General features: G+C 37.1%; 4 protein-coding genes, 1 long non-coding RNA gene and 1 other non-coding gene across 13 annotated transcripts; 3 read left to right on the top strand and 3 right to left on the bottom strand.

The window, feature by feature from the left end:
- The first annotated feature begins 11,931 nt into the window (after positions 1–11,931).
- LOC104088147 (cationic amino acid transporter 9, chloroplastic) lies at positions 11,932–24,808 on the top strand. Of its 2 annotated transcripts, XM_009592783.4 has the most exons (9): positions 11,932–12,244; positions 14,267–14,676; positions 17,425–17,601; positions 17,744–17,968; positions 18,055–18,231; positions 19,202–19,438; positions 23,252–23,341; positions 23,452–23,647; positions 24,524–24,808. In XM_009592783.4, exons 1-8 carry the CDS (start codon positions 11,992–11,994, stop codon positions 23,596–23,598), a joined length of 1,716 nt encoding a protein of 571 aa, XP_009591078.1. In that variant the 5' UTR covers positions 11,932–11,991; the 3' UTR covers positions 23,599–23,647; positions 24,524–24,808. The 2 variants fall into 2 exon arrangements, with proteins under 2 accessions (XP_009591078.1, XP_009591077.1); XM_009592782.4 differs by lacking the exon at positions 24,524–24,808 and having other exon boundaries at positions 23,452–23,950.
- Positions 24,809–24,894: 86 nt separating this feature from the next.
- LOC104088146 (peptidyl-prolyl cis-trans isomerase FKBP20-2, chloroplastic) lies at positions 24,895–31,868 on the bottom strand. Of its 2 annotated transcripts, XM_070182229.1 has the most exons (8): positions 31,710–31,868; positions 30,120–30,201; positions 29,840–30,060; positions 29,574–29,683; positions 28,315–28,423; positions 28,147–28,223; positions 27,662–27,759; positions 25,114–25,312 (listed from the first exon to the last, which is right to left on the bottom strand). In XM_070182229.1, the coding sequence occupies exons 1-8, from the start codon at positions 31,753–31,755 to the stop codon at positions 25,252–25,254; spliced, it is 804 nt and encodes a 267-aa protein (XP_070038330.1). In that variant the 5' UTR covers positions 31,756–31,868; the 3' UTR covers positions 25,114–25,251. The 2 variants fall into 2 exon arrangements, with proteins under 2 accessions (XP_009591076.1, XP_070038330.1); XM_009592781.4 differs by lacking the exon at positions 27,662–27,759 and having other exon boundaries at positions 24,895–25,312.
- Positions 31,869–38,796: 6,928 nt separating this feature from the next.
- On the bottom strand, positions 38,797–43,633 carry LOC104088145 (phosphatidylglycerophosphate phosphatase PTPMT2-like). 2 transcript variants are annotated; one of them, XM_009592780.4, is made up of 7 exons: positions 43,246–43,633; positions 42,802–43,153; positions 41,014–41,136; positions 40,569–40,662; positions 40,310–40,392; positions 40,142–40,231; positions 38,797–39,492 (listed from the first exon to the last, which is right to left on the bottom strand). In XM_009592780.4, the coding sequence occupies exons 2-7, from the start codon at positions 43,015–43,017 to the stop codon at positions 39,142–39,144; spliced, it is 957 nt and encodes a 318-aa protein (XP_009591075.1). In that variant the 5' UTR covers positions 43,018–43,153; positions 43,246–43,633; the 3' UTR covers positions 38,797–39,141. The 2 variants fall into 2 exon arrangements, with proteins under 2 accessions (XP_009591075.1, XP_070038331.1); XM_070182230.1 differs by lacking the exon at positions 41,014–41,136 and having other exon boundaries at positions 43,246–43,497.
- Positions 43,634–50,690: 7,057 nt separating this feature from the next.
- On the bottom strand, positions 50,691–50,797 carry LOC117274633 (small nucleolar RNA R71). Its single transcript, XR_004504774.1, has one exon. It is a non-coding gene; the product is annotated as a small nucleolar RNA R71 (small nucleolar RNA).
- An 18,797-nt stretch (positions 50,798–69,594) lies between these two features.
- LOC104088144 (uncharacterized) lies at positions 69,595–70,203 on the top strand. Its single transcript, XR_684487.4, has 2 exons — positions 69,595–69,734; positions 69,838–70,203. It is a non-coding gene; the product is annotated as an uncharacterized lncRNA (long non-coding RNA).
- A 58,374-nt stretch (positions 70,204–128,577) lies between these two features.
- Positions 128,578–131,738, top strand: LOC104088143 (uncharacterized). Of its 5 annotated transcripts, XR_684486.4 has the most exons (5): positions 128,578–129,826; positions 129,909–129,980; positions 130,182–130,284; positions 130,927–131,130; positions 131,256–131,738. XR_684486.4 is itself a non-coding variant. In XM_009592779.4 (3 exons), exons 1-3 carry the CDS (start codon positions 128,990–128,992, stop codon positions 130,185–130,187), a joined length of 915 nt encoding a protein of 304 aa, XP_009591074.1. In that variant the 5' UTR covers positions 128,578–128,989; the 3' UTR covers positions 130,188–130,472. The 5 variants fall into 5 exon arrangements, 1 of the variants encoding a protein (XP_009591074.1); XR_684483.4 differs by having other exon boundaries at positions 130,927–131,738; XR_684484.4 differs by having other exon boundaries at positions 130,932–131,738.
- Positions 131,739–144,179: the final 12,441 nt, after the last annotated feature.

Raw genomic sequence — 144,179 nt, forward strand, 5'->3', positions numbered from 1 at the left:
TCACAAATAAGACAGGAGCACCCCAAGGTGATATACTGGGCCGAATGAAAACCTTATCAAGCAACTCCTGTAACTGTTCTTTTAATTCTTTCAACTCTACTAGGGCCATACAATATGGTGGAATAGAAATGGGCTGAGTTCCCGGTAATAAATCAATTCCAAAGTCAATATCCCTGTCGGGTGGCATACCTGGAAGATCTGCTGGAAATACATCAGGAAAATCCATCACTACAGGAACTAACTCCATAGTAGGAGTATCAATACTAACATCTCTCACATATGACAGATACGCATCACACCCCTTCTCAACCATTCGTTGAGCTTTAAGAAATGAAACAACCCTGCTATGAACATGATCCGAGGTACCTCTCCACTCTAGCCACGGTAGACCTGGCATAGCCAACATCACCGTCTTGGCGTAACAATCCAGAATAGCATGATAGGGCGACAACCAGTCCATGCCCAAAATAATATCGAAATCCACCATACTTAGCAATAATAAATCAGCCCTAGTTTCAAAACCACTGATAACAATTAAACACGACCGATACGCACGGTCCACAATCATAGATTCACCCACGGGTGTAGATACATAAACAGAAGAACTCAAGGAATCACGTGATACGCCCAAATACGGGGCAAAATAAGATGACACATAAGAATAAGTAGAGCCTGGATCAAATAAGACTGACGCATCTCTATGACAGACCGGAATAATACATGTGATAACATAATCGGATGCAACAACATCTGTCCTAGCATGAAGGGCATAATATCTGGCCTTGCCTCCCCTCTAGGGCGACCTCTACTTGCCCGACCTCCACCTCTAGCTGGATGTGCAGGTGGAGTGACAACTGGTGCAGTAATCATGGCCTGAGAAGCCTGAGGACCCTGTGGAATAGGTGGGGCCTGAGAAATCCGTAGAGGTGCACCCCTCCTAAGTATGGGGCAATCCCTCATGATATGACGAGTGTCACCATACTTAAAACAAGCCCTCGAAGGACGTGGCTGTTGGGACTGGCTCGGGCCTGATCGACTAGACTGTTTGAAAGCACCCCGTACAGGAGGTACAGAAGACACTGGTGGTGCATAATATGGAACCTGAGGTCTGGGAGTAGTCAGAATACTACTAGAAGCTAAAAGTGCTGAAAGAATAGGACGGCTCACATAACCTCTACCATGACGGGCTGCAACTGGGGCACGAGAATTATTATATGTTCCAGAATCTCGGGGTCTCTTAGCTTCCCTCTCTTCCCTTTCCCGAGTCCGCATACCTTCCAATCTTCTAGCAATTGACACACCCTGTTGGTATGTGATGTCCATCTCTAGCTCTCGGGCCATACTATATCTGATACTAGGGTGAAGAACCTCAATAAATCTACGAACCTGCTCTTGAACAGTAGCAACTAAGGTTGGTGCATGCCTAGCCAAATCACTGAATCGGACCGCATACTCTGACACGGTCATAGAACCCTGGCGTAACTGCTCAAACTCTGCACGCCATGCATCCTTAAGACTCTGAGGAACATACTCCCTTAAGAACATATCCGAAAATTGAGTCCAAGTGAGTGAAGATGCCTCAGTGGGGCTATCCAACTCATATGCCCGCCACCACGGGTAGGCTGCTCCTCTAAACTAGAAGTAGTGAAAGAAACCCCACTGGAATCCATAATACCCATAGTACGAAGGATACGGTGACATTCCTCCAGAAAACCCTGAGCATCCTCTGAAGCTAAACCGCTGAAAGTGGGAGGGTGGTACTTCTTATACCTCTTGAGCCTGAGCTGCTCCCCCTCTGAAACTGCTGTCCTAATATCAGGCCGAACTGGGACAACTGGTTGCACTGGTATAACCTCTGGGGCATGGTCAACTTGGGCACGTGGCTTTGGAATACGGGTGGCGGGAGTCTGCGCTCCTCCCCCAGCCTAAGATGTGGTAGGAGCAAGTGGAATTAATCCTGCCTGAGCTAAAGTGCCAAACATGCTCAAAAACTGGGCAAGAGTCTCCTGAAGTGCAGGGGTAGTAACAGGCATCTCAGGTGCCTGATCTCCAACTCGAGCTACTGGTGGCTCTGGTGCAGCAGTTCGTGCAGGTGCTCTGGCTGCACCACGTGGTCTTCCTCGGCCTCTGCCCCGACCCCGGCCTCTTGCGGCTCCAACAGGGGGCGCGGGTGTCTAATCATCAGATCCAGTTGTGCGTGTCCTCACCATCTGTGAGAGAATAGAAAGAAAATTATTTAGAACTTTGAAATCAACAAAGGCGCACGACAAGGAATCAAAGAAGTGAACATTTCCTAACAGTTCCATAGCCTCTCGAAGATAAGTACAGACGTCTCCGTACCGATCCGCAAGACTCTACTAAACCTGCTTGTGACTCATAACACCTATGAACCTAGTGCTCTGATACCAACTTGTCACGACCCCAAATTCCCTCCGTAGGATGTCGTGATGGCACATAGTCTCTAAAACTAGGTAAGCCTAACAATGCGGAATAATAATAAATATCTGAAATAAAGAAACTACAATTCAAACAATTTCAACTCCCAAAACCCGGAAGAAATAAATCACAAGCTTCTAAGAATTTATTCTCAATGTCTCTATATATCAAGGTCTAAATAAAATATAAGGAAGTAACATAAAATGATAGAAGGGGACTCTGGAGTCTGCGGACGCTGGCAGATATACCTCGAAGTCTCCGTTCGCAGGTAACTCACTAACGTCTAGGCTGGTAAGATGTACCTAGATCTGGACAAAAAGATGTGCAAAAGCGTAGTATGAGTACACCATAGCGGTACCTAGTAAGTGCCAAGCCTAACCTCGGTAGAGTAGTGACGAGTTCAGGTGAGGCCCTACTGAAATATTATAATGGCATGGTAAAATATTTAACAATATAGTAAAATAAAATGACATTGAAAATGAATCAAACAGTATGTCAAATTTAATGGCACCAAATAATTGCAAATAATATCTCGTGGAATCAAAATAGAATTTCCTTCAATTTTATGAAAATCACAACAATTAATCGAAGGCAACTATGGCCATAAATAAATATCAACAAGGGCACTACCGAGGTACCGCCTCGTAGTCCCAAATTATAAATAATTTCACAATATCTCATTTCCTTATACCACCGCGGGAGCCTTCACAATTTATTTAAAGAACATATTTTTTCCGAAATAGCATCCTGCGTTTTAGCCACCCTTATCACACCGCATGACTTCTAGTAGTCACCCCTACTAGCCACGCGTATCAAGCCACCCTTATCTCACCGCGTGCGTTTAATACCCAGACCTTATACCACTGCATGCGTATTAATATCACAATATATCACAATTTACACTTCAAGTGCCCAATATTTCAATTTTCCACAATAAATCAATAACAATATTTTTCAATAATAAAGAGCTCACGGCTCATGCCAGAATAATCCAACAATAATATTTTTTCTACAATAAAGAGCTCACGGCTCCATCACAATTAGTACCAAAAAATCTTACAAAAATATTCAAGAATAAATAATTCAGGAAAATAATATTTCAATTTTTTTAATACGTTGCTTCAATATCAAATTTAAAAATGTCAAATACTTCATATTAATAATATTTAATTTTAAAAAAATCAACCTTCAAATAATGCACAGTATAAAAGAAATCAAGTTTCAATTAAACAGGTAAAACAATTAGCAAAAAAAGGTCAAACAAATTTAAAATATATATCTCAGATCAATGATGAAAAATATAACAAGATAAAATAATTTAATAAATGCGCAACAATGATCTACACAAGTTAAAAATATAATCTTTTACATTTAGCCCGTGTACACACTCGTCGCCTCGTGTACACGACTTTTAACACATTTCAATAATCACATTAATATCAATTCTAGAGAAAATTTCCCCCACACAAGGTTAGACAAGTCACTTACCTCGACTTGCTCTAATTTAATCAAGTATTATATTTTTTCCTCGATTTTCCGACTCCGATCGACTCGTATCTAGTCATAATTAATTCGATACAGTCAACAAAAATTATAGAAATCAATTTTATAAGAAAATATTACATTTTTCAATGAAATCCGAAATTAGCTCAAAAATTGCCCGTGGGGCCCACATCTCGGAATCCGATGAAACTTACAAAATCCGACAACCCATTCAATTACGAGTCCAACCATACCTGTTTCACTCAAATCCGACTCCGGATCGACACCGAAATCTCAAAAATTTATTTCTATGAGATTTCAAAAAATTTCCAAATTTCAATCTCAAAACACTAATTAAATGGTGAAAACAATGATATATTCGTGTATATTGACCAAATCCAAGTTAGAATCACTTACCCAAATATTTTTCCTTGAAAATATATCAAAATTGCATCTCCTCAAGCTCCAATTCGTCAAAAAGGCAAATGGGATGAAGTCCCCTGTTTTTATAACTTACAGATTTGTCAGGGAGCTCGATTTTGTCAGGGAGCTCGATTTTTGTCAGGGAGCTCGATTTTGTCAGGGAGCTCGATTTTTGTTAGGGAGCTCGATTTTGTCAAGGAGCTCGATTTTGTGAGGGAGCTCGATTTGTTAGGGAGCTCGATTTGTCAGGGAGCTCGATTTTGTCAGGGAGCTCGATTTTGTCAGGGAGCTCGATTTGTCAGGGAGCTCGATTTTTGTCAGGGAGCTCGATTTTGTCAGGGAGCTCGATTTTGACATGGAGCTCGATTTTGACAGGGAGCTCGATTTTGACATGGAGCTCGATTTTGACAGGCAGCCCGATTTTGACAGGCAGCCCGATTTTGGCAGGCAGCCCGATTTTGGCTGGCAGCCCGATTTTGGCAGCATTTCCAGCAGAAAACTTGTAGCAGCTTTTATAGCAGCTAAGTCCCACTTTTGATCCGTTAACCATCCGAAACTCTCCCGAGCCCCTCGAAACCTCAACCCAATACACCAACAAGTCCTAAAACATCATACAAACTTATTTGAAACCTCAAATCACATCAAACAATGCTAAAATCACGAATCACACATAGATTCAAGCCTAATGAACTTTGAAACTTTCAATTTCTACAAAAACCGGAACCTATCAAATCAAGTTTGATTGACCTCAAACTTTGTATACAAGTCATAAATGACATAACGGAGCTATGAAAATTTTCAGAATCGGATTTTGACCCCGATATCAAAAAGTCAACCCCTTGGTCAAACTTCCCAAAAATTCAACTTTCGACATTTCAAGCCAAATTCCACTACGGACTTTCAAATAAAATTCCGATCACGCTCCTAAGTCCAAAATCACCATACAGAGCTGTTGAAATCATCAAAAATCTATTCCGGGGTCATTTGCACATAATTCGACATCCGGTAACTATTTGAACTTAAACTTTAAATTTTTTATTAAAATTCCATATCTCGGGCTAGGGACCTCGGAATTTGATTCCAGGCATACGCCCAAGTCTCAAATCACGATACGGACCTACCAAAACTGTTAAAACATTGATCTGAGTCCGTTTGCTCAAAATATTGACCAAAGTCAACTCAGTTGAGTTTTAAACCTCTAATTCACATTTTAATCCATTTTTCACCTGAAAACTTTTCAGAAAATTTTACGGACTGCGCACGCAAGTCGAGGAATGATAAATAGTATTTTTTGAGGTCTTAGAATACATAATTAATTATTAAATTTAAAGATGATATTTTGGATCACCACAGAAAATTTGTGTCCAAAAGAATTACATGCCTCTAAATATAATAGAGCAAACCTTATGATACACGGGCTTATTAGCATTCCAGAAGTCTTATCGGTGGTATGATTAGGTCCAAGCTTACTAATTATAAGAGGAAATATACCCCAAAGGATATAATTGATGATGTGAAATCAGATTTTGGTGTAGATGTTAGTTACATGTTGGCGTGGCGGGCTAAAGAAAAGGCAATGAATTTTTTGAGAGGTGAACCGGTTGATTCATACAATAAATTACCAGGATACTTATATACAATGGATATGACATATCCTGGTTCGCATATTAGAATGGTAAAATCGCCAAAAAATGAGTTCATGTATGTGTATATATCTTTGTATGCCTTTATAAAGGGGTTCGATCATTGTAGACCCATTGTGGTTGTGGATGGAAGCCACTTAAAATCGTATTACACCGGGACATTCATCTCGTCCAGCACGTTGGATGGTGCAGGTGAGTATGGGGATTATAATAAAATTTGATAATATTACTACCTATTAAAGATTGAAATACATATTTATAATATGTATGCAATTGTCTTTATATATACTACCACCATAGAACGATGCTTCTTGGTCGTGGTTCTGTGAGCAATTCAAGGAAGAATATGGTGAGAGGGAAAACATGTGCATCGTTTTAGATAGGAATGAGAGTATCATCAAATCTGTATCAAGAGTGTATCCAGCGGTACCACATTTTACTTGTATATGGCATCTATGGAACAACGTATATAAGAAATTCAAAAAGAGTCATTCAAAGTTGAGCGAGATATATTTCTCGATGGCAAAAGCATACATACATGCTGAATTTGACAGTCTAATGGAGAAGGTGGAGAAGGTAGATATTAGGGTGAATACACGTGCACCTCATATGTCATTACAACAAACTTTGGTTTGTAATAGTCAGAGCAATAATCTTCTGGCATTAGAAACTTGCTCTTCAAGACAGCCCAAGCGTGTTGGCATGGTAATTCATCAACTTGGAACTACCCACAACTGCATTTTCTCTCTAAGAGGCACACGATGTAATGCCTTCCTTCATCGTTCACTGTATGCAAGTATTCGGTCGATGGTACCACCTACATTTAAACAAAGACCAATTAGTTTAAAACATTTTAAAAAAAAATCATTTATATATCAAAGAATAGACGTATTAATTACAATATAGATATATAATTAAAATATAATTTAAATATACAGCATTAAACTTTTATTTAGCTTTCAGAATCATCATATATATTGAATTCAAACAAATTTGTATTGAATACAAACATATATGTATATATAAAATACAAAGAAAATACAGCTATATACAATGAAATACATTGAATACAATATGATACATTCTATATGTAGGCTGGTAGAATATTAAAGATGATTACATCTTGATTGGTGAATACAGTGATATATAGTAACTATCTGCTTATGAAGTGCATATGGTTAGAAACAAAACCATTAAATTCAACTAACGATACAATTAGCATAAGTTCTGTATTTTGAATAGTAGAAATTGTATCAAAAATAAATACACCTTGTACCATGGATAAATATAGGATACAATGACTTATAAAAAAATAACTTACAGTCATGCGTGTAGACATTACCTCATTCAAGGTAAGCATATCATGGGTTTTTTTTTCAAGCGTTGTGTATGTCTGTGAAGTTTCTTTCCGATTGCTGCAATTCCAACGTCCAAACATCTTCCTAACTTCTTCGAGGAAGTCGTATATTGCCAATTCCCTTGCTGACACAAGTGCGGCATTGATTGACTCAGCAATATTTGACGTCATGGTCCATCCCCTATTAATAGGTGCATACAATCTAGCCCACTTTTCGTATCCAGCAGGAAGTTGTCTTACCACCCAAATGGAAAAGACCTCCTGGAAGGCCAAAGAAGAAGCGCGAAAAGTCGTTCAGTGAATTGCCACAGAAGAAAAATCAACATTCATGTAGCATATGTGGGCAGGAAGGTCATAATAAGCGTACTTGTAGAAATGTTCCACGTAGGACTTAGTTCACATTCCGACTTGTATTAGTGATATAACGATGTGTCATAGATTCAGGTTACATTTTGAAATAATACATTTTGAATTTTTGCATGAATATATTCTGGATATAGTTAGTTGGCGTATTAAATCTGAATACATAATTACAATACGAGTATTACATATCAATACAAAATGTCAGAATATGAGTGTATTGTAAATAGATTTCATATGTCATTCATCATAAATCATTCATGTTTTTGAATACATTTAAATACATCTAAATATAAAACATGTTTGGATGTGAGATTGTATATGGTTTCTAAATGTGAAATACATCTAAACACTGTTTCTGACTTGAAATACAACCTGTTAAATACATATGAATACAATCTGCCAATATCATATAAATACAACAGGTTGAATATATGTAAATACAATCTGTTGATTACAAATGAATACAACATGTACAATTCATATGAATGCAAACTGCTGAATACAGATAAATACAACCTGTTGATTACAGATGAATACAAACTGTTGAATACAAATGAATACAATCTGTTGAATACAGATGAATACAATCTGTTTAATTCATATGAATGCAATCTGTTGAATACAGATGAATACAACCTGATTTATTCATATGAATGCAACCTATTGTATCCATACAAACACAACCTGTTGATTACAGATAAATTCTGATGCATAAAAACATTGAAACATCGACTGAATAGTTGAAATGATTATATATAAACACTGTGGATACAGTGAATAAAATATAAACATGATTTTTTCTTAACTAAATACCATATTTACCAAAACATTATCCAAAATACAGTATTCACACAAAACTACCATCCAAAACTACATTCACATAAAACTACTTTAACATTATCTTAACCGACGTATCCGAATCTGTGATTTGTCTAACAATCTTTGAGGGTGCTTCGTTCTCGCTTATGGCATCAGCGTCTATCTTCCGCATAGCATAGTCCCAAAGGAGCGCACCATATCTTTGACGGAGTAAATTGGCATCAAATATTGATTGTGGAACCAAACCAACAGTGCTCAGAAACTCTGCATATGCCGCGACATGCAACCCACAATCCCTGAAAAAACAGATTGAAACAATAAAAAACAATTCATATTATTATATTTATAAACGATACAAGCAATAGGATTGAATACATACATGCTCCCAGATTTTTGTTGAGGCAGATTTGAAATGAAAACAACATCAAAGGGATCAGTTTGTGCCTTGTCACTGTATGCTGAGTCATGAGACCAATCTATGCCTTGCTTATCTCTGTAAAAATTATTGATCGATAGATACAAAGGTACAAGCTTAGCTAGCTTATCTACCTCAGAAGCCACATAGGCATCATGACCTGCCGATTTGTATGAGTCATATACTTTGATACATCTCTCCTTGAATGAGGCAACTGCCAATATCTAATGAAGTTTGTCTTTCAAGTTGACTGGTATAAAGATATTGTCAACAGTATGCCACGGTACATTAGCTAGCAATATGTAGCCCCTTATGTACTCACATACCACATCCTCTTCTTTGGCTAAATTTGCATTGCTATCTGTATCAGCATACCTGTCGAAGATTTCAACGATTCTTGTCTTGAATATACAATCAACAGTTGTATACTTGAAGTTGGTTGTTTGGTTGTACTTGCCATTCTTTCTCAAGTAGTAAAATATGACATCAATATGCTATATATAAAATTGAATACATAGCGTCAGTACATTAAATGAAATCAAGGAAAACAAACTGAATATAGGAACTGAATATAGAAGTATCAACTGCTGAAAATAAATTGAACTTACACAATTCTGTTAGATACATACTGATACATAATTGGCTAGCAGATAACAAACAGAAAACATGGATAATCAGAGTATCTCCCACTCTCGACCAAGTCAAAATGTAGTCTTGGGATGGTTGTGCTGTTCTTCTCGGATGAAAATATGAAAGTGTGTATGAAATACAACACAGCTATCTTGATGGCATCCCCATCGTTATCACGACCCCAATTCTTGTCATCAAAGCATGTCAACAAATCTTTCTTTTTGATATTCTTTGCGCCGCCAAAGTATGTCTCAACAATCCGGTTAGGCACCTTTGTGTTGAACCGAAAATCTTCAGGGTCACCCACATAATTGAGACCAGTGGCAAGCGCAAACTCCCTGATTGAGAAGGATAATGTTGTACCATTGACGTATATTGAAAATACATCGTCATGACTTCCTTTTAACTGACGAACCATGAAGCACCTGAACAATTGATGCTGGACCTCACAAGGCTTCATATCAAGAAAACTTCCAAAACAAGTAGAACCCAATATTTTGTACTGCTCAGGAGTAAGCTTTTCTTTGAGGTTGGATACTATGTCCGTGTTAGTATATGAACTGATATGCGGTGATGAAATAGGCTGGTGTTTCACAAAAAGTTTAACTTCCTGCATACAACAAGAATTACAAAAAGATTTCATATGTCAACAGGAATACATAACTCATTAATTGTTTTAAATACACATAAATACAACTAAATACAATATGCAAAATGCACTGGAGTACGAAATCAGAGATGAAAATAGTTGTATATATATAAATACATCCAGACACAACAATCATTCTTCATTGCAATGAGTACAAAACAGTGAAGGCACCTTTGAAATACTTATGAATACATCTACATACAGTATGCAAAGGTCACTGTAATAAGTACAAAATACAGTGAGTGAACTTTTGAATTCAACTAAACACATCTAAATACAAAAGACACTAGACTAAATAAGCACAAATCAGTGAAGCCAAAATTTGGATACATATAAATACATCTACATACAAATATGCAAAAGTCATTGTAATATGTACAAATGAGTGATAGATTTTTTGAATACTTATGAATACATTTAAATACGATATGCAAAAGTGAGGGTAATAAGTATAAATAGGCAATTTTGAATACTTATGAATACACCAACATACATATAAATCACATCAACAAATAAGAAGAGGAAGCTATGTATTCACTATTGTGCACATATAAATACAATAACATATAATAATAGAAATTCATTGAAGAAGATAATACTCAATATATGAGGACTCGAATACATATTGATACATCGATAATTACCTTTTTGTCTCATGTATCCGAGCTATTTCTTGCATCGACCTCCTTTCCCTTGACACATGAAGCATCATCCATAGGTTTTTTTCTCTTTTCCGCAACGGGAAGTGTTGATTCTTTCGAAGATTTCTCAACTTGGGCTTCTTTCAATTTGTCATTGTGTATTTTAGTTCTCCTCTCTGCAGCTATATTTGCTGTTGAACCTGCAAATTTGAATTCCGCTTGAGTGATTTGCAAAGAGAAAGAGGGCCCATCGAAATTGAGTGTTTTGGTGGGTATACCTCTGGTAATCCTCTTGTGGGATGTTGAATCAAACATTGGAGAGAAAATCTCAAGTTTTTTGTTGAATACAATAACAATGGTTATTGTTTATAAAAAATTAGTAGATATAAACAAAATACAAGCGAAATTCTAACAAGTTAAATAGTTACCACAACTATTTGTAGCAAAAAAATGAGAGTTGAGAGAGACAATGCTGATGGCGTGTATGAAATTAGCGTGGTGACTGAGACTGGGAAGACCTAGATGATGTGGGTGAGAGGGAATTTCAGTTGCAGAATCGTGTTTTCTGGGGAAGATAATGGCGTGTATCAAATTAGAGAGAGGGAGAACGTGGAGAGAGAACTTCCCATCAAATACGGTAAATTATGTGAGAAAAATCTGAAAAAGGAGAGAGAAAAATAATAATTAGCGTATATAGTGGCTTAAGGGTAGGATTTAACCATAAATAGATATTTTGCTATAACCATTAAAAGGTAGCTATAGAATATAATTTTTTAAAATAATATTTATTTAAAATAAATAAGGTGTTAAGCTTTGCTACAGGAGGTAAAATTCTAAAAAATAATTAGGAGTATTAAAGTTCAACACTTTGTATTTTACTTATATTTAATATAAAAATATATCTTTTTTTGCAATAAACTAAAAAAGAAGTGTTACGTAATCTGTATTGATACCTCGTATAAGCCTCCTTACTAGAATTTACGAATCGACGATTTGTGATAAGTAGTAATTCTTTTTTACTTTCTACCATCTGAATCACGTGGCTAAGTTACTTTTTAATCTTTTTAGCATCTAACTTCCTAAATTAAGCTTTTGTATTGTGAATAACGAGGACAGAAAAGGAAATTTCGAATATGAGTGCTGGGCAACGCTCTGAATCTTCTTCTTCTTCGTCATCACCGTCATGGTTATCTCAGTTTTGGTCATCGGCGCTCCGTTCAAAACCACTAGCTTCGCCGTCCGACACCACAATCCGTACTGCCTCCGGCGGCGAAGGTCTCGTCCGCCGTCTAAGTCTCTTTGATCTTCTTCTCCTCGGAATTGGTGCTTCTATTGGTGCCGGAATCTTCGTCGTCACCGGCACCGTCGCCCACGATGCTGGTCCAGGTCAGCTTCCAACTAACGTCCAATTGATTGCTACATAATATTAAAACCCATTATTACGTCCTTATTATGTTTGACACTTTAAATTTGACTTACTCTCTAGTCTTTGTACCAATTTATGTGATGCATTTTGATTTTTAGTCTGTGCTGATGTATTTCTGTAATACAACTAATCTAACACAAATATCCCTGACTTGTTTTATACTACAAGTTTCAAAAGCCTTTCTTTCTTTAACTCCGGCTCAATCTGCATCACATAAAATGAGACACAGGGAGTACTATGGATTTTGGAAGCTAAACTGAACAAGATAAGTTCTTATTGTAAAGTTAAATTTGATTTTGAAAGCTACATGAGACATTACTGTAAGTTGCAATCTTTCTCTATCAAAACAGTAAAGGTTTTCTTTTAAAAGATATTGGTCAAAGTTCACTTAGTTTGAACCTTGCAAAAAAGTCACTTTGAAACTAAATTATTTAGGATTTAAGTTATATGCATTGACAATATAAAAATTTGTTTGCAGTAGCAGTGAATTTTAACAATCACAAGTTAATTAACATTTTTAGCATATTACTATGTTAATCAAGAGATTACCTGTAATTACCTACTAACCTGATTGTGTAAATACGTCAGAGATAGAACTTAAAGTCCATTATTTATTGATAATGACGGTGTTTGAACCAGCTTGCTCGCACCTCGACAATGAGAATAGATGCTTCTAAAATTAGTTTTACAAAAGTTTTTCCTAGAGAGGTACACTTAAGAGCTCTCTGAAAGTCCCTCCTGGTTATTGAACTCCTTAAAGGTCCTTTCTTGGCACTGTATTAAACACTAATTTTATAAAAAGTGTTTATAGGATCCAAAAGTCCTTTCCAATAATTTCCTAAATACCCTCCGATCGCTTCCTTAAATTGATGAATGATAGTAAAGAAGAATGTAAATAACCAATGGTGGTTCTTCTTAAGGTATTTTCGTATCAATATAAAAGGGCCTCATGCCCATTGTGTACCTGTATCTCAAATAGGTTATGATAGGTCATTCCATGGTTAGATTATTACTGCTCTGTAAAAGATACTGTACCTGGGTGATATTGACCTCTAATATATTTTTTTGGATCAGTTAAAGATGAATTGTTTTTGACCTTTTTATACTTTAATTGAAGAAAAATTCCATACTTTTTTTTATAAAAAAAACATACTTGAGGCTCTTGCGGTTATGTGATAAGTTGCTATCTAAATTGCTCCGACATGGCAGTTTAGGTGCCGCACCCGTGTCGACACGACACTAGTATGGGTGTGGGTATTAGATCCATACCGGATCTGGTCAAACAATTTTGGGTACTTTGACCACGACAGATCGAAAAATTCGAGACGAGATACAATTTGATTAAAGAAATCAGAACTAAAACTAGGGTAAATTTGAAGAAAATAACATATCTTATCTAGGAAATCAATCTTTTACTTATCTACAACTTGAGAATAAAAAGGAAATCTACACTTTACAAGTTATACGTAAGTATTCCACAAAATTTCTCATAAATTAGAGAGATTTATATATTTTTTAATTATTTTTAGCCAGATCCCCGCACCCGTATCCGTACTAGGATCCGTATCCCCGAATCTTAAAATTTACATCTTGAAAGATCCGACCTCTAGATCCGCACCCGTGTCGGACACCCGCACCCGTGTCCGAGCAACTTAAGTTGCTATACCAAATGTATGGTGATAACTTTGCAAACTTTTGGCTTCATGTTTTCTTCAGTGAGAAGTTTAGCTTCATCCGTGTGTGTGTATGCATGTACCTTTATTTCCCAATTTCTTTTGTGTAATCTAAAATAGGTTTTACAGTTATCAGTTATCACATAGAAGTTGCAGGTAAAGGCTGAAGTATCTAGTTTGAGTAGCCATTGCTGTAAATTAAGCTTCTTTGATAGAAGAGAAGCAAACTACATAGCTTATATCCTTTCCATCGTAGTGTGCATATGTTATTAGTTTTCATTAATGAGGATTTGATTTCTGCTGATGCAGGAGTCACCGTAAGCTTCATAATTGCAGGAGGATCTTGTGTGCTCAATGCTCTCTGTTATGCTGAGTTAGCTTCACGCTTTCCAGCCGTTGTTGGGGGAGCATACTTATATGCTTATACAGCTTTCAACGAGATTATTGCTTTCCTTGTGTTTTCTCAGTTGATGCTTGACTATCATATTGGCGCAGCTAGTATAGCTCGCAGTTTAGCAAGCTATGTTATTACTGCACTAGAGCTCATTCCCTTCCTCAAGAGCAACATTCTAAGTTGGGTTGGACATGGCAGTGAAGAAATATATGGAGCATTTTCTTTTAATTTATTAGCTCCAATTCTCCTAGTGCTTTTGACAATTGTTCTATGTCGAGGTGTTGGAGAATCTTCTATATTAAATTCAGTGATGACAGTGACTAAGGTGATCTTCTCATCTACTCTTTTTCATTTGTTATTTGGAATAATAGGGGAGCTTGTCCTTCTTGGTGATTGAATATCATTTAGGGTAAAGGTCCTTCTAATTTCGAAGTGTAACTCCTTAACTTAGCGTAAACATTGCTAATGCAAGTTCAACAATTAGTAATGAAATTAGTTAACTTAGGACATTAAAGTCCTCCCATAATCTGAGGAAGAGGATAACTACATATACTAGTGCTTTATGTATGGATGCTTAGAAAAAGTTGTGGATCACCTCTAATTGCATAGCTAAGTGGCTATGCACCTGTGGTGGGTTCTTTAACTAGTCAGAGTGCACGGGATGATGCCGGGTTTACTGAATGACGCACATAGTTTAGCCATTAGATGAAGAAAAGGAAAATACAGGGCAAGGGATGTTGCATCTCTAGCCATCACGTGGGTCCTTTGGAAAGAAAGGAATAGGAAAGCTTTTGAGGGGATAGAAAATGATTTTGTATAATGTAACCATCTCAAAAGAAAATGAATCTGTATCAAAAGAAATAGCCTTTTATTCTTGGTTAGCTTTTGCTGCACCCTAGAAGATTGGATGTCATTTATAGAGGACCATGTTTTTGTGTAGGTCCTAACCTTTATGTAGACGGCTTATATACAAGAGTATTTTCACATTGATAAAATTATTTACCTTATCAGAAACATTTAAATTCTCCCATAGTCAGATAAATTTTTGCCATAAAGGAGGAAATGACATCAGCATAGTGGATGTTTCAGTCGTACTTCAAATTTGTCGAGTTCTAGAGTAGCAATCAATTAACTTTTTATATTTGGAAGAGAAATGTAGTAGACTCATATTGGCCACATGAAAATATGATTTTTTGAAAGGGAGGGGTTGGGGGGAATCTGATAGTAAGAAAAGTAGGCAGTCTAGTAAAATCAACAACTATAAGGAGGTACATAAACATTGATCTTGCAAATTTTTTTTTTTTTTTTGCAAAAAGATTATTCTTGACAAATTTTGTTATTTAGAATAATTGGACTAGTTGTGTATGGTATTCTCTGAAGTCAGTGACATAAATAATATTCAAATGTGAGTATTACCTCTCTGTCCTTCCAGGGGTAGGGGTAAGGCTACGTATATCTTATCCTCCCTAGACCCCACTTGTGTGAAACTATTGGGTTTGTTGTTGTTGTTGTAGTTGTCCATCCATGCGTGTTTTTTTTTCTTTTTGTGATGTAGCACCACCAGGATGAGCAAAATGATGAGGAAAAAGTTAAGAGGGAGAGGTTATAATGTGGGAAATGGAGAATTAGAGGAAGGCAGGAGGAAGAAATGAGAAAAGGGAGGAGAGTGAAAGTTCAGAGCAATGGCAGGAAATAAGAAAGGAGAAAAGAGAGAAACCGAGTCGTGTCTGATTTAAAAAGTACATGATGGTCCTACCTCTAGCATAACTTTAACAAGTTAGAACTCTTCCTACGATTAAGGGTGTGTTTGGTATGAAGGAAAGTTTTCATGGAAAATGAGTGGTTTTATCACTTATTTTTCCTTGTTTAGTTGTTGAGTGAAGAACTTTTTCCGGAAAATATTTTCTAGTGTTTGGTTAGAGAGTAAAAACTATATCCAACGTTTTTAGGACTCTCTTTTCTTCAAGAATTTAATTATTCTTCTAAAAAATCACACAAACCCAAAGGAACTAATGTGTTGCTTTACTTTTTCACGCAAAAATAACGTTGAAATTTGTGCTCCATAACTGAAAAGAAAATACTCCTTTTTTGGTTGAAAAAGAAAGTACTACAACATGAAAATAAAGTACTCATTTTGTTGAAATGAAAGAAAATATTTTTTCTACATCATTTTGTTGAAATGAAAGAAAATACTTTTACTATATCATTTTGTTGAAATGAAAGAAAATACTTTTTACATCATGAAAAGAAAGTACTTTTTTTGTTAAAATAAAAAAAAAGTACTTTTTTTACATCATGAAAAGAAAATGCTTATCTGTTGAAATGAAAAAGAAAGTACTCTATCTATAACATGAAAAGAAAGTACTATTAATAATATTTTTATTTAGGGTGGGGGTGGGGTGGGTTGGTGGGGATGGGGGCAAGGGTGGGTAGGTGGGGTGGGTTGGTGGGAGTTGGTGGGGATGGGGAACATGGTGGAGAAGGTTTTCCTTCTCTTGATAAGGAAAACATTTTCCAAAACATTTAAGCCGGAAAATGTTTTCCTTCATACCAAACGCACCCTAAGATAATGCAAGTCAAAATCAAACCAAACTAAAGTGTTAATGATAGGATATAAATTTTTTATCTAAGAGATGCCAGCATAATCTAAAATTTGAAAAGTAAAATGAAAACATTATAAACATAAAGGTAAAATTAAGCTGAAAATATGGAGAGAAAACTAAAGAATCTGCAGTAGCTCATCTTTTTCTACAGAACAATTCCCGATTTTATGAGCTACATTAGTGTCAGGTCTCCCCAAACCCCAGAACTTTCTTAGTAATAGATTTAAGTAGGTGATGTTTCCTTTTTTTCATTGAGCCGTAAAAGAAGTAGGTGATGTTTCATTTGTTATTTATCCAGCCATTCATGTGTGGCTGCAGTGTGGACTTCCTTAATAAGAAGTTCTGCAGTCACTATATTATTCTCCTTTGTTCTGAAAAGTTTGTGAAACACATAGTTGAATGATTCTTTCTCTTAAGATTGACATCAAATGACATGGCTGATCTCTGACAGAAAGACAATTTCACTGCAGGTAGTCATTGTTATTTTTGTCATTATTGTTGGAGCCTTTGAGGTTGATGTTTCAAATTGGAGTCCATTTGCTCCTAATGGTTTTAAATCTGTACTGACGGGAGCAACTGTTGTATTCTTTGCGTATGTTGGGTTTGATGCAGTTGCTAATTCTGCCGAAGAGTCTAAGAGCCCACAGGTAAGACTGATTGATATGATGCCCTTTTCACGACTGTCTTTTAACAAGTATTAAGTGATTTTATTCTCCTCCCCCCCCCCCCCCCCCCAATTTTTTTTGGGGTATACTTACTGATATATTTGATGATGAATCTGGTGATCAGAGAGACTTACCGTTAGGCATAGTCGGGAGCCTCCTTATTTGTATTGCATTATATGTTGGAGTCTGCTTGGTGCTCACTGGGATGCTTCCATTCAAGTCCCTTGGGGGAGATGCTCCTTTGGCTGAAGCTTTTACGTCTAAGGGCTTGCAATACGTGTCTGTATTAATCAGCATTGGTGCTATTGCTGGACTTACTACCACTCTCCTGGTTGGGCTTTATGTACAGGTATATTGCTTTTACATCGAGATGCTGATGTCATTAAAGTAGCTACTTAAGTGGTTCGTAAGAGATGAATTGTTTCCGATGAGCAGTCTCGACTATATCTTGGCCTTGGAAGAGACGGTTTGTTGCCATCATTGTTTGCTGAAGTACATAAAACGCGACACACTCCTGTTAATTCACAAATATGGGTTGGAATTGTAGCCAGTGTGTTGGCAGGGCTATTTAATGTGCATATTCTCTCACACATTCTCTCAGTAGGAACCCTGGTACGTTCTTTTTCTTTCACCTCTTATTTTTATAATAGCTATATTTCGTGAGGTGGATAAATCATATTTATTGTTAGTAAGTTTATACTTAGCAAGAGAATAATGTCCAAAAGATGTTTTAGCACTCTTGCACTCAGTGTTTTCAAAAAGCACTGTGTGCAAGAGGCTGCTGTGATGAATGAATAGTTCATCTTCATATTTTATTAAAAAGAGAAAGCAAAAGGGCAAAAAAGCATCAAGGGTCCTTGGGCTTTAACCATGAAGCAAGAAGGTGGGCACATCATTAGAGAATACCAAAAAGTAACATTACACATGAATAAATGGGAAATCCTCGTCAATGTAATAACAATGCTAACTCAGCACAGGTCTTAGGTTTTAAAACTCATGTGAATCAGTCACAAAAATAAAAGCACTCATACAGTTTAGAAGAAACCTTCTTTTTTGTGTGATAAGGGACAGCTTAGAAGAAGTCCTGGTTGGCAGGGTCAATTTTTGTAATGAGAGCTCATCCAAAACTTCCAAATTTTAGTGCTATGTTTTTCCTCTGTCAATGGTAAAAAACCGAAGAATGGGAAGCCGCGAAGCGCACTCCTTACTCATGCCTGTAAAAGATTGGCACCATCGTGTCACTTCGATCAGTCACTTTAACTGATGTAGCCAGCACTTTTCAAAACTCTGCTTGCATAGCGTGAGTAGGAGAGAGAACTTCTCAGGTTGACGGCAAAATAAAAGGAAACTTTCAACATTTTTAAAAAGAAAAGCAAAAAAAAAAACTTTCTATTTTTAATGAGTGATACTTTTTCTCCTTGTAGGTATGTAATGATGAGTGATTATATTTAGTTTATACTTTATTTAGAAGATAAAAGGTAGTTCTACTAACAGATAGCATGAGCTGCTTCTTGAATGTCTATAAAATATACCTGGTTAATATAGGATTTCATGTAACTTACAAGGATGGTGGTCTGTTCAGACAGGATATTCTGTTGTTTCAGCATGCGTCGTGACTCTTCGCTGGAAGGATAAGACTGTGCGTCAGGTGTTTGGCATGCCTATGTCTAGCAGGGCAGAAGGTCTCATATGCCTCATCACAGTTGTTTGTTGTGGGTTTGCTGCAGGAGTTTTCTACCGTTTCGGAGCTTCATTTATATTCTTGATCATAGCTGTAGTTATTGCGATCTGCGCAGCTGCTGCTCTTCATCTCCGTCAAGTAAGTTGGTTCAGTTTTTGCACCGAGAATCCTAAGACTATATATCAGGACGTTTACTTGCACCAGTAATTCAGGATATCCTTGAAGCAAGAGAACTGAATGTGCTTTTCCTGACTTGGACCATCAATGAATTTTAAATGGATGAAAAAAAACATATTGTGGATTCGATCTTTATGTTAAAAAATGGCCATGTAAAGCTTTTTGAAAGCTTGAACAGCTTCAAAAAAAAGAAAAAAAAAGAATTAAGCAGCAAAACCTTTTTTCACCATTGGACCAGCAATGTTCAACTGCGGACTTTTGATCATTAAATACACGTGTGTCCTCCGTAACCACAATATGTTGGTGGGAGAGGAATTTGACCTTTTGAGGAAATTAGTTTAAACTACTCTTTTCAATCTGGTACCCAAGAATGATCTTAAATTTGTGAATTTTTGAATGAGCTGAAAAGTTTGTAGTTTCATAGCCAATTTTTTCGCAGTTACCGTCTTGTCTGTCTAGCATTTGTATGTTTTTGATGCTCAACTTATTCTAGTATTTCTGAAATTTAGTTTGGTTAAGGAAATGCATCAACTCTCCCTCCGGGGTGTCAAAGCTTACTTTAGAACAAGCTATCTCACCAAATTCAAATCTTAGAAATTCCCGAAACAGAATTGGAAGGAAATGTATGCGATTGAGCTTTCTCAGAAATGGGAGTGTTAAATGTTTTGTATACATCAGAAACTTCTAAAAACAGTGAATGTAGGACCTAGGTCTCAGGATTTTATCCATTTACAACAACAACAAACCCAGTGCAATCCCACAAGTAGGGTTTGGGGAGGGTAATGTGTACGCAGGGCTTGACCCTACCTGGTAGAGAGGCTATTTTCGATAGACGCTCGGCTCAAGGGACAGTGAAAAGGAAGCAACAGACAATAACAACAACGTGGTATCTTATTACCCTTTTTTTTTTTTGAAAAAAAATAGTATTAATACTACTAGTAAGACTAGGAGAAACTCTCGACTACTTGTCAACCTTGAAACCTAATTCTCGACCTCTACACCTTCCTATCGAGGGTCATGTCCTCGGTAAACTGAAGCAATGCAATATCTTGCCTAATCGCCTCTTCCTGGTACTTCTTTGGCCTATCTCTACCTTCTTCAGATGCGTCATGGTTAACCCCTCACACCTCCTAACCAGGGCATCTATGTCTCTCCTCTTCACATGCCCGAGCCGCCCCAACATCGATTCCCGCGTCTTATCCTCGGCTGGAGCCACTCCCACCTTATCCCGAATAACTTCATTCCTAATCTTATCTTAAGACAACAACATTGTCAAGGGTTTTATCCTATCAAGGGTTTTTTCCATTTTAGGGCCCAAAGTTAAGACAACATTGCCAAACTCGTACATAGGGCTGTTCAAAATCGAAGCCGTTAATCGAACCGAATCGAACCGATGGCTTATTGGCTTATTGGTATCGGATTATCGGGATAATGGATGGTGAACGGATTGAGATTTTACAATTAACGGCTTAACGGTTTTGGGGGCGGATTACTCAATTTTCCTATCGGGTAAACCGTTGACCCGTTAAGAATTTTTATATTTACACTTTTACCTCTATGTATATAAAATATTATTGAAAGTATTTGTTGAATTGTCCGCTGGTTTTATCCGTAATAGCTGGATTGTCTGGATTTATGTCCTTTTTTGCATGCATCTAACAAACTAAAGTCTGATTTTCTGGATTTTTGGTTTTACAATCTGGATTTCTTGTGAAGAACGTATGTTACTGAAAGTTTGATTGATTCATATGTGTATGAGTAGTCTTGAATATGAACTAGATTGGAACTTGGAAGAAGACTCTTCAATTCAAAAATACTGTTAGATCTTAGATGGTATTAAAAATTTGGTATTGATTTGAAACCGTTTGGTATTGATTGAATGATTCTTCAAAAAAAATTTATTTGGTTTAGCCGATAAACCGCCCGATAATCGTTAATCCGATACTAATCTGCCCGTTGTCTTATTGGATGGCTAGCGGATTACTACATTTATAATCTGATAACCGATAAGCCGAACCGCTAAGCGTAATTATCCGCTTGATCCGCCCGATAAGCACCCCTACTCATACATACATCATTTGAGGACATATTACCCCAAAAAAAACAAGGTAATAGATAACAGGAGCGAACAACACAACAGATAGAAATAAAGATCTAAGAATAAGAAAATACAAGAATAGTACTAATGCTACTGGTAAGACTAGGAGAAATTCTCGACTATCTATCAACCTTAAATCCAAATTCTTGACCTCCACACCTTCCTATCTAGTTTCATGTCCTCGGTAAGCTGAACCAATGTCATATCCTGCCTAATCACCTCTCTCCAATACTTCTTTGGTCTACCTTTACTTTTCCTCAGACCTGCCATGGTCAACCTTTCACACCTCCTAATCGAGGCCTCTGTGTCTCTCCTCTTCACATGCGTGAACCACCTTAGCCTCGATTCCTACATTTTATCCTCTATAGGAGTCACTCCCACCTTATCCCGTATAACTTCATTTCTAATCTTATCTTAAGACAACATTGTCAAGGGTTTTATCCATTTTAAGGCCCAAAGTTAAGACAACATTGCCAAACTCATACATACATCATTCGAGGACATATTACTCCCCCCCCCCCCCCAACACACGCACAAAAAAAAAGAAGGTAATATAAGATAACAGAAGCGAACAACACAACAGACAGATATGAAGATTTAAGAATAAGAAAATATAAGAATAGTACTAATACTACTGGTAAGAGTAAGAGAAACTCTCGACTGCCTGTTAACCTTGAATCCTAATTCTCGACCTCCACACCTTCCTATTGAGGGTCATATCCTCGGTAAGCTGAAGCAATGTCATATCCTGCCTAATCACCTTTCCCCAATACTTCTTTAGCCTACCTCTACTTTTCCTCAGACCTGCCATGGTCAACTTTTCACACCTCCTGCCCGAACCATCTCAGCCTCATTTCTTGTATCTTATCCTCTATAGGAGTCACTCCCACCTTATCCCGAATAATTTCATTTCTAATCTTATCTCAGGACAAGTCAAGAGCTTATCCCATTGAGGATTTTATCCATTTCAGGGGCCAAAGTTAAGACAACATTGCAAAACTCATATATACATCATGCGAGGACATATTACCCAAAAAAAAAAAAGGTAATAAGATAACTGGAGCAAACAACACAACAGATAGAAATAAAGATATAAGAATAAGAAAATACAAGAATAGTACTAATATTACTGGTAATACTAGGAAAAACTTTCGACTATCTGTTAATTGAACCCTAATTCTCGACTTCCACGCCTTCCTATTAAGGGTCATGTCCTCGGTAAGCTGAAGCAATGCCATATCCTGCCTAATCACCTCTACGCAGTACTTCTTTGGCCTACCTTTATCTTTCCTCAGACCCGCCATGGTCAACCTCTCACACCTTCTAACCGGAGGCCTCTATGTCTCTCCTCTTCACATGCCCGAACCTCCTCAGCCTCAATTCCCGCATTTTACCCTCTATAGGAACCACTCTCACCTTATCCCGAATAACTTCATTCCTAATCTTATGTTAAGACAACAACATTGTTGAGGGTTTTATCCTATCGAGGGTTTTATCCATTTCAGGATCCAAAATTAAGACAACATTGCAAACCTCATACATACATCATTCGACGGCATATTACCAAAATAATGTTTTACCTATATAGCATTGTTTTCCCAATTTCAGGTTATATTTTGCCACAACAGTGTATAGCATTGTTTTCTAAATTTCAGGTTCTCCTTTGTTCTTCACAGGTTTATACTGAGACACCTGGATTTTCTTGCCCAGGAGTGCCCATTGTGCCTATTGTTTGCATCTTCATCAATATTTTTCTTTTTGCCCAGGTTTGCTCACAAAGCTTCATCCATTACCGTAAACATAGTTCAAATATCGTCGGATGCGATAAACTAAAAGATTGGAATCCAAGCTCATTTTTCCATTTCCTTTTCTGCAGTTGCATTATGAAGCATGGGTGAGATTTGTTGTTCTGAGCATAGTTACAGTTGGAATTTATGCGGGTTATGGACAATATCATGCCAATCCTCTAAGTTCGAAAACATCAATTATTTACCATAGGGCACCTGCAGAAGAAGCTCCGTGATTAAGCTTCTAATGGTTTTCAATCGACCTTGATTACAATTTTATCAACTGTAAGAATCTTGACGCAATGTCCTCAAGAATTAGAGGAGCTCTCGTTTCCCATTCAAGCCACATAAAATTGCATTCGTCAAATGCTGTTGTTCCATGTGTGTGTATATATGTAGATTTATCTGTAATCTATTGATTAAAAACTACACTTGAGCTTACTGCTGTAGGAAAGCTTGGTGCTGCTTTTGGATATATACACTGTAATTGTACCGCACCATCTTCCTGCTGGATTTCAATGAAACTTATATTGTTTACTGATAAAAAAGAACCACATGCGATCTTATTGCCGTGGACAATTGCAACTTTATAGTTTCTTAAATTGTTTCTGGTTTATGTGTTGCATTTCTAGATTACAACAACAGTTTTCTGGATTGATTTCAGACTAAGGACCATGTTAGAGATTAATTTACTGATATTGCCATTATTGTGTAAATCCTCACCTCTTAACCTTTGTGTATTTCTTGTTACTTGGATTATAAGTGTGGTCAGTCATGAATATTTTCTCGCCGAACTCATGGTTCAATCAAATGCTGACATTGACTCCTTTCCCGTCTGAGCAAGTTGAAAGTATAATATGGATCTTTGGAGTTGTGGACCTGTGAAGTCCTTGAGTTAGGACCTAATCTGCAGGTTTAGTTTAGTTTAGTTTAGTTTACTTTGGTAGGAACGCTGTCTAATTTCCTTCAGATCAGTGTGCTCTGTCTCTAGGTGCACTAGAGTGTTTACAGCAAGGTGATGAGAATTTATGGTTTTGGTTTCAAATCTCGTTTGGTATAGTAGTATATGCTTCTTTCCACTTGGGTAGGTAATTTGCCATCAACTGCATTGGTTTTTCTTTTAAATGTAATTGCTTATTGATCGAATTTAAACTTTGACAGGTTCTATTATACTTCACTTCCGACTTTTCCTTTTGAGAAAGAAGAGATTGTTGGACAATCGACGGAGCGTTGATGGTTTATTTGTAACAATAACTTAACCTCCAAAATACTAAAAGAGTATTTCGGGCGAAAAAAGGTAGGGAAGCAAACACTCATATTCATGTGCATGTAGTCTGAGAATTGTTTATCACTTCCTCCGTCTCATTTTATGTAACCGTTCTGACCTTTCAAATAGTAGCTAGGATAAACGTTGTGCTTGGTTTTGTTCTAAAAAGTTTCACCTCACTGTTGTTTCCTTTTAATTCTCGACGATCCAAGGAGTTCATTCAGTTACTGATGCATAATACTAGAGAAAGATCAAGCACAAGTAGTTCTATAGGCCCATTCTTGCCAAGAAAAGTTCTCGAATTGATTTATAGATACAACAAATACAAGATTTCTCAGCAAACATGAACCTCTTAATCAAATAACAGTAGGATAGTCTCCTGTTACTTTCAGTAGAAATTTACTGTTCCAGAACTACCTTTGTGATCTCTAGCCTAGTCTTTACTTTCCTCCATTTCTCTATTTGCAGTAAAAGAATGAAAAGGGAAAAATAAAAACAAGTCTCTTCTGATAATAATGATGCAAGATGTGACTAAAATATTCACAAAAGGGGATTATTGCTTAATTGCAGACAACATCAGAGTAGAAGCCTGCTATTGTCCTCCGTTTGCAGTCTTGAATGCCTAGCAGTTCCACGTCAAATACTTCAAACTGTTTTGAGCTAAAAAACGTTGAAGGCCCAACCTGTGAAAAATGAATAATTCTAAAATATCAAGATACATTCTACTTATGCACGTTCAAACTTCCAAACAGTGCTATATATTACTTGGCGCAATAATCAAAGTCTGCAATAGACTAGTAAATTACACCCTAGTTTGAGAAATACAATAGCGTAAGATTGGCTCCAAACGTGATTTTCAACGTTTTTTTTTTCCAACTTAACCATCAAGTATTCAAAGCTCACAGACCCAACTAATCCAGATCCGCGCCAAGTAGTCTTACTAAGAGGGGTAAAGCGCTCACTACTGAAATGTTTCTACATTTTTTTAACGTTTTAACCTTTATTATTCTCAAGTCATGGGAGTTGCAAAAGCGACCTCAAAGGTGACAACGTTTTAATACATATCTTGAAAGAACAAATGTAGTATTTTGTGCCTAGTTATAGAAGTCATGCATCTCTCATCATACTTTCCTGAACTATGCACCTAATATCCAACTTTTAAAGTAAGTAATGAGGAGAAAAAAAAGGCATTCTCTGGTCTGTTGGGGCTAAGCGCTAAACACAAATAAAGTGTGGGTTTTAGTGAAGAAAGACACAAATGGAGAAAAGTAACAAATATATATGTGTAGTCCAAAACTAATATCTATAAGCATGAATACCAAATATATGGACAAAGAAATTAAAGATAATTTATAATAAAGTGAAATATCAATTGTTTAGTAGGATTACGCCATTGGTAAGGAAAAATATGTTTTAGAGCCTTGATGACAACACCGAACCGCCTGTTAAGCGAGACGAAGTGCTCAACATGTTTTGAGCCTCGCTTTAGGGATTTAGCGCACTTTAAGTGCGCCTTTGATAACACTGATTCTCTTAACACCATTACTTTTGGATGGAAAAGCAATATGTGCCCTTAAAGCTCAAGCCGTACTTTCATTTATTCACCCATCGGGGAAGGAACAAACCCCATCAATTGGTGCCAAATCCGCACAACTTTAATATGCATACTGATTTAAGTTCTCATAATAATATTAAAAAGATTAAGTTGCCTTTTGTTTCAGAAAATATTTAAGGTAGAGTTCTTTTCCTTTTATATTTGGTATCTAGCTGTAATTCAATCTTAATTATCTGGAAAAAAATTAAATACTCGGGAAACAAAAAAAAAGTTCCTTTCTTCTTCATAAAACGTTTTTGTGCTACGACAAAATGGTATAAACATAAGTTGGAGCGAAAAAAACTAATGACATGTTTCGCATTTTTAAGTGTATCCGCTGCTTAACGATCAAATAAGTGTGTCAATTGCTTATAAGCACTTGCTGGTGTACACTAATGTGAAGTGCAGTCAATTAGAACTCATGAAATCTACAACATATACCACAACACTTAGTTTTTAGAACATGCAATTTAAAATTTCTAGATTTCTTCTAAATGGGTCATTTGCATAGCAAGTGATATTTTCTCACAACCAAAATAACAATGTAGAAAGAGGTTCCACTTATTTATGTTGCTTTACGAATTGCATATTATGCGCACAATTCAAAGAGTAAGACAAATCAAGCACGATGTCTATAAACCAGGAACCAAAACTGCAATTTGTTCTTCATAATATACAAAGATACAGATACTTTATAAGGATGTATTAGAACGCCAAACTCAGTTAATCAACATCATACAATATATGGATAGAATCACTTGTATTACAAACAATTTTCAAAATTAATGTGTAATTGAATCCTGTTAAACCAATTGATTAGAACAGAAACTACATCTAGGTTTGTGTTGGTAGTTACTGACAGTTGGGTATTTAATTTTTAATATTTTATAAAATAATATAATTACTGTAAATATTTATAAACAGGTAAAATTGCATAAAAATTGAAGAAAACTATAAATATGTGAAATATATATATATATAGATGTGCTCCATCCCATAAAAAACTAGTCAAAACAATATATTATACGCTACTTACAAGCACAAGTAACTTGAGTCGAAAAGAATAAAGTTTTCTATATAGAGGAACAAAAAGGATGACTAACCTGCAATTTGAACTTTGAACTTGCTGCTATGAAGGAGAATGAAGTTCTTTTTGTATTTGTAAAAAAAAAAAAAAATTAAATATTCGTTGTTTTTGGGAGATATTAGCATACTAGTGGACAAAATAAAGAATTGGGAAAACCCATAAATTAGGGCTTCAATCAATAAAAAAAGGTCTTGACTTTTAAATTTAATACATTTCAGTTCCTTTTTAAAACTTTTGAGTAATTACAAGCTGACTTTTGAGAATTTGGGTATTATATGAAGGACTTATTCAACAAATTTTATTTTAATTTGAAAAAGTCTCTGAGGCTTACGCCTCACTACAAAAACGCACCTCAAACGCCCGGGCGTACGCCCCGAATTGCTGGGCGTACGCCTCTTGAGACTTTCGCCCCACACCATCGCCGCGGGGCATTTTTGGTGTGCCTCGACCTGAAAATGCCTTTTAAAACACTAGTTAAAGGATTCGTGTTGGTAGTTTTGAGTTCCTAATAACTCCAAGTTTACAAGGAACTTATCCTTAAAGTGGCAAAATGTATATATAGGTTCTCTGAGTAAGGAGTACTCCAACTGAAATCACACTATGTAAATGGCTGAGGAAGACGAAAGAAATTACAAACGCGAGCAAAAGAAGTATTAAGAGCTTCCTTGGCTTCTGTTAGTTAGCAGTATCAGAAATAGATTCTTATCAAATAAATAATATCGGAAGAATGCAACACAATGCATGCAGGTCTAAATGCTTATTTTTATTCCATAACAGCTTTAGATGATACTGATTATAAAAGCATTCAATTGAGGAGCAGACTAAAGGACACTTACCGGCGGTCCTAGTTCTGGAGGTATTATAATCCTCCTCCTCCCGCCAGGTCTCATGTCTCTAATTCCTTCCTCAAAACCTGCATTCATCATTTTCTGCTTATTACTGCAAATATTTCTCATATCTGAGAGTTAAAAAAGGTTATGACATTGTGTGTTTGCTTAGATCACCTGGGACCAATGCGTTAGTGCCCATCCGAATCTTTGCAGGAGCATTTTGTAGGTATGTACTGTCTATACGACGTCCAGACTCGTTATAACCAATATAGTGGAAAGTCACCTGTCAACGGAGTAAAATAATTCTGGTGATAATAACAACAAAAAAAAAAAAAAACCAGTGAATTTTCATAAGTGGGGTCCGGGAAGAGTAAGATGTACGCAGCCTTACCCTTACCAGGAAGGGCACAGAAGTTGTTTCCAAAAGACCCTCGGCTAAAGAAAAGATAAAAAGAAGTAATGGCAACATGTATTAACAACAACAAGACAAAAAGAAGACTGCAGCCAAGGTAGCAATTAAATGGTAATAGCAGCAATCTAAGAATAAAAGGATGACAAACTAACACTAATGCTATCGAATTGAGGAAGATAAAGGGAAACGCTCGACTACCTACTAACCATCTATCCTGATCCTCGACCTCCACACCCTTCTATCAAGGGTCATGTCCTCAGTAAGCTCCAGCTGCGACATATCCCGTTATCATTCTTAATGCTAGTAAACCTTTCTTTGTTCCATTTAATATGTAATTGGAATACCTATTAAGGTAATAAAATCCCATTTGTCTTTTAATGTTTATAAATTAAGTGAAACATGAAAGGATCATTACTAGGCCTAGGTGCCAAGTCGAGCCAATCCCAACCGAGCTTAGCAATAGTTTAATGAGCCCGAGTCAGCTCTTTTGTGTTTATCAACCGTGCATATGTCAGAATAACTGCATAATACTTAAAACGGTCACATCTCTGTGAAGGAAAATAGATTTCAGAACGATTGCGATACATTAATTCCTTCAGAGACTGGCAGAGCATCCAACTTTTGGTTTCTTGAAATTCAGCGTTATTCCCATAATATAGACATCCAAGAATCATCTTATTACAAACTATAATAGTAACAGCCAAGACACCATCGCCTGTGCAGTGATAGTTTCTAGAAGACCAAATGAAACTCTTGAATGCAATAAATACAAATCAATTATAAAGAATATACAAAAAGGAAGCATAGGAAAAGAAAATTAAATGCATTTCTTCTTGCTTTGTTTTATTGTGAATGTACCATATCGGTTCCAAGACTCCGGTAGAGCAATGAATGAACATAAACGATGAACTACGGCACCATTATATACTCGTTTCCCAATGATTCATGGATGCATTTAAAATTAATGACATTCTACTAAAAGCAAATCACAGCTTTACAGTAACAAAGAATGAAAGAAAACCTGTTGGCCATCCTTTGGGCAATCACCTTCACCAACAGCAATATCCCACAATATAAGACCTGAGTCACGCTTTACATAGTTATCGGACGTTACTACTTTAACTTCAAAACCTGAAAAAGGATTCAAAGAATCACACTCACATTATAATGTACCATGGTATCAAAATAAGGAAATGGCAAGTCAAACTACTGATGTCTTAAAAACTTGGGTAATAAACAACATGGTCATTTCCACTCACACGGTGTCTCATGGGTAGACAAACAAACCTTCTCTGATGAAACTGGGGAACTCTTCAGGGGCATTATTTTCTCTTTGGATCCGTTTGTTTTGCTCTAGCAAGCGTCTTTCATCATATGGGTTTTTGCTCTTTGTTTTCCCATAAGCTGGGAGAGCGGGAGATATGCCAGATGTAATCAGAAAAAACAGGAGAGATCTGCGCTTCATATTGTCCTCATAATGCAATATATTTACTTTTTGTTCCCTAACCCTGAAATATTTTCTTTTTCAGCTACAAAAGATTGACATTTTGGTTAAAAGTTAAGTTACCTTTTATCTTGTAATGTGACAGCTGAGCAGCACTGGAACATGGACTTCTGTCTGTGAGTTGTGTGACAAGCTGAAAGAGTATCTGAATTGAGAATAAAACAAGCAGTTTAATAAAGGGATTTATGCATGACAAACCATAACGATTACCTATCAAAGGCTGTCAAATGTTGCTTAAAGGATCCTACAACCTACATTGTATCTACTGGCAAACTACACAGGAAAACCAATAATTTCGGTAATCCTGCTATTTCCCTATTCTTTTCTCATTTTTCCATGAGCACTATCGATATTTAAGTATGGAAATTTTTCACAGCAACATGAAGACAAATTTTTCTAATGCCTCGAACAAATTGTTCCCTTTGTGAGATTAAAATCCTACATGAGCTCACATTGCCAGTCCAAAACCCGGATAAGGAGGATTGTATGTTAAACCGCTACCACGAAACTAGTTAGTTTATGATGAATCTTCCCAAAATTGGAACGTGCTCCTAGGAACACACAACATTGGAATGAAATGGATCAAACTGGAGCTAATTCATCATATAGCTGACCCCAAGTTGCTTGGCATTGAGACGTAGTAGTTCTTGCAAGCCAATTAAGAAGTCATAAATGTACTAGCACTGCATCAAAAGATGCAGTCATTGACTCTCTTGCGATGTATAATTGGCACGAGCAAAGATATTATTGACATGGAAGGCTTTTCCGTTATGCTACTAGAACAAATGTAATTAAGTTTAACGAATTATTGGGGCTAATATAGCATTTAATCTAATTCAAACGGAGAGCAAACAAGAAAAAGGCATTCATTCACATTATTCTTCATAGCAGAGCTATTAAAGTGAACATGGCATGTATATCACATCTAAATTCTCTTTGAATGGGGAAAAAAAGGTAAGAAAAAACAGAACACAACTCAATAAACCCACAAGTTCAAGCAAAGATTTTCCAAAATGGAAAAGAACAAAGAAAGAGACTGTTAGAGGACAAATCGAACCCTTTTTTTCTCACACCATAGACAAGAAAGTTTTAAAAAAATAAAAAAATAGCCAAAGCATTCAGAAACTGAAGAAATATTAAAAAAATTCCACAGTTTTTTCTTGTTTTAATGCTAAGAAGCAGTAGCCATAACCAGGATAAAGCATTGTTAGATGATCTTGTGTAGCCTATTTTCCTTTTCAATCTGTCAAAAAAAAAAAATCATATTTCCTTGTATAGAAACAATTCAATTTCAAAATTCTCATTTTACATAGATTGAGACGGAAGGAGTATTATGGTAAATACTTAACCGCACCTGTTATTTACACCAAACCAATTGTCAAAAGTAATTTGATAAAGTAAAAACATGCATTAATTAACTATGATTAAGTAAGAGAACTGTGTATGCAAATACATGTCATGTTTCTATTGGCCCGGTGAGGTTAAGAAGCCAAATTGAACATTTCCCTCAACCACAGTCCACAGCCAAGAAAGTGAGCGAACATAAGAAAAAATTCCATAATTTCTAATTTCTTGTTTCTATACTAAGATTAAGAAGCAGTAAACATAACAGCAATAGTGTGTAAGTGTCACTCTGAGGAAGAGAGGAATTACATGGAAAAGAAATCTTGGAGAGGAGAAACGAAGAGTTCGGCACCATGGCTTTTGTCCCTCAAAAGCGCAATGGAAAAATGGCTGTTTTTGCAGTTTATTTGGGTAAGAAAACAAATGCTTTATCTTCACTTTGGATGTGCTATACAACTAGATATTAACAATAGGACCCTTATGATATCTTTGATGTTATCAATGTGCTACTATATTTTATTTTTCTGTCATTTTGCCTCCCCCTTGGGCCTTGGCCTTTCTCTTTGGACAACACTTGCTACCAGAACGTAGTTTTAACTTAGAGACTAGAATAGTCTTATATACTATTCTGTTATAAAATAAAGACTGTTAAGTAAAGACAAGTATAGAGAGAAACTGATATATTATTTAAATTTCAAACTTATGTACATATTAAACTGAAATTTCCTCTATTTATAGAAGAAAGCAAGTTGCTGTGTAAGCTGCTTCTGCAAGCTGCTGTGTAAGCTGTTATTGTACCAGATATAGATAATCTTTTTATCGGGGGTAATGTTTATTCATAACGGGGTACCGAAAGGATAAGCTCATTATACCAGATATGGATAATCTTTTATCGGGGGTAATATTTATCCATAACGGGGTACTGAAAGGATAAGCTCATTATACCAGATATGAATAATCTTTTATCGGGGGTAATGTTTATCCATAACGGGGTACCGAAAGGATAAGCTCATTATACCAGATATGGATAATCTTCTACCGGGGGTAATGTTTATCCATAACGGGGTACCGAAATGATAAGGTCATTATACAAGATATAGATAATCTTATATCGGGTGTGATATTTATCCATAACGGGGTACTGAAAGGATAAGCTTCTTCAAGAGACTTATTTCTAATAGAGTACTAAATAGATAAATATATTTATGACGAAGTATCATATAGATAAGCTTCTTCAGGAAGCTTATTTACAACAGTGTATTAAATGAACATCCATAATAATATATTTATAACACTCCCCCTTGGATGTTCATTAAAAGATAATGTACCTCATTAAAACCTTACTAGGAAAAAACCCATGGAAAAAAATTCTAGTGAAGGAAAAAGAGTACACATATTTAGTAATACGCATAACTAGTTGTCTCAAAAAAAACCTTATAAGGAAAACCCTGTGGAAAAAATCTTAGTAAGGGAAAAAGAGTATAGCGCGTATTTTACTCCCCCTGATAAAAATCATGTTTCAAATATTTGAGTATCCACATTCCAATCTTGTATACCATCTTCTCAAAAGTTTAAGTTGGCAAAGATTTAGTGAATAAATCTGTCGGATTGTTACTTGAACGGATTTGTTGCACATCAATGTTACTATTTATCACCTTTTATAAATTCCCCATTTAATTCAGCATTGCCTTTGTATAAAATTGTGGATCTTTTATCACATTCCAAAACGTATTTTTCTTGAATAAATTGAATTACTGATCCCGACCATACATATTCTCTACTTGCTTCATGAATAGGTATTATCTCAGTATGATTTGAAGAAGTAGCAACAATAGATTGCTTTGTGGAGCGACATGATATGATAGTACCTCCACATGTAAATATGTATCCAGTTTGAGATCGAGCTTTATGTGGATCAGATAAATAACCTGCATCTGCATAACCAACAAGATCTACACTACCTTTGTTAGAATAAAATAAACCCATATCAAGTGTTCCCTTTAAATATCGCAATATATGCTTAATCCCGTTCAATGTCTCCGTGTAAGGGAATAACTATATCTTGCTAGTAAATTAACAGAAAATGGTATGTTAGGCCTTGTAGCATTACCAAGATACATAAGTGCACCAATTGCACTAAGATAAGGTATTTCGGGACTAGGGAGTTTCTCATCCTCTTCTGGAGGTCGGAACAAATTCTTATTCACTTCAAGTGATCGAACAACCATTGGTGTACTCAATGGGTGCACTTTGTCCATGTAAAAGCGTTTTAAGATCCTTTTCTATATAAGTAGATTGATGGATAAAGATCACGTCTGCTAAATGTTCAATTTGCAGACCAAGATAAAGTTTTGTCTTTCCAAGATCTTTCTTCTCAAATTCTTTCTTAAGATATTCAATTGCCTTTTGGAGCTCCTCCAGAGTTCCAACAAGATTTATGTCATCAACATAAACAGCAAGTATAACAAATTCTGATGCCAAAATAGATGGACAAATAACATCATTTATGTAACCCTCTTTCAGCAAATATTTACTAAGGCGATTATACCACATACGCCAAGATTGTTTTAAACCATACAAAGATCTTTGTAATCTGATTGAATACATTTCCCGAGATTTAGATTTGCTTCAGGCATTTTAAATCCTTCAGGGATTTTCATATAGACTTAATCAAATGAGTCATATTGGTTATGACTTGCATTTAGATGGCATGACATCTTCAGGTATTTGGACTACAGGTCCGATCCTCATAATCTTTCACAATATTGTGAACTATATTGTATCAAATATATCATCGACGATTATTTTGTATCGGTTCCTAAGCGACATAACTTGTTGAGATCTTATCACTTTCTTTATTTTCAGGTACCTGAACTTCTTCTGGAGTTATCATGAAATGTTATGTCGTGGGCTCTTCTAGAGCTCATATCCTCCTCATTATGATCATTTCGATCATTTGATCCTATTATTTTCCAAGGATTGTTACCTTCGGAACCGATCAGTTTATTACGCTTCATGCGTGCAGTAAAATTTATCCTTCAGGGACTTTAATTTTAATATGAGCATTTGCAGCTGAAATATGATATTTAATTTTGAATCAACAAATGCTTCTGGCATTTGACTTGAATTATCTTCTAAGTGAGGATCATATTAATGATAATTCGATTCATATATCATATTTTTCAGCTGTTTATTTCATCCCCCAAATGTTAGAAAAACTAACACATATCCCCAATCTTCTTTGGGAAACCTATCTCTGTGCATTGTGGTAGAGAAATTAATCATATACCACACATCAAAAGTTATTAGATAGTAAAAATATTTGGTTTCTGATCCTAAACCAATTGTGAGGGGAGGACATATCATATATTGTTGGTCTGATGCATACAAGTGCTGTTGTATGCAATTTAGAAAATCTTAGACAAACACATGAGGCTATGTTCTCATAAGCAATAGTTTAGCCATTAATAGGAGGTATTCAATGCTAAACTAGCTTGGATATAAACCAGCATCATCAAGATGAACTATCTTGATTTCATAATCTGGAAATTATGCTCTTAATTGAGAAAAGCAATTTCAAATGCCAAATTGCAGGTTGACAATAAACACACATGTAACCATCTTATATATGCATCTATTAATGGTTCACATGATAGGTGAATGGGCCCATATTCACCTTTTATATATATTCCAGAATTCAGGGGTCTTAGTCCCAACTTTAGCTGGTATAATCAATTTATTATAAGAATAAGCAACACAAGAGAATTCCTGAAGAATCTTCTAGTTATTCAGTATATGCTTATCTGAATTCTCAAATAGCTCATTTAAAAATGGCAAATGAAAACTTCAAGTTTATCATGGCATGTGCTATCTCTTAGTAAGCTTCTGGTTTACTATAGCATAAACTTTTGCATTAATAAACTTTTGGTTTACTGTGATACATGATGTAGTACAAATTGAATAATAAGGCGGGTAAGTTCTCATATACATATTATTTTACCCCTATCATTGTGGAAACATGAAGATTTTCAATCTTTCAATTATTTATAGTCTCAGTATGATAGCCATTCGTATTAGTAAACTTCTGGTTTATTACAATATATATTTTGACCACAATCATATAATATGAATGACAAATTTGCATATAAGATCTTCGGGAGCCTTCAATTTATTGTCCACAATCAAATATTATTCAGGCACTACTTGTGTCATGTGTCTTCTAGACAAAACAGTTAGCTCTTCAGGATCTTTTGATAAATTTTGTACTACCAAATATCTCTCAGACACTTCTGGTATCATGAGAAATTTTTTTTTCAAAATGACATAAATAAAATAAATATGATAGTAAACATCATTATCAAAGCATAACTTTTATTTATGTACAACAATTACATAACCAAACTATCTACTACAAATTTTAAAAAATAAAATATTTACATTTCTATAGATTCATCACCGATCACATGACTTGTTTCTCCTTCCGAGAGTGCAAAGTAATCAGCTACATCCAAATGCATGAAGTCTAAATTATCTTCAGAAATAAAATTTGCTTCAATATTTTTCTCTGTCTTCTTCAGGGAGGCTTGATATAGCTCAACAGGTACTTTGGCGTACGACGGGTACGTGACCAATGCCCTTTTTCCTCCACATATACAACATGCATTTTCTGCCTTTGCTGCTTGCACCGCTTCATGCTTTTGTTCCTTCCTTTTCCACTGCTGGGGGTGAGGAAGGTTCTTTGGTGCATTATTATTACCATGATTAGTGTTTCTTCCCCGACCACGGTCATGACCACGACTGGGGCCACGTCCTCTTCCATGCTTAGCTTGGTGGAAGTTCGTCTCATTCACTTTAGGGAATGGACAAGAACTCGTAGGTCAACTTTCATGGTTTTTCATTAATAGCCCATTATGTTGCTCGGCTACAAGAAGATGTGAGATAAGTTCAGAATACTTTTTGAATCCCATCTCTCGATATTGCCGTTGCAAGAGCATATTCGAGACATGAAAAATGGTGAAAGTTTTTTCCAACATATCATGATCAGTAATATTATCACTGTATAATTTCAATTGGAAAATAATTCTGAACATAGCAAAATTATACTCACTGATAGATTTAAAATCTTGTAGCCTTAGATGAGTCCAATCATAACGTGCATGTGGAAGAACGACCATCTTCAGGTGGTCATATCTTTCTTTTAAATTATTCCACAATATGACTGGATCTTTAATAGTGAGATATTCTATTTCCAAGCCTTCATCATGATGATGGCGTAGGAATATCATTGCTTTGGCACAGTCTTGGTTTGATGCTTGATTTTTTTCCTTGATGGTGTCTGCTAGACTCATCGCATCAAGATGAATTTCAGCATCAAGCACCCAAGACATGTAGCTTTTTTTCGATATATTCAGGGCTACAAATTCAAATTTAGAAAGATTTGACATTATTTAGAAAAAGAAAGTTCGTACCTCTGATACTTTCAAAGTATTTGCTCGAGATGACAGAGTCTCGTGCTGATAACGTGTTATAAAATAAAGACTGTTAAGTAAAGACAAGTATAGAGAGAAACTGATATATTATTTAAATTTCAAACTTATGTACATATTAAACTGAAATTTCCTCTATTTATAGAAGAAAGCAAGTTGCTGTGTAAGCTGCTTCTGCAAGCTGCTGTGTAAGCTGCTACTGTACCAGATATAGATAATCTTCTACCGGGGGTAATGTTTATCCATAACGGGGTACTGAAAGGATAAGCTCATTATACCATATATAAATAATCTTCTAACGGGGGTAATATTTATCCATAATGGGGTACCGAAAGGATAAGCTCATTATACCAGATATGGATAATCTTTTACTAGGGGTAATATTTATCCATAACGGGGTAGCGAAAGGATAAGCTCATTATACCAGATATGGATAATCTTCTACCGGAGGTAATGTTTATCCATAACGGGGTACCGAAAGGATAAGCTCATTATACCAGATATGGATAATCTTCTACCGAGGGTAATGTTTATCCATAACGGGGTACCGAAAGGATAAGGTCATTGTACGAGATATAGATAATCTTATATCGGGTGTGATGTTTATCCATAACGGGGTACTGAAAGGATAAGCTTCTTGAGGAGACTTATTTTCAATAGAGTACTTAATAGATAAACATATTTACGGTGGAGTCTCATATAAATAAACTTCTTCAGGAAGCTTATTTACAACAAAGTACTAAATGAACATCCATAATAATATATTTATAACATATTCAAAATTGAGAATAAAGTTTTTTGAGTTAATATTATCTCCATGGTTTGTGAAAAGGTCTCATATTTGCCTTTAACCCGAGCTTCAACTTAAGGGCAATTTTAAAGAGAATAGGGCTAAATTTGTCCTTCTACTTTTGAATATTATCTATATTTAACCTCCGTTATACTTTTGGGACATATATATCCTTACTGTCGGTAAAATATTCAAATCTATTCTTACTTTTAACGGTGCTCCAACGTGGCAGTAGACCTAGCAATTAAGGGTGAGGTCAACGCCACGTGGCATGCCACTCTCACCGCTCTAATCCTATTTCACCCCTCCCCAATACCTATTGTGTCTTCTAAGAGCAACAACAACACTGAATCATCATGTAGTTGCTACAAAGTTTCAAACTTGTTTGAGACCATTTCGGATACAAATCATACTGCTAACCTACACGATTGTTACATTCTTGGAGAACAGCTGGACTTTGGGGTTATTTGGGATAATCAGGAATGCTCTGACAAGTTCACAGGAGAGGCGTTGGCCTGCAAATCATTTGAAGTTAATACACATTATCATAAAGGAACAGTTAATGTAGAGATACCCAAATTCAATAATTTGAAGTTCTAAATTTTAGATATATTCCAACCATTCTAAACTGAAAACATGAATTGAATATAAGAGGGTAAAAAGGGACAGAGAAGCATTTTGATACCCACATTGTATCAAATCTATTTGAACAACATAGTTTTCTTATACAATTTCGATTCAGTGAAAGACGCTAAGTTGCCAGTGATATAAAGGATATCAAATCTTTAGCCAGCTCTGCAGGAATTGACATAATTTATTTTGCACTTCAACTGATGAAGACGAGCGTTGGAACAACAATAAAATTGTCTCTATATCACGAGTTTAAGCGATGAAATCAGTCACTACACTTGTATTAGGATAAGTTGCATATATCACACCTTTCCTAAAACAATTCGTTAACGTGAAATATTTCGTACAATATTTTATTGGTGCTTCGCAACTAGTGGCCAGTTTTGAATTTTTTTCATCTCATAGATTATCTTCAGGTGACAAATTTGCTTTTGTTGAATGATCTTAGGAATAAGTGTGTCACGCGGGGGGGGGGGGGGGAGGGGGGAGATGAAAGTAAATAGATTTTTGCATTCAAAACATCCAATTCATTAAAACATGCACGCCTCACTCTTCCCTTTCCAGAACAACTCAACTTACTACATTGTTATGCCCTGTCGCAACACTACATAGTATTCACTGTGTACAATTCTTGAATCTTGGCTTCTTGCCAAGACAATCTTCTCACAGCTTGAATTACATTCGCAACAACATTGTTGTAGCTCCACAAAAGACACGAAAAAAGGGGGATCGGGGGATGGTTTAAGAGAGAGAGAGAGAGAGAGAGAGAGAGAGAGAGAGAAGCAACATAAGGGAAAGGCAACACCTCGGCTTCCCTTAACCAAGATATGACATCTCAATAAACGTGGATGTTAACGCCAATACCTCCTAGCTTCTTCGTTGACATTTTTTGGCTCGAATGATAGCGAAGCCAGAAAAATGAAAGCCGGGAAATTGCAGCCTGGCTAGCAACCTGAACACTTCTACATGCAAGGTTTAAATCCGCTAACACTTCGTTTCGTGTTAGACCTGATTCAACGCTTTCATCATACCCATCAAGGTCGGATTCAGAGACTAGAACAACCGAGCCATCGTCAAAAGCAGCAACTTCTTTTTGTGCTGGAAATTCCAAGACTTTCAATGAATTATCACCTCCACAGACATCACTATCAGTATTATTTACTCTTACGTAGAATTCTTGAACCGCCTGCATTTGTATAAGCAATGAAAGTGCTTCAAAAAAACAAGACAAGAAAGGACAAGGGATTCTGAACTATCAAGGACAGCGTTTGGGAAAGAGAGTAAATAATGAAGAATACAGTAAACAAATGATATATACATATAACTTTTTCTAATAACCGAAAAATCTCTTGTTTCCAGAGTCGAAACTCAGAGAACGTTCTTGCCCCTCTACCCTTCTCCTCTTAAATACTGACCTGGTTCACCAGCCAGGATTCAGAGTGACATGTGCTTATACACATCTCTCATTCTACTAACTTCCGTTGAACTAAAGCTCTAGGGTCAGTGATATATGCATATAATAAAAACACATATACACACAAATCTAAAGTTGAAGACATGAACGCACAAATCTAAAGTTGCAGTGGACTGGCTGACATATTCTAACTCAAATGTGCAGATTTTGTTTTTTAAACGCCAGTGTCCGGTCCAGTTTCGCACAACCTCGACTATTTAACTGAGTACGTGCGACCTCCCACTAGCACAGATACATCAAAACTCTCACCTAGAATATTTTGTCTTTGCTGGGGTTTGAATTGAGCAGGAGTATAAGTGCCTCGTACAAACAACAACAACTAAGCCTCGATGCAGAACAAGAATCCTGGTTAAGAGCATACCTGCCACTGAGAGGAGGCTAACAACACCCTTGGTCTAATGGATCTGACATATTCAAAAGCAGCCTTAGGCGTCATGCGCTTGTGTTTGACCTGCCCAAGAGGAAACATTAGAATAGAGAATATCCATGAAGCAGATAATAATTATACGCTCTGAGTTGTGGTGCCCACCAGGTAGCAAAGGACAATTGTTGTACTACGGCCACGGCCGGCTTTACAGTGCACATATGTTGTCTTACCACAAGATGCATTACCTACAAAGCCACATGCATAAAACTATGAATTGACAATCAAAATAACATAATGAAATTGCAAAATCCAGCAATATGTAATATCTTTACCGTTTTACTCAAAAGCATAGTATATAAAAGCTGGGGAAGGATTCTTACCTTCATTTTACACACTAGAAAGCTGGGAGTAAGAAACTTACCATGGATGAATTCAATAGCTCGGTCAATATCTCTATCTGAAGGTGCAAAAAGATAGTCTCTGGTAGGAATCACCAAGTGATTGATGCCATGATCCTACAAATAAAGTAAAACGGCATAGTTGGAATGATTTTTTTTACAAATTATCACTGTTTTAGTGATAAATAAGGAGCACGACAATCATTTAGAAACAATATGGTGAAGTTTTCTTGCTCATGCATATTAGGCACACAGATGTTTCCTCTAGTTAAAATTGATCCTTTTACAAGTTTACACACGTTCACGGAAAATCTGCATATAGGTAGACAATCCAGCCATCTTGTTTCGATCAGATAGCTAACTTAACATAGTTAATAACAATAAACTAGTTAACAAGCAATTTCAGTATAACAAAATGTGATGACTTAAAAATGAGATATAGTGTGAAAGTGGGCGTGTAGACGGTACAAGATATAATGATGTTGAGACCAAAGTCTCATATGGTTCATTCAAGGTAACCACTCCAGCCACCCCTAGAGCCTTCAAGCGAGGGACATCAGCAGGAAATGGAACAGCTCCTAACAGTATGAACTGAAAACACAAAAATCAATCAACAACACCTCAATTAATTGAAAACATAATAAATGGTTAGTCCCCAATGTAATATGCATTTTAATTTTGAAAGCGATAAGTTCAGAGATAGAGAAAAGAATGAGCAGAGAAAACTGTAAAATCCACAATATTGCAGTGCATGAACAAATATTAACAACAGCTGCAGCCTACTCAAAGGCTGTATATAAATGAAAATATTGCTAAATGACAGACTTAATCTATGAACTTGTATATCCAAAAGTGTTGGCAAGTCTTCAGAACTGCAACTATTTGGTTCAAGAATTAGAAGGACCCAAAAAGAAAGGGAGTGTGTGTGTGCGTGAATGGATAGAAAGGAAGAAGGGAAAGGAAGGAGATGGGACATTCCTAGAAGATCAGTATTTTTCTTCTCCCTTCTTTCGTATTCCTCCATATTCAAACATGCTAGTGTAAATAACTTAATTGTCCTCCTCTCTTTTATATCCATTAATTTCCTTTTTCATTACCATATATTTACACCACACAAAATGGTAAATAATCCTAAACTCTAAACTTGTTGAGCATCCGAACATGTCGATCTTTAAAGGTATAAGCTTAGGAAATGGTTACTTCACATATAACAATCTTATGAAACATCCAAGCCAAGGGCAAGTGACAAATGAGGATGACAATATGCAATAACCTCCCACGCATAATAAGAGAATGCACAGCCAACACATTAGCTTACTACTTTAAATTGATAGAAAAAATGTAGAGGGAAATAAGTTGAGAATTAATCATATACACCAACCAGCAATCAAAAGCAGAATATTAGAGAATATGTGAAAAATGAAACTCAATAAATTAAAGTCGACATCAGTTACAGTTTCACATCTGGACCACCAACACGGCATTTCAACAACACTACGATGGGAAGAGATATCTATTTCTTAGTAAACATCATATATTAAATACTCGGTACTGATTTGCCCAGGAAAAGCACATATCCGTGCAACAGGAGGAGATTAACGAACATGCGCCTATCACATGCTTTGCAACACAATACTGAGATCTCCTAGAGTAAATGGATATCTCTAACAAACACTAAAAGTTTCTCCCGGGCAAGGGGTTTAGGCAGAGGCTGATCCAAGACTTAAATTTGATGAGCTCACACTGAACTCATCGTACTTTCAAAATTGCGGGTCACAATTTAATATTTAATGAAATTTTATTGGTTTTTCACATATATATCTAACAGTCGAACTCATAGACAATACACTCCATTCGCCTTTGGGTTAGGGGGTGGGGTTTACATATCAAAAAGAAAAAATCACAAAGAATCAGCAGTACTAAGAACTTGATCCTTTGGTTGAATTTTGATTTGGGAATTTGGAATAGTCAAACTATGTGTCACATCTTAAAGTCAATAACTTCTAGTTATACTAAAGCTAAGCTTTGAATAATTTGAACTACCAACCTAGAAAATATTAGGAAAATATAAACCTTTTTGACATTGACCAACTATTGGTTGCTAAAGATAATCTGAATTATACATTGAAATATGAAATGGCAAAAATTTAATCAAAAAAGCTTAAAAGCAATATACACATAAAAAGTGCAGATAGTATGTATGTTAAAGAGCTCAAATGCAGTAAGACATGAATATTAGATAGGTAGAACTTATACCTCATCAACCCTATCCCACCATCGAAACTCGGTCTCAATCTTGTTTCTCACAACATTATACAACAATGTGGGATAAAAAAGAGCACGAGCCCCCGCTCCAACCAAAGCCCTTTTCGCACCCAAAACAACCAATGCACCTTCACAAGTATCATCACAAATCTTCTCCTCCCTGTTTACTACTGCTTCTTCCCCCTCATTCAATTCCTCAATATACATCTCTTGGACTAAACACAAACACAACTAACCCTCAAAAAATAGCCTTGAAAATCTCTAATAAACCAAAAAAGATTCAAACTTTATTCTTATACAGTATCAATTTCAAGAACTAGAATTCTTCAGGCATGAATTTTACCTATAAAACGAATTAAAAAGCATATGAGTACAAAAAATTAGAACCCCAGAAGAAAAAAAAGATTCAATTCAATAACATGTTCAGTTACTCACCAAATTGAAATCAAATACAGAGGCTGTTGCTGCTACAAAAATTACACATATTTCTATAGCATGATAATAAAACCCAAAAGGAATTGGATTCAAGAATGTGCCTTTTACATGCCATATTCAATAACAAGAACAAGAAATTGATCTAAGGGATTAATTACTAAAAAAGAACCAAGATTTTGAATAAATATAAGATGAACAATTTCAAAGGAGCAAAAAAGAGAAACTTTATAGCTTCAAGAAAGGTTCTTCGTTGTTGGGTGAAAAATATAAATCTTGAATTATTATAGAGAAAAAAAAAGTGGGTGAGTTTTCTCTCTCAAGAACTTAGAGTGTTTCTCTCTCTATGTATATGCCTTTCCTTTTCTCTCAACAAATTCTAACGCACTGTGTGTAGGAGTGCGTGTAAAGCTAATGTAATGCTATTACATACTCCCTTAATTTCAGTTTGTGTCAGGAGTGCTTGACTGAGCATACATTTAAACAAAATTAATTTATGTAATGATATTTGAATGAGCAATAAAATTCAAGAAACCACTTTTAGAATTTATTGTCTATAAATTTTCATATATATATATAAAATATCATTCCTTTTTAGGAAAAATTAAAAAAAATATAAAAATATTTATATAATCAGGTCACATATTAAATAATAATCATTAATTGGTAACAAGAGAAATGATTATTAACCTGTTTTAAAAGATTAAGCTAAGCTACTATGTAAAAAAAAGGTAGACCAATATATATATATATTTGCTCTATCCAATTTTCTTTGACACATTTTTTCTTTTATTTACATTTGTCGAATGATTGTAGGTTTCTACTTGAAGCTATAGAGTATCCTTCATTACTACTAGAGATATACAAAGATCGGGTTGGTTCAGATTTTTTAATTATCAAATCAAATATGTGGTATCGGATTTTTTAATTTATAAACCAAACCAAACCAAACCAAACCAACAAAGTCTGGTTTTTCAATCTCGATTTTTGTCGGATTTTTCTATTTTTCGGGTTTTTTCCGGTAAAGTTTTCATAGCACAAAATATGTAATTTTTGCTCCAAATATTTTTTTAATCCTAGTAAAATATAACTATATAATATATTATTTTTTTTTTAAAAAAGAACACCATAATATGGGATAAGTCATAGCATTATACTAAAATATTCAATAACAAAGATAATAAAATTGCATAAATTAAATATTGCTAATTAATAAGCCATAATAAAAATTAACAATATCTAAAATACTATATATAAGTCATGCTAAAATAAGTATAGCTAATAAGTACTATTAATTATATAACTAAGCACTAAAGAAAAAGATAAACTAAGTTATGCATTTTCATTATAAACCAATGTAAAACTAAAATATAGATATCCAACACTATCGTCACTCCTAGTGTTATAATTCAATTGTTTTTGTTAGCATTAGTATTGATTTGAATTTTGTTTGAGTTACTACGTTTATGGGCTATAAAATTTATTTACCATTTAAGAATGTTAAGTTCAAACTTGAAATAATACGTTACAAGATAAAACTGTGAAAAAGTTTAAGAAATATTTATAATGTATAAATATACTGTTGGGTTGGTTTGGTTTCGGTTTGACTTTTTTTAGTTAAAACCAAACCAAATCAATTATGATCGGATTTTTTTTCAATACTATCAATCCAAATCATAATCGATTTTTTATTTTCCGATTTAACTTAAATTATCAGTTTGGTGCGATTTATCGATTTTTTTTTTTTACACCCCCACTTACGACACATCTACAAAGGCAAATATGGTGGATGATTCACTAGCGCATTTTGGGAAATCAAGAGCAACCCTCTGAACTGGAATTTAAGACTTTGTTTTGGTACTTTTCCCCTATACATTTTAATTATGGAATTCATTCGACTAGATTAGTTCCTGTTTGTATTGAATCACCTTAATTGTCTTTACGCTTTTAGTAAAATGCACTTTTATCAGCAAAAAAAATTATTTAATTTAAAAATTTTCATTTGTGTCTCTAATGAGATGATTTATAATCACGCAAATATTTATAACTTATTTTAAATTATAAGTGAAAAAATCTTTCTTTTCTCTTAAACTTCGTGTTCAACCAAATATAATCCCATAAATTAGGATAAAAGTAATACAACGTAAATACTTACATATTTATTACACCCCATAGATAGATATAGATGGTAAGTTTTAACAGCTAAGGACCAAGAAGGAAGTTTTTTTTTTTTTTTTGGTAATGACCAAGAAGGAAGTTACCATATAGTTTGTAGCGCCATTGATTTAATTGTTACACCGTGTTTGGAGGGAAACGTTATGGATATGGAAACATCTGAGTTTGCAGCTATTAATAGTAAAAATTTATTAGCATAATTATTTGATGATGATGTAATAAAAGTATTTCCCTAGATATATTAATAAAATAAAATTTAAAAAAATGATAACTTGAGCTCTTTTTTGTTGAGCTCTTTTAGGGATAATAATTAATAGAGTTTTAAGTTTTGTGTTGATTGATTAAAATTACACAATCAAGTTATAATATATTAAATTACACTGACGATTTAAAATATTTGCTATACTATCAATGGATATAACATAGTTTATATTTAATATATAGTGAATATAAAAGGTTACTTTGTGATTATCACCTTACACTTCTTATAAAAAGTTACTTTGTGATTATCTTTTTAACTACCATAGCGTAAAAATAAAAAAATCTTGTGGGAATATATTGGGTATGTTGTTGTTGTAGTGTAAGAAAAAAAAAAATACTGTTAGTTTATAAAAATTGACTCTTCACGAATTAGTTTTGGTGGCAGGAGTAATGAGTTAGAATCTAGTGAAAAACTCAAAATACCACATTAATTTTTCTGGAACGGTGATAGAATTTCATTTATTTTAATTTAATTAACAAAACCTAAGTGTATTTTCGCATAGATGTTAAATGTCGGCTATCCATATTTCCTCTGAGAAGAATGGTTCAAAAACAGTTCTAAGGTGTAATATTATGTGAATCTTGAAACAAGATCTCCTGGGATATCGCATCTTGACGCTAAATCACTACATTTTCTGTAAGTAAATAAACATGTCCTAAAAGAATGATGTAAAATTTATACTTTTGAAAAAGATTCTTGGCTGAAAATAAAAAGTGGCAAGTCCCTTGATTCTATACTTTTTTACCTATTTTGATTTTCTTCTTAATTGAATATAATATATTGTCTATCCTTTTTATACTTTCTTTTGATTTCACTAAAGCATACTTAGTGGGCGTTTGGACATAAGAATTGTAAAATTTCAAAATAGGGGAAAACATTTTCCAAATGAAAATGATATTTGAAATTTAGAGTTGTGTTTGGACATGAATATAATTTTTGGTTGTTTTTGAAGTTTTGTGAGTGATTTGAGTGAAAATTTTGAAAAACAATCTTTTGGACTTTTTCAAATTTTCGAAAATTTCCAAAATGCATCTTCAAGTGAAAATTGGAAATTTTATGAACAAATACTGATTTCGAAAAAAATAAATTTTTTTTGAAAAAAAAGGAAAAAATTTCTTATGTCCAAACAGGCTCTTAATTGTTGTACCTTCATGGAGTAAATGAGCATGAAATTTATAACTTTCACACTTTCACCTGATATTCGGTATTCTTTTTCCTTTTCTAGAATCTTATAATCAAAGTTCTTTAAGAAGTTAGCGCAAGAAATTAAGTTTCTATTTGACCCTTACTTAACTAGTTTTTAAAATAGCATGGGCTAGCCAGTTCGGAATGGTAATTGAAAAATAGCCAGCGTTTGCAAAGTCATTAAAAAATAGCCACTATTTTGCTGCAACACGAAAAGTTTCAGCATAATATACTAGAGATTGGTGCACCTGTGTATGAACTTCTAACATATTATGCTGGAACTCCAACACACGGAAAGTTCCAGCATAATATACTGGAGATTAGATGTCACGACCCGATATAACAAGTATATGACACTGTAGCATCAAAATCATCATTTAGCATTGGTGAGCGTATTCTTACCAAATACAGAAGTTGCATCCATCATGAAAATGTCCAAATACTTGTTACTACTCCAAATTGGCTGCACGGCTTTTCCCAAACTCAAACTGGTAAATTGTTTTGTGTGAATTTGAATATTACTAGTTTTTAAAATTTTATTATTCTTAATATTAAACTAATTAATATTGCATATGAATTGTAGATGTAGATGAAAGTGAAGATGTTAAGACAACCTTGTCATAAACGGATTCAAATGTATTTGATCAAGATGATGTGTTAGATATCCCATGAGCATCATGTACCTTTTCTTGAATAGTTTGTTTTGCGTCTTGACTTTTAGTGAATGAAATATAGTTTTATTTTTTTTTTTACTTTTTTAGTGTTTATTGTAATATATTAGAACAGTATAAAAACATATTAAGTTTCGCAAAAAATTTCCAATAAGATAATTTTTTAACTTTTAAATATTTATATTTTTTTAGGTTAGTATTTAAAGAAAATATAAAATTATATTTTAAAAAATAATGGGCTGGCCCGTGGGGCCCGCGACCCACATAGAACTGGGGTGGGCTGATCATTATAAGGCCCATCAAAATGGTGGGTTAGTCCAACCCAGCGCGTCAATTGCTAAAATCTATGTGGGCTGGGCTGGGCTAACCCAACCTGGCCCATATTGACAGCTCTATTTTTTAGGTTGAGTTTTAGTTGAAATTGAAAAGAAAACAAAATGCGAAGGTATACTAAGGCTCCGTCAATTATTTTCTTAAATTAGAATATCTCAATCTGAATATATATATATATATATATATATATATATATATATATATATATATATATATATATATATATATATATATATAGTCTTATTGTTTTTACTTTTTTTAGTGTTTATTGTAATATATTGGAACCGTATAAAAATATATTAAGTTTTGCAAAAAATTTCCAATAAGATAATTTTTTAACTTTTAAATATTTATCTTTTTTTAGGTTAGTACTTAAAGAAAATGTAAAATTATATTTTAAAAAATAATGGGCTGACCCGTGGTGTCTGCGACCCACATAGGGCTGAGGTGGGCTGATCATTATAAGGCCCATCAAAATGGTGGGGTTAGCCCAACCCAGCGCGTCAATTGCTAAAATTCATGTGGGTTGGGTTGGGTTGGGTTGGGCTAATCCGGTCTGGCCCATATTGACAACTCTATTTTTTAGGTTGGGTTTTAATTGAAATTGAAAAGAAAACAAAATGCGAAGGTATACTAAGGCTCCGTCAATTATTCTCTTAAATATCTCAATCTGAATATATATATATATATATATATATATATATATATATGTAAAAAATATAATAATACTAACTAATTTACATGATATTGTAAAAAATATTTATTTGATGAAGTGATGTGTGGCTATAATTCCATAATTTAACACATTATTCGCCTTGCATTTTATATGCTTTAATGATAAATTACACTTTACTAGCGCGTAATGGAGTCTATTTTATGTGTAGGTGAATTGGAGATGAAAGTAGAGCAAGAAGAATAATTAAAGTCTAAAGCGTGCTCGAAAACAGTTGAAAAGAAGAAAGAAAGAAGTGAGCAATCGACAAATGAAAAGCTAGCGAAGCCAGGCCTAGAGCAGGCTAGGCGAGCTCTTTAGCTCGCGTGGGAGCTGGCGACTCTAGGCTTGGGGCGAGCTCAAGCAGGCGTTATACCTCGCGACGCCAGGCCTAGGGCGAGCTTCAGCTGGCATTATGCCTCGCGAGGCCAGGTCTGAGGCACATACATTCCGAGCTTTGAAGACTTATTTCGTCTCCTGGTTTGACTAGGACTTGGCCTACGCGTTTAGGTCTTTTCCTACACATATAAATAGACCTAAAATGCCACTTTTGAGGACGTTTTTACAATCGGAGGCAAGGATAGCTCGTGGAACGACCGTTGGGAGCTAGACTCATCGATTTCTATATCCCTTTATCCTTACTTTGTAATTTAATTATGCAAAATATTTTAGATATTGTTACTATGAGTATGAGTAGCTAAACTCCTAATCTAAGATTCTGATGGAACCTATTGAAGGATGATTTTCTTGTTACATTAATATAGATTTGCAGTAGTATTTTCTCTATTTGTTCAACTATAATATTATTGTGGTTGATTGAAGGGCCCTCAATTGGCTGTGCCTATTTAGTATGTATTATTTGGGAAAGAGTGCATATTTAGGTAGTTGTTGAACAACATCACTCCTAACGTATATGAGGGATCAATACGAAGGGTTTAAAGGTGGGATTAGGGATAATGAGATCTTGGTGCGATCCGAGTGAGCCATACTTAATGCCAGCTAGCGTTATTCGGGAGAATATATCTAGTAAATTATGATAATTACTTGGGAGAGAGTTACGACAATCCGAGTGCTCATGATCGATAGAGAAGACTTAGGCAAATTTATAAAAAATGTAGCGGAAAAGATTCCGACAATGGGGAAAATCACAACCTTAGATCATTTCAATTCTTGTCTACAACTCGTTAATAGTTAGTTATTAATTGTTGCATTTTTATTACGTAATATTTAGTTAGTAAACATCCAAATTGTTACTTAAATATTTCTGAAGATTGATTGCGTGAGTTCGTGCGAGTCTAGTAGCTGTGTTTGATAGGTTCATTCCCTGTAGGATTCGACTCCGAACTTATTAGCCGAAATATATTTGCAACAATCGCTTAGTCCTTTTTATAAGGCATAGTTGGGCGTAATCAAATTTTGGCGTCGTTACCGGGGACTTAACGATGTTATTAATTGCACAATTTTCTTCATTTTAAACCAAATACATTGAAATTCTAACATTTGTAGTCTTGGGTGCTACAGGTGCATGCCTAGAAACTCCTCAAGAACTGGTGAATTGTTCGAAGCATTATTAGATCCTGAGAAAGTTTTCAAGGCACTGAATCGTGCAAACAAGAAGGGCAAACAACAACAAAACTCAACAGAACAAATCGAACCAGACATGGATGACGGAGTAGAAATTCCAAACAACAGAAACAATGAGAATGACCCGAACAATCGGGGTGTGGTGCCTCTTGTGCCAGAAGCAGTATTGTATGACTGGGCACAAACCACCGCCGAAAATCTAGCAACCGTAATTGCAGTCCCTCAGATACAAGCGGAATCATTTCAAATCACAAACAACATGCTACATTTGTAGCAGAACAAAGGACTGTTCTCAGGGTCATACATTGAAGATCCTCAGCGGCATCTGAAGAATTGCCTGTCGATATGTGTCACACAAAGGCAACCTAATGTAACACCGGAAGCAATAAAGTTGTTATTGTTTCCATTCTCGGTGACAGGAGAAGCTCAGACTTGGCTTAATTCACTCCCCATAAATTCCATCACTACTTGAGAGGAATTAGTCAAGCAATTTTTGAACAAGTTCTACCCACCCAATAAAACTGCCAAACAAATTGATGATATATTGGGCTTCAGGCAGAGACCGACAGAATCACTACAAGAAACGTGGGAGAGGTTCAAGGGTATGCTAGTTAAGTGTCCACATCATGGCATTCCAGATCAGATGTTGGGGCAGAGGTTCTATATAGGACTGGCAGACGACTTAAAGGCCAATGTTGATGCTTTAGCAGGTGGAGCATATGTTAGCAAAACATTCAGAGAATGCAAGATCCTACTAGATAAGATGGCCCAAAACTCAGGATGGATGACAAGAGACTCTACGATCACTCATGTAGTTCACTCAATGGCTTTGGATCCAAACAACTCCACAACTGAAAATATGACCACTCTAATGACACAAATAAGTATCCTCACCAAAAAGATCGATGAATTAGGCCAGAAGCAGCAGGTACATATAGTTGACGCAACTAATGGGGGCTTATGTACACCATGCATTAACCAACCTTTTGTATGCTTGTGGAGTGCGGAAGGTGACAACCAGCACTATCAGGAAGATGTGAACTATGTAGCCAGCTATGGGGGACAGAGGCAAGGTGGTCAGAATTGGGGACAACAGAATCAACAATATAGACCAGCGTAACAACAGTACAATAATAGCAACAATCCTGGAGCTATGCGACCATATGGTCAAGTGGTGCCTTACCAAAGGCATCGGGGTTACAACCAGCAAAATTAGCAACTGGCTTATCAACAACCTCAACAACAATAGATTGTGAGACAAGATGATGGGTTTACTGAACTTAAAAGAATGCTGGACAACAATAACAGAATGTTGCAACAACTGATTGGGTCCACTGGAAAAACGCAAGAGAGAGTGGACTCACATGAATCAGCGATAAATGGGTATTGAGATTCAATTAGGACAGATTTCTATGGCTCTAAAAAAACGTCCCCAAGGGACGTTACCTGCAGACACACAAGTCAATCCAAAAGATCAGAGCTCGAAACAGCTTATGGCAGTGAGTCTACAAAATGGTAGAGACCTAGATCTGGTGCAAGAGATTTCTCGCGAAAGCCGACCTACTGAAATACTTGTGCCAGTACCCATTGAGATAGATGATTCAACAGGGTTAACTGAGGTGACGATACAACATGCATAAGAGAGCACAAGCAAAGAAAAAGAGGTTGCGAAGGAGACTGAGGTAGCACAAGAAACGACAGTAGAAGCAGTGCCTCAGCAAGATAAAACTCAAATCATAGGAAAGAAGCAACCTCCAACACCATTCCCGTAGAGATTTGCCAAATATCAGAAGGACATGCAATATAAAAAATTCATGGAGATGTTGAAACAAATACAGGTGAACATTCCACTGATTGATGCATTGCGGGAGATGCCTGGGTATGCCAAAATGATGAAAGATTTAATGTCTCACAAATTCGACTTCCAAGACCTGTCCACTGTTACATTGACACAAACCTGTAGTGCAGTCGTGACGAGACCAATAGCTGAGAAGTATTTAGACCCAGGGAGTTTCATAATCCCATGCATGATAGGCAGCTATGCTTTTGCTAAAACATTGTGTGATTTGGGGTCAAGCATAAACTTGATGCCCTTGGCTATCTATAAAAGGTTAGGCATTGGAAGAGCTAGACCCTCGTCTATGTTACTACAACTAGCCAATCGGACAGTGAAGAGGCCATCTGGTATCCTTGATGATGTATTAGTACAGGTTGGGAAGTTTGTGTTCCCAGCAGATTTTGTCATTTTAGATTGCTGGGTTGACGAAGAGATTCCCATAATTTTGGGAAGACCTATCTTGGCCAATGGGAGAGCTTTAATTGACTGTGAAACTAGAGAGCTCAAAATGAGACTAAATGATGAAGAAATAACATTCAACGTGCATAAATCTATGCGGCGACCAAGTAAATTTGCTAACTGCTGTCTAATAGAAGCCGTGGATGTAATTTTGGAGGAGGAAGATGAGACCTTGAACGCTAAAGACCCTCTAGCAGCCTGTCTCATGAACTTAGATGAAGTAAATGGAGAGTATTTGGCGGAGTGGGTGCTGGCTCTTGAAGGCCAAGGGTTTTGGAAAATGGAGCTCGAATTTGAGCCTTTGCACTTTGAAGAAAAAAAAATTCCTCCAGCTAAGCCATTGATAGAAGAGTCACCAAAGTTGGAACTGAAGCCGCTACCACCTCACCTCAGGTATGCTTTCTTGGGACCTAACTCAACTTTACCTGTTATTATCTCATCTGGTTTGTTAGATGTGCAGAAAGAACAACTTTTGCAGGTATTGAGTGAGTGCAAAATTGTAATTGGTTGGACCATTGCAGACATTAAGGGTATCAACCAGGCCTTTTGTATGCATAAGATTCTACTGGAAGATGGCCACAAACCTTCCATAGAACATCAAAGAAGGCTGAATCCCAACATGAAGGAAGCTGTGAAAAAGGAGGTAATAAAGTGGTTAGATGCGGGGATCATTTTCCCCATCTGCGACAGCAACTGGATCAGCCCTGTCCAATATGTGCCTAAGAAATGTGGGATGACTGTAGTGCAAAACGAGAACAATGAGTTGATATCAACAAAAACAGTCACGGGATGGCGAATTTGTATGGACTATAGAAGATTGAACAAGGCCACCCGAAAAGACCACTTTCCCTTGTTGTTCATTGATCAAATGTTAGATAGATTGACTGGGAAGTCCCACTTTTACTTTATGTATGGATTCTCAGGGTACAATCAGATCTCCGTTGCTCCAGAAGATAGAGAGAAAATGTCATTCACATGTCCATATGGCGTCTACGCTTTCCGGAGAATGCCGTTCGGCCTATGCAATGCACCCGCCACATTTCAAAGGTTCATGATGGCCATCTTCACAGATATAGTAGAGGACATAATGGAGATCTTTATGGATAATTTCTCAGTGGTGGGAGACTCATTCGATGATTGCCTAAAGAATTTGAAAAGAGTACTGAAAAGATGTGTAGAGACTAATTTGGTGCTCAACTGGGAAAATTGCCATTTCATGGTGCAGGAAGGTATAGTCTTGGGTTACCTAGTGTCGAATAAGGTCATTGAGGTAGATCGTGCAAAGGTTGATATGATATAAAATCTTCCACCACCCACTTTCGTCAAAGAAATAAGAAGTTTCCTTGGCCACGCCAGTTTATAAAAGACTTCTCCAAAATTGCTAACCCTTTGTGTAAATTGCTTGAAAAAGATCACACTTTTTTGTTTCCTGATGACTGTAGGGTAGCTTTTGAGGAATTGAAGAAGAGGCTGGTGACAACACCTATCATAGTTGCACCCGACTGGGGGCAACCATTTGAGCTGATGTGTGATGTGAGCAACTATGCTGTGGGAGAAGTTCTTGGGCAGTGAAAAGATAAAGTCATGCATCTAATATACTACGCAAGTAGAACTTTGAGTGGTGCCCAACTAAATTACATAGTGACCGAGAAGGAGATGCTAGCAGTGGTGTTCGCATTTGACAAATTCAGGTCATACCTGATAGGCTCGAAGGTAATTGTTTATACTGACCATGCTGCTCTCAGGTACCTAATTGAGAAGAAGGAGTCAAAGACCTCCAGATTCGATGGGTGCTACTGCTGCAAGAATTTGACTTAGAAATCCGTGACCGAAAGGGAAAGGAGAACCAAGTAGCTGATCACTTGTCTAGGCTAGAAGAAGCCGAGAAGAAGGTTGAGGTGGAAGAGATTGTGGAGACTTTCTCGGATGATCAACTCTTAGTGACGAGGCTCAATGCTACACTATGGTATGCAAATATTGCAAATTACCTGGCAAGCAGTATTGTTCCTTATGACTTGTCTTCTGTGCAAAAGAAAAAGTTTTTTCATGATTGTCGCATGCATTTCTGGGATGAACCATATTTGTTTAGTATTTGTCTTGATAACATGATCCGAAGATGCATTCTCGAGATAGATCAATCTTATGTTTTGCAAGCATGTCATGCTTCACCGTATGGAGGACATTTTGGGGGCATAAGGACAACGGCTAAAATGTTGGAGTCAGGTTTTTATTGGCCGACGCTGTTTAAAGATGCATACTTCTGGGTGAAAAATTGTGATGAGTACCAACGGACGGGGAATATTTCCCGTCGACATGAGATGCATATGAACCCGATCCAAGAGGTAGAAGTGTTTTATATGTGGAGAATCGACTTTATGGGACCATTTGTTAGCTCATACAATAACAAGTACATACTTGTAGCGGTGGACTATGTCTCGAAATGGGTAGAAGCCATCGCACTTCCTACAAATGATGCGAAGGCAGTAATTGGTTTCCTAAGAAAGAACATTTTCACCCGATTTGGCACTCCAAAAGCTATCATCAGTGATAGGGGTACCCACTTCTGCAACCGAGCCTTTGAAAAGCTATTGGAGAAATATGGCGTTCGCCACAAAGTTTCCACTCCGTATCACCCACAAACGAGTGGGCAAGTCAAGGTGTCAAACAGAGAAATCAAGAGTGTTTTGACTAAAACTGTAAATGTTACTCGGACTGATTGGGCAAGAAAATTGGATGATGCGTTATGGGATTACCGCACTACATTCGAAACTCCGGTTGGAATGTCACCGTATAAATTTGTACTTGGAAAGGCATGTCACTTGCCGGTGGAGTTAGAGTATAAAGCCTTCTGGGCGTTGCGACAATTAAATCTGGACATGGAGGCCGCTGGAACTAGTAGAGTCACAGAGGTTCATGAACTTGACGAGTTTCGGTACCATGCTTTTGAGAGTACAAGGTTATACAAGGAAAGAATGAAACTGGTGCACGACAAAAATATTCTTGAGTGAAATTTTAAGCCGGGAGACAGGGTATTATTATTCAATTCGAGATTGAGGTTGTTTCCGGGTAAATTGAAATCAAGATGGTCAGGACCATTTTGTGTGGTAGAGATTCACCCCACCGGAGCCGTAGATATTGATGTAGAAAATGACTCTCGCACGTTTAGAGTCAATGGGCACAGGTTAAAACATTATTTGGGCATGGATGACGCGAAAGTAATGTCGGTGACTCATTTGATCGAGCCACCAATGTTGAGCGAGCCTTAAGTCGATTGCCTGCGTCGTGCGGCGAAGTTAAATCAGGTGCTTCATGGGAGGTAACCCATTATAATGGTGTATTCGTCATGCCGTGATATTAACTAAGGCGCTCGTTGGGAGGCAACCCAATTCGTAGTTGATTTTTAGTGTAGTTAGGATTTTCTTTTCATTTTTAGGTACTAACATGTTTGCAGGTAATTTTAGCAAGTCGTACAGTGCACTGCGCATCGCTTGGTCCACAGTGAGCTGGGCTAGACATTAGGTCTCGCGTCGCCTGATGCAAATCTAGCGTGGGAGCTCGCCTCGCGAGGGGTAAGGCGGGGGTGTATCTGGCATTAGAGCTCGCCTCGCAAGGGGTAAGGTGAAGCAGCGACCTCGCGTCGCCAGGTAAGTGAAAATCTCGGTTTATTTTAATCCTCATTCCTTTATTTCTATTAACCCCCTCCCTTAAAACCTAACCTAAAGCCCAAAACCTCATTACACACACACTCTCAAAACTTCACTGCCCAAAGATTCACTGCTCACACACTCACGCAAGAAGAATACTGCAAAGCCCCCTCCCTCACAAACCCATTGAAGACAAGCAATCTTCTGCTCTTTCTTTCACCTGCAACATCAATTCAAGGGCAATCACTCCTCTTAAACATCTAAGGTATTATTTCTATCTCTATTCTTTGGCAATTTCGAGTGGGTGAATGCATTACATTGGCCACAAATTTTGGGGCTGTTCTTCATTGTAACAATGTGTTTGTGTATCCCAAACCCATGAATTCCATAGGAATGATGTTGTTTTTGTGTGAAAAAGTGGTATCACGGAACTCCTAAGCCGATTTTGGAGGGTGAGGCAATCCCTCATCCCTACAAGCACTCCCATGGCACTAGTGTATGCTAAGTGTTTGTCAGTATGCCTCAAAGGCATTCTCTGTCCCCATTGGAGACCGAGTCTCCGGGATTGTAAAACTAGTGCTATGTAATCGTACACCACTTTAAAATCTTAAGTGTGGGGTGGCTCACCGGTATCCTAATGCTTCGAAATTAGAGGAAGTACCCATATGTCCTTGCTTGATTCTCATGCTAAGTAAATATGAGGTGAAATCCGAGTAACCTCGAAAATTGTTGAAATTTATGTGTTAAACTCTTAAGTGTGGAATGGCAAGACCATGTGTTGAAATGTTGCAATACAACTTAAACTGATTAATGCTTACTTGTGTAGGAACGAATATGCCTCCAAGAAAAGACACCGGTAAAGGCAAAGCCACATCCACTGCTTCGTCTAAAGCTAAGGCTACCTCTGTGCCTCCCCCGAAGAAGGGGGGGGGGAGCTACTTCCAGTCAAGGTGAAGGACTGCAAGCCGTGGCAGCTATAGAAGCCACTCGTCCACAACCTCAAGGATATCAGGAGTTTGGACTCAAAAGCATACCCCCACACACTAAGGATTGGTACCGGCGCTGTAGGCCAAAACATGTACATCCAGAAGCTGCTATTAACGAGCGTCGCTTGCAATCCAAGTACCAAGCAATTTGGAGAGGCATCAATGAGTTAGGGTTGAGTTATGTGTTCAAAAACAGGGAATATAAATCTCAATCTCGTTCGGGAATTCTATGCCGGGTTTGATCCAAAGGATCCTGAACGGTTGGTGCCGATTCGTGGAAGGTTGATAGATTTTTCAGCCACGGCAATATGTGATTTCTTAGGTGCTCTAGATGTGCCTCAGGATCCATTGGACTACTTCATCACTCGTCCTATATATCGAGAGCTGAGGTACACTCTTTGTGGTGTCAATTCGATGGCAGCTTGGGTTCGGGATAAGAAAACAAATTAGCATAGGAAATTCCCCAAGAAGAAGATGAGGGCAGAGGCTCAAGTATGGTTGAAACTGATTAATGCACGGCTACTACCTTGCAATCATGACACATTTATTAGCCGTGAGAGGATGTGTGTGCTATATTTTCTCATGACGGGTCAGAGGGTGAATGTGGGTCATTTGATCCGCTACCAGATGTCTCTAGTAAGAATGAGTAAGAGGATTGATCGAATGCCTTTTGCAAATATGTTGACTCAGTTCTTAAGACATGAAGAGGTTGAGGAGGAGCCAACGTTCGACCACATCATTGATCAGCCCCTACGACAAACGGACATTACTAGTGTCCGGGTGAAGGAAGAGACTGCCATGCCATCATTGACAGGTGCCGAGCGCAATGCTCGTGATGATAGTTTTATGGCCCATCTATATGGGATGATGGATTTGCAGCTGCGGATAGGGGGGCGACCGACCACTATAGCGGAGAGGGATATATTGGAGGAGCGGTTCCCGCTCAACTCTCATGCTCAGCAACTGGTTGGGTTAGGTGATGGATACAGACTCCCAGATGATGAGGATGTCAATACACCTAAGCAGTCCGAGGCCGAGCGAGAGTATTCAGATGATGAGGATGATGATGATGAGGAGGAAGCACAAGATGAAGAATGGGCAGTCTCAGAGGATGAGGGCGATGATGCAGCTTGACCAGGGAGTTTTTCCTACACCCTACTCATTTTTTCTTCTTGTTTTGTCAGTTGTGTATGCACTGAGGATATTGCATGAAATAAGTGTGGGGTGGGGATTTGTAAATATTAGTTTTGTTTTTGTTATTTGTTTTTAGTTAGTGTCGTCTGAAAAATTAAAAAATTGGACTTTTCCCGATGATGGATCTCCTAGACAGTTTTCTTGAGGGAATTAAGTCTAAAGAAAAAAAAATAAAAAAGATTTTCTTGTAGGTAGTGTAGTAATTTTTTCTTGTTTTTTTTTTTTGGATCGCGGTTCTTTTTTAAGGGTTTTATTTGTATCGGATGTAATTAGTTTTAATTTTTAGGAGTAAAAAAATCACTGGGCTATGAATTGAATTGCAACGATATTTCTTAACGTTATTATGCCTTGAGAATAGTTAGTACTCTAGTTGTGACTCTTAGGCTCAATTTTTGACTCTAGTATAAGTACTGTAAATTGTAGATTCTTAAATTTTCTTGACTGCTTTGACTGGAGTGTCGTGATAAAACCAATCCTGAGTGAGTTATGTGCCATGTCTGTATGAGGTTTGTATGTATTCAGTGCATTGCATTTGATGTCTAGAACTTGCCCCGTGTGTATGAAAAGCGAAAAAGTAGTCTTGTTTAATCTAGGAAGTGATATAGGTATTTCTTTGTTAAGCCAGATATATATAGTTTACCCACCTAAATGTTATGTATCGTAGTTAACCCCTTTGAGCCTATAATCCTGTTTCTTTGGCAACCACATTACAAGCCGTACCCCTTTGTTTTAATAGACCATATAATTGAACCTTGTCACCTCTCACGAGCACTTGAATTGTGATGAATTATGAAAAAAGTTAAAGTGTGGAGTGGTGGGTTGGCTTTTGAGTGGAACAATTGAAATAAAGAGAAATGTGCAATGTTATGGAAAAAGAAATATGTTAATAAAAGCCACTTGAAGAGAAAGAAAAAAAAAAGGAGAGAGAAACCACATTACAAGCCGTACCCCTTTGTTTTAATAGACCATATAATTGAATCTTGTCACCTCTCATGAGCACTTGAATTGTGATGAATTATGAAAACGTTAAAGTGTGGGGTGGTGGGTTGGATTTTGAGTGAAACAATTGAAATAAAGAGAAATGTGCAATGTTTTGGAAAAAAGAAATGTTAATAAAAGCCACGTGAAGAGAAAGGAAAAAAAAGGAGAGAAAAATTATAATAGTGTATTGTATGAAAAAGAATTCTTGATGATGGTGGCTAGTGATATACTTGTGCTTAAAGAAGTGTGGGGTAATATAATTTGAAGTGAAGGTGGAATGTTGAGTTTGACATAAGTATGAGCTGTTGTATTAAAGTACATGTATTAAAGTACTTAAGGGAGGTATAGTCAGTCACTCATATCCAAATGTATCCTACCCGACCCGTAGCCTACATTACAACTAATGAAAGTCCCACTTGATCTTAGACTGAATGAAATCGATTAGTAGAGTATTACACTACGGGCAAGCCTATGGTGCATCATTTGTGGCATATGAATGTTATTTTTTAAGAGCGAGTGAATTTTTCCTATCTTGAGTTCCGACGTTCTTAAAATTTATTGTGTGTGGAACTAAGCTCTTTGATTGGGCGAGGGCACGTGATTCATAAGGGAAAGGTAATGTCGTTGACCTCCATGTTAGAGTAAGTAAGTGAATTGTGAATAAGGCATGGTATTTGTGAATCAAATCTTGAGGCGAGGATGTTACACCTTTGGGCTTAGACTATTTTAAATATTCTTGGTATAATGAGTTAAGGGAATTGCTTAGAAAGGTTGTGTCTATAAGTGTAGTTTGATTGCTCGAGGACGAGCAATATTTAAGTGTGGGATATTGATGTGTGGCTATAATTTCATAGTTTAGCACATTATTCGTCTTGCATTTTATATGCTTTAATGATAAATTACACTTTATTTGCGTGTAATGGAGTCTATTTTATGTGTAGGTGAATTGGAGATGAAAGTAGAGCAAAAGGAATAATTAAAGTCTAAAGCGTGCTCAAAAACAGTTGAAAAGAAGAAAGAAATAAGTGAGCAGCCAATAAATGAAAAGCTGGCGAAGTGAGGCCTAGAACAGGCGTTAGAGCAGGCTGGGTGATCTCTTTAGCTCGCGTGGGAGCTGGCAACGCCAGGCCTGGGGCGAGCTCAAGCAGGCGTTATACCTCGCGACGCCAGGCTTGGGGCGAGCTTAAGCTGGCATTATGCCTCGCGAGGCCATGTCTGAGGCACGCACATTCCGAGCTTTGAAGACTTATTTCATCTCCTCGTTTGACTAGGACTTGGCCTACACATTTAGGTCTTTTCCTCACATATAAATAGACCTAAAAATGCCACTTTTGAGGACTTTTTTTGCAACCGGAGGCAAGGATAGCTCGTGGAACAACCATTGGGAGCTAAACTCATCGATTTCTACATTCCTTTATCCTTACTTTGTAATTTAATTATGTAAAATATTTTGTATATTGTTACTATGAGTATGATAGCTAAACGCCTAATCTAAGGTTTTGATGGAACCTACTGAAGGATGATTTTCTTGTTACGTTAATATAGATTTGCCGTAGTATTTTCTCTATTATTCAACTATAATATTATTGTGGTTGATTGAAGGGCCCTCAATTGGATGTGCCTATTTAGTATGTATTATTCGGGAGAAAGTGCATATTTAGGTAGTTGTTGAACAACATCACTCCTAACGTATATGAGGGATCAATACGAAGGGTTTAAAGGTGGGACTAGGGATAACGAAACCTTGGTGCAATCCGAGTAAGCCGTACTTAATGCCAGCTAGCGTAATTCGGGAGAATATGTCTAGTAAATTATGGTAATTACTCGGGAGAGAGTTACGACAGTCAGAGTGCTCATGATCGATAGAGAAGACTTAGGCAAATTTATAGAAAACATAGCGGAAAAGATTCCGACAATAGGGGAAATCACAACCATAGATCATTCCAATTCTTGTCTACAACCCGTTAATAGTTAGTTATTAATTGTTGCATTTTCATTACGTAATATTTAGTTAGTAAACATCCAAATTGTTACTTAAATATTTCGGAAGATTGATTGTGTGAGTTCGTACGAGTCTAGTAGCTGTGTTTGATAGGTTAATTCCTTGTGGGATTCGACTCCGGACTTATTAGCCGGAATATATTTGCAACGACCGCTTAGTCTTTTTTATAAGGCATAGCTGGGCGTGATCATGAAGCACGCTCTAAAAATTAGTGATGGTGGTAACAAGGTGGTCAATGATGATGGTTTTAAGGCAGTGGTTGATGGTGGTCATGATTGGTTGAGGCGGCTAGATATGATGGTTGTGTAATAGTAATAAGATAATAGTTGTGTAACCGTAGATGGCAATAGAGATGATTGGTGGTGGTAATTGTGCGGTGAAAGCTGATGGTGAAGATGGTGGTTGGCGCGAGAGATGGTTGGTTATCAGGGTTAGTGGTTGGCGGTAGAGGATTATGATGGTAGTTGTGATGAGGTGGTTGCTAATAATTGGCAAAAAGTATATATTTTTGGGTGTATTTATGTCCCATGTATCGTATGATTTAATGAAGATTGTATGATTATTGGTATAGTTTGTGCTCAACGCATGTAGGTACAAGTTTGGATGAAAGTTACTCAAAAGAAGGTGACTTAGAGCGAAACGAGACGTGAGGAAATTACAAGAAAAAGAGCCGAAGGCAGCTCGTCTAAGATCGTTTGTCACTGGAAAGGAGCATCGGGAGTTAATCTTCCACCAAAAAAGTGAATTGAGCACCTTCTTTTGAGGCAACGAACGTGCAAAGAGCAAAAGAACGCAAATTCGGCAATGACTTCATATTTTTCTTGTGTTCTTTCTTGTTCGTTTATAAATTTAGCTATTGTTGTAAAAATTACATTATGAGTGGCTAAGTACATTAGTTCTGGAGTCATGGTTAACTTGATTATTAACGTTTATTGATTATTACTTAGTTAATACGTATTATCATCATTGGTTGTTTCTTAATTCTAGATTTAATTTGTAAATTGTGTGGTCACCAATTTACCCCCTATCTATACTATACTTGGGAAATTCATATTTAGATTAAAATAGAATTAAAGAGAGCTTAGTTTTTAACCCGTGTCTCGACGAAAGATTTCGCGGTTAGGATAGGAATATACCTACATTCTTGCTTAGTTGAATATCGTGCTATATTCATTCGCGGCAGATTCAATACCATAGAAATATAAGATTGATATATTATGGATAGGCGGGTAGTATTGCAGGAGCAAACAATTCATATGAACAATCTGGTCAACTAGCAACTATAGATAATTCAGATTAGCGGGTGTAATTACGAATTCAATAGGATTAATAAATCGACCACAACCAAAAATCTTCATCTCCACTAGTTAAGTTAAAAATCATAAATACTTGCATCTTAATAATCTAATTAATTAGCTATGTAAATTCAGCAATATTAGTTTAGTCACAACCATCAATTATTGATAACCTTGAATGGATAATAAAATGCTTGTTTGCTTGGGTAGCGATTAATCTAAGTATCCGTGAGTTTAATATCCGAGACTTCTTTGTGAGAGTGAGGAATTTCTTTGATATATCTGAGTCCTTAAAATATATTTGAGCATTTGATTCCAATGTGTGAATTCAACTTACTCTTTTGTTCTTGTTGTGAGGGCACATGATTTCACGAAGGATGGGTGACGTTATTAGATTTCTCTATGATGTTAAGTGTTCAAGCCACAAATGCATTGTGATATTAAGTCGGTTTGTGAGGATAGGATTGTTATAAACATGATGCCTTGTGTTGAATAAATTTTTGAAGTATGGCATAGAGTAAAGGGAAGTGTGTGTTGAAGGCATATACTAAAGTTTAATTGTTGCTATCAATCATAGTCATAGGTATGATGTGCTTCGGATGTGCTAAAAGAAAATAAAGTGCTCTAGGTTAATGTAAATTGGTGGATGAGTCAACTCGAGGACGAGCAACATCTAAATGTGGGGTGGTGATATTTGGCCAAAATACTATACTTTTAGTATATTTTTGCCTTATATGTTGTTAGTTCAGTAATTAATTGTGCAACGTTTGAGCTAAATTATGTTGTTTTATGTGTAGAACCATCGGAAGACAAGGGCGAGTGAAAGTTGCACAAAAGAGGATAAAAATACGAGAAAAGAGCACAAAATCACGAAGTACTCAAGCTTGGCTGCAGGCCAGGCGTAGCCAGCTCTGTAGCCAGCTTGGCCGTGCTACAGGCTAGGCGTAGTCAGATCTGTAGCCAACTTGGCCACGCTATAAGCCTGACCTCGCGAGGTCTGTAGCCTGATGGTCAAAAGTTCGCGAATTAAAAGACTTTGACCCTGATTTGGACTCAAGGACTTCAACCCTAGACTATAAATACGCCCTAAACATGTCTAAAGTTGGGGGGGACATTTTTGAGAGGGGATTCGACCTAAGGAGGCAATAACACACTAGGAGCAAGGCGGAGAATTTTTTTACGTATTTTTCACTTCCTTCTTCCTATTTTCATTATTAGTTATGAATTCTAGTATTGTAATTTTGCATACTATTATGAATAGCTAATTTGTTATCTAGTGTTTTGATGAAATCTTTTGTAGGATGAATTCTTATTACGTTTTTATATAATTGATCCATAGAATTTCTCTACTTGTTCAACTACGTATTTATTGCTGTTGATTGAATGACCATCAATTGACTGTGCCTATTTAGTATGTATTGCTTGAAAAAGGGTATATATTTAGGTAGTTGTTGAACAACATCACTCCTATCGTATGTGAGGAATCAATATGGAGGGTTTAAATGTAGGATTAAGAATAACGAAACCTTGGTGCGATCTTAGTGAGCGGTGAATTAGTGCCAGCTAGCGTAGTTTGGAAGAATATGTCTAGTAAATTTTGGTAGTTGCTCAGAAGAGAAGTACGATACCCGAAGTATATTTTGTGACTAGAGTTGGGCGTGATCACTAAGTCCCCAATAACGGCACCAAAAACTTGTTAGTTCCCAAAGTATACATAAGTATACGCGGTCCATATGTATTAAAGTGATTTGCATGCCCAAAGTACTTTTATTTTGCCCATTATGTAAACCTCTACTAATGTAGGCTTGCTCAATCTAAAATCAATTAGAACTTTTTCATGGTTGTAATGTGGGCAAAGGGACGAGTAGGATAAATTTAGGAATAGTGACTAATCCTCCTAAGTATTTTAACACATCACAAAATTAATTTTAAGCGCATTTTTCTTCAATACAACTTCAATTTCACAAACAATATCACCCCAACAATATTTTCTCTTTCTTTAAGCATTACTTTAATTCATACCCACTAGCAAGGATAAGATATTCTTATTTTCTTTTGCTACATAATTATTTCTTTTCAACAACACTTTTTTTTATTTCTTTCTCTTTTCTACCATTGTTGCTAGTAGCGTATTCCTTACAATACAAATGCACATTTTTTCCTTTTATTGGTTCCATTCAAAAGCCACTCAAGTTACTTCCTTACTTCTTCTAGCGCTCATTTTACAATTAAAGTGCTTTAAGAGGTAAAAGGATAAAAACAATGACAGTTAAGAATAAAGGGGTATAAGCTTGTAAGGTGGTTGCCAAATAAAAGTTTATATAGGCTCCAAAGGGTTGACTTGGGATAATTTTTATTTGTGGTAAGCATTAAGCTCAAAAAAAATTAAAGAAAGTCTAAAATCATTTTTCAAACCGAGCAAAACCTAAATTTAGCTTCAACTTACATGCCGGGCAAGTTCTAGACTCTAATACAATGACACGGACTATACAATTTCTCTCCACACATGGCACATGACTCACTAAGGATGGTTCCATTCCACTTCTCAAACAATTGCAAGTATTCAAGGAGCCACAAAATATTATGCATTAAGCACAAAGTGACACAAGCCAAGAAACGAGATATAGGCTTTAATAAACATGTTATCTACTCAACAAAGCATCATAAGCATTTTCAAACCATAGGAAATGTACTACACATGCTAGAGCCTAAACATGCTACTATCAAACAAGTACAAGGTGCCTAGCAAATCTCATTCTTCCCATCCTTTTATTTTCTAAATCCTACTCTACTCTCAAGATTAAAAACATTACTACCCGGTTCAACTACATCCCATGAAAAAGAACCGAGGCACAAAGAAAAACTACGAGGGATTATTTCTACCTAAAAGAATAAAAAGACATATTTTTGAAATTTTTTATTTTTTAATTTTTGTGTGTTTTTAGTTAAACTTTAGACCCTCAAGAAAACTGTCTAGGAGATTCATAGTCAGGAAAAATCCAATCTTTTTCTATGTTTCTAAAAAAAATTTATTCAATTAAACTAACACAACTAAAATAACATAGAAAGTCACCCACACAATCTCCTCATCCCACACTTAAGATTGTGCATTGTCCCTAATACACACCATAACTAATAAAAGGGTAAAAGAAATTTCTGGTAGGCCAAAGGCCGAAACACTGGCAGCTCATGAGGTACTCAAACTTCTCCCGAGTATTTTTCTTTGTGAGGGAACCCTACACTTAGTTCTAACCAACTATCTTGTTGTTGCATCCTTCCAATAGCTTTGTTTCCCATGCTCCTAGAAAATCAAAAATCGACACTACAAAAATAATACAATAACAAAAATTTAAAAATTTAAAAAATAAAAAAGCAGTAAAATCGGGTTGCCTCCCAACAAGCGCATGATTTAACGTCGCGACACGACGTGAACACTTTCTGCCTCCACCTCGAACTTCTGAATTGAACCCCAAGTTTTTATTCAAGCTTATGATTATGCTCTTGGGGCAGTACAAATTCTCGCGAGCCAAAAATTAAATATATTCTCTTGCACTTTTTGGCTCTCAACCGAGGAGTGTCACCTTGCCTAGACGGCCTTGAAAATTTTAAAATATAAGGTTCATCTACCTCTTTCTTTGACTCCTTTTTATGCTCATACAAATCAATTCTCATTTCACCATCTGAACATAATGTAGAGAAGTATTTGGAATGGGGTCCAACGTGATCAAATACATGAACTTCAAGATTTTCGACATCTTCAATACCAACCACACTAGAGTCAATTAAATATGTATCCTCAATGTCCTTAACTGACTCTAGTATTACTTCTTAGACACCGCCATCCTCAAGTTCTAGTTGGATTGTTTGTTGGTGTTCTACTCTGACATCATCTATTAGCACCTCAATTTCTGCATCTAATGCATGCTTTTTTTGGCTACTATCCATAATCTTAGCTTGTTGAGCATTAAATGCGTCAACCAATTGACTCACTTGTACCTCCAAGTTGTGAATAGTTTCCTCTTGCCTTTCTATCTGTAGTTGTCTTTTATTATTTTGTTCCACAAGACTCTTTAACATATTCTTGATCTCTTTCAGGTCAGCTTCCCCTGGTTCTTTGTTCCTATTAACCTCACTAGAAAAAGTAGAAATATCATAATAAGGGGTTGGGGAGGATAAAAAATACAAGCACAACTATAAAAGTGACCATCTTGACCACCATAAATATCATACATTCCATACATTAGATTGGGTTGGTGGACATAACCCACTCCCGAAAATATTTTGACAATTTTGCCATATGTAGTTTCCTCCATAATAAGCACAAGAAAAATCAACAGTAGAATTACCAACATCGAAACTATCATAATTCCAAGATGCCATGTTTCTCAATTCAAGAAGTAAAATTAAAATAAAAAAAATTTAAAAATTCAAATGCTAGAAAACAAAATAAAAGTTCAAACTTGAAACCTAGCAATATGTACAGCTACAACTACACCATTAGTTCCCCGTCAACGGTGCCAAAATTTAATCACGCTCAACTCTAATCCTAAAAAGGATAAACGATCGCTGTAAATATAATCCGGTCGAAAAGTCCGAAGTCGAATCCAACAGAGAACTAAGGCTTAACTACAACTATTCAGTATTGCTAAGAAATACAAGTTCAAATAATTTTCTAGTTATAAAGATTGTAATTTTTATATTAAACTAATTAATGTAAAATTATGAACTAACAAGACTAAGGGTTGGAGACAAGATTAAGGAGGTCTAGAGTTATGATTTTTCCAATTATCGGAATCCTTCCCACTACGCCTTCTATAACTTCACCTAAGTATTCTCTACCAATCGTGAGTACTTCGGATGTCATAATTTTTTTCCGAGCAACTACCATAATTTACTACACATATTCTTCCGAACTACGCTAGCTGGCACTAATTCACCGCTCATTAAGATCACACCAAGGTTTCGTTATTCCTAATCTCACTTTTAAACACTCCGTATGGATTCCTCACATATGTTAGGAGTGATGTTGTTCAATAACTACCTCAATATATACCCCTTTCCAAGCAATACATACTAATAGGCACATTCAATTGATAGTCATTCAATCAACAACAATAAATACGTAGTTGAACAAGTAGAGAAATCTAACGACTCAATTATATAAAAACGTAATAAGAATTTATCCTACAAAAGTTTCATCAAAACCCTAGATAACAAATCAGCTATTCATAATAGTATATAAAACTACAATACTAGAATTTATAACCAATAATGAAAATAGGAAGAAGGAAGTGAAAAACTAGTAGAAATATTCTCCGCCTTGCTCCTAGTGTGTTATTGCCTCCTTAGGTCGAATCCCCTCTCAAAAACGTCCCCCCCAACTTTAGACATGTTTAGGGCGTATTTACAGTCTAGGGTTGAAGTCCTTGAGTCCAAATCAGGGTCAGAGTCTTTTAATTCGCGAACTTTTGACCATCAGGCTACAGACCTCGCGAGGCCAGGCTTATAATGTGGCCAAGTTTGCTACAGATCTGACTACGCCTAGCCTGTAGCACGGCCAAGCTGGCTACAGAGCTGGCTACGCCTGGTCTGTAACCAGGCTTGAGTACTTCGTGATTTTGTGCTCTTTTCTCGTATTTTTATCCTCCTTTTGTGCAACTTTCACTCGCCCTTGTCTTCCGATGGTTCTACACATAAAACAACATAATTTAGCTCAAACGTTGCACAATTAACTACTAAACTAACAACATGTAAGGCAAGCAATGTACTAAAAGTATAGCATTTTGGCCAAACATCACCACCCCACACTTAGATGTTGCTCGTCCTCGAGTTGACTCATCCACCAATTTACATTAACCTAGAGCACTTTATTTTCTTTTAGCACATCCGAAGCACATCATACCTATGACTATGATTGATAGCAACAATTAAACTTTAGCATATGCCTTCAACACACACTTCCCTTTACTCTATGCCATACTTCAAAAATTTATTCAACACAAGGCATCATGTTTATAACAATCATATCCTCACAAACCGACTCAATATCACAATACATTTGTGGCTTGAACACTTAACATCATAGAAAAATCTAATAACGTCACCCATCCTTCGCGAAATCATGTGCCCTCACAACAAGAACAAAAGAGTAAGTTGAATTCACACATTCGAATCAATTGCTCAAATATATTTTAAGAACTTAGATATATCAAAGAAATTTCTCACTCTCACAAAGAAGTCACATGCATGCCCAAAGTACTTTTATTTTGCCCATTATGTAAACCTCTACTAAGAAATTCCTCCCGAGCGTTGAGACGCGTTTTTGTAGTGAGGCATAAGCCCAAGAGACTTTTTCAAATTAAAGCAAAATTTTCTGAATAAGTCCTTAATATAATATCTAAATTCTCAAAAGTGAGTTTGTAATAATCAAAAGTTTTAAAAAGGAGCCGAAACATTAAATTCAAAAGTGAAGACATTTTTTTATTGCTAGAAGCCCTTATTTATAGTCTTTCCCAATTCTTTATCTTGTCCGCTAGTTTGCTACTATCTCCCAACAACAACAAACAATTAATTATTTTTTGCAAATACAAAGAAAAATTCATTCTCCTCCATAACAACAAGTTCAAAGTTCAAATTGCAGGTTAGTCATCCTTTTTGTTCCTCTATGTAGAAAACTTTATTCTTTTCAACTCAAGTTACTTGTGCTTGTATGTAGTGTATCATGGATTGTGTTGACTAGTTTTTATGGGGATGAAGCACATCTATATATATTTTTCTCTTATTTTATAATTTTTTCAATTTTTATGCAATTTTACCTATTTAAAAATATTTATTATAATTATATTATTTTATAAAATATTAAAAATTAAATATCAATGGGGATTACACCCCATGCTTCAAGGCTTACACTTCGCTGAGATATATGTAAAACGTGTCGCCTTATGTCCACGCCTTTTAAAGTACTGCTAAAGCAATTATAGATCTCCCACAACTGATAACAATAGAAGAGAACGCAGATCGGGCAGTTATTGAGGTTGCAAGGCCAGCCTTATAAACATGATGCATGCTATCGTCAAGCTCTGTTGTCACAGGAAATTTTAAGCTAAAACAAAATATGGTGCTGCTGGTGCAAAAGGGAAGTATGTGGGTCTACCACATGAAGATCTACAAAGGTATATTCAGAATTTTTTGAGATAACAATCGCCTACGATTTCTCAAGTGTCTTATCAGACTATATCAGGTTGACTTAGTTTTCTTTTTCACTATTGGGGGAAGGCAAGGTGTGGCTACAAAAGAAGCCGGCAAATTTAATCAAGAACTGGGACGACTTAGCTAGAAATTTTTTGATCAAGTTCTTCCCATCTCGAAAGACGAAATCGCTAAGGAGCAAGATTCTCGGATTTCGGCAAAGAAAGGGTGAGTCCCTCAATCAAGTATGAGAAACGTACAAGAAGTTGCTTCAGGATTGTCCCTATCACTATCAAATAAATGAGGTATTGGAGCACACTTTTATAGATGGGTTAGATGAAGCTTTGCATATGTATCTAGATTCAGTTTGTGGAGGTATGTGTATTATAAAGACATGGTGAGATCCAAACTCCGTTGAATAATTTCATCCCTAATGATTATAATTGGCAAGGACATAGTAAACTGAGCAAAACAATCTAGCAGAAGTCAGCGGGTATAATTGATGTTGATGCCCTCACAACTATGAGAGCTAACATGGCAAACATTTCTAATCAGGTTGGTAAGCTTACTATGGCATATGTGCTACCGATGCATCATGTGCAATAGATGTCTACTTGTTGCGATATATATAGAGATGGTCACACCAGTGACCAATTCCCTTTGCATCTTGAGTCTATATACTACGTGGGACAGTAAAGCAAAGGTCCAATGAATCAGACCGGAAATACGGTAATACATACAACCCAAGTTGGAGAATCTCCCTAACTTCTCATAGGGTGGAAATCAAAATAACAATAGACGCAAAAATGGCACGAAAATTGAAGGCCAGAGTGAGAGGGAAGCAAGAGCAGGTGGTGATTTCAAACACCAATCTAGGTAAGAAAGGGGTTTCGCAATTGAGAGACTCAAAGAAATATCGTAATGTCAATATTATACAGCGGATTGTCCCGTTAGGGTTGAGATAGGCATCAACATCCATACTGACCTCTCCTATTAGAAACACTGCGCAGCTGGTGGCCGAGAAACATTATAGGACGTCATGGGTAGACATGGTAGATGCAGAAGACGGTGAGATTGGTCAGTATCAAGTTGCGACTTCTGGAAAAAACTCATGCAGTAAAGTGGTTGGATCATTTCCTGCAGAGGAGGGCTTAGACTTAAGCTCTAAGGGAATTGATAGAGAAAATGTCAAAATCATAATAGAAGACATTAAAGAGGACATGGAGTATTGGAATTCAAATGCAATATGCTATGTGTTGGGCTCAAATCCACCACATACTGTCATTGAATGATACTTCAAAAGAATTTAGGGTTCTTTAGGTATTGACAAAGTTGCGTAAGTAAATAATGGGGAATTTCTAGTCCGATTCCATAGTGAACAAACAAAACTCAAGGTGGTGGAAGATGAAGTCCAGCTGTTTGACAAAAGACTTGTGATAGTTGAGCCGTGGAAGTCAAAACTTGATGCAAGAAAGGAGACAATAGATAAAATCCAGTGTGGATCAGGCTAATGGGATGTATATTAAGTATTGGGGTAAGAATGCTCAGATGAAAATGGCTGGATTGGTTGGAAAGCCTCTCAGGGCTGATAAAGCCATGACAAACAAAGAGAGACTCACATTTGCAAGGGTGATGGTTGAAAGCTGAACTAACCATATGATGTTTGAAAGAGAAACTAGGAGAACTATAGAGAAAGAAGCTCAATATGAATGGAAGCCTGTGTTATGCACAAAATGTATGAATTTTAGGCATGAAATAGGCGAATAGAGGAAACATTTAAAGGATGAGGGAGCAAAGAAGGGGAAACAGGAAGTAGAAACACAACAAGTGGAAGGCTAATGCAATTGGTGTGAAGAAGAATAAGGATGTGCAACAAATGGTATCGAAACCAAGCAAGAATACAAGGACAATAGAGAGCAAAGTAGGCCCTAGTAAAATTGTAACAAAAGAAGGGAATAGAAGATCTGTACAGGCTAATCCAATTAGGACTAGAAATTCTTTTGTTGTGTGGGAAAATTCAACACATATAGAGAATTGGTCACTGAGGATGCAGGAAGCCAGATCCTCTAACCCTGGAGGGGAGATAGTTGTAGCTGGCCCTGGACATGGAGAGGGTCCCTCCAATGGATAGTATAGGATTCTGGAATGTCAGGGGCCTGAACAATACAGATAAACAGAAGGAGGTCAATCTATTTATGCATAATAATAGAACTGGCTTGTTTGGGATCCTAGAAACTAAGACTAAGAGAGATAAATCCTAGAGAGCCTCTCTTAATCTGTGTAAGGGATGGTATGTTATCACTAAGTTGTTTCACCACCCAAGTGGAAGAATATGGATACTATGGAAACCTTTGTTTGAAGTAAATATTCTCATGGTCACAACTCAACTAATACACTATGAGACCACATAGGAGCACATAAAACAAATTAAGCCTCAATATAGTATATGGATTTAATGATCCAGCCCCTAGAAGATGTTTATAGAAGGAGATAAAGGACGTACATACTCTGACAACTGGTCTACATGGTGTAATGGGAGATTTAAATTGCATAATGAGTACTGAGAAAAGGATGGGGAGGCCAGTGTTTGTGGTTCAAATAAGAGAGTTTAGAATAAGCAGCGAGACAATAACCTGGAGTTGGGTACCAGACCTCGGTAATAATAACCGAAGTAAGTTTTATGGTATAGTATGACCTACCTAGATACAGTAAATTCATAAGGATAGATAATCGAGTCTATGAAATATGATATAGCAATAGTCTTAAGTTCGACATAATACCATGCGAAAACTTCAATATACCTATAGATGCCTAGAGGGATAGCTTGTCATAGTTCTGTATATTTTATTTCACAAATTGTTCTGCAATGTGGCCCTATGTCCAAACTATCATATTGTATGTTCAAAGTCCTTCAGTCTCAGGTTGGTACGCTCTATCAAGTGAGGCACCGGGTGTCGGTCTCGCCTCCCTATGTTTGGGGCGTGACACATTTATTTACATGAATAATAAGCAGAAAGGAGAAGATGTAGTATTGGTCAATTACCTGCAGTTGAGGTACATTTTATGAGTGAGGGGCTTTATGATGTCCTGCAATAATTGGATAGGTAGATGGCTCTCAACCAGTGAAGAAACATTTAGGTATTAACATATGGACTCTGGCACCTGAGTTTAAACAAAAAGTGAGGGATAGCTGGGAAGGTGACATTTTAGGCACTAAAACATATCATTTAGTTGGCAAATCGAATAGGCTTAAAAGACCTCTCAAGGAACTATACATAGAGAGGTTTGGTGAGGTAGAAATGAAGGCAGACAGGGCTAAGGAAGGTCTCATGGCATGGGAATCCAAGATGCAACTGGATCATACGAATGTATCACTAATCAATGAAGAAATAAGATTGGCACAAGAATATAGCAATTGTAACAAGGCAAAAGAGCATTTCCTGAAGCAGAAATGCAAGATTCAGTGGTTGAAGGAAGGAGATCAAATACCAAGTTCTTCCATAATTATCTAAAAGTAAGAAGGGACTATATAAGGTATTTACCATCAAGCATACCAAAGGGTCCACTAAAACTGACCTAGATAGGATTGCTAATACATTTGTAGAGTTATACACAAAGCTACTAGGGAGTGCTTAGAATAATAGAGAAAATGTCAACGGTAGCCTTGTAAGGAAAGGGCATGTCGTCTCACTGGGCGTAAGGAAATGTTGGAGAATGAGTTTACTAAAAAGGAAGTTAAATAGGATCTCTAGGCAATAACATATGACAAATCACCAGGTCCAAATGGATATGGCAGCTAGTTTTTCAAGGATAGCTAGGAGATTATTAGCAGGGACCTAGTGGGTAAAGTTCTGAAATTCTTCTCAACTGGAAAAATGTTGAATGTGATAAATAGAATAGTGATAACACTATTCCCAAAGAACAACAATGCAGAGTCAGTTGGGATTATATACTTATCGCTTGCTATAATATAACGTATAAGGTGGTGTCAAAGATATTGTGCAATAGACTTAAAAGGGTACTTTCTGAGCTTATATCCGCTAATCGGAGTGCATTCGTGGTTGGAAAAACAATTATACAAAATATACTCATATGTTAGGACCTTGTAAGACTATATAGCAGGAAAGGAACAACCAAAAGCTAGTTGATAAAGATAGAGCTAGAGAAGGCATATAATATGTCGAATGGGACTTTTTACTAGGAAATATTGTATGCAATAAACTTCCTAGTGAAGTTTATCATATGGGTCATGGCATGTATTACTACACCACAGTGAGGAAGGGAGACCCCAACTCCCTCTTTTGTTTATCATCTGCGTGGAATACTTCAGTAGAATAATGAATATGGTGGATGAACAAGACGGATTTGCATTTCACACAAAATGCAAATGGATCAAATTTAACCATAGATGTTTTGTAGATGATGTCTTGTTATTTTGCAAAGGGGAGTTCCAAGCAGTATTGCTGATGTTGAGAGTATTGAATGTTTTTTCAATTACATCAGAGCTAACCACAAACGCAGGAAAGTTCAACATCTTTAGTGCCATTATGGAGTCGCCGAGCCTGGAGGACCTTTGTGAGCTGGCTGGATTCCATAAGGGTGCACTACCATTCAGGTATCTTGATGTCCCAATCTCTTCTAATAAACTATCTATTGTTGAGTGTGAAATAATGGTGGATAAAATCACTACAAGAATCAGAAGTTGGGGATCGAGGAACCTATCATATGCAGGTTGTGCACAACTGAAAACTCAGTTCTCATGTATATGCATACATATTGGGCATCCATTTTCTTAATGCCAAGGAAGGTTCTAAGGTCTAATAGCAATATATCGAAACTCTTTGTGGGATGGGAAGGTGGTTACAATGAGAACCCCTCTGGTAGACTAGGACTTAGTTTGCAGAACAAAGAAAGCTAGAGGATTAGGGATTACAACGTGGAATAATGTAGCTATAGCGAAATATATCTGAAACGTATCCTACAAAATGTCACGCCCCGATCATGGAGAGCGCGACCGGTGCTCAATCATTATAACCCTGCCGAGCAAGCCTGCTAGATTTCATTCTACCCAAACTCACCCATGAATAACGAGAAGATATATCTTCATTAATTAAACAATAAGGAGATCATGTATACAACACCAATTCATTACTATTAGCTACTTCATTTATGGGTCCCCAAAATATTACATTACACATTCATAGTTTAGGAGTGGAACATATGATACAATTACAACATCTTTAGTTTGACCTTCCCAATACCAACGTACAACCCACACCATGTCTACGGAGCCTCTAACGGGTACAAAAGAGTACTAGGATAGTGCCGGCAACAAGGCCCCAGCTATTCCTCAATACACAATACATGAGAAACAAAAGATACATGACCCCGATATGAAGTGGGGCTCACCAAGTCAGTTGAGAGGAGGATGTACTGCTATCGAGGATCAAGACAGTCCGCTGATGAATCACCTGCATCCATTGAAGATGCAGCGCCCCCTACAAAAGGGACATTAGTACATGTGGAATAGTACTAATATGAAAACCAAAACACCTATTCAAGGACTTGAAAATACAGCATAGATATGATGAATCATGGTAACAAATAAAGGGCTTAGATAGCCGTTAAAGTTAAAACAAATTTATTAAGAACTTTCAATAACATTTATAAATTTCAAGTCGGGATCTTCTGTAACCACTTTTACACAAAGCGGCCCTGCCGCCTCACCCCAATTTATACGGGTGGAGGTACAATCACAATAGCATAAACTCTAAACAAAGCGGCCCTTCTGCCTCACCCCAATGTACGTGGGTGGAGGTGCAATCACAATACCACAACTCTACACAAAGCGGCCATGCCGCCTCACCCCAATGTACGCGGGTGAAGGTGTAATCACAATACCACAACTCTACACAAAGCGGCCCTGCCGCCTCACCCCAATGTATGCGGGTGAAAGTGTAATCACAATATCACAACTCTACACAAAGCAGCCCTGCCACCTCACCCTAATGTATGCGGGTGGAGGTATAATCACAATACCACAACTCTACACAAAGAGGCCCTTCCACCTCATCCCAATGTATGCGGGTGGAGGTGTAATCACAATACCATAACTTTACACAAAGCGGACCTGCTGCCTCACCCCAATATATGCAGGTGGAGGTGTATTCACAATGCCACACTTCGGATTCCCAAAATGATAATAGTTGGTACAAAAGAGTTCCCTTCCAATCAACTGTTTGGCACCTTTGGCCTTAGCAAGTGTAAGTTCATAAGGTTTCATTATATGAGAAATAATTATTTTGATTACATTGATTTCATACAAGGTTTTCTTTTCAAAAAGGGGTATAACATAATTAAGTCACAATAGAAAGTCTTTAACACATCATTTATTCTTGAAGTACTTTTTCCTAAAAGGGCAATACACAATTTCAACTCATGAATATATGAGAGCTCAAAACACATTGGAAATATTTACAAAGCATAATATTAGTTAAAACAATCACATTTGGGCATGACTTGAGTACATAAGCTTTTAGGCACATTTATTTTCGAAGTCGTTTTGGAACAATTGAATCAAGGCTCATTTCATAACCTTTCTCACATCATTTTATTTCCTTGGCACCATTGGCCACAAGTATAATTTTCATTCTTGGTATGTTGGCCACACTTTATATCTTCAATTCACTTCTTTCACTTTCAAGCATTTTTATAGATTACCAACAATATGAACATTCGAAATCAAGGCCTTAAGTATGTATATGAGCAATAGGAGTTTAAGACGCATTGAGTATTCTTTTCAAGTTATGCATAATGGACTTTCATTTGAAACACGACTCAAGCCATAATATTTTAATACACATCATTCTTGAACACACTCCCGAAGGATAACATAATGTGATAGGAACATTCAGAATGCATTTTGAATACATAATTCTCGACATTGGCTTACTCGGGTCAATCGAATTTATTGGGAACAACTCGGAACATGGGAATAAGGAACTTGAGCCAACCATACTTGAAACTTATGGGAACATCATGGAATTCAATTCTAAGAGAGTAGTTTAGCTAACATACCTTGTTTGAGCTTTCCTTAAGTTACCACAACATCCCAATACTTCTAGCAATAACAATCTATAGGAAAATAGCGAAAATCGGATAATAATTAGAAGGATACTCATGGGTAACCCTCATTAGGAATTTTGTCAAACAACTAGTATGCAAAATAAATCACAAAGCTCTACAATGGTAATCCCTTCCTCCCTCAACCAATTTCAACAAAAGACTACCCAAAATAGTTCATTAACCCCACATACTACAAGCTATTGGCACATGCATGGCCTAATTCTAATCCCACAATATACTTAGACCCTAAAATAACTTGCATGGGTGGTATAGGACAGGAACTTACCCGGATAGATGGTGGTCTAGTAAATGATTCCCTTGAATCTTCAAGATTGGGGCAGGGATTGATGATCAATGCACTTGAGGCTCCTCCCTCCCTTTCTAAAGCACTTCTCTCTCTCTAAAATATGTGTTTAACCCGGCCAAAATAACCCCAAAGTCATTTTATAAGAAATGGGGTCGGGTTATAAAATAGGAAAATGGACCCTCCGAACTCAGGTTTGCGATCACAGATAACAAATATGCGGCCCGCAAAATGGGTTGCGAAAATGATGCCAAGAACTGGGCTGGTCAGGACCGGTCTGCGATAGATCTGCGGTCCGCAGAACACTTATGCGGCCGCAGAATGGATCGCAGAATAACCCAATAAACTTCTTCATGCCAAATCTGCGACGGAATATGTGGAACGCGAAAGGGATGTGCGATCGCATAATAGACCGCAAAACGACCTTCAAAATTCAACAAACTCCCTTCTCAACTACGCGATGATTATGCGGCCTGCAAAATAGTTTTGTGGTCGTGAAATTGACCGCAAAATTGCCTTATTCTGTCAAAAATTTTCATCCACTCCTCAGTGCCTTCTTCAATCCAAAAAGTCCGTACGTGATACAATCCTCAAACACATAGGCCTACCTCGGCACCACGAAACCTTAAATTCCTTGGCGAAATTTTACGGGGCCTTACACAAAACTGATAATCTATGGGTAATATGGATTAATCACATATGCTTAAAGGGAAAATATTGGTAGCAATACTCACCTCTAGTGGACCATTGGTGGTACTGGAGGAAGATATGTAGTGACAAGTTTGTAGGTGGTTCTGTACATAGTGGATGGCTAACTCAAGTAGGGATGGATATCACTAGATGGAGGGGGGGAGGGGGGGGAGCAGATGCTAAACCACAGAGTAGATGGGTTTGGACTAAGCATACTATCCATAAGGTTAGCTTCATATACTGGCTAGCCATGCAAGGGAGGATGCTAACAAGGAAAAAGCTAATACACATGGGAATTTTCCAAGACAATTCATGTCTATTGTGTGGGACCTAAACGGAATCATTAGAGCATATGTTCTATTAGTGTGAATTTTACAAAAACATTCTTGAGGGGGTACTAAATTAGCCGAAGATTTGGGTCCAAAACAAAGAAATGCAACGGCTGGGGCAAAGGGTGACCAAATGTGCAAGGGAGGATGAGTAGAGCCTTTGTAATGACTATTCTGGCTGCAGTGACTTGTGCTATTAGAAAAGCACATAATGTTGCATTGTGGAATTAAAAGGTTCCTAGACCTAATAAGGTGATTGCTAATATAAAACAAGAGTGTAGATATCGCATTTTAATTCATTAGATAGGAAACAAAGATGTAGATATATAGATTGGAGATAGGGGTTATAAAAATAGATTAGCAACTTAGAGATATAGTAGTTTTTTTTTATTTCTTATGCATTTTGTCTAGTTCTAGGGAGCTTCACCTGGTATGTATCCTTAGGATAGTAAACTCGTGGTGTGTAGGGAGGTGCATGGTTTACATTAAGTTTTTGTTCGTGGTGATTAATAAGATCTTTTATTCACCAAAAAAAGTAGCAATAAACCTGAAGAGACTATAAACAACCACACAGACCACCACAACTGGATGAAGAGAGTGTGCCTGACTTGTTATAGAAGTTGTTGGCCGATAAATAGAAAATAAGTTAAAATCAACAGTTGAGGAAAAATTTTCGGACTTTGGAGAGGAAAGTTTGGAAAATTAAAAGCATCTAGGCAACTAAACCTGTTGGAGCTCTTCCTAGTAACACTGAGAAAAATCCTCAGGCTCAAGTTAATATAGTGACCCAGAGGAATGGAAGAGAACCGATAGAGGTATTGAAAACGAAGAATGAGCTGTCTAGTCTTGAAGAAGAGAGAATTCAAAAACCTGTAAAAGCGACTGAGAAGAATAATGCAGAGTCTGAATAAGCAGTACTTGAAAGGGGTCCACCACCCTTCTCTTAGAGGTTGAAAAAAAGAATGACGATTATATATTTAACATGTTTTATCATATGCTGAATACATTTGAATATCCCACTAGTGGATGCTCCGTGATGTCCCAAAATTTGCTAAGTACACCAAGGACATTGTGGCACACAAAATAAGGTTGACTGAGTTTGAGACCGTCGCACTCACCAAAAAGTGCACTTCTAGGATTTAAAGAAAGTTTCTGTAAAAGCTTAAGGGATCCAGACAGCTTCACTATTCCCGTATGAATTAGTGAAGTAGATGTGAGAAGAACTCTACAACTAGGTGTACGAGCTCCACGACCTATTACAATTATACTACAGTTAGTTGATAGGTCTTTGGCATATCCAAAAGGAGTGATTGATGATGTGTTGCTACAGATTGGTTAGTTTATCTTCCTAGCAGATTTTATTATCTTGGACTATGAGGCTGACAATCAAGTCCCTATCATTTTAGGATGCCCTCTCTTAGCTACTAGGGATGCAGTTATTAAAGTTTGAGAAAGAGAGAGATGATCATGCAGGTGGACAACAAACATGTGATATTCATTGTCTATCGGGCTAATCAGTTACCTCGTCATTAAGAGGATCTTGCTATGATTTTTGTACTGAAAGTAGATTAGCCAGTCCTGGGTTCAAGTATCTATATAGATGATGCTTTGGAGAAAGCATTTATATTGTTCGATAGTATCAAACTTGAGGAGGAGGTTGAGGATATGATACATACTCTAAATGCGTCATGTGAATACATCAGAGACGAACCCCAGTTTGAGTCCTTAGATAAGCTGAGTGGACCATCACCCAAGCCTTCTATAGAGGAGACTCCAAAACTGAATTTCAGACCCTTAACCTCTCATCTTCACTATGCATATTTGGGTTGTCTAACACTTTACTTGTGATTGTCTCTGCTGATTTGTTTGATTTGCAGGAAGAGAAGCTATTGAGAATGCTACTATAGCACAAGAAAGTGCCATTGGAGGGATGATGTCTGACATAAATGATGTTATCCCTGTTTTTTGTATGTACAAGATTCTTATGGAGGAAGGATACAAGCCTAACATTGAACATTAGTGCTGCCTAAATCTGATCATGAAAGAGGTGGTAAGAAAAGAAGTGATTAAGTATCTTGACTCATGTATTGTATTTCCTATTTTAGACAATAAGTGGGTAAGTTCAGTCTAATATGTACACAAAAAAGGAGGTATGACTATAATAGTAAATAAGCAAATGAATTAATCCCAACTAAGACGGTAACTAGTTGGCGAATTTGCATAGACAACAAGAAATTGAATAATGCTACATGGAAAGATTACTTATCCCTCCCCTTTATTGACCAAATGCTAGATAGGTTGGCCAGACTATAATACTATTATTTTCTTGATGGCTACCCGGGGCACAACCAGATGTTATTGCCCTAGAGGACAAGAAAAAACCACCTTTACATGCACTTATAGCACTTATGCATTCAAGAGAATGTCATTCGGTTTATGTAATGCACTTGCGACTTTTCAAAGGTGCATGATGGAAATTTTCATCAATGATATGGTGAAAAGGTTTATTGAGGTCTTTATGGATGACTTCTCTATTTTTTGGTACTTCTTTTGATGAATATTTAACCAATCTTGGTAAAGTACTTGCTAGGTGTGAGGAGATGACAAAGTGTTATTTCATGGTGGGTGAAGGTATTGTGCTGGGACACAAGGTGTCCAAGGATGGGATGGAAGTTGGAAAGGCCAAGGTAGAAGCAATTGAAAATTTTCCACCATTGGTTTCTATAAAAGGAGTTCATAGTTTTCTGGGACATGTAGGTTTCTATCGTCACTTCATAAAATATTTTTCTAAAATTTCCTCTCCTTTGTGCAGGTTGCTTGAGAAGAACATGCCTTTAAAGTTTGATGATGCTTGTCTGAAATCATTCGAGGAGTTAAAGCAAATGTTAGTGAGTACACAAATTATAGTAGCTCCGGACTGGAATGAGCCATTTAAGCTGACGTGTACTGCAAGTATAGTGCAATTGAAGCCATTATATGTTAGAGGAGGAGCAAAGTGTTCCACTCCATCTACTACATGAGTAAAACCCTCACTCCTGCTCAGATGAACTACACTGTCACTGGAAAGGAGCTGCTTGCAGTTGTTTGGGCGTTTGACAAATTTCAGTCCTATCTAGTAGAAACAAAAGTCATCGTCTACAGAGACCATTCAACCATCAGGTGTTTATTTATAAAGAAAATTGCTAAACCAAGGCTAGTTTGTTAGGTGTTACTTTTAGAGGAATTTGACTTGGAGATCCGAGATTGCGAAGGAACAGAAATCAAGTGGTTGATCACTTAACCAAATTAGAAGCTCGAGATCATATGGCTAAAGGAGGTATGATTAGGGAAACCTTTCCCGATGAGATATTATTAGCCATCACTAGTGAAGAAACATTATGGTACGTGGACTATGTGAATTATATCACAATTGGAGTGTTACCACCGGAGCTTGAACCTCATGCCAAGGAGAAGTTCTTACATGATGTGAGGCTCTACGTATAGGATTAGTCATATTTGTTCAAACAATACATAGATTAGTTGGTGATAAGGTGTATGCCTGACAGATATGTAAGAGATCCTATATGACTACCATATATCACAACATGGTGGGCATTATGGAAGTGACAAGACTGCTGTAAAAGTACTACAATGGAGTTTCTATTAGCCTAAGATGTTCAGAGATGCACATGAGTTTGTGAAGAAACATGATAAATGCCAAAGGACCGGAATAATCAAAAGAAATCAAGATATGCCCCTACAGGGCATTTTCGAGATAGAGATTTTGGACGTGTGGGGAATTGACTTCATGGGACCCTTCCTGTACTCCAATGGTTACAATTACATCTTGGTGATAGTAAACTATTTGTCTAAATAGGTTGAACACCCTTCCTACTAATGATTCAAAAGTTATGGTGAACTTTGTGAGGAAGAACATCTTTTCAAGATTTGGGACCCTCGGAGTTTCATAAGTGACAGGGGTACTTATTTTAGTAACAAGCTGCTGGATAATCTCTTAGAAAAATATGGATTTAAGCATCTTGGTTGCTACTTCCTATCATCCTCAGACTAGTAGTCAAGTTGAGGTATCAAACTGAGAGATCAAGCAGATCCTTGAGAAGAAGATTAGTCTGAGTAGAAAGGATTGGGATGCGAAGCTTGATGATGCTCGATGGGCATATCAGACTACTTACAAGACCCTTATAAGGGCCTCTCCATACAAGTTGGTTATAGGAAGGCATGCCACCTGCCAATGAAACTTGAGCACAAGGCTTATTGGGCAATCAAGAAGTTGAACTCTGATCTAGAGTTAGTGGTTGAGAGAAGATTGTTGCAACTAAACGAGCTTGATGAGTTTAGGTTGCATGCATGTAAAAAACACTAATTTTTATAAGGATAAAACCAAGAGATGGCATGATAAGCACATTCAACATGGCGGGTTTGAGCATGGGAATTGGTTCTGTTGTTCAATTAAAGGTTGAAATTGTTTTCGATTAAACTCAAACCGTGCTGGTCAGATCCATTTGAGGGGGTTATAGTCACTCCTCATGGTACAATTGAGTTTCACGCTTTGAAAGGCGAGAGGAACATTTTTGGTGAATGGGAAAATAGTGAAGCACTATCGTGGTGGTGACGTTGACAATCAATAATCAAAGGTCCTCCTTGTAGACAACTAAGCAAGAATTCTACGTGTTGCTGCAATGTTAAATTAGGCGCTGCATGAAAGGCAACCCATGATTGTAGTGTAGTCGTCATACCGCGAAGCTAATTTGCGCGCTTGTTGGGAGGCAACCCCAATTTTCTTGATTTTCTTTCTATTATTTTGATTTTAGGTTGTTTGATATGTTTGGGAGTGACACAGGGATGAGAGAGTGCAAATGCAAAAGTTGAAACTACATAACAGTAAAAAAGGCAAGATATGGCTTCATCTTGGGTCCTCACATCGTGAGGCCCCAGAACGAGTCAAGGGTCATTCGAAAAATAAAAAAAATATAGTAAATTGGGGCTAATCATATGAGAACTCATGTAGAATTTATTCTGCCTCATTATAGGGCGTTTCATCGCGTGAGACTTAGATGTGCGCCCATGTAAGTTACGTTTATAAATGATGAAACCATTCCCCTCATTTATTCAAGCACGTCCATCTCCCATCTTTTCCTTTTGCTCCCTAACACTAGCCTCTTCCGCTCATCTCTCCTTCTCGTGTTAAGTCCAGGTAAACCTCTCATCTTTTCTTTTTCTCCCTCTTTTCTTATTTTTGAGTACCACCCCATTCCCCGATTCCTGTAGTTAGCTTCTTTATCTTTTATTGATGTAGTTCGGTTAGTTTTGTTAGGAAATTAATGGAGATTTGGCTATTATTGGTTGATTATTGAACAAATTGAGGTGGAAAACTATAATTCTCACCACATCACTCAAAATTGGGATGGTATTCATGAGTCAAAATCATTGAAACAAAGAGTGAAATTGTATGCACATAAGATGTTTGATACAATGCTTAAACAAGATTTTCAAGAGCTTTGCAAAGTTTGAGTAGTGAGTCTACTTTTATGGCATTGTGAGCACCCTAAGCTTGGGGAGGTTGTTTGGGAGTTCTTGAACTTAAATTGCATTCATTTTTGGATGAGTGTCAACACACAACAGACTTGGGCATGACTCACGCATCGCCTCCACCCGCTTGAACTTTAATTGTGCTTTATGGTCTTAAATGAATGCAATTGCATTCAGGTAGTCGCTCATGCACTACTCTGACTTTCTAATGCAAGATTGGACTAATATGAATTCTTTGCTCTTTGAAGATACAATGGTCATTTCTAAGACACCTACTAAAATCATAGAGCGAGAGGAGATGTTAAACCTCCCCTGAAAAAGCTATATACTAACAAGAATAAATAGGCAAAAGATAATAAGGAAATTAGACAAAAATAATGCATGATAGAATACAAGGAGGAACTTTTGAGGTAGATACTAAGGCCATTACACTGAGTAGATCCAACGCAAACACAACAAATGGCACAAACACGGTCGTCTAGGCCAAGAGAGGTTATGTTCCAAATCAGAGAAGGAGATTCAAGGCCACCTTCAGTTAAGAAGCGAAGACTTAGAGATCAAAGGGAAAAGGAAAGGTACCAAAGGTGGTTGAGTCAGAGTCTAATTCTGGCCCATCAGATAGAAAAATGAAGATCCCACCGCCAGATGGTGCTAGGAGCCAGGCGCTCCGGTTGACAAGTCTGTATGGGATAAGAAATTTGTGAGTGACCATGCCTGGAGGCAATATGATAGTGTCAAGAAGAAGAAAGTGCTCCCCATTTGCTAGAAAGACCACTGAACCTAGATGCGACAAAGGATTCTTGCTCAAACATAGTGACCGAGATAGAATAGAGATGATGATTACTCTTTTCCCAAGGACTAAAGGGCAATACTAACTTCACTTTTGTGAGAGAGTTATATGCCAACTGGGACCCGAATTAGGGCAATATTGTGAAGCTTCGTAGAAAGGATATTGATGATTTTGCTGAGGCTATAAACAAGTACTACAAGGCAACTAATCGGGTGATGAAAAATTATTTTAGGGAAGAGTAGACATACAACTTGAAGCATATGCTTGAGATTCTATGTGAGGATCCGAGTATTGCAAAGTGGAGTAAGAGATAGGGCTTGACCAAGGCATTCATGAACAGGGAGACATGAGCTTGTCTAAAACTGGATATGCAACAGATGGATGCCCAAAACTCACAAGACCATTGTTATATGGGAGCGTATTTTTATAATCTATGATTTTATGGAACATGACTATGTGAACACTAGAGAGATGTCGAGGAGTCAAATGTCCAAGATATGTAAGAACATGCAGTGGAGACTCTACTTTGTATACACTTTAACTACACTGCTGGAGAAGTACAAGTTGTATGAGAAAGGAGATTTGATGCTAGATAGACAACTAAAGGCACTTTGTGATATATGCTTATTAAATTAACCAAATGATGATAACCTCCAGAAGAAGGCCATAGGGAGCGGATCACCGTGGTGGAGGATGAGCTCCAACAATTGAGAGTGGGCTTAGAGGCATGAGATCTTGCAATACTGACTGCACCAAAGACTAGAGACTTAGTGGATTTAGTCCTTGTTTGACTACATGCTAGCCTTCCATAAGAAGATGTTGCCAAAAAAGTCCTTTGGGGTGAAGATCGACCTAGAGGTGCTGTAGAGGAAGGATTCTAGTGCTATTGATAACACTCTTGTTGATGAGCCAAAATTGATTATTGCTACTGAGGAGCCGACTGAGGTGAGAGTTGAGGTTGTTGCGATTGGGGACCCGTTTACTGGGGAGGGTTAGCTCATAGAGGCCGTAGATGCATCTGGCATAGCGCTAGAGGATCCAACAAAATAGGGGACCGAGGTACTAAACCGGTGTCCACCACAACTAGAGTCTACTTAAGGGAGTTTCTGACACCCACTTTATCTTTTGTAATGACCTGATCGGTCATTTTGAGTTGTAGAATATCATTCTCCTATTTGATGCATTTCGTAGGTTCATTTGATATTTTATTACTTGTTAGAATAGATGGTTTGATTCCCGATAGGTTTGGGAGTGATTTGGAATACTTAGTTCCTTACTAGAGGCTTATAGTTGGAAGAGTTGATCAAAGTTAATATTTTGGGTAAATGACCCCAGATTAGTAATTTGAAGGTTTCAATAGGTTCGTATGATAATTTTAAACTTGTAAGTATGTTTGGCTCGGGTTTCAGGTGGCCCAAGGTTGATTTGGTGCTTCTAGTTGTAAGTTGAAATTTTGAACTTAAGAAAGTTTGAGAATTTTTAATGCTTGATTCTTGATTTTGATGTTGTTTTTGTATTTCAAGCCTTTGGAAAAGTTTGTATAAGGTATCATACTTGTTAGGATGATTGGACGGGGTCCGGGTGACTCGAGTAAGTTTCAGATCATTTTGAGCTAAGTTGGAATTTCTAGTTTGCTGGTGCACAACAATGCTTCGTGATCGCTAAGCTGAGTCTCATGATCGCGTAGAAGTATTTGGGAAGGGGAGATTTTTTTTTTCGTTTCATGACCCCAAATTCTCACCTTAGGATGTCGTGATGGCACCTAGTCCCTAAGACTAAGTAAGCCTAACATATGCTGAGTTATTAACATATTTAAACCCTTTAACTATTTAACATGAATCAGTAAACGCCATACATGGGCAACAACCATCAATAGATATACAATATCCCAAAACCCATAGTACGAATTCATAAGCTTTCCTAAGAGTAACTAAGAATAGCAAATACATCACTGTTTGGAATAGAAGTTAATAGTAATTGTGTGAACCTCCAAAAGGTGATTCCGAGGCCTGCGAGCGTAGTGGTAGGTAACCTTGAAGTGTCCGTAGCAAGTCTTAAACAATACCTCGACAATCCTCTCAACAATCCCACATGTGCCAAGGTCACAACAACACAACATTTCAACTAGCACCACATGTGCCCATATGCCATAATATTTTGAAAACAGCAATACCAATACCACAAAAACATATAGCCTACGACTCAACAATACTGAGCGCAACAACAACAACAATAATAACAAGGGAATACAACAAGTAAATCAACACAAGAATTACAACAACACAATGAAGCAGAAGAATAAACTCAGCAATGAAAGACATAACATGTAATAATGACCTCAAATAAGGAAAATTAACAATAAAAGGGGTAACATGTAATAGAACTTCAAATAAGGAGAATCAACAATAAAAGAGGTAACATCTTCAAATATAGCATGTAAGAGAAATCTTGACAATGAAAAATATATCATGATATGGCAATTTAATATTAATGCATGAAAGACGCCTAAGACTCTAAACCAATCAATTTTCCAGATATAAGGCTGTGTACACACTTGTCACTAACTTCTCCTCAAGCAACTAAAGAGCTACCCTCAGTAACTATGTAATTCATTTGCGTGCCATTGAGTGTCTTGCTTGCATAGTAGATAGGGTGTAAAATCTTATTGTGCCTTTGACCAAGCACCGCCCCAATAGCAACACCACTGGAGTCACACATAAACTCAAATGGAAGAGACCAATCGGGTGTGACAATAATATGTGCCGTGGTGAGATTTGATTTCAAGTTCTCAAAAAATTTGAGGCTCTTCTCATCGAATACAAATTAACAATAAAAGGGGTAACATGTAATGGAACTTCAAATAAGGAGAATCAACAATAAAAGAGGTAGCATGACAATAAAAGAGGTAATAACTTCAAATATAGCATGTAAGAGAAATCTTGACAATGAAAAATATATCATGATATGACAACTTAATATTAATGCATGAAATACGCCTAAGACTCTAAACCAATCAATTTTCCACATATAAGGTTGTGTACATACTCGTCACCAACTTCTCCTCAAGCAAATAAAGAGCTACCCTCAGTAACTATGCAATTCATTTGCGTGCCATTGAGTGTTTTTCTTGCATAGTAGATAGTGTGTAAAATCTTATTGTGCCTTTGACCAAGCACCGCCCCAATAGCAACACCACTGGCGTCACACATAAACTCAAATGGAAGAGACCAATCGGGTGTGACAATAATATGTGCCGTGGTGAGATTTGCTTTCAAATTCTCAAAAGATTTGAGGCTCTTCTCATCGATTACAAATTTAGCCTCCTTTTCAAGAAGCTTGCACATGGGACTCGCAATCTTTGAGAAGTCTTTGATAAATCGCCGATAGAAACTGGCATGCCCCAAAAGGCTTCGAATTCCTTTGACCGAAGTGGGAGGAGGAAGCTTGGAAATAACTTCAATTTTTGCTCGATCAACCTCAATGCCTTGCTTGGAGACCTTTTGGTCAAGAACAATACCTTCGTCTACCATGAAGTGACATTTTTTCCAATTGAGCACAAGATTGATCTTTTTGCATCTTTTGAATACTTGCCTAAGATTATCAAGGCAATTTTCAAATGAGTCACAAATTCATCCATGAATACCACCAAGAAATCCTCCACCATGTCCGATATAATCGACACCATGCATCATTGAAAGGTGGCCGGGGCATTGCATAGCCCAAATGGCATCCGACTAAAATCAAAGGTCCCATAAGAACGTGTGAATGTCGTCTTATCTTGGTCCTCCAAGGCTATGTTGATTTTGTTGTAGCTAGAGCAACTATCCAAGAAGTAATAAAATGACCTTCCCGCTAGCCGATCAAGCATTTAATCAATAAAAGGCATAGAGAAATAGTTTTTGCAAGTGGCACTATTGAGCTTCTGGTAGTCCATGCAAACTCTCCACCCGGTCACCGACTTTGTTGGAATGAGTTCATTTTTTTCATTTTCAATCACGGTCATGCTTCCCTTCTTTGGCAAACATTGCACCAGAGTCACCGAAGGACTATCCGTAATGGGGTAAACAACCCCGGCATCCAACTATTTTATAATTTCTTTCTTTACCACTTCTTTCATGGAGGGATTCAACCTCCTTTGCTGCTCCACACTAGGTTTTCTATCTTAATCAAGTTGGATTTTGTGCTCACATCTACCAGCGGAAATCCCTCGAATATCCACTATTGTCCAACTAATGCCTCGTCTATGCTCCCTCAAGGTCTCCAATAATAGCTCAACCTGCACATCATTTAACAAAGGCAGAATAGCCTGATAGACACTTGTACTTATTATCATTTGTCATCCCGGTCCCTATAATTAAAAGTTTTATCCAGGTACTTATACTTGTTCAAAGTCAATAGTTTAAACTCTTCTAACGCTGCGTGTCCCTCAATCGCATGGTTCTAGAATCCACACCAGATAAAAATATGCTACATCAACATTTTTTTCTAAAATTGCATGGAAAAAAATAAACCTTTTATCTTTCCTCCCTTTTTTTTAAACCTTTTCTTTATTTTTCTTTCTCCTCCACCATCATCCTCTACTAATTGTACTACCTCATTGCCTAAATCTAGCCCCCAGATAACACCATGAACAATATTCTCCCATGCCCAATTCCTCCAAAAGAACCCTTATCCCACCTCTACCTGAATACCTTATCTCCACCATTTTTCTTTCTCTCTAAAACATAGTTGGCCAACCATAGTAGCAACCTAATTCCGTTACTCTTCTCGCCATTTTTGCCCGTCTTCATTCCTTCACTCATTCATGATTTCACTAGCTTTAAATACCGCTCTCTCCCCTGTTAAGATCTTACTTCCCAGAAAAGGGTTCCTAATATTTTAGTAAATTTAACTTCATCCCTATATAACAACAACCATACAAAAGTAATAAAAATTAAAGATTTCTATCAATCAAATTACACTATTTTGTACTGATAACAAATATTCATAAAGCAAACAAACAATGGCAAACAGATAATTAACTAGACCATGCAAAGGAAAACCAGATCTATGAAAGATATTTTAAAAAGAAAAAAAGGGGCAGGGGCTGGGGAAGAACAGGAAGGGAAAAAAAAAAAGAAAAAGAAATGGGGCAGGGGCTGGGGAAGAATGAGATGGGAAAAAAAAGAAAAATAATTGGGACTGGGGCTGGGGGAAGAACGAGAAAGGGAGGGGGATAAAGAGAAACAAACAGGGGAAGGGGTGGGTCACGGGTGAAAACGAGAAGGAAACATACTATGTTTTTGTTTTTTATTTCTTTTGTCTTCTTCTTTTTCTTTTCATTTTTATCATTTTTAATATAAATTTCTACATTCACGCTTGTTATACGCGTGAAATATACGCATTTTGTATAACTCAGTCATCAAGTTGCCACATATGCTCGGTCAATGGTCAGAAGGATTCAAAATACTGACTTTGAATAATTATAATTTTCTGGATGAAACTTCATTGAGTACAAGGATCGGGATGACAAACATGAATAAGTACAAGTGTCTACTAGCCTATTCTGCCTTTAACAAATAAGAAACAATTACGAGCAGAGTGTCATTAAAGCCAAAAAATTTATACCTTAAGTGTGGTGGTAGTGGCTTGAGTTCAAGTTGTGGTGGCCCAACGATTGAAGGCTTGGCGGGAGGAGTGACTTTATTCTCCAAGTCAAGAGAAAGCTTCTTCGGTTCATAAGTGTATGAACCAAACCCTTCCAATGCGTTCACCATCTCCACATATCCTCCTATGTCCTCAACATCAAAATTCATCAAGATCGCTGCCAATGCCTCACCAAGGAATTCCTCTTCCATCTTTACCTCAATGACATCTTCACACACATCAACAATATCAAGTACCGAGATACTCTCATATACATTTGGCGATTTCATTCCCTTACTTGCTATAAAGGTAACTTCTTCGTCATTAACCTAGAATTTAATCTAATTTCTTTCCGAGTCCATGAGTGCTCTTACGGTTGAATGGAATGGTCTTCCTAAGATGATAGGTATCTCTTTATCAATAGCACAATCCTGAATAACGAAGTTGGCGGGGAGGAGAAACTTTTCCACTTTCACAAGCACATCATCCACTATCTATATCGGTCGCTTCACCGAACGGTCGGCCATTTACAATCTCATACTCGTAGGCCTGGGCATTCCCAATCCCGCTTGCTTTTAGATAGCAAGAGGCATTTAGTTTATACTAGCCCCATTGTCACAAAGTGCTCGTGAAAAGTCATGCAATCTAATAGTGTATGGAATGGTGAAAGCCCCCAGATCCTCTTTCTTTTGGACAACGGTTGTTGAAATGATGGAGCTAATCCGGTGGGTGACACTCACCATTTCATTTTTGGTAGTCTTTTCTTTTCGTGATCAAATCCTTCAGGTATTTAGCAAAATCGAGCATATCTTGAAAAGCTTCCACAAATAGAATGTTCACTGATAATTGCTTTAAGATATCATAGAACTTCTCAAATTTGCTTTCATCAACGTTTTTGGCTAGTCTTTGAGGAAATGGAGGGGGAGGTCTAGGAATCGGTGCTCGAGGTTATGGTGCCTCTATTACTTTTTCGTCAACCTTTTCATGGCTCACATCTTGAGCCTTCACCTTCTTCGGATTTCTCTCAACTTCAACAACATTAGGCACTTCAACTTGTTCCTCATCCTCTTGTTCAATATCTTCTACTTCAATCACCAGTTTACTCTCACTTTAAAGTAATTTCCCACTTCGAGTTGTAATGGCTATGCAATGAGAGGTTTGGCTGCCCCGGTACCCTTTGGATTTGTAATTGTATCACTTGGGAGTGTGACTTTTTGTTTTTAGGGTTTTGTTCTCTTGAGAGATCTCTCATTTGTATATCCAACTTTTGAATAGATACGGTGTGAGAGTCCACAAGTTCGGTCATGTTTTTCATTGAAGTGTCAGACCCCTCTTGATTTTGCAATACTTTTTCAAGCATGTTATCCAATTTGGAATTACTTTGGTCGCTTGAAGAACTCTCCTTCCAATATTAAGAGTTAGAGTATTGGCCATTTTGTGGAACATAAGGTTTGAACTCCGATTCACAAAATTATTGTTGTTGCTGCTCTAAATTCCTTGATTTGAACTACCTTGGTCATTTCTCCATTGTTGGTTACCTTGACCTTGCGGGGTTAGGTCTCCATTGATGTTGTAGTCCCGACTCTTTGTAGTTTTATTTTTGATATCCACCTTGTAAATCTTTAACATATTTCACTTCTTCTTATTGCATTGGTGGATAATCTTGATGTTGGCCTTCTTGATGTTGATAGTTGGCATTTGACATTGGTTGTACTTCTTCCACAATATTCACTTTCTTTGTTTGGCTTTTCATAAATATTTTTGTCAAAATATTGACATTGGTAGAAAGCTCGTCAATCATGTGATCTCTTTCTTGATTTTCCTTGACAATGTTAGTCAATGAAGGGGTACCCCATATGAGACTCCACTCACCATGTCGCCCGAATGCCATACTTTGTTGTGTTCGGCTACCTTGTCGAGAATTTGAGTGACTCTTGCAAATGTTTTGGCTACGGATTGGTTCATAGGATCCAAACCCGTGTAAAACCTCTCCAACAAAATATTTCCGGAAACCCATGATTCGGTGATCTCACCAAATACTTCTTGAATCTAATCTATGCTTCATGTAGTTGTTCCCCCGGTAATTGCTTGATGAAGAAAATTTTGTCGCGAAGTTCGGACTTTTGCTTTGTGGGAACCATTTTCCTAGGAAGACATGCACAAGTTCGACCCAAGTGTTGATGGAGTTAGGATGTAGACTATGAATCCATTGCCTTGCCTCTCCGACTAAAGAGTATTTGAACACCCTTAACCTTAGAGCATCATCAAAAATATGATTCTGCTTATGCATTGCGCACACACCCATAAAATTTTTGAGATGTTGTGTTGGATCATCGTCAATGGAATTTCGGAAGAACCCCTCCGCCTTTCGCATTAGGTATAGACTATGGTCCACTTTGAATGTAGCTGCATAAACCCTAGGAGGGAAAATGGCATTTGAATCATCAATATACTCATCCATATCAGCAAACACCTTCTCTGGCTCACACATGCTTGCCTAGTTACCTCAAACAAAACAAGCAAAGTGTGATGGAATCTAAAAAGACATAAAGTAAAGCACACACTAGTTAGTAATTTCAAAACCGTATTCTTCGGCAATAGCGCCAAAATTTGATACGCTCAAATTACACCTATATAAATGGTATAAGGCGGTCGATATCAAATATAATAACCCAACTAGGTTGGGGTTGAATCCCACTGGGAATAGACATGAAAAGGTTACTTGAATAGTGTGTCACTTGACTAAGGCCGTAATTCTACTTTGTTGGTTTGGAAAGAGTTTGATAATTGTGAATTATAAAGAGAAGCTATTTTGTTATGAGAATAGACTAATTGGATTAAGAAACCAAAGTTGTGTCCCCTTTTATGGAAAGAAATGCTATAAGTGTTAATATGATATATTTCTAATGGGAAGTCCTTTGATATGAAGATGTAACGACCCAACCGGTCGTTTTGAGCATTTGCACTTCGCTCGGTAGTTTACGGGCATGAGTAGCTCCGTATAGAACAGATATATGATCAAATCAGGTAGATCACAGGTAAAACCACCTTTGTGCGCACAATCTTTTTTTAAAGTGTTCTACTCAGTCAGCAATCCAACATATAAGGGAGATATGCAAGTAAATCAGGTAGACAGTCAAGGAAATTGCAAGTAAAAATGAAATGCAATAACCAAATATCAGTCCATTGCGGTGCGCAACCCGATCCAAATAACAATAATCCAATGAGGTCTGTTGCGGCGTGCAACCCAATCCAAATAACAATAACCAGCTCTCCCAGAGCTCACATCAACCAGAAACCCATCGGTTTCTCAAAATCCGCATGTAATCATGAGAGAAACATGAAAGGGTGACCCTAGCCGGATGGATCTATATCCACACGCAAGCATGGCCAATACAATGTGCTATCAGCACAGCGTGGTACAGGCTCAATATCAACTGGATGGATAACTTACGTGTTGCACGAACAACTCATGTGCCATAATATCAGTATCTGGATCTGCACAGATAACTCACTAACTACACAGACAACTCACGTGCTAATAATCACAATCTGCCCAGTGTGATCACAGGCATAACAACACGATTCTGTCCGGCATGGTCACAGGCATAACAACACAATCTGTCCGGTGTGGTCACAAGCATAACAACACAATCTGCCTGGCGTGGTCACAGGCATATAGTCCAAATCATATTACATAAAGCAAATAAATAAGAACATATTTATATGACCACTAAATATCATATTCATGCTCCTTGACTGGTATAAGTGACATGCTAAAGTGTAGGCATGTGCAAAATGTGCTATCATAGCTCAAATTGCCAATTTTATCACAAAAATAGGAATTATCAAGTTTATTCAGGGAATTAGCCTCTATGTAATCTCAAACATGGATCAAATAGTTCACAACAACGTTACAAATACGAGAAACATCATAACTTAAAGCTTCACAGTCAATTCTAGGTATATCAAAGTCTAAGCACTACCTCGAACATGGATAAATACCGTGGTGATCGCACATGGGCTCAAACCCCACACATATGTGCACCCATAGCGCGTAGCTATCACAAATAATTCAGGCGACTAGTGCCTCAACCAATTTTAGATACGATACTTACCTCAAGCAAGACAAAGCAAATACCAAGTAAGCCAAACAATACTCTATAAGTGTCATCCTATATAAATCAACCTCCGAACGGCTAGAAACTAGCCAAAAACAACTCAAAAACATCAAATAATGCCAAAGGAAACAAACCCAGTCGATAAAGGTCGAATCTTTAATCGAAAACTTAAAGTCAACCAAAAAGTCAAACCCAAGCCCGCACCTCAGAACCAGACAAAACTCATAAATTCCGACAAGCCATACTAATTTCACTCAAATTCGACTCTGAATCGATGTTCGAAACTCAATTATTCACTTTAGGAAAGTTTAGACAATCCCCCCCCCCCCCCCCCCCCAATTTCTTCTCTTCAAATCCTTAATTTAGGTGTTATAACCCATGGAAAAATATATATATTAATCAAAACAAAGATAAAATTACTTACCCTCAAGATTTGAGTGTTTATCTCCTGTAAAATCGCATTACTTATGCTCCAAGAACTCAAAAAGTGAAGAAAATGAACTCAAAATCCTGAAATTTGATGTTTTAATGCACTGCCATGGGTCCTTATTCGCGATTGCGGGTCGCCAACCTTGCGATCACGATCCAAAAAAAGTTCCAGCACACTTTTTACACTTCACGATCGCGGCCATGGCCCCGCGATCGCGGTGAACAAATTTAAACAAGATTGCCCAACTCTTCCAGACAGCCTCTAGTATAATGGCTATAACGTTTTGTAACAAACTCCAAATGGCTTAATTTTCTGAAAGCGCTACAACTTTCATTTTTGGATCATCTCCAAATTTCTTATAGATTGTAAGATATAAGCTTCCAAAGTCAGTCCCGTGACAGCAGAAATTCTTCAACGCAATCACGAGAAAGTCTTCCGTGATCGCGATTCAAAAGGCCCAAACAACTATTTTCTCTTTATGAACGCGACCCAAAAGTCTGTGAGTGCGATTCACATCCCTGTAGCCAAAAATCAGCAACTAAAAAGGGCCTAGAAATAGTCTGAAACCACTCTGAAACTCACCCGAGCATCTCAGGACCTCGATTGAACATACCAACAAGTCCCAAAACATAATACGGACCTAATCGAGGCCTCAAATCACACATAATAACATCTAAACCATGAATCATAGATCACGATCAATCTCTTAAGTTCATAAACTTCAAACTTCGAACCAAGCATCTGATTCAAGCCTAACCAATCCGCAATGAACCCAAATTTTGCATACAATTTCCAAATGACATATCGAACCTATTGGAACTCCCAAAACAACAATCTGAACCTGATAACATTGAACTCCACTCCCGGTCAAACCTATAAATATTCTAAACCTTCTAATTTCCAACTTTCGCCAAGTAGTACCAAAACTTTCTAGAAATATCCAAATGCAAATCCAGGCATACGCCCAAATCCAAAATCACTATCCAAACCTAATGGAACCATCAAAACTCTGATCCGAGGTCAAAATGCACAAAAGTCAAACTTGATCAACTTGTCCAACTTAAACTTTCCTATGTGAGAATCATTCATCCAAATTAATCCCGAACTACTCGAGAACAATAACCGACAATGTACACAAGTCATAATACATCATATGAAGCTACTTATGACCCCAAACCATAGAACTGAATGCAAATGCTCAAAATGACCAGTCGGGTCATTACATTCTCCCTCACTTAAACATACGCTCATCCTCGAATGTGACAAGATTCACTACAAGGCCATCAAATCACTATGTTAACTCACCATGCACTTATTCATAGGTGATCCCACATCACCCCAATTCATATAAGTGTCTTATCACAATATAATTGAAAATTATTCCTTCACCCTTAGTCAATAAATCTTGGAACGCAATTTCTAGCATTCAGAATCCATTACAAGACCCGATTCTCACATCCATACACTGTGTAAGTATGAATAAACTTGTATCAAAGCCATAACCATAACCCAAAATGTAATCACATGATATACCACATAACTCAGATACTTATAGCAATAACTTCCAACCACAATAGATGCTCAATAACGAATCCAGTGCCGGTAACAAACCTCATATCAAATAAAACCTTGTTCTAACTCTTCGTACACTGCCAATGATAAAAGAAACATGCGGAGACTCATAACCACCCATCAGATCAACAAGTCGTGGAGCTCTCTCGCCCAACCAGAACCATAGCCCAAATTCTAAGCTGACTAGAGACGTTACTCTTCCAAATATACCTTAACAAATATGACCCGGTGTTAAATACATATCCACATTAGGTCGACTAGTGGACTCTATTTCGATTCTAATCCTTCTGAAATGAGTAGATAACCTTTCTGAAGATCTACCAGAACCTATCCACAACACATACCATTAACTGGATAACTTGGTCATATCTTTGCAGTCTGCCACCAAGAAACAATCTGCCTATGAGACTCCAAGTCTCCAAACCATAAGAATACGAAAGAATAACCAGATTTGATCCTATCTCCACCACTCAAATGACTGACACATCCTTCATACATAATCATTCCATGAGAAATACTTCCATAATTCTTCCGTGCCACATAGAAAATTTTGAACATCAGTAGTCGATCAATCAGGCGAGTACCGCAATACCAATGAAGCATCAGTAAGTCAAAACACAAGGCGCCTACTGAAATGCGCAGTCTTCTCAGGTGATACCAGATAGTGTCAGCATTCTTCTAAATAGTTGAAACTGTGAATGTCGTCTAGAACTTATGACCTTCCTTTGAAACTGAACTGCATACTTGCACATACAAATCTCAATCTCACACGACGCACCGCCTCTATCAAGCTATCATATAAAAATACGAGAACCACATTACCACCCCTGAGTCGCAAGCAGAATACATACTCAATTAAATAGAAACCTTCCACTTGATTCCATTCAGGAGAAAATCACAACACACAACAAACTGCCCATGTCTGTAGAAAATGTCCATCCCAAGCCGTGGTAAAAATCATCGAGAACTCTACGAAACCCATTTGCACATAACCAAGCTATCAAAACTGAATTCCTCTAACTCAACCAAGTCACGCAAGTCGCGAAACCCCAAGAGTATTGCCACAAATCACTGGTAAAGCCTCACCACATCATAAGAATCAAATGAATCGATCATACCATTACCTTACTGATCCAACCTACTACCAAGTTGTCCTATTTCTCCGAGTTCCTTTCGAATTACATTCAAGTTGACACTTCTCCTTGCCAGAACACCACAATCCTTACCCAAAGCTCACCACAAGAGATCCTAGCATTAAATCATGTCGTCCTAAAGCTCATAAGCCACTGTATTCCTATTTAAACACTAAAAAAATACCCCATCCGACATACCCACTTCGAAGAGTCCTCATGTGAATCTATAGTTGTTTCTTTGACCTCTCAAATGCTGAAATGTAGAATCTATAGTGATACTGAATTACCACAAGTTCTGGAACTATCCAATGCAAATATCAGATCTTAGCCATATATAACTCCAAAAATTTCACAAATACCACATATGAATCTTGAACCCATTAGAACCTTCACGAAAGCCATCCACTCTACCCTAATGTCAATTGCACCGCTCAAACGAGCCAAAAACCCCGTCTTCTTTTAGCACACCTACATCCTAAAATGTAACCCACATCTCTAAGAAACCGAGCGAGTCCCTTTTCTTAGCACATTACATCCGCCACAATTGGTAGCCCAAATCATTCCAAGGTTTCCAAGATGTCCAAAAAGTATAATACATCATGCATCCAATAATTTCCTTGCTCAAGTCATCCTCAAGAACGACATCTTCAAGTCGCAATCGATCCTCAAATATGCCTCGGACCGAAATCAATATAATACATAACCATGCAATCTGATCATCGATAACCAATTCTCCCACTTGTCTCAAAACTATAGAACCAAATATCTGATAACTCACAATACCTATACTCTATTACTGCCATAATCCCGCACTGAAATTCACTTCAATCCTTTATACGCTCATGTAGAATTGGCCATAGAATGCTTCAAATCTTCTTCTAACCTCGTGAAAGTTGTACAAACTCCTTCGAGTGATCCAAACTCAAATTGCAACACATGTAACCCACCGGTAGAAAGAAACTCTCGACAGAATCATCATAAAAATCACACATCTGTAGACTACCCCGCATGTGATAACACGCCTACTCAGCCCCAAACCAACATCTCTATATGACCTCATTGTGGTCGCAACCACCGTACCACCTCTAAATCCTCTCGAGTCTAAACTCGTCACCAAGACATAAGAATCTACTTCGTTCCACAAATGAACAACATAAAAGATCCCTAGCACATCCATAACTCAAGACTGTATAACACATCAAGATGGAAATCAAGCACTAAATAGTCCTTTTCACATCCCAAGGGAACTCTTCTTGTCACATCCAATCCATCTGAACATATCCCGCAGCCATATCATACTCATCATTTAGCCATCCAAATACTCACCGAGCCATCATTCCCACTCATAGGGACACTACCAGACATATAAGTCCAAAAACACATGCTTACACAACTGAAACTACCGAGCCCAAGCTGAGGTCTAAACCTGGCCTCAAGTCCTCCAGACTGGGCCACCACCGAAACACAGAAAACAAATCTCACACCTCATCCATGGAATCACAAGTCATTGATACATAGCTGATACCGAGAGCTCACATAACATACGAGTGAGTGGAAGGAATTCAAAGACATACGCTTCAAGCTGAATCAATGATGCTCGATAAGGAAGGAAAGATGGGAAGCTTATCCTAAATGCCCTGTAGCTTCTTGAAGATATGTACGGACATCATCATACCGATCTGCAAGACTCTACTAGACATTTGCTCTTGACTCGTAGAACCTATGAACCTAGAGCTCTGATACCAACTAGTCACGATCCAATATCCAATAAGTCGTGATGGCACCTAACTCAACCCGCTAGGTAAGCTAGATAACAGTCAATACAACTAAAATAAAGTAATAAGGGATCTATAAATGAAATAATTGAAACTCTATACAAAATCCCAAGGACTAGTAGTAAAAATCATAAACTTCTAATATCTAGAATTTGCAAAGCTAATAAGCTAATATGAAATAAATATATTATCTGTTTAGAATATACATAAATAGATTGACAAATCTAAAGATACCAAGGACAAGTGGCAGTTATAACCAGAAGGCATGTACATCTTCAGTGCCAGCTCCCGCAGTACACATTAACATCAGCTCCGAGATCTACACGCAAGGTGCAGAAGTGCAGTATGAGTACAACTGGCCCCATGTACTTAATAAGTATCCTAACTAACAGGTAATAGAAGCAAGAACTATAAATGATACTCACTGATCACCTGTGCAATTCATAAACTCAACAAGTTTAGAACAGATATATGATCAAATTAGGTAAATCACATGTAAAACCACCTCGGTGCTCACAATTCTTTATTTTAAAGCGTTCTACTCAGTCAGTAATCCAGCAAACAAGGGAGATATGCAAGTAAATTACGTAGACGATCAAGGAAATTGCAAGTAAAGATGAAATACAATAACCAAATATCAGTCTGTTGCAGCGCGCAACCTGATCCAAATAACAATAAGCCAATAAGGTCTGTTGCAGCATGCAGCCCAATCAAAATAACAATAAACAGCTCTCCCAAAGCTCACACCAACCAAAAGCCTGTCGGTTTCTCATAATCCATGTGTACACCATCCAGAGAGAAATATGAGAGGGTGACCCTAGGGGGATGGATCCATATCCATATGCATGCACGGCCAATTCTACGTGCTATCAGCCCGGCATGGTCACAAGCTCAATATCAACCGCACGGATAACTCACATGCTGTACGGACAACTCACGTGCCATAATATAAGTATCTGGATCCGCACGAACGACTCATGTGCTGCACCGACAACTCACGTGCTAATAATCACAATCCGCCCGGCGTGGTCACAGGCATAAAAACACAATTCGCCTGGCGTGGTCACATGCATCCAGTCCAAATCATATCACACATAAGCAAATAAATAATAACACATATATATTATCACTGAATATCATATTTCATGCTCCTGTACTGGTATAAGTGACATGGTAAAGTGTAGGCAAGTGCAAAGTATGCTATCATAGCTCAAATTGCCAATTTTATCACAGAAATAGGAATTATCAAGTTTATTCAGGGAATTAGGCTCTATGTAATCTCAAACATGGATCAAATAGTTCACAACAACGTTACAAATATGAGAAACATCATAGGTAAACGCTTCACAGCCAATTCTAGGTATATCATAGTCTAAGCACTACCTCGAATATGGATAAATACAGTGGTGATCGCACATGGTCTCAAACCTCACACATATGTGCACCCATAGCGTGTAGCTATCACAAATAATTCAAACAAGTAGTGCCTCAACCAAGTTTAGATACGATACTTACCTCAAGCAAGCCAAAGCAAAATATTGAGCAAGCTAAAAATACTCTATAAGCTCCATCCCTCACAAATCGACCTTCAAACGGCTCAAAACTAGCCAAAAGCAACTCAAAACATCAAATAATGTAAAAGGAAACAAACCCAATCGATAAAGGTCAAATTTTTAATCAAAAACTCAAAGTCAACCAAAAAGTCAAACCTGGACCCGTACCTCGGAACCCGACAAAACTCACAAATTCCCACAACCCATCTAATTCCGAGTCCAACCATACTAATTCACTCAAATCTGACTCCAAATCGATGTTCAAAACTCAATTATTCACTTTAGAAAAGTTTAGACAAAAATCCCCAATTTCTTCTCTTCAAATCCTTAATTTAGGTATAATAACCCATGGAAAAATAAAATATATTAATCAAAACAAAGATAAAATTATTTACCCTCAAGATTTGGGTATTTATCTCATCCAAAATTGCCTTACTTATGCTCCAAGAACTCAAAAAGTAAAGAAAATAAATTCAAAATCCTGAAATTTGATGTTTTAATGCACTGCCAGGGGTCCTTCTTGGCGATCGCGGTCGCGATTCAAAAAATATTCTAGCACAATATTTACCCTTCGTGATCACGGCCTTGGCCCCGCGATCGCGATGAACAAATTCCAACAAGCTTGCCTAACTCATCCAAATAGCTTCTAGTATAATGGCCATAACATATTGTACATAACTCCAAATGACGAATGGTTTGATTTTATGAAAACTAGACACAAAGGGCTACAACTTGCAATTTGGATTATCTTCAAATTCCTTATAGATTACAAGATATAAGCTTCCAAAGTCAGTCTAGTGACAACAGAAATTCTTCTACGCGATCGCGAGAAAGGATTCCGCGATCCCGATTCACAAGGTACAAACAACAATTTGCTCTTCGCGAATGCGAACCAAAAGTCCACTCACATCCCTATAGCCAAAACCCAACAATTGAAAGGGGCCAAGAAATGGTCCGAAACCACCTCGAAACTCACCCGAACCTTTCGGGACTCCATTCGAACATACCAACAAGTCTCAAAACATAATACAAACCTACTCGAGACCTCAAATCATTCATAATAACATCAAAATCAAGAATCATCGATCAAGATCAATCTCTTAAGTTCATAAACTTCAAACTTCGAACCAAGCATTCGATTCAACCCTAACCAATCTGGAATGAACCCAAATTTTGCATACAAGTTCCAAATGACATATCAAACCTATTCCAACTCCCGGAATAACAATCCGAACCCGATAACATCGAAGTCAACTCCCGGTCAAACCTATGAACATTTCAAACCTTAAAATTTCTAACTTTCGCCAAATAGTTTCGAAACTTTTTAGAAACATCAAAAATGCAAATATGGTCATACGCCCAAGTCCAATATCACTATTCGGACCTAACGGAACCATCAAAACTCTAATCCGAGGTCAAACACATAAAAATAAAACTTGGTCAACTCTTCCAATTTAAACCTTCCAAAGTGAGAATCATTCATCCAAATCGATCCCGAACCACTCGAAAACCACAACCGATGATGTACACAAGTCATAATATATCATATGAAGCTACTTATGATATCAAACTATATAATTGAATGCAAATGCTCAAAACGATCGGTCAGGTCATACAAGACCTCAATTTGAGGTCAGATCTTGAAACTAAACACATATTTGGAATAGGAGGCGAATGGACAATTGAGAATTGTTCTTGATTTCGTATTTATCATATAGGACCGAGTTGATTTTTTTTTGTTAACTTTTCCAAATATGATAAAGACCAAATTTATCTTAGTATTAGAAGGGTTCCTTAAGTTTGTTTTAACTTATTTGAGTATTATTTAACCAGATTTGAGTTGTTTAGAGACTTTTCATAAAGAAAAATTGATAGTGGAGAGTTGACTTGTTCCGAAAGAGGTAAGTATCTTGGTTAATCTTGACTTAAGAAAATTAGGTTGTAAATAATTTATTTTCTATGTACTAAATGTGTTTGAGGGCAACGTATATGCATGGTGACGAGTGTATATGCATTGTCATGAGTTAATGCATGCGGGTAAAATTAGGTTTATTTATGCCTTTGTTTATTTCTTGTATTATTCTTTTGTATTATAGTGGATTGTGGGATTACTTGATTACTCACACGTTAGTTACCATTTTTTGACTCTTGTTGAGATACATGTGGAGGATTGGTTCCTGGTAATATTGATTTTCTTATGTCACCTTAGTCATGATCATATTTTTCTTAATAAATTATGCTTAATCGTTCTCTTTGGTATTATATTATGCGCTTTGCCATGCTTGGCCGCTTATTGGGTGTTTTCATATGAATTGGTATATCGGACAGGGTTGCTCGCCGCAATATTATTAGAATAGCATCGGGGTTGCTGGCCGCAATAATATGGCCATTGGCTCGGGTTGTGCGCTACAATAGTATTGTCTTGGATCAGGTTGTTCGCCATAATAGTTATGATGTGAAATTCTTGTGTTTAATTTATGATATTATTTTCCTTGTGGATTTGGTTATGTTGATTTTGAGGTATTGTTTTATCCTCTTGGGTTTGGATTATATAGAAAGGTTTGGAATGCTTTAATTGAAAAACATGATTGTTATCTCTCTTAGTTGAACATTTTACTATTTATCGTATTTATTCTTGTTATTTCTCTTTTTATTTCTCTTGTTTATTAAATGCACAAATCTATAGAGTAAGTGTCTTCTCATAGCCTCGTCATTACCTCGTCGAGGTTAGGCTCGACACTTACTGAGTACATGAGGTTGGTTGTACTCATACTACGCTTCTGCACTTCTTGTGCAGATTCAGTCGTGGGTCCCAACAAAGTCCCAAGAGGTGCTTAGCTTGGACACTTGGAGGACTCAAGGTAGCGCTGCATATCCGTTCGCAAGTCTATCTTCTTACATCTTTATATTGTTCACTTGTTTCAGACAATATTGTATTTATTTCAAACCTTGTATTTACCACTCTTTATAGCTCAGATACTCAGTGACACCAGTCTTGGGGAATTGTTTAGACAATTATTAGTTTTAGACTTATTATGTAATTTTGAAACTTTTACTCCCTATTTATGATATTATGTTGTTAAATATTTAGTTTTATTTCCTTAATTTTTGCTTAGTGTTGGCTTGCCTAGCAAGTGGAGCTAGGCGACATCACGACCCTTTGGTTGGAATTTTGGGTTGTGACATTTAAGTGTAGCATTTTTGCTCTTAAGACACACATGACTAAGATGCAGCCAATTTTTTGTATGCACTTAAGACATGTGTATCTTAAGTGTAGATGTTCGACTGAGTTTTTTTTCAAAAATAAAAACTTATTTTTTGAAATTTAACAGTCAATCCAACACATGGTTCAATGTTCAAATCTACTCCAAATGAGTCCAATTTGAAGCATACATCCCAAATATCATAAAAAACGAATTTCAATCATTATTTTGTCAACATAATAACAAATCTAACAAATCCTTTTTGCAACAATAGTGATTTATCAATATCTTCAAGCTTCCAACAATACTCATTTGATTTAAAACTCATTTTTCATAATCAAAATTCAAGACCCGTTTCTTTAAAGTATTATACTTTAATTGCTATAAATTTAAAAATATTATTGTACAACAACTAAAAAGAAGGAGGAGGAGGATGAGGAAAAGCAAAAAGAAAAAAGAAAAAAAAAAAGAAAAGAAAAGCTTGCCTGAAGTTACCTATACATTGGATATCAGTAAAATTAATTTTTGAAAATAAAAATATAGAAATAGGTTAAACGGGGCGACCAAATATGACGTCGAGTGAAATTTCTATTTCAACTATGCCTCAAATTGGTCCGCCTATTAATATTTTGCTCAACCGGCCTGTGCTTGGACAAATTGAAAGAGATTATGAGTGTGTTTGGTACGAAAACGTTTTCCTAGAATATGTTTTCATAGAAAATGAGTTATTTTATCACTTATTTTTCCTTGTTTGGTTGGTGCGTGAAATTTTTTTACGGAAAATATTTTTTAGTATTTTGTTAGAGAGCAGAAAATATTTTTTAGGAAAATAACTTTTTATGCTACTCTCTTCACTCCCCCACCCCCTCCCTCCTCCCCCCCAAGTCTCCATGTTTCATGTGCTCCCCCCCTCCCCCCAAATACCCAACGTTTTGAGGACTCTATTTTCCTCAAGAATTTCATTATTCTTCTAAAAATTCATACAAACCCAAAGGAAATAATGTGATGTGTTACTTTTTTATATAAAAATAATATTGAAATTTGTGCGCCATAACTAAAAAGAAAATACTCCTTTTTTGGTTGAAAAAGAAAGTACTTTTTCTACATTATGAAAAGAAAATTTTCATTTTGTTGAAATGTCATGAAAAGAAAGTACTTTTTTAGTTAAAAAAAAATTTATATCATGAAAAGAAAATACTTATTTGTTGAAATGAAAAAAACAGTACTCTATCTATAGCATAAAAAGAAAGTACTATTGATAATATTTCTATTTAGGGCTGGGGTGGGAGTGGGGGTGAGGGGTGGGGCGGGGTGGGGTAGGGGCATGGGTGGGGATAGGGATGAGTAGGGGTGGGTTGGTAGGGATGGGGAATAAAGTGGGGAAGGTTGAAAATTTGTTTTGGAAAATGCTTTTCCTTCACTTGATAAGGAATACATTTTAGTTCATAAGGAAAATATTTAAGCCAACCAAACATCCTAAAACTGTCATTCCAAGATATGGTGAAGCAGCAAAACTAAAAGGTAAACAACCTATAACAATCATTTTAGCTAATTCTTCCCGATCTATCTTAATTTCGTATTTACCCATTAACCTCCCAGTACCCGGGTTAAGTTTTTATTGCCCATCTTCCTCATCTACTCCCCAATCAAGAGAGTGGTGCTCTACCATGTGCCTACGAAGTTGACCCGTTCCCGCTCCCTTACCGGTATCATGTTTATAAACATCCTTACAAATTCTACATCTTACATAATTTTTATCTTCTTCTAGTCTGTCAAAAATATTCTAACACTTACTTCTTCATCTTTGATTCTTCTTAATAGGGAGGGGATGCCTACTTGTATTACCACGACCTCCACCCCTAATATTTTGAGTTTGACTAGCATTACCAGGTGTAGTTGGTGGTGTTTCAAGATTATCAGGTGATTGAATATCATCTAAATTATCATCTAAATCATCATCTATACCATAATTTTCTTGAAGTCCCTCATAATCTACATTTAAATTTTCAGGTGAACTTTCAGAAATATGTGTAAAGCTACTAGAAGAACCAGCACCACCTCTTGATCTTTTGAAAGTTTTCTTACTACCACCTCTACTAGTGCACGCTTTTTTGGCTGCTCTAAATATATCCATTATGTAAATTAAATTAAGAAATTAAATTAGTAATTCTAAATAATAAAATAAGTGTACACCAAAGAAGAGAAAGAGATGGAACGAGTGTACCGGGATTCAGAATGCCGCACTAAATTTGATATCAAAAATCAAACTTCAATTGATAGATCAATACATGATAGTTGATACTTGATACCACACTTCACTTGAATACTTGATATTTGATAATAATAATAATTTTATAATGGCTAAACTAAATATTTGATGAAACTTAAAATAATAAGTAATTGAGAATTTAAGAACAATAATCAATATTATTGAGATAGAATTAGAGTAGTAAGAGAGTGAATTGTGAGGAAAAATAAAGGAGAAGGGGGGCTATTTATAGTTTTTAAAAGGTTAAAATTATAATTTATCAAATATTAGGGGGTGGGGGGCTATTTTCTTAAGGGGGTAGGCTGAAATGGCCATTTCTGCAAAAAAGGGCCGCTGGCCAATGATCATTTTTGAATTTGACCGTTGGCAACGATCCAGAAAATTAAAAAAAAAATTGTAACGGAAACCGGGCTGTGGCCCGTTAAAAACCCGTTAACGGGTTACCGGGAGGGTTCCGGTGCACTGATATCCAAAAACTTTTCATCTAAAACCCGCTTCCCGCCCAACCCGTCTCAGCCCGCCCCCAAACGCTACAGTACCGGACTGACCCGGGCTGAATCGGGTCGAACCGGGTTATAAACGGGCCAGTCCGGCCCGATTAACAGGTATAGTGTTAATGCACGAAGGGTGATGTTATTGCATATTGTGAGTGTTAATGTACGAAGGGTGATGTCATTCCATATTGTGAGTGTTAATGCACGAAGGGTGATGCCGTGCCATGTTATGAGAGTTAATGCACAAAGGGTGATGTCGTGCCGTATCTATTGATTTATATTGTGATGCTGAGAGTAAAAGCACGAAGGGTGATATCGTGCAGTATTATTGTTTCATTGTGAGGTTGAAAGTAAAAGCACGAAGGGTGATGCCGTGCAATTTTTTTCATTGTGTTTAGTTGTTTTCACCGGTTAAAAGCATGTTGACTGTTCTGGTTATCATTTCCGTTGTATCTCTTATATCTTGTTCCCCTTTAGCATGTCCCCCTCCCAATAGTACATGTTTAGCTGTTATTTATTGTTATCTTGTACATATACGGTTATCTGCATAGGTTTATTAAGTGGGTGTCTTGTTATAGCCTCGTCACTACTTCGTCGAGGTTAGGCTGGACACTTACGAGTACATGGGGTCGGTTGTACTCATACTATAGTCTGCACTTCTTGTGCAGATTTTGGTAGCGGTCCTAGTTGATAGTGATGCTAGCAGTTGGACTTGCTTATCGGAGACTCAAGATAGATCTGCTGGCGTCCACAGACCTTGGAATCCCTTCCTAGTTTCCTTATTTTACTGTTTCTTTTCATTCAAAACAATTGTATTTTCTTTCAGACTCTGTTTGTAGTAAATCTTAGAAGCTCGTGAGTTGTGACTCCAGATCCGTATTGTATCAAATATTATGGGCTTTATGTTATTCCGCATTTCAGTTTTAGCATCTATTTAGCTTAATTGATTCTGCTATTGAAATTGACTAAAAATTGGTTTAAAGAGTTCTCTAACGTTGGTTTGCCTAGCAAGTGAAATGTTAGGCGTCATCACGGTCCCGAAGGTGGGAATTTCAGGTCGTGACACTTCCCATAGATGTTTGATTTTATTAAAGTAAGAGGCAATGTCTAAGAATCCCTGAAAATGTGTGCTAGGTCTTTCTTCAATTCAAAGATCCTAGCACTATCATTCCAAATATTTTTCTTCTAACTTATTCCAAATATCTTTGGCAAGTATTGAATATTCAACACTACGAGAGATTTACTTAGTGAGTGAATTGGTTAGTCGGAATATCCCCAAGTCATTACAACGCTGCCACTGTCTGGCGAGAGGAGAACCATCAGGAGGTCTCTCAGTGGTGCCATTTATAAAATCTAGTTTGTAACGCACTGACAAGGCTACCAGAATATTCCTTCGCCAACTACCATAACAAGTGTGTCATAAATAGGAGTAGAAACTAGAGAAGCTCTTAAGACATCAGTAGGATGGACTTAGAGAGGGTGACAGGGATGAGTAAAATCATCAGGATAAAAAGCAGTGTGTCGAGTAGAGGAGTTAATTGGAACAGAGGAAGACTCATAAATGCTGGCAACAGGAGTAACAGTACCAATCACCATTTCAGTCGAACAATATCAACTAGCTAGATGTGCAAACAACATTATAGAATCTGACAATCAAAGAGGGATGAATAAGGATGAAACAATGTTACCAATTCTTTCGCAACTGGAAAGAGACGGCCTTGAAATAAAATGCAGCAAATACCAAGTGATTGACTAGCGATGAGAAGTCAAAACCCTAGAAACCGATGAGAATCCAGCTTAGAGACCTTATTCTCCCCAATCGCCTCCAAGAATCAGAAAACAATACGAGATAGTGGCGGAAAGATGAAATCTTTTCAAGTAGACAGTCAATCGAAACCTTAGAAATCGAAGAAGAACTCTGATAGTATAACTCAAACAAAATTCCGGCGAGAAGCTACACGGGTAACATCAGACGATAGCCGGACACAAGCTCTACCATAATCCAAGCCCTGATACTATGTTATAAACTGGAATCAATGTGAATTTGGGGAGAAACAAGTTAGGGTTAGAACACTTATAGAGAGAGAAAGCGAAGAGATTCTTATTTCATTCTGTGTAAAAAATGTTATCCAACTATACAAATAATTGTGGGCCTCTATTTATATGACCCAATAGACCTACACTACCCAGGCCACTAAAACTTAGTTGTTATAAATAAAATATGGCCAAGCCCAAATATACTAACCAAATACACTAATCAGACTATTAAACTAGCCCACATCAGGATATGTACTAAGCTCAACACAAGAATCGCTTGCTTTTTGTTAAGATCCATTTATCTTCTTCATTTCTTAAGTATTCAAATTCAAAAACAGTACCGAAAATGACATATATTTTTATTCACCCGTCTTCCTACTTCGAAAACTATTATGCGAAATCTGGAATTTCTCATAGTCTTGTCGCAGCTATTACGAGGAATATTTTCAAGGTAACATTTATTCATAGAATTGGCTGGGGAAATATAAAAAAGAAAAAAGAATTAAAAAGTGAGAAACAAATAGTAAAGGAACTAGAAACAAAAAAGAATTAAATGAAAGGGAGAATCACATAGGGTATAAGGGTGTTCAAATAAGCTGCAACATCAAATCAAACTGACAAGTCGAATCACTTTTAATTAGGGATGTACATAGGTCGGGTTGGTTCAGATTTTTCAATTACCAAATCAAACCAATGGTGCTGGGTTTTTAAATCTATAAACCAAACCAAACCAAACCAATAAATTTGGGTTTTTCAATCTCGGATTTTTCGATTTTTTTCGGATTTTCAGTTTTTTTTTCCTGTAAAGTCTTCATAGCACAAAATATGTAACTTGAGCTCCAAATATTTCTTCAGTCCTAGTAAGATACAACTATATAATGTATTTTTCAAGAAAATAATGCAATAATATGAGATAAGTCATAGCATTATACTAAAATATTCAATAACAAAATAACAACAACAACAACAACATACCCAGTATTATCCTATACCGCGGGGTCTGGAGAGGCTAATGTGTACGCAGACCTTATCCCTACCTTGTGGGGATAGAGAGGTTGTTTCCAATAGACCCTCGGCTCAGATAGTATAAGTACCACATTAATGAAAATATAGGCAAGAAGGGACAGTACCAAAAAGTCATATAAAAGCAGAATAAAACAACAAGACAGTAAAGTGATCAACAATGAAAGAAAACAACGGTTAGTCATAAAAACCTACAACCAACAGAAAGCGAGACTGCATGCCAATACTAATATTATGAACACTCTATACTACCTATTCTACTACCCTAATCCTCGTCCTTCATACCTTTCTATCAAGGGTCATGTCCTCGGTCAGCTGAAGTTGCGCCATGTCTTGCCTAATCACCTCTCCCCACCTCTTCTTTGGCCTACCTCTCCGTAGGCCCTCCAATGTCAACCTCTCACACCTCCTCACCGGGGCGTTTGTGTTCCTCCTTCTCACATGTCCAAACCACCTAAGCCACGCTTTTCGCATCTTGTCTTCAATAGAGGCCACACCCACCTTATCGCGAATAACCTCATTTCTGATCCTATCTAACTTGGTGTGCCCGCACATCCATCTCTGCTACCTTCATCTTTTGGACATGAGCAATCTTGACTGGCCAACACTCAGCCTCATACAACATCGTTGGTCTGACCACCACTCTGTAGAACTTACCCTTAAGTTTCGGTGGCACCTTCTTGTCACACAAAACACCGGAAGCGAGTCTTCATTAAAATATTCAATAACAAAGATTATAAAATTACATAAAGCAAATATTGCTAATTAATAAGTCATAATAAAAATTAACATAATCTAAAAATACTATATTGGTCATGCTACAATAAGTATAGCTAATAAGTACTATTAATTACATAACTAAGCACTAAAGAAAAAGATAAAATAAGTTATGCATTTTTATTATAAATCAATGTAAAGGGAAAAAATAGGTACCATATAACACTATCATCATTTCTAGTGTTGAATTGAATTTTTTTTGTTAGCATTAGTATTGATTTGAACTTTGTTTGAGTTACTATATTTATGGGCTATAAAAATTATTTACCATTCAAGAATGTCAAGTCCAAACTTGAAATAATACACTAAAAGATAAAATTGCAAAAAAGTTTAAGAAATATTTATAAATTACATTACAATAAATGTATAACATATTTTTAAAATTTGTATAAATGTACCATCGGGTTGCTTTGGTTTCGGTTTGACTATTTTTAGTTAAAACCAAACCAAACCAATTATGGCCGGGTATTTTTTTCCGATACCAAACCAAATCAAACCAAACCACAATCGATTTTCTTTGTACACCCCTACTTTTAATAAACCAAGAACCGATCAAATATGATTTTGTTTGGTATTAAATTTTTAAAAATTGATTTGGGTTTAGTTTTAAACTAAAAGAAAGTCAAATCACACCGGATCATACCGACTAATATACCATATATATGGAGTTAAATTATATGTATATTTATTATAAATATTTTTTAAAAATTTTCTTCATATTTTTTGTTGCTGCTACGTCTGCTGGAGACCTCAATTGATAAGAACCCCTTCTAAATAGTGAAAACTAAACCTTCTTGTTTTTGGTTCAAGTGAAAACTAAAACTTCGTAATGCATGTCCTCTATATTGACTATGTCCATGGCAGATCATCACGTCTAACATTAGTACATTTTATTTATTTATTTATTTCTGATGTAATTAAAGAGTGTTGTACTTTCATTCCTCTACATTTCTCAACAAACTTTTCCTACTATTTTATAGAGACCCATCAGATGACCCAAAAAGGGGATTAATGCCAACTTAATATATCTAAAATATTGTATGTTTCACAATATGAATATTTGTGGAACGACGACAAAAAGAATGAGTAATTCTAAATTATGATATCTTTTTCTTGTTTTTTGTATTGTTAGTTCTCAAATATATCTATAAAAAAACGAAAATAACTACAAAAATCAAGTCAAATCGACAAAATAACAAAATTGAAATTGGTAATGTTATATTGGTTTGGTATAAATATTCAAAAACCGACTTAGTCTGTGTCATGACCCGAAATTCCCACCTTCGGGACCGTGATGGCGCCTAACATTTCACTTGCTAGGCAAGCCAACGTTAGAATATAATTAGCCATTTTAACATAATTTTTAAATTAATTAATAACAAAGAAACAAATGCGGAAATAAAGTCTAAAATAAAGTGAATAATCCATAATAAACGCGATATCTAAATACCATCCTAGAACTGGAGTCACAAGTGCACGAGCTTCTAGAATAATACAAATAAGGGTCTGAATAAAATAAAGTTGTCTGAAAGAAAACACACAGCTAAAATAAAGTATACGGGGACTTCAGAACTGCGAACGCTGTGCAGTTATACCTCAAGTCTCCTCTGGGTAGCTGAAATCCGAGCAAGTCTATGGTACGCCGCTGGGACCAACTCAGAAATCTGTACAAGAAGTGCAGAGTGTAGTATGAGTACAACCGACCCCATGTACTCTGTAAGTGCCGAGCCTAACCTCGACGAAGTAGTGATGAGGCTAAAGCAGGTCGCTTACATTAATCAATAATAATAATAATAATAACATTAATAATAATAATAATAATAATAATAATAATAATAATAATAATAATAATAATAATAATAATAATAATAATAATAATAATAATAATAATAATAATAATAATAACAGGAATAGTAGTAAGACCGGTAAATAATATCAATAATTGAAGTCAATTCAGCAATCTTAATCCTTCAACTTGTTTCCATTGCGGCGTGCAATCCGATCCCTCAATATAAACTTAAAATAAATTTGTTGCGGCGTGCAACCCGATCCCCCAATATAAACTTTAAATAAATCTGTTACTGCGTGCAACCCGTTCCCCCCATATATTTTAACAACTCTTAAATGTAACAAAAATACTCCAATAAATATCACGTTCAATGAGAAACTATTAAGCATCAAGGCATACAGTAATTATAATTTATTTATGAAACAAACAATGACAAGTAGTAATTAATTATGAAAATCAGGGAGAAAATAGACAGTTTAATATTTAATAGGCTAAATGTCAAGTAGCATTTAAGACACATAAATCAAATAAGCATGTAACAATTATTACAGGAATTTAAGCTTTAATATTTGAAAAGGAATAGGAGAGAAACGATTATTATAACAATTAATTCGTATCTTAGAATAATTTAAGATGTTTAAATAATTAAGCAAACAATTAATTTGACAAAGTATATGCACTCGTCACATTGCCTATACATCGTTACACATGAAATTTGCATAGCAAATAATTCAAGGGTTCTATTCCCTCAAGTCAAGATTAACCACGACACTTACCTCGATTTGCAACCAACTCAAGATTCCAATAAACCTTTACCTCGCGAACTCGTGTAAGAAATCCTCAAATCTAGTCATAAACAATTCAATATACACAATACAAATCGTAGAAATTGATTCCATATGAATTTACTAATTTTTCAGATTAAAATCCGAAATTTATTTCAGAAATAAACAGTGGGACCCACATCTTGAATTTCGAAAAAACTCACAAAATCGGATTGGCTTTCAAAAATTATCGAATTCCGAAATCGGATTGGCTTTCAAATCTTCATTTTACATTTTTGGTAGATTTTATAAAAATCTGATTTTTCTTCCATAAATTCATGGATTCATGATATAAATGAGTATGGAATCATGAAATATAATCAATATAGGATAAGGAACATTTACCCAAATATTTTTTCGTGAAAATCGCCCAAAACTCGCCTTACCCGAGCTCAAAATCTTGAAAAATAAAAAATGGGACGAAATCCCATTTCGAGAGCTTAAGTTATGCTATCCAGGAATTTCTTCTTCGCGAACGCGATAGCACCCTCGAGTTCGCGAAGCACATTTTTGTGCTGCACCAGATTTCTTCTTCGCGAACGCGAGGGCAGTCTCGCGAACACGATGCCTTGCCAAACTTGGCCTTCGCGAACGCGGTCTCCCCTACGCGAACACGAAGCCTTATCGTCTGGTGCCCGGCCAGGCCTTGCCCTTCTACGCGAACGCGAGCGCTCCCACACATTCGCGATGTACACTTCCCTTTACCCCTTCGCGAATGCGGTCCCCTCTTCGCGAACGCGAAGAGTAAATTTTGCCTGCCTCTAGTTCCTCTTCGCGAACGCGAAGAAGGAAACCAGACAGTGCATCAGAAAAATTCCAACAAAGTTCCAAGTCCAAAATTCAACCCGTTAGCCATCTGAAGATCACCCGAGGCCCCGGAGACCTCAACCAAATACACCACCAAGTCCTAAAATATCATACGAACTTAGTCGAAACCTCAAATCACATCAAATAACGCTAAAACCACAATTCAAGCTTAAGGAACTTAAAAAATTTCAACTTCTACATTCGATGTTGAAACCTATCAAATCAAGTCCGATTGACTTCAAATTTTGCACACAAGTCATAAATTACATGATAGACCTATTTTAATTTTTGGAATCGGATTCTAACCCCGATATCAAAAAGTCAACTCCGTGGTCAAACTTGGAAATCTTTAGCCTTTAAATTTCTAGTTTTCGTTAAATGGTCATAACTTGAGTTAGGGACCTTCAAATTAAATTTCGGGCATACGCCCAAGTCCGAAATCACGAGACGGACCTACCGGAACTATCAAAATACTGATCCGGGTCCGTTTGCTAAAAATGTTGACCAAAGTTAACTTAATTGAGTTTTAAGACTTTATTTCACATTTAATCAATTTTTTATATAAAAACTTTCCGAAAAATTATACGGACTGCGCACGTAAGTCGATAAATGATGCATACTGCTTTTCGAGATCTTAGATCATAGAAATAATTATTAAATTTAAAGATGACCTTTTGGGTCATCACATTCTCCACCTCTAAAACAAACGTTCGTCCTCGAACGGAATTAGAAAAAGTACCTGAGCTGGTGAAAAGGTGTGGATATTTACTCCGCATGTCTGACGCGGACTCCCGGGTAGATGCTTCTACTGGCTGACAACTTCATTGTACCCGAACTGAAGGATAACTCTTAGACATCAACTGTCGGTCCTGCCGGGCTAGATTAACTACCGGCTCCTCTTTATAAGTCAAATCTTTGTCCAATTGGACTGAGCTGAAAATCTAATACATGGGATGGATCACCATAATATTTTCGGAGCATAGACCCATGGAACACCTGATGAACCGCTGATAAACTAGGTGGTAATGCAAGCCTGTAAGCTACTTCGCCCACCCTTTCAAGAATTTCGTAGGGTCCTATATATCTAAGGCTCAACTTGCCCTTCTTTCCGAACCTCATTACACCTTTCATAGGTGAAACCCGGAGCAATACTCTTTATCCAACCATGAATGAAATATCACGAACTTTACGGTTGGCATAACTCTTTTGCCTAGACTGAGGTGTGCGAAGTCGATCCTGAATAATTTTGACCTTATCCATGGCATCATGTACCAAATCGGTACCCAACAACCGAGCCTCTCCCGGTTCAAACCAGCCAACTGGCGATCAGCATCTCCTTCCATATAATGCCTCATATGGAACCATCTGAATGCTCGACTGGTAGCTATTATTATAAGCAAACTCTGCAAGTGGCAAGAACTGATCCCAAGAACCTCCAAAGTCTATAACACAAGTGCGAAGCATATCTTCCAATATCTGAATAGTGCGCTCTAACTGTCCATTTGTCTGTGGATGAAATGTTGTACTCAACTCAACCCGCGTGCTTAACTCACGTTGTACAGACCTCCAGAAGTGTGAGGTAAATTGCGTACCTCGATATGAAATAATAGACACGGGCACACCGTGAAGGCGGACAATCTCACGAATGTAAATTTCAGCTAACCGCTCTGAAGAATAGGTAACTGCCACTAGAATGAAATGTGCTGACTTGGTCAACCTGTCCATAATGACCCAAACTGCGTCAAATTTTCTCTGAGTATGTGGGAGCCCAACAACAAAATCCATAGTGATACGCTCCCACTTCCACTCAGAAATTTCTAACTTCTGAAGCAAACCACCAGGTCTCTGATGCTCGTACTTGACTTGCTGACAATTTAGACACCGAGCTACATATGCAACTATATCCTTCTTCATTCACCTCCACCAATAATGGTGCCGCAAATCTTGATACATTTTGGCGGCACCTGGATGAATAGAATACGTGAAAATGTGTGCCTCTTCAAGAATTATTTCACGAAGCCCGTCAACATTAGGCACAGAAATATGACCCTGCATTCACAGAACTCTATCTTTCCCCACAAAACCCTGTTTGGCATCACCGTGCTGCACCATGTCCTTAAGGACAAGTAAATGGGGATCATCATACTGCCGCTTTCTGATGCGCTCATATAAAGAAGATCGAGCGACTGTGCAAGCTAGAAACCGACTGGGTTCTGAACATCTAACCTCACGAACTGATTGGCCAAAGTCTGGATATCTATAGCTAACGGTCTCTCACCAATCGAAATATAAGCAAGGCTGCCCATAGTCACAGCCTTTCTACTCAAAGCATCGGCTACCGCATTAGCCTTTCCTGGGTGATACAAAATAGTGATATCATAGTCTTTCAACAACTCCAACCATCTTCTCTTCCTCAAATTAAGATCTTTTTGTTTGAACAGATACTGAAGGCTACGATGATCAGTAAATACCTCACACGAGACACCGTAAAGGTAATGCCTCCAAATCTTCAACGCATGAACAATGGCTGCCAATTCTAAGTCATGAATAGGATAATTTTTCTCGTGAACTTTCAACTGCCGCGATGCATATGCAATCACCCTGCCATCTTGCATCAATACTGCACCAAGCCCAATGCGAGATGCATCACAATACACCGTATAAGATCCTGAACCTGTGGGTAATACCAACACTGGCACCGTAGTCAAAGCAGTCTTGAGCTTTTGAAAGCTCAACTCACAATCGTCTGACTATCCGAATGGAACACCTTTCTAGGTCAGTCTGGTCAATGGGCTTGCTATAGATGAAAACCCATCCACGAACCAACGATAATAACCTGCCAAACCCGGGAAACACCGGATCTCTATAACTGAAGTAGGTCTAGGCCAATTCTGAACACCCTCAATCTTCTTAGGATCCACTTTCATGCCTTCTGCCTATACAACATGCCCCAAAAAGGCAACTGAGTTTAACCAAAACTCGTATTTTGAAAATTTAGCATATAACTAATTATTCTTCAAAGTCTGAAGCACACTCCGAAGATGTTGCTCATTCTCCTCTCGACTGCTGGAGTAAATCAAGATATCATCAATGAATACAACCACAAAAGAATCCAAATAGGGCCTGAACATCCGATTAATCAAATCCATAAATATTGTTGGCGCATTTGTCAACCCAAATACATCACTAGGAATTCGTAATGCCCATACCGAGTCCGAAAAGCTGTCTTAGGGACATCAGATGCCCTAATCTTCAACTGATGGTAACCAGACCTCAAGTCGATCTTTGAAAACACCTTGACACCCTGAAGCTGATCGAATAAGTCATCAATTATTGGCAGTGGATACTTGTTTTTTATAGTAGCCTTGTTCAACTGCCGATAATCTATACACATTCGCATTGAACCATCTTTCTTCTTTACAAATAACACTAGTGCACCCCATGGCGAGACAATGGGTCTAATAAATCCCTGATCAAGCAAGTCTTGTAACTGCTCCTTCAATTCTTTCAACTCCGGCGGGGCCATACGGTATGGTGGGATATAAATGGGCTGAGTGACCGGAGCTAAATCAATACAGAAGTAAATATCTCTGTCGGGTGGCATCCCTGGCAGATCTGCAAGAAATACATTTGAAAATTTACGGACAACTGGAACTGAATCTATAGAAGGAACATCCGCACTATAATCGAGAATATGAGCCAAATAGGCTAGACAACCCTTCTCGACCATACGCCGAGCCTTCATATAAGAAATAACCCTACTGGTAGAATGACCAGGAGTTCCTTTCCACCCTAATCGAGGTAACCCCGGCATGGCTAAGTCACCGTTTTGGTGTTACAATCCAATATAGCATGATAAGGGGACAGCTAATCCATACCCAAAATTACATCAAAATCTACCATATCAAGAAGTAGAAGATCCACACTAGTCTTAAGACTCCCAATAGTAATCACACACGAGCGATAGACATGATCTACCACGATAGAATCTCCCACCAGAGTGGATACACACAGGAGCACTCAGAGAATCACGAGGCATCACCAGATATGAAGCAAAATAAGAGGACTCATAGTAATAAATAGATCCTGGATCAAATAGAACTGAAGCGTCTTTATGGCAAACTGGAACAATACCTGTAATCACAGCATCGGATGATTCGGCCTCAGGCTTTGATGGAAAAGCATAAAATCGGGGCTGGGCCCCACCACTCTGAACTGCGTCTTTGGGACGGCCTCTAACTGGTTGGCCTCTACCTCTAACGGCCTGACCTCCACCTCTAATGGCCTGACCTCCACCTCTAGCTGCATGACCCCTACCTCTAACTGGCTGAGCAGGCGGTGAAGCAACCGGTGCCGGTATGATGGCACGAGAATCCTGCCGAGATTTGTTACCCAACAACCTAGGGCAATACCTCCTGATGTGACCAATGTTCCCACACTCATAACACCCATCCTGCTGTTGTGGCTGCTGAAGCTGAAGTTGACTCGAACGGGCCGGATAACCGATGTAGTGACTCTGGAGTGGTGGTGCACTAATAGGATCTGAATGTGCACTAACTGCTAGCTAACCAGAGTAAGGCATAATAGGACCGTGACTCCCTGAAGCACCGTGAGAAGCCTAAAGTGCTGAATGAAATGGCCTGGGAGGATGACCCCTACCAAAATTACCCCTGCCTCCAGATGAGGAACCACTGAACCCACCGAACTGACGAGGCCTCTTATCAGACCCCTGCCCCCTCTCCTGTTCAAGAACCATCTCGATCCTCCTCGCGACATTAGCGGCCGCCTGAAAGGAAATCTCACTCCGGTCTCCTTGGCCATCTGATGCCTGATAGGGTGAGTGAGTCCCTCAATAAACCTCCTCACTCTCTCTCCCTCAGTAGGTATTAAAAGGAGAGCATAACGAGCTAAATTCACAAAATGGGACTTATACTGAGCAACAGTCATACTGCCCTGCTGTAGACGCTCAAATTTCCTGCGGTAATCCTCTCTCAATGTGATAGGGAGGAACTTCTCCAGAAATAGCCGTGAGAACTGTTCCCAGGTCAATGCAGGTGATCCAACTGGTCTGGTCAATGTATAATCTCTCTACCACCTCTTGGCGGAACCCGTCATCTGAAATACAGCAAAATCGACCACATTGGTCTCAACTATACCCATGTTTCGCAGCACCTCATGGTAGCGGTCAAGATAATTATGTGGGTCCTTAGAAGGTGTACCACTGAAGTGAACTGGAAAGATCTTAGTAAACTTATCCAGTCTCAATAAGGCCTCAGAAGACATGGCGTGCCTATCACCGGCCTGTGCCGCAACCACTGGCTGAACTACCCCAACTGGTGGGGCTACTGGAGCCTGATACTGGGGAGCCATCTGCTCCGGAGCTGGAGTAGTGGGAGTCTGTGCTCCTCCCCAAGCCTGTGAGACGGCTGGTGCCACTAGAAACATACCGTTATGGGCCACACCCTCCATAAGACTCACCAAACGGACTAGGGCATCCTGAAGCACTGGAGTAGCTATGAATCCTTCTGGGACCTGAACTGGTCCAATTGGTACAGTCTGAATTGGAACCTCCTCATGATGATCCACCTGAGGTTCTACAATAGGTGCTGCTGCTCGAGCTTTAGACTGAGCTCTACCTCTGCCTCTACCTCTGCCTCGGCCTCTAGCACGACCTCGACCTCTACTCCTGATCATATTTGCCATCGGGGGTTCTGGTCCCTATCCGTCGGTAAATGTATTACGTGTTCTCGCCATCTGCGAGAGAATAAGAATAGAATGGTTCAATTATCTATGATATAATAAGATCACATGATAGAATAAAAAACAAGTGATATTGTTCCTAAACTTTATAGCCTCTGAAAGATAAGTACAGACGTCTCCGCACCGATCCTTCAGACTCTACTAAGTTTGCTCGTGACTCGTGAAACCTATGCAACCTAGTGCTCTGATACCAACTTGTCACGACCCAAAATTCCCACCTTGGGACCATGATGGCGCCTAACATTTCACTTGCTAGGCAAGCCAACGTTAGAATATAATTAGCCATTTTAACATAATTTTTAAATTAATTAATAACAAAGAAACAAATGCGAAAATAAAGTCTGAAATAAAGTGAATAATCCATAATAAACGCGATATCTAAATATCATCCCAGAACTGGAGTCACAAGTGCACGAGCTTCTAGAATAATACAAATAAGGGTATGAATAAAATAAAGCTGTCTGAAAGAAAACACACAGCTAAAATAAAGTAGACGGGGACTTCTGAACTGCGGACGCTGTGTAGTTATACCTCAAGTCTCCTCTGGGTAGTTGAAATCTGAGCAAGTCTATGGTACGCCGCTGGGACCAACTCCGAAATCTGCACAAGAAGTGCAGAGTGTAGTATGAGTACAACCGACCCTATGTACTCTATGAGTGCCGAGCCTAACCTCGACGAAGTAGTGATGAGGCTAAGGCAAGTCGCTTACATTAACCTGTACACAATAATAATAATAATAATAATAATAACAGGAATAGTAGTAAGACCGGTAAATAATATCAATAATTGAAGTCAATACAGTAGTCTTAATCCTTCAACTTATTTCCATTGCGGCGTACAACTCGATCCCCCAATATAAACTTAATGTAAATTTGTTGCGGCGTGCAACCCGATCCCCCAATATAAACTTTAAATAAATCTGTTGCGGCGTGCAACCCGTTCCTCCCATATATTTTAACAACTATTAAATGTAACAAAAATAGTCCAATAAATATCACGTTCAATGAGAAACTATTAAGCATCAAGGCATACAGTAATTATAATTTATTTATGAAACAAACAATGACAAGTAGCAATTAATTGTGAAAATCAGGGAGAAAATAGGCAGTTTAATATTTAATAGGCTAAATGTCAAGTAGCATTTAAGACACATAAAGCAAATAAGCATGTAACAATTATTATAGGAATTCAAGCTTTAATATTTGATAAGGAATAGGAAAGAAATGATTATTATAACAATTAATTTGTGTCTTAAAACAATTTAAGATGTTTAAATAATTAAGCAAACAATTAATTTGACAAAGTATAGGCACTTGTCACCTTGCCTATAAATCGTTACACATGAAATTCATATAGCAAATAATTCAAGGGTTCTATTCCCTCAAGTCAAGGTTAACCACGACACTTACCTCGATTTGCAACCAACTCAAGATTTTAATAAACCTTTGCCTCATGAATTCGTGTCCGAAATACTCAAATCTAGTCATAAACAATTCAATATACTCAATATAAATCATAAAAATTGATTCCATATGAATTTACTAATTTTTTGGATTAAAATCCAAAATATATTTCAGAAATAAACAGTGAGACCCACGTCTCGAATCCCGGAAAAACTCACGACACCCGAGCACTCGTTCCGATACGAGTTCAACCATACAAAAATTATCGAATTCCGACATCAGATTGGCTTTCAAATCTTCATTTTACATTTTTGGAAGATTTTATAAAAATCTGATTTTTCTTCCATAAATTTACAGATTCATGATGTAAATGAGTATAGAATCATGAAATATAATCAATATAGGATAAGGAACACTTACCACAATGTTTTTCCGTAAAAATTGCCCAAAAGTCGCCTTACCCGAGCTCAAAATCTTGAAAAATAAAAAATAGGACGAAATCCCATTTCCAGAACTTAAGTTCTGTTGTCCAGGAATTTCTTCTTCGCGAACGCGAGGGTGCTCTTCTTCGCGAATGCGATAGCACCCTCGCGTTCGCGAAGCATATTTTTGTGTTGCCCCAGATTTCTTCTTCGCGAACGTGAGGGCAGTCTCACGAACGCGATGCCTTGCCAAACTTGGCCTTTGCAAAAGCGGTCTCCCCTACGCGAATGCGAAGTCTTATCGTCTGGTGCCCGGCCAGGCCTCGCCCTTCTACGCGAACGCGAGCGCTCCCACGCGTTCGCGATGTACACTACCCTTTACCCCTTCACGAACGCGGTCTCCTCTTCGCGAACCGCGAAGAGTAAATTTTGCCTGCCTCCAGTTCCTCTTCGCGAACACGAGACCCTTATCGCGAACGCGAAGAAGGAAATCAGACAGTGCATCAGAAAAATTCTAGCAAAGTTCCAAGTCCAAAATTCAACCCGTTAACCATCTGAAACTCACTCGAGGCCCCCGAAACCTCAACCAAATACACCACCAAGTCCTAAAATATCATACAAACTTAGTGAAAACCTCAAATTACATCAAACAACGCTAAAACCACAAATTATACCACAATTCAAGCTTAAGGAAGTTAAAAATTTTCAACTTCTTCATTCGATGCCGAAACCTATCAAATCAAGTCCGATTGACCTCAAATTTTGCACACAAGTCATAAATGACATAACGGACCTATTTCAATTTCCGGAATCATATTCCGACCCCGATATCAAAAAGTCAACTCCGTGGTCAAACATGGAAATATTTAGCCTTTAAATTTCTAGTTTTCGTTAAATGGTCATAACTTGAGCTAGGGACCTCCAAATTAAATTCCGGGCATATGCCCAAGTCCCAAATCACGAGACGGACCTATCGAAACTGTCAAAATACTGATCTGGGTCGTTTGCTAAAAATGTTGACCAAAGTCAACTTAATTAAGTTTTAAGACTATTTCACATTTTAATCAATTTTTCATATAAAAACTTTCCAGAAAATTATACAGACTGCGCATGCAAGTTGAGAAATGATGCATAGTGCTTTTCGAGGTCTTAAATCACAGAAATAATTATTATATTTAAAGATGACCTTTTGGGTCATCACAGTCTGTTTGTTTTTCTTTCAAGCAACTCGAGTTAAACTGCACCACGAACACCCTTAATGACTTGATCAGGTGATCTAATGAGATGTATACTTACTCCACATATGGAGCTCTATCTATATCTATAATTATATCTATATTAAAGAAATAAAGTTACCATATATAATTGGCATTGTGGTTAAGCCAAGTGACAAGCTAATAAAAGTCACTTGGCAATCTTTAGGATAAAATATAAAAAAATATATTGAGAAAGAAGAGGGGTGTCACAACCCAAAACTCACTATAGGCCGTGATGGCGCACAACGTCACTGTTAGGCAAGCCAACAGTGAACTACCAACTTGACTAAAAATTTTATTATTTTCAAAATCGTGAATCTTATTAGATACAAAAATCAACACATTACAATTATGGAAACTTACACTTTAAATAGAATAGATAATAAGAGTGTATAAATGCTATGCAAAATCACCCACGACATCTATAACATTCCAAAACCGGTGTCACAAGTGCATGAGCATTTATGTCACGACCCAAACCGATGGGCCGCGATGGGCACCCGGTACCTTACTCAACCGAATACCAACATAACGTATCTTTTTTTATCATGCTATCATGGGTAAATAAGACGGAAAAGTTGTCATGGGATAACTATAATAAAACATGTAATACCAACTTGGGCCTATAAGACCAAAGTGATCACTCGTACACTAAACGTAGGTCGACAAGGCCATACAATCTTTTACATACATATCATATGTCTACAAGCCTCTAAGAGTAGATAAATATCATAAAGGTCGGGACACGGCCCCACCATAATAAACAATATACGTCCGAATCATACTGACCAAATAAGCAACTCCGGAGCAAATGGAGCGCACCAACTTCTTCCACTGAGCTGATAGCCTACTTGGAGAACTCTCAACCTGTCTATCGGGACCTTCGGGTATGAAACGCAACATCCCCAGGAAAAAGGGACGTCGGTACAAATAAAGTACCGAGTATGTAAGGCATGACAGTAGTATATAAAAGACATGAAAGAAACATGGAGTAAAGAACTCAACCTGTAATTATGAATAGCACTGTGAATTATGAAAATTTATAATGTCATGCATGTACGTATAAATGCCATACCATGCATAGGTATATGTGTACATAACATCATCAATCCTCTAAGGGCATCCCATCATATCATCTCAGCCACTGTGGGCAAAATCATCAACGTATACCAGCTGATCAGGTGGTGGTGCGTATATAACGCCATAACCTTTTCCCATATCCCATATACATATAATATACACGTATATAACGCCATCTGGTCATGGTTCAATGTACATGTATACATGAATGAAATGCATAAAAAGTACGTTAATAAGATTTCTCAAAATGTCATAAGATCACTATGCCTTTGATTAATATCATAAAATAAACTTTATCAACTTGCGTATTTTTATGAGACCCATGAACAGATGATAGAATAATAAGATACATGGTGAATCAAGAATATAGACATCCCTAGTATTTCTATGAATAAAGTCATTTATGAAAGTTGCGTATTTGCTCGTTTCGTTTGTATCGTACGGATCATGCCAAAAAGAAAGGAGGGATAACCTTAACATACCTTAACTCCATTGAGTCCTTAATACCTTCCAATAAATTCTTCAAAACAACTCAACCCAATCTACCATATCATAAGGAGATTCAAAATCAGTGCTGAGTAAAGGCTAAGTCCGCAACTTAAACTAGTAGCTCATTTACGTAAAGTTGGGCAGCATCTCCCCTGTAACTAGGCCCTCCTCCAATACCATATACCAACAACAACAAGAACACAACAATAACAATATGCAAGCATCATTTTCTAACCTTATCCCCATCACAATAAACCACAAAACAGCCCACACACCCTAATCACTTCATACATAAAACGACAACCAAAGTAGTATAAAAAAAAAATATAATGACGAACGACCAGCCCACCATTCCGTCATTATGTGGTGTTTCTCCACACCATTTGTCCTCCAAAACTCCATTAAACAGTAGAAAAATATACATCCTTCCCAAAGGCAACACGAAACAACCCACAAAACAGTCCAATACAAGTCAAATAACTCGAACTCATGACTTTCGATCACCGTCTCATGAGTTCTAACTATTAGGAAATAAATTTATCAACATTCCTTGATATTTATCAACGTTTTCTTATCAACTTCTTGATTCCGTGCCCGGAATGATAATCTTATTTGAAGCTCTTGCACAGAGCTTAAGAGTAAAGTTAGGGGTGTTATTTGGGTGTGTTCTCTGAAAAATGGAGAAAGAGACGAGATGGGATATAAATATTCCCTTTTTTTAAAAAGTCAAAAAGGTGCTACTTGGCACCCTATGATTGGCCCTCCTTCCTACACTTATAACTTTTTATCCGGGTATCGTATAAATGAACGGTTAAGAGCGTTGGAAACTACATTCCATGATCTTCAATTTGGTATATAATATGTCCCAAAAATACCTCATATAGTATACGAAATTTATTTCTCAAAAAGCTCTATTACAAGACAAATCCTTAGTCGGTTTTTTCGCAACTTTAATCCGATTTTTCCCAAACTTCATATTTTCTATCCAAACATCATATATAGCCATATTATAACTTTAAAATTATTTAAATTATGATTAACAAGTCTCATATTTATTACGTCACCTTGAGACGCACATGGTGTAATAATTTACTAAGGGTTACGATAATAATACAACATCTTTCCAGAATGTAAATAAGACAAGATAGAGTAAATAGTACGATGGAGACTCTGTGGGCTGTGATACGTGGCCTCGAATGCAGCTCATCATAAAGTCTCCTCAGCAGCTGTGCCTACACGCCAAGATAACTACCAATTGAACCTGTCAGATCCTGCACATTTAGTGCAGAAGTGTAGCATGAGTACGTAAATCAATACGTACCCAGTAAGTATCTAACCTAACCCTGAAGAAGTAGTGACGAAGGGTCGACATCGACACTTACTAGAGGTCCAATAAAGCAATATAATAAATCAAAAGCAGATATGAAGCACACAACAATAATGGGGTAAATTTGTAAGTTACATAATCTTCCAAAAATTTATTTTAAAAGGTATGAATTTCTCAGTCTTGTATTCTACATCAATAACTCAGATGTAGCAAGTGCCAGTATCAAACAGATAAGGAATACCATATAAAATATCAGGCATCAGTGGAAGGATAATCTCATAAATATTCGAACTGCCAGTGATATAACGCACGATTATGTCGAGGTCGTTCGGCCCGATCCAGAATAATGTGTACACTACCGAGAGTTGAGCGGCACGAACCATAGATGCATCTATTATACTGCCGAGGAGTTCGACCCGCTCCACAAGAAAGGAAGGAAGCTATTGAATTACGAGACACGTGCTTACAATACAGTATATGAGCACAAAGTGAATATAACCTTTATCATTTCTCAAATAACTTGCCAACAACTCAAGGTGATAAGGCTCGACCTAATATATATATATATATAAAATTATAAATTCAATTAATTAAGCCAGCAGAATGAGTTCAAATAATTCAAATATTACATGATAAAATCCTAAGTCTACCCGGACATAAATATGCTTTAGCTACGTACGGACTCTCGTCACCTCGTGCGTACGTAGCTCCCACAACTAGTAGCACATAACAATTACATCGCCTAGGGGGTAGTTTCCCCCTCACAAGGTTAGACAGGAGATTTACCTTGCTCCGAAGTTCTAAAACCGGCTCCAACGCCTCTCTAACACCTCAACTCAAAGCCAAACATTCCGAAACTAGTCAAACAATATGCAAATCAATCAAAATATACTACAATACTTACAATTTAACAATTTATAATGATTCCCAACTCCGCTCGAAAAGTCAACAAAGTCAACCCTCGTGCCTACCTGCCTAGCTTCCGAAAATTTTCGAAGATAAACATTACCCATAATATCACAAACTCAAATATGTAATTTATTCCTAATTCCATGTCCAATTTCGTGGTCAAAATCTAAAAATATCATTTCCAGATTTTCTTCCAAAAATTTCATAATTTCTATCAAATTTTCATGTTAAAATCCATATATAACCCATGTATTTAACTCAAAACAAGTAGGAATAACTTGCCTTATGATATATGGCAAAAACGATCTTCAAGAATCATCCCATATCGCCCCACGTGAGCTCCAAGAACTTAAAGTGATGAAATGAGCTCAAAATCCCGAAATTAGATGTTTAATACTCCTGCCAGGCCTCCTTTTTCGCGATCGCGGTCATTATCCATGCGATCGCGATTAACAAAAGTTACAGCATCGTTTTCCTTCATCGCGATCGCGGCCAAAACCTCGCGATGTACAAATTTTGTTTCCTCTTCACAAAATTTGCTCATTTATTAGGTTATCTAATAATAATGCATAAAGAGAGAAAAATATAAATAGTGAGGCTAATTATATTTAAAATTATTTTAGAAATAAATAAATACTAAAAAAAATGTTATTGATAACTTCAAATAATGAAAGAATTTTGAGAACTAGAATAAAAGTCTAAAAATTTTATGAGTAAGTAAAATTCATATTTAGCTGTATTAAGTTAATTGACAAGCCAAATAAAAATTTGCATGACAATGTAAAAATTATAAGGCGTATATGAAATTAATATTTTTAATACATGTAATATTAATAATAATTGAAATTAAAACATAAAATATTATGTTAAAAATAACACAAAAAAAATATTTAATTACAAATTATATGTACTATTAAAATAAAAATAATGCTAAGAAAATTCATGAAAGACTTCACCATGATTATCTCCTGAATAGAACACTAGAAAAAATATTAAGTCTAAGTTCTAGATCTATGGATTTATAAAGGTAGGAACTATTATTTTATTAGAAGAAAAGCATAAACAAAGATATAAAATAATATAAGTCATTTGCAAATTATAAAGTGAACAAATGATGTAATAGTCTACTAAATAAGACATAATTTTTATTATAAATATGAGTATATATGTAATTCTAAAATATTGTATTGGGTAACAGCATGCGTTTAATCTTTATAAGACTTATAAATCAAGTTATTGAAATTAAGATTTTATCAGAAAATATTTTAAATAAAAAGTTATCATCTCAATATAATGTTGACTCCGTCCGAGTCAAAATACGTTTTAGATCCAAGCAAAGGCAATTTTTCATCGCATTATTCTTTTCTCATTATTGAAAGTTAAGATGTATCATTATCTCATATTGAACTATTCTTAAATAAATATGTATTTACAAATAAATCACTTTATGGTCTTTATCACGAGTAACAAGTAGGAAGGAGTTGAAGATTTTAATAATGATGATGAACACTAACAAAAAGTTAGAAAAAATACTAAATAAAAAAGTTTTTAGATTCATTTTAATTATAATGTAGTCTTATTCGTTTTGAATTATATTATATTTTCAGATTTTTTGTTGCACAAATTATATCAGTATGATATTTGACTTTTATCCAAAAGTTATGCTATGATTATATAATTCATTTAATTTAATTACATAAAATTTTATTACTGGTGCGTACATTAGGATAAGACAACATTTATGATTTTGTTAAAATATATAATTAACGTGCTCAAACAAATTATATTATATAAACTTTGATATGTTTAATATTCTTTAATGATGTACTAATACTAGTTAGTGAAGATATTCAAAAATATTACCTTTTTTTTCATGAACCTACACAGCACGAATTCGAATTAATGAAAAAGAAAGTTAAGAAATGAAAGGGGTAGAATGGGGAGTACAAAAGAGAAACTCTCATCTGCATCTAATCTCAGGATTCAGGCTGACTCAAAGGGTTGTTATTTTACTCTCTAATTAACTGTCTTCCTCTATACACTACTCTACTCCTCTTTCCTCTCTTTGTTTCTCTCTCTCTCTCTATCTAGGGTTCCTTTCATCTCCATTCAAAGTTTCCTCTTCCCCCTTATTCCAATTTTCTCTTCACACGAAATTCACCCCTTTTTTTATTTATCCATTAAAATTTTTAATTCACATTTATATGTATTTCCATCTATGTAATTACTCATTAGATTTCACAATGAGGATTTCTTGGTTTCTTAAGAGTCAATTGCCTTGATATAGTTGCTTCAAATTATCCGATCGGCTGTTTGTTGTTACTTCTTTGAGAGAAATTGAAGAAAAGATTTGGGTATTATTTCTTTGTTAAATCTGAGAAAAGAATTATTACTATGGCTTCTACAGTACCGGCGAAGTCGAATAATCCACTTCACAACTTCGATTTTTCCCACTTGAAATGGAAGAAGAATCATCATTCGAACAATCATCAACGTCGCCGTTCCAACAAGCTGTCGTCGGACTCTTCCTCTCCGTCACGGCACGACTCGCCGCTAAGGCACTCTCAGTCTCAGTCCCCGATGCGTGAATCCCTCGCGGCGGCGCGTCAGTCTCCAGTAAGTGAATCTGCTGAGACGGCGCGTATATCGCCGATGCACAATTCGGCTGCGGCGGCGCGTCAGTCTCCGATGCGTGAATCGGCACGTCAGTCTCCGATGCGTGATCCCGTTCCGTCGGTTCAACGATCAAAGCATAAGGTACCAGAGATTAATGTTGTCAGTAGCAAAGAAAGCAGATCGAAAATCTTAATTAAAATCCCTCGCAAAAACAAATCCGAAGAAATTCAAATCAACGAGGATCAAAATCAAAAGGAGGCAGATGAGTCTCACGACGAAGCTGCAGCAGCTGAAGAAACAGCACAAAAAACGTGGAATCTGAGACCTCGGAAGCCGATACACAAATCACTGAATATAAACGGAGGAGTCCCATTTCGATCCAGTGGATCTGCGATGCAGGAGATCAAATCTCAATCACCCCATCACATGATGAACGTGAACAAGCCGGAAAATAATGAAACCCACGCTGCTTCTGCTCAGAAGAAGGTAAAAAGGCAAAGGTTTTCCATAGCGTTATCCAGAGAAGAGATTGATGAAGATCTATATGCTATGACTGGATTAAAAGCTGCTAGAAGACCTAAGAAGAGAGTTAAAGTTGTTCAGAAACAACTTGATGTAAGTATTTATCACTTTTCTTTTTCTTTCTATTTTGCTCTTATGATTTCTAGTTATCTGATGATATGAATTTCTTTTGCAGACACTCTTCCCTGGTTTATGGCTTGCTTCAATAACTCCTGATTCATATAAAGTTTGTGAAAATCTTCCAAAGGTAGAATTTACTGTTTGATGGATTTAAGTTTACACTATCAATGCAATGTAACCTGTTATAACACGTTACTTGCCATTTATGTAGGTTACAATTAGATTTTAAGCGACCTGATTGTGCATAAAACTTAACTCTTGATAAGATTAGATTTTCATTTCTCCCATAGTTTTCTGCGTGTATGTGACAGTGTGATTTTCCTTGCAGGGTTAGAAGAAATTCTTCAATGATGGTTTGTCCTTCGAATGTCCTTGGTTTTTGTGGAAGTTTGAAGGTGAAGGCTTCCAAATTTTATGATTTGCATTTGGAGGTATAATCAGTTCTTATATCTGTAAAAGATGAAAGGAAGAATAAACTTTTTTTTGTTCTTGCTCTGCTTCAGCACTAGTTTTTCATTAGGTTTCCGGAATAGTAGCTGAAGTTTATTTCTTTGATTTCATCTTAGTTGTAGATGTAAATATGGTTTTCTAACAAATTAATGGAATTTTGCTTTTGATACCCTTATGCTGGTTTTACTTCTTTGAATGGTCCTTTTCTTGTTTGCCTTTATTCTAAAGTATATTGTAGTGGAAGCCCCTGCTGTGAGGATGCAGTGATAGTATTTTCCTCTATTCCTTTTTGTCTTTCAGGATGAAAATGATGCAAAATTCTTAAGGGGTGATATGTGATCTTAATTCAATCAATAATGGACAAATGGAGCTTACCTACTTTAGAATAAAGCCCACAAATACTCCTTTGAGCTAACTTTGTTTTTGCTGTCCTTTAGTTAGGATATAGATTAGAAGTACACCTCAATGGTCATGTATAAAGTTTGGGATGCCAAACTCAATTTGTATCTTTTTGCACATCAATGATCAATGGTGATTGTTTAATTAAAAAAATAAAATAATGTTACATAAAGGACAGTTGATTTTGTTCTAAATGAAATTTTGTTGTGCTTTTGGATTTTAAGTTCAGGAATAATATTTTCAGCCTTGTACGGTAACTGTTAGAAATGTTATCGGATGCAATTCTCTTCTCCCAAATGCATTATCTGATTGGGAGGCTGGCAATTGGCTAAGCTGATATGTGGAGGAGTTGCCATTTTGACATGAACTATCCCACTAAGTACAAGCTATCTTATCACTATATACCTGTTGAAGTAGGTCAGTGGGAGGTAATATGTTATACGTTTATAATTATTTGAGCATGCAATTCCTTCTGATGAATACAAAAGCAGAAAGGTTTCATTACTTTTTGACTGCTGCATTTTTGGAATTCTCAACTAACCCATGGTTTTAGACAGCCTTAAACTGACCTGGTTTAGCTTAGTTAAGTGGACAAGTTGTGAAGCGGAAGAACATGTCCTGGTTCAACTTTGTGTATTTTCTCATAATGGAGTTTGCTGGACATCATAAAGCCCTGCTTCCTGATATCTGAATGCAACACACTGTGCTGCTCTATTAAAAGTCATTACTTCATCGCTTAAGGCGATGTGACACAAGGGGTTATTGCTTCATGGTGAAGCTATGTGCTTTAGGGAAGTGTGCGCTACTTCAAACATGAGGTATAAAGTAATCCGAACGAGCAGTTAGTACTTTGAATCTCAACTGGCAAGAGTTGGATTAGTATTGACATTATAATATATACGGCATTAGATGCTGAAATTAGTTATTTACCTACAATTTATTGATTATTGTTCTACTAAATTCATATATGTTTGACATAATTTAATTTTCTGTAAATTGTGCATTTCACTTCAAAGAAGCGTGTGCTTTAGATTCATGCTTTTCACATCAAGCTCCACGATCTCTGTTAACATTCCCGAGATAAAGTGCTGGATTTTTTTATCCCGCGTTTGATTGCCGGGATTAGTTATACCATCATTGGGGATAACAATCTCGAGATTACTAATTTTGGGATAAAATACTAACAGGACAAAAGTGTCCTTCTCCAAGGCTTTTCTTTCTAAGTCCTTTAAAAAATTCAATGTTAAAATTAGTAATAAAATATATCCCAATTTATCTAGTTTAAATCAAACACATGTTTTATATTATACCGATATATCCTATATTTAGTTTAATAAACTAAATATTTACCCATAAAAGCCTGTAATTATTCAATCGCTGCCATTAATCTCAACTTCTTCACCAACCAAATGACCCCTGTAGCATAGCAGCCAAGAGTATGGCCGAAAGGTCAATGAAATAGGCAGTGTTATTAAAAGCTATTGCTTCATTGTTTAAAGCGACGAAGCAATGTGAAAGCAAGAGGTTAATAGGGTGTTTGGCCAAGCTTTTAAGATTATCTTATTTTGAAAAAACAATTCTCAAAAGTTTTTTTTTTTTACAAAAATATTTTGGGTGAGAATCAGTTTGTATTTTATTAATTAATTTTAAAATATTTTTAAACAGTAATTAGTATTTTGTCAAGATTTTAAAAGTGCTTTTAAGTATATTTTTCTCGAAAGTGCTTTAGGGGAGAAACTAGTTTTCTTATTCTCAAAAATGTTTTTGGTTCTACTTAAAAATTAATTTTTTTTTCCTTTCTTAAAGCTTGACTGCGATTTTGGCCAAACTGGCTATAAAGCCTCATTGCGAAGCCATAGAGTTTGGAGAATTGTGCGCTTCAACAATGACGTGCCAAGTTATTCCAGCAAAGAAGTAATCAACTGTTTGAATTAAATCTTTGAGGAGTTGGATTAGTATGGTATTATTGTACTTTGAATGTTGAAATTGGTTTCTTTTAATTGACATTTGATTATAGTACTAAAATCACATATATTTGGTAACAATATTTTTTCATAAATTCTGCCCTTTGCTTCAAAGAAGCGTGCACTTTATTAATTGCTTATCTGGTGCTTGTGTTGATAGAAATGGATTCAGGATCTGGACGATTGAATTTACTGTACGTAGCAGACAATTGCTACCACCTGATAACATCTATTAAAACATTTAATTTTAATTTTACGTGTGTTGTCTTTTTTGCTAATTTTATTTTTACGTGGTAAGTGAGTCCAGTACTGTTTGTTTTTGGTTTGGGTGGTGTGGGAGTGGAAAATGAAGGGCGGCTGCGTTTGCGGGATGGAACTTTTGGCTATTTGTAAGATTGTATTGAAAGATGCGTAAAATCAGTGGATTCCACATGACATGAGTAATCTGTTAGCAATTGGATGGCTTACGATTAGTTCAAAGATCAAATATGTAGGAAGTAGTCAAAGTTTCCCTTACCACATATTCTCTTCAGAATAGGATTGACGTGTACCCACCTTTTCTTTATTACTTTTGTATTAGTATTTGTTTATCAAATGACAAAGTTTGGTCCATCTATGTGGGCATTCTGTATTCACACAAATTGTTTTATGTTTTGGTGGACATATTTATTGTGATACTTGTACAGATAATAAATATTCGGTAAAGTTAATTCAGGTGCATACAACCTAGTTAGGACATCATCGTTATAAGAAAAGAATTAGGATTGCGAAATTCATTTCTCATTCTTTTATTTAGAAACTGGCAAATTAAAACCATATGGGATTGGTAGGTTGATTTCGTTAACATTTTGGGTTTCAAGATGGGGTTACCTGTTCCTATCAACCGAGAGGTTTCAAACTTACTCCTACTGATTAATCAGAGAGGGAGTGAAGCACTGGGCTTGAACAAAAGAAGAAAGAAAAAAAAGTGTGATAAAGCAAGTTTGACCGACTCTTTTTATGTATATCAAGGTCTTAACTCTAATTGGTAAGCACTGGGCTTGTTTTGACACCACCAAATTTTGCCAAAAGTTTCGGAAACAAATTTCTTCTAAGTGATTAGAGTTCAATCTCTAACAAATTTAATTGGCGGAATGGAATCACTTAAACTTGTATCCATATGTAAAGCGGATAGACGAACTTGCAACTTTCCCATTTGAATACTCCTATTTGATAAATTGAATATTATAAACATCTCTACCAACGCGTGATCCTCAACTGCGCTGACAAAGATGACACGTCATATTTTAAGCCTTTTATTGTTTGACACGTCTAATAAATATGTCCCATTTTATAAGAATTAATTTATCAAAATTTAAAATTCTTTATCCTTCTCTTCTTCTCCCATAAGCATCCTTTCATCACTAGGGGAATACAACCGGAAAACCTTCAAATTTTGCCGACAAAATCTCTTAAGCTATTGTCATTTAAATGCCTCTCTGAAAATCCTCCTTCATTACTTCTCCCTCATAATCGTCTCCTCACATAGATCACCATACAAAGAATGACAGAAACATACCAGTGCTTCACTTTTTTGACACCAGCAATAAACTAGATTAGAGAACATGAATGACATACTACTAAAAAACTATCAAAAAGTGTCCAGCATAACCGACCGAAATCGGTCGGAATCGAACAAAAACCGATCGATTACCGACCGTTTTCAATTCATCGAAAAAAGAATGGTCGTAATAAGGCAGCGACCGCAGTCGGTTGATATTACCGACCGAAGTTGGTCGGTATTTGTCAACGCACTTTGACCAAGTTATCTGACACAAAATAATCTCACCGACCGAAGTCGGTCGGTATTTTTGAAACTAATTTTTAATTAATTTTAAATTAACGACCGACGTCGGTCGGAATTTAATTATTTTTTTAAAAAAGAAATTGTTCAATTCCGACCGATTTCGGTCGGAATGATTAAAATATTTAAAATATAAAATCAAAAATTCCAATCGCAGTCGGTCGGAATTGTTAAAATATTTAATATTTAAAATCATAAATTCCGGCCGAAGTCGGTCGATAAGTTTAAATTTCTGGGAAATCAAATGAACATTTTCTACCGACTTCGGTCGGAAAGAGGTCGGTTTTCTGGGTATTGTTTTGGCAGAATACAGCTGTTTTATAGCTGCACCACCTGCCAACAACCAATCACCTATAATGGCAGCATTACATTGTTGTCATTCAACCAATAACAACAACAATAACAATAATAATAACAATAATAACAACAACAATAACAACTATCAAAACTATATTATTAACAAAACATCATCTCTATCTCCACTAAAATATATTAACAGAACATCATACCCAATAACAAAATGTTTCACAAGTTAAAAGTTCAAACATCATTCAATGAGTGTTTTGTATTGCATCACCTCCATCTTCACTACTAGAAGCTTCATCTTCGGCATGGTTTGAAGGATCACGACGAGAAGGACTAGCATCTGGGGATGTCTCACGAGACCGGGGAATGGAGAAAGCATCACTAGCAAGAAGATTGGCCAGCTGACCTTGAAGGAGATTAAATTGTTGGTCCCTCTTTTCTAGCTGAACTTGAAGGGTATCAAATTATCTATCTCTCTTTTGTTCTCTAGCCTTTGTCTCTTCAAGCTCTGCTGTTAGTTTTGCGATCTTCTTTTCTATAGACGAGATAGTGTCACGACCCCAAATTCACTAGTCGTGATGGAACCTGACCCAACCCGCTAGGTAAGCCAACTGGTAACTATCCAATTTCAATGATATTAACAAGACAAATAAATGATAGTAGTTTACTAAATTTTATACATTTTCCAAGGACTGGTAGTACAAATCATGAGCTTCTAAGAATAGAGCTTACAAACAGAAATGAAGTAAATACATCATCTGTTTGAAAAATACATTAACAGAGTTTTATAGATCTAAGGCTACCATGAACAAGAGGCAGCTACAACCGGGACGCAGGTACATCTTCAAATCCATCTCCCGTCGATCACAGCAACATCAGCAGTCAGTATCTGCACACAAGGTGCAGAAGTACAGTATGATTACAACCGACTCCATGTACTCAATAAGTAACAAACCTAACCTTAGGCTGAAAGTAGTGACGAGCTAACACAAGGTCGGGTCCAATACCAATATCCCACAACAGTTCATAACAGCATAATATAAGTAATAAAAGATGTATCTCAGAAGTAAAATGCCCAGCTCGTTCACAGTTCCAGAAAATAGTCATGCTTTTTAAGTATCTTAGTGAAAACCCAAATCTTTTACCGAAAATTCTAAAAATACGAGTAAGTTTGAAAACTGTAATTTTGCCAAATATTCTTTCCACAACAAATAAGATGTTTCATTTTCTTTCCAGATAGCAAGTGTGAAATACCTCTCTATGGCCACATATCAATGTGTGTAAAAAGTCATGAATGGCGTGATACCGTACAACATGAGGAAAAATGCATCTCTATGCCTGTATGTCAAGTGTGCATGCCAAATACTATGCAAATCAATGATAAAGATCATATGCATACTCTCAGAGTATCAATTTCACTCCGTCCTCCCAATCACTCAGCACTCGACACTCGGCACTCGCACTCAGTAGTACCTGTGCTCACTGGGGGTGTGCAGACTCCGGAAGGGCTCCTACAATCCAAGCGCCATAATCTGCACGGACAACTCACATGCCATAATATCATTATCTGGAATCGCACGGACAACTCACGTGTCATAATATCAATATATGGAATCGCACGGACAACTCACGTGCTGCACAGACAACTCACGTGCTGCACGGACAACTCACGTGCTATGGTAAGCCAATCTGACTCGTTGCGGCATGCAGCTCGATCCCATAATCATCCTCACAATCAGGCCGTCGGCCTCACTCAGTTATCAATCTCTCCAGTCTCTCGGGCTCACAATGTCATGATACCAGCCCAAAAATAATGATATGATGCATCAATAAATAACAGCAGAGAATGAGATATGATATGCATGTGAATGTGTATGACTGAGTATATAATGCAATGAAAGCAGATTACTCCACAACAGAAATGACCTCAGTGGGTCCCAATAGGATAAGCATGTAGCCTAGACATGGTTTCTAACATAATCGCAGCTCGATAACTCTAGTACATAGAGATTTCATGATTTCAGATAAGTTCAGCTAACTACACAGTACAACAGAAATAACGGAAATCACAGTTCACACGGTACACGTCCACACGCCCGTCACCTAGCATGTGCGTCACCTCAAAAATCAAACATACAACACGTATATTCAGGGTTCATTCCCTCTGCTCTAAGATTAGAAGAGTTACTTACCTCGAGCAAGCCAATACCAATGCCGAGCAAGCCAAACGATGCTCCAAAGATACCAGCCTGCGTGTTCCGACCTCTGAACGGCCCGAAACTAACCAAAAATAACTCAAATACAGCCCAAGGAAATAATTCCAAATGATAACAATTGAATCCTCAATCAAAGCCCAAAATCGGCCAAAAATCACACCCAAGCCCGCGCCTCGGAACCCAACCAAACTCACAAAATCCGACAACCCATTCAATTACGAGTCCAACCATACTAGTTTCACTCAAATCCGACTCTAATTCGGTGTTCAAAACTCAAAAATTCCTATTATGAAACTTTAGGCTAAAACCCCTAATTTTTCTCTTTAAATTCATCAACCAATTGTTAAAACAAAGATGGATTCATGAAATATAATCAAAACCGAGTGGAGAACACTTACCCCAATCCTTATGATGAAATTTGCTCCAAATATCGCTCCATTATGAAGTTCATAGCTCAATATGTGATAAAAATGACCAACCCTCGAACTTATAACATTTTTCCCAGCGATTCCGCATTTGCGGACAGATCGTCGCATCTGCGACCACCGCTTCTACGAAAATAGCTTTGCCCAGCAACCCCCGCACCTGCAGATATAAAATTCCGCTTCTGCGAAGATTTTTGTACCTGCGCTTCCAATCTCCCATCTGCGCGCACGCAGGTGCGCTACAAAAATTCGCTTCTGCGGTCTTCCTCACCCAGCCTCTTCTCGCTTTTGTGACTCCACTAACGCTTCTGCAACCATTGCACCTGCGCATTACCAGTCGCAGGTGCGGAACACCAGAACCAGCAGCTTAGCAAAAATCCAAAATGCAATGAAATGACCCGAACCTCGTCCGAAACTCACCCGAGCCACTCGGGACCCCGTCCGAATATATCAACAAGTCCAATAACATAAGACGGACCTACTCGAGGCCTAAAATCACACATAACAACATCAAAATGATGAATCACACCTCAACTCGAAATCAATGAATTTTGAAACTTCAAACTTTCACAACCGATGCCGAAACCTATCAAATCACGTTCGATTGACCTCAAATTTTGCACACAAGTCACATTCGACATTACGGACCTGCTCCAACTTCCTGAATTGGAATGCGACCCCGATATCAAAAAGTTCACTCCCGGTCAAACTTTCCTAAATTTTCACTTTCGTCATTTCAAGCTAAATTCAACCACGGACCTCCAAATCACAACCCGGATGTGCTCCTAAGACCAAAATACCCCAATGGATCTAGCGGAACCATAAAAATTCCAATCCAAGGTCAAATGCTAAAAAGTCAAACTTGGTCAACTCTTTCAAATTTAAAGCTCCCTAGTTGAGAATCATTCTTCCAAATTAGTCCCGAATAACCTAAAATCAAAACCGACAATTCACACAAATCAAAATACATTATACGGAGCTACTCACACCTGTAAACTATCGAGCAAAGTGAAATTCTCAAAACGACCGGTTGGATCGTTACCGATAGTCGACCAATCAATTGCCTCGTCTTGTGCGGAAGTCCCTATATCTTACAATCCAGCCCTGTAGCACCGGAATGATCACTCTGGAAGACCGTATGCTATCCCCTTTTTAGGACCACCAACAACATCCAACCATATCTTCTGCGCTTCTTCGTATGAAATGGGTGGTCGCTCGCCTTGCTCATTCGGTGGCAAGCTCTGAGTGTACTCCTCCACATTAATCTTGTAGCGATACTTTATTTAGAAGATAGAAAATTATTAACTATATAATATTATAAAAATTAATTTCAAGTTATAGTAGTTATGAAACTTACATATGTAGTCTCCGCCCGGTCCTCGACCTATCTAGTTAGATCTATCGGTGCCTTCTTCTTTCGGATGTAAGACTCCATGAAGAACTCATCATGAGTCATCTTCCTCCCATATTTTTTCCTACAAATATAATAAAATATGTTAACTAAATTAAAATATATAAATATAGTTTGATATATATAGAATTAAATATTTTAAGAAATTACCAGTAGTCTCATCGCAGTCCCCATGCTCCTTGAACCCACACAGTGCAAGGAGCCACCCTTCTCAGATGCTAGAGCCTTCTTTCCCTGTTCACTCTTCTTCTCGAACTTCTCAGTGGTCCACTGCCTCAACAGATCCTCCCATATATGCGGTAGAACCCATGAAGGCTTCTTGCTTTTCTTTCGAGCACAATAGAAGGAATCAGATAGTCTCTTATGGCATTTGAACTCAAAATTTGCAAGAATGACACAGTTATGACGGTCCTCCCAGGCACACTTAGTCTGCAAATGAAGTGTGTAACGTTAGATGAAAATATTGATAGTATAATTGTCACACCCCGAACTCAGGGAGCACGACCGGCGCTCAACCGAGTAAGCCCAGTCGAGCAAGCCTACGTTACATCGACCTCTCATCATAACTCCTGCATGATTTACCAAAACATAATTAGATCTTGACTTTCATATTGAATATATTTGGCTCAATGGCCCATAAATTCTTTCTCATGATGGTTACACAGCTTTTAAATAGCTGTAAATACTGTGAACATAAATACATGACAAAAATCAAATCTTTAATTACATGACCCACAGTGTACATAGAGCTTCTATGATAATAGATACCTAAATACATAAAATATACTAGACCCAAACACCCACTAGAACTATAGCGGGCTCAGCATAAGCTAAGTAGTGAAGAAGATCCTTATCAAAGATCCATATCATCCTGTAGAAGTATACATGCATCCATTAAAAGATGCAGTGCCCCCGGCAAAAGGGACGTGAGTACATGTGGAATAGTACTCGTATGTAAGGCAGTCAAAACAACATATGAAAATACGGTAACTCAAATAAGAGGCAAATAAAATACATCAAAAAACTACGAAACATTCCATAGAATAAGTCTTATTATACTTGCATCATTTTAAACTTCTTTTAGGATCAACTGAGCCATATGAACTATATGTGGAATACATAATATAATGTAATTGTAACAACATGTACAAACAAGGCCAATGAAAGTGGCACCTTCCTCTCTTATTTTACACATATACATTTCATAGACCGTCCTTACTGTTCACATATCATATTATACATCTATGAATCTTATAGACCGTTCACAATGTGTTTACTTACACAATACAAATACAACTATTCAAGGTCTTGGAAATACAATATGAATATGATGAATCACGTAACAATAAAAGGGTTTAGATAGCCATTAACGTCAAGCAAATTTATTAAGAGCTTCCATTAACATTTATAGATATTAAGTCGGGGATCCTCTATAACCACCTTCACACAAAGCGGTCCTTCCGCCTCACCCCAACATATGCGGGTGGAGGTGTATCACGATACCACAATCTCTACACAAAGAGGCCCTGCCGCCTCACCTCAATATATGCGGGTGGAGGTGTATCACAATACCACAATCTCTACACAAAGCGGCCCTGCTGCCTCACCCCAATATATGCTGGTGGAGGTGTATCACCATACCACAATCTCTACACAAAGCGGCCATGCCGCCTCACCCCAATATATGCGGGTGGAGGTATATCGCAATACCACAATCTCTACACAAAGCGGCCCTGCCGCCTCACCCAATATATGCGGGTGGAGGTGTATCACCATACCACAATCTCTACACAAAGAGGCAATGCCGCCTCACCCCAGTATATGTGGGTGGAGATGTATCACAATACCACAATCTCTACACAAAGCGGCCCTGCCGTCTCGCCTCAATATATGCGGGTGGAGGTGTATCACAATACCATAATCTCTACACAAAGCGACTATGCCGCCTCACCCCAATATATGTGGGTGGAGGTGTATCACAATACCATATATAAACTCAAAGCGACATGATTAACATTACATTTTAAGGTCGTAATTTCCTACATCATTGGAATACTTCACGTTCATACTCATCATGGAGAAACGCAACTCATTACATTAATATATGCATGGTGAATCAATAAATCGATTTCAATGACACATGAGCCCAATTTCTTTTCTTAAGGTTCATCATCATTTAGCATAGGACATCTCCTTTTCATCTCGTTATTTACTCACTTGACATCTTGAGGTCATTAGCTAGGTTCATGACTCTTGGGGACTTAATAATCAAAGTCATTTACATATATTATTTCAGAAGCATACAACTATAGTTGAAACTATTGGGACATACAACAACTCATAATTTTCATTTAGGCAACGATCACATTTCATGTTCATACTACCACTTACTTGTACTTGCCATGGGTGGTCACAGGAAATTAAGAATATTTAAAATATTTAGGAACATCATAGCCTCTCTTTATGAGGGCGTAGGAGCTTTGGAGTCAATTTGGAATAGTTGAATCAAGGCTCGTTTCATAATATTTCACGCATCATTTCATTTCATTGGCACCACTAGCCACAAGTATAACTTTCATTCTTGGCACGTTGGCCACACTCTATAACCCCAATTCCCTTATTTCACTTTCAAGCATCTTTATACATTATCGACAACAAAGAATCTCTAATCATGACTTTTAGTACACCTATGAGCAATTAAGATTCTTAATCACACTGAGACTTATTACACAATTTGGCATAATAGTCTTCACTTGAAACACTACTTGGAGTCATAACATTTTTATACCCAACTCATGCTTTGAACACATTCCCGAAGGATAACATTATATGATAAGAGCATCCGGAACACATTTTGAACATATACCTTTCAACATAAAGCTTATTCGAAATAGTTAATTTATAATAGATAACTCGATACTTACAAGAATATCATGGGATTCAATTCTAGGAGAGAAGTTTAGCCAACATACCTTGCTTGAGCTTTCCTTAGATTACTACAATATTCCGGAAATCCTAGAAACCTCAATCTATTTAGAAACATAACAAAAGTGAATCATAATTAAGAATATATTCGTGGGTTCACCTCATTTAAGTATTTCATCAAACACTTGGTGTGTAAATTTGACTACAAGATTCTTCTACAAGATTCTCTTCATTTCACAACCCAATCTTTATTTATTTGAGCTCAACAATCTTCCCAAAAACCTTATTGGTACATGCATGTATACAAAATACTCTCACACCCAAGAATCATACTCCCAATCACCCATCCTTTACCCCAAACTCGAAATTGAAGAATTGGGGAAAGAAATTTTTACCTCTTTGAAGCCCTAGCAAGATCCTTGTGAAATCTTCAAGCCTTGAGCAAGAATTGATGAATAAAATGGTTAGGTCTTCTCTTTCTCTCTCTAAGATACTCTCACCTCTCTCTATAAATATCAGATTTTACCTTGTAAAATGACCCCCAAAGTCCTTATATCAAAATTGGGTCGGATAAGAAAATTTCCAAAAATAATCCCTGAAGTCAATCATGTGGTAGCATAATCGATTATGTGGGCAGCAGAATCAATTATGTGGCAGCAGAATCGATTACGTGGGAAGCATAATCAATTATGCGATAACATGATCAATTATGTGATAGCATAATCACTTATGCGATAGCATAATCAATTATGCGATAGCAGAATGGTTTTTTCAAAATTTGCCCGTCTCTGCTCCACTTTGCGATGCTTATGCGGTCCGCGGAACCGTTCTGCAGTTGCAAAATGGACCGTAGATTCAGTCTTTGGAAATTTGGTCATAACTTCTTGTAGGAGTGTCCAAACGAACAATTTGCAGCGTTAGAAACTAGATTCGACGATCTTTCATTTGATAGGTTTTCCATCACATAACTCCTTATATATATGTAGATATGCTAGTCCAAAGTTTGGTCAATTGCGTACTCATTTGGAACTTTAGTCTATCATGTAATTTCTAACTTGACTTATACTTAGGGCTCTCCTTAGACCCCACATCACTTATAATATGTCTCGTACACTTATTATCATATCCAATTGTTATCCATCGTATTAATAGTCCCCGTCTGCACACAAAATATTATAATTAGCACACATCAACTTTCTTAATAGCGCTTAAGTACTTTGAAATTTTTCGGGGTGCTATAATAATGCTTAAATAGATAAGAATTATATTAAAACCTTAAATTGGTTGAGAATTTTCTCCATTATTTCCGGTGGAAAGTCACTCCAAATCACACAGGGTGCATCATACAACCGGCGAAGAGCTTCAGTGATTATCTTTGTAGTCCGATGATTAGGTATGAACCTGTAACATAGCAATTACATTAAATAAGTAAGACTAGCTATTATAATTCAGCAAAAATAAAGAAGTAATAAATAAATCTTACCCATTGCCCTCAGGCCTGATGATCATCATATGATAACGATCATACTGCACTTCCTCTGGATCATCTTCCTCCGATGAATCTGAAGCGTGCACAGAAGGGGAAGCATATGGCTCAACGCTACTATCCCAAAGGCGAAGTCTAGAAATGCTAGGAGATGAACTCCATGGAGAGGGAGACGGGGTCGCTGATGAAGATGGCTGCGATCTACACCCCTGCTACGATCTAGACCCATTCTGCGATCCAGACCCCTGTTGCGATCCGGCTGGCTGAAATCTAGATGGATGTGATCCAGCTGGTGATGAAGAAAATAGATCAGATGGCGGGCATATCACCACATGGACCTGTGACCGGTGACTTGATGGACCAATGTAACTATATGCAGGATCATGTGGATAAAGTGGGGTATAGCCTTGTGGTGGAGAATGGTAAGAATACTGCTGGGAGGGAAAATGGTAGGTGGTCTGATGATGTAGTGCTAAAAGGTAGGTTTATTTCCTACCTTAAGGCCACAAAGATGATCAACAAGGGATGTATTTACCATTTGGTCTGAGTTACGGACACCGATGCTGAGGCACCTAAGCTTGAGTCCGTGCCCGTTGTGAGTGAATTTCCGGGAGTTTTTCCGGATGAACTCCCTGGGATCCCACCAGACAGGGAGATTGATTTTGGGATTGATATGATGCCAGACACGCATCCTATATCTAATCCACCCTACAGAATAGCACCGGTAGAATTGAAGGAGCTAAAGGAACAATTGAGAGATTTGTTAGAAAAGGGTTTTATCCGGCCAAGTGTGTCGGCTTGGGGCACACCGGTCCTTTTTGTAAGAAAGAAAGATGGGTCACTGAGAATGTGTATTGACTATCGGAATCTTAACAAGGTCACAATCAATAATAAGTACCCA

This window comes from Nicotiana tomentosiformis, chromosome 8, assembly GCF_000390325.3.
Source record: "Nicotiana tomentosiformis chromosome 8, ASM39032v3, whole genome shotgun sequence".
Taxonomy (NCBI): Eukaryota; Viridiplantae; Streptophyta; class Magnoliopsida; order Solanales; family Solanaceae; genus Nicotiana; species Nicotiana tomentosiformis.

Excerpts from the sequence above, each read along its gene's own strand:
- LOC104088145 (XM_009592780.4), bottom strand. The coding sequence starts at position 43,017 with ATGTATATTGAGGAATTGAATGAGGGGGAAGAAGCAGTAGTAAACAGG. Across the intron at positions 40,663-41,013 it reads TCTCAACATCATTATATCTT|GATCATGGCATCAATCACTT; the intron begins GTACCGTCTACA and ends CTTTATTTGTAG. Across the intron at positions 39,493-40,141 it reads TAGCCTCCTCTCAGTGGCAG|GCGGTTCAAGAATTCTACGT; the intron begins GTATGCTCTTAA and ends ATACAAATGCAG.
- LOC104088146 (XM_070182229.1), bottom strand. The coding sequence starts at position 31,755 with ATGGTGCCGAACTCTTCGTTTCTCCTCTCCAAGATTTCTTTTCCAT. Across the intron at positions 28,424-29,573 it reads GCCCAAAGGATGGCCAACAG|GTGACTTTCCACTATATTGG; the intron begins GTTTTCTTTCAT and ends CTCCGTTGACAG. Across the intron at positions 28,224-28,314 it reads CACTAACGCATTGGTCCCAG|GTTTTGAGGAAGGAATTAGA; the intron begins GTGATCTAAGCA and ends TGATGAATGCAG.
- LOC104088143 (XM_009592779.4), top strand. The coding sequence starts at position 128,990 with ATGGCTTCTACAGTACCGGCGAAGTCGAATAATCCACTTCACAACTTC. Across the intron at positions 129,827-129,908 it reads TTGTTCAGAAACAACTTGAT|ACACTCTTCCCTGGTTTATG; the intron begins GTAAGTATTTAT and ends TTTCTTTTGCAG.
- LOC104088147 (XM_009592783.4), top strand. The coding sequence starts at position 11,992 with ATGAGTGCTGGGCAACGCTCTGAATCTTCTTCTTCTTCGTCATCACCG. Across the intron at positions 14,677-17,424 it reads CAGTGATGACAGTGACTAAG|GTAGTCATTGTTATTTTTGT; the intron begins GTGATCTTCTCA and ends ATTTCACTGCAG. Across the intron at positions 18,232-19,201 it reads TTCTCTCAGTAGGAACCCTG|ACAGGATATTCTGTTGTTTC; the intron begins GTACGTTCTTTT and ends TGGTCTGTTCAG.